The sequence below is a fragment of the Aotus nancymaae genome, unplaced genomic scaffold (assembly GCF_030222135.1).
Source record: "Aotus nancymaae isolate 86718 unplaced genomic scaffold, 86718_ANA_hifiasm-v0.15.2.pri h1tg000006l, whole genome shotgun sequence".
NCBI lineage: Eukaryota > Metazoa > Chordata > Mammalia > Primates > Aotidae > Aotus > Aotus nancymaae.
Genome location: NW_026988417.1, coordinates 1,360,098 through 1,502,036, shown reverse-complemented (window position 1 = coordinate 1,502,036; position 141,939 = coordinate 1,360,098). Strand labels below are relative to the sequence as shown.

At 57.5% G+C, this 141,939-nt stretch overlaps 3 protein-coding genes across 3 annotated transcripts; 1 reads left to right on the top strand and 2 right to left on the bottom strand.

The window, feature by feature from the left end:
- The first annotated feature begins 14,661 nt into the window (after positions 1 to 14,661).
- On the top strand, positions 14,662 to 18,170 carry NKX1-1 (NK1 homeobox 1). The gene is made up of 2 exons (XM_021666976.2): positions 14,662 to 15,118; positions 17,281 to 18,170. The coding sequence occupies exons 1-2, from the start codon at positions 14,662 to 14,664 to the stop codon at positions 18,168 to 18,170; spliced, it is 1,347 nt and encodes a 448-aa protein (XP_021522651.2).
- Positions 18,171 to 31,478: 13,308 nt separating this feature from the next.
- On the bottom strand, positions 31,479 to 73,286 carry UVSSA (UV stimulated scaffold protein A). The gene is made up of 14 exons (XM_012466865.3): positions 72,903 to 73,286; positions 72,667 to 72,766; positions 71,165 to 71,495; positions 69,722 to 69,842; positions 67,960 to 68,349; positions 66,628 to 66,740; positions 66,237 to 66,365; positions 53,395 to 53,506; positions 44,123 to 44,267; positions 43,489 to 43,623; positions 39,413 to 39,596; positions 38,689 to 38,797; positions 35,362 to 35,536; positions 31,479 to 33,366 (listed from the first exon to the last, which is right to left on the bottom strand). Exons 2-14 carry the CDS (start codon positions 72,762 to 72,764, stop codon positions 33,273 to 33,275), a joined length of 2,136 nt encoding a protein of 711 aa, XP_012322288.2. The 5' UTR covers positions 72,765 to 72,766; positions 72,903 to 73,286; the 3' UTR covers positions 31,479 to 33,272.
- An 8,173-nt stretch (positions 73,287 to 81,459) lies between these two features.
- MAEA (macrophage erythroblast attacher, E3 ubiquitin ligase) lies at positions 81,460 to 140,773 on the bottom strand. Its single transcript, XM_012466864.2, has 9 exons — positions 140,668 to 140,773; positions 111,823 to 112,005; positions 105,688 to 105,891; positions 101,585 to 101,707; positions 97,324 to 97,400; positions 90,539 to 90,647; positions 84,539 to 84,672; positions 82,937 to 83,132; positions 81,460 to 82,007 (listed from the first exon to the last, which is right to left on the bottom strand). Exons 1-9 carry the CDS (start codon positions 140,734 to 140,736, stop codon positions 81,912 to 81,914), a joined length of 1,191 nt encoding a protein of 396 aa, XP_012322287.1. The 5' UTR covers positions 140,737 to 140,773; the 3' UTR covers positions 81,460 to 81,911.
- Positions 140,774 to 141,939: the final 1,166 nt, after the last annotated feature.

Here is a 141,939-nt window from a genome sequence, read left to right as displayed (position 1 = left end):
AGAGAATTTCTTCACTGCAGATCTGCTCTAAAAGACATGTGGGGCCGGGCACAGTGGCTCACACCTGTAAGCTCAGCACTTTGGGGGGCCGAGGCAGGTGGCTCACACCTGTAAGCTCAGCACTTTGGGGGGCCGAGGCAGGTGGCTCACACCTGTAAGCTCAGCACTTTGGGGGGCCGAGGCAGGTGGCTCACACCTATAAGCTCAGCACTTGGGGGGCCGGGCACAGTGGCTCACACCTGTAAGCTCAGCACTTTGGGGGGCCGAGGCAGGTGGCTCACTTGAGGTCAGGAGTTGGAGACCAGCCTGGCCAACATGGTGAAATCCCATGTCTACTAAAAATAATAATTTTAAAAAATTAGCTGGGCATGGTGGTGAATGCCTGTAGTCACAGCTACCTGGGAGGCTGAGGCAAGGGAATTGCTTGAAACTGGGAGGCAGAGGTTGCAGTGAGCCAAGATCGCACCATTGTACTCCAGCCTGGGTGACAGAGAGAGACTCCGTCTCAAGAACCAAAATAAATAAACATTAAAGATAAAAATAAAAACAGAAAAATATTAGATAAATGAAATCAGAAGCTGACTCTTTGAAAAAGTCAGTAAAATAGATAAGACTGATGAAGAAAAAAGAGAAGATGCAGGTGAGCAGTTACAGGCATGACAGAGGGCTATCGCCACAGGGCCCACAGGCACTGAAAGGGAACCAAGGGAACACACCATGCGCAGATTCAGCAGGAGACTGGATCAACTGGAAACCCACAAGCTACCAAGATTCACTCAAGAGCTAATAACCCGCACAGCCCTCTCTCCAGTAAAGCAGTTGAATCCACACTTAATAACCTCCCCAAAAAAGAAAACTCCAGGTCCAGATAAATTCGCTGGTGAATCTTACAAAATATTTAAAGATAAAACAACTCCAATTCCATAATATTTAATCAAAAAATAAAGGTCTGAGTGACACTTTCAACTCATTTTATGAGGCCAGTATTACCCTAATACCAAAACAAGACAAAGATGTCGCAAGGAAAGGAAGTACAGGGCACAGCCTCCCAGGAACACAGACGCATAAGCGCAGCGTGACCAAGTGGGGTTTATCCTGAGGACACCAGGCTGTTCAACGTCAGAGCGACTGTTATCACAACCCACCACGCTGACAGACAAAAGAAGAGAAAACACACAATCCTACGGACACGGAAAAACGTGACAAAATGCAACATCTCTTTATGATTTTACAAATTTCTCAGAAAATGAAGACTAGAAAGGAACTTCCTTAACCTGGAGCTGTTGTAAATTGTTTTTTTTTTTTTTTGAATCTTCAGTATTTAGTGGCTGGTCGCAGGTGCATAGAGATTGACATAGACTTAGCTTCTTCAGACTGTTTTCTCTGACCTTGCTGACTTAGGAGTCGTAGGTAATTTTTCCTTGGGATTTTCTACGTAGATGATCATATCATCTGTATGCAGGGTTAGCTTTATTTTTTCCTTTCCGGTATGTTTACATTTTATTCTTTTTCTTGCCTGAAATATTTACAGGTGAAGCAACTTAATGTCTGAAGATTTTAAGATTCCAGAAAAAAAGGTGTGGCTTTGGATAGACAAAACCACGTTGACGGCCGGGCGCGGTGGCTCACGCCTGTAATCCCAGCACTTTGGGAAGCTCAGGTGGGCGGATCACGAGGTCAAGAGATCGAGACCATCCTGGCCAACATAGTGAAACCCCATCTCTACTAAAAATACAAAAACTAGCTGGGCGTGGTGACGTGTGCCTGTAGTCCCAGCTATTAGGGAGGCTGAGGCAGGAGAATTGCTTGAACCCGGGAGGCGGAGGTTGCAGTGAGCCGAGGTCGTGCCACGGCACTCCAGCCTGGCGCCTGGCGATGGAGCGAGACTGTCTCAAAAAACAAACAGAAAACACCACATTAACACCGAAATGCTGATGGATGTTGCATCTGGGTGGCAGATGCCAGGAAGCTGATCTTACTCTGCCCTGTATTCCTGTATTTTTGTGTAAGTTTGAAATATTTAATAGTGGAGGGCACTTTTTAACCTATTACCACCCACAAAACTACCGAAACAGCTGAGCAAATGGAAAAAAGACAGAGTTCACAACAAATGAAGATACATGGCCAATATTCACGAAGAAAAACGCTCCTTCTCACTGGTGTCCACAGAAATGGCAAACGCCACAGAGGGAGGCGGGGACGCCCACCCCGTGAGATGGTACCCACGTCAGTGACGCTGGAAACACCACCCAGCCTTAGGAAGTCCCTCCCCTTAACCCAACACGTCACTTCTGGTGTCTCCCAAAGACGGACTCAAAGTCTAAACAAGAGTGTACGCGGCAGCGCGTCCCAGGCACAGAAAGCCGGACTGCCCAGGCGAACAGACTGATGCCTCAGGCCCACCGTGCGTTGGGGTCGTGCGGGCCAGTAGCGCTCGTGTTACGACGTCCGCTGTGACAACGGGGACTGTCTGGGATACAAGGGGGCCAGCACGCAAGGCTGTGGATGCAGCACCAACATTCATGTTTCCAAAACACAGAAAATGAGACGAGAGGGCAACAGGCGAGGTGTGAGCTGGGCCACCGCTGTGCCGTGGGTTACGGCAGATGCTCTTTCTCCTCTGTGCTTTTTCATGAACACACGTTACTTTGATCACTAGAAAAGGCAATGGCTGTCACAATAACCGTGAGAGCAGGACGCCCCTCGTCCCTGGCGTGGTTCGGCCAGGTGGCATCCTCGTTACAGCTGGAAACAGACACTAGCCCCACCAGCCTCTGCCACTGGGGTCCTGCGGGTGTGGCCCTGGGTTTCTCTGCTCACATTCCCTTATCCATCCCCAGCCCTGAGCTGCCTCCCACATCCGCCGTGTTGGGGAGGTGGGGACGGGACAGGGGGCCTCACCCCATGGCATTCTCAGCGTGATGACAGATGGGCGCCTGGGAAGGCCTGGGAGGACCCTGGGTGATGTAAGGAGGCATCCTTTGGTGACGCAGCCACAGGACATATCTCCAGCATTTGAGCCCAGGGCACATCAGCAAAACTAAGTTTGGTAATTGCCTGGGTGAGGTGGAGGCTTCTGTAGTTCCAGTTACGGGGGAGGCTGAAGCGGGAGGATCATTTGAGCCTGGCAGTTCCGGGCTGCAGTGAGCCCAGACGGCGCCCATGGACTACAGCCCGGGCGACAGAGTGAGACCCTATCTCAAAAGACAAACAAATGCAAGGTATTGGCCCAGGACTTCGGGAGGCTGAGGTAGGACGATTGCTTGAGCCTGGGAGGTTGAGGCTGCAGTGGGCCAAGATCTCTCGGCTGCACTCCAGCCTGGGTGACAGAGTGAGCCCGTCTCTGAAAAAAATACTATGGCAGAAATTGTCATGAAACGAAATGAGCAACAGAAAGTGAACGCCGATGGCGAAAGTGTTACTGAATTTTTATATTATTAGTAAAAATTTTACTACAGGCCGGGCGCGGTGGCTCACGCCTGTAATCCCAGCACTTTGGGAGGCTGAGGCGGGTGGATCACAAGGTCAAGAGATCGAGACCATCCTGGTCAACATGGTGAAACCCCGTCTCTACTAATACAAAAAAATTAGCTGGGCATGGTGGCGCGTGCCTGTAATCCCAGCTACTCAGGAGGCTGAGGCAGGAGAATTGCCTGAACCCAGGAGGTGGAGGTTGCAGTGAGCCGAGATTGCGCCATTGCACTCCAGCCTGGGTAACAAGAGCGAAACTCCGTCTCAAAAAAAAAAAAATTTTACTACATATTTTAACGCAAAATAGGAAAAAGGAAATGGACTGACGCTTTTTAATTACATGAAGGTGATAAATATTTCACTTTTGGAATCATTTCAGATTGACAGCAAAGCCGCGAAGAGCGCGCAGAGAGCACCCCCTCGCACCCCACGGCCGCCCCACATCTGCCTTTTACGTCACCACCAGACACTCGTCCAAACTAGGAGGGCGGCGCTGCCATGCCCTGCGAAGCAAACGGCACGCCCTCTGGGGCTTCACCAACTTTCCCCCACAAATGTCCTGTCTTCCAGGGTCCAGCCCAGGACACCACACGGCACGTGCCTGAGGGAGTGAGCGCCACAGGCGTGGGGGCAGCTCGTGCTGGGACAGGGTGGAAGGCACCGAGTCCCACAGCTTGCGCGCCGCAGTCACTGTGCTATCTGTTTACTTCTAACCTACTGATTACACAAAGGGGACCGGGGCGGGATGGGGACAGGAGCTGAGCTGGAAGTTGAACTGTGCTCCCGAACTGCGGGCCTCCTCTCAAAACGGATGCGTGTGGCCCCATCCTCGGACCAGAAGCGACCGTGAACCAGGATTCTGCAGACTTGCTTCTGTGTAGGGCACGAACTTAGCAGAGGAGCTTACCTGTTCACATGCTGCCCGCCCACACACACACACCCCTGCAGCAACCGTAGCCGCCTTAGACCACAAAACACATTCCCGGGCAGGAGTGTTGGTCACGGACGTCGCCTGTGGGAGGAGGAAGCAGGCGGCCTGTTCGTTGCTTTCACTATTGTTTTAAATTCCCTATAGATGGGGCGCCCACCGCCTGGTCGCCATGCCCAGAAACTGATGAGGACCTGGGCCGTCTGGCAGGGGATCGGCCTGGCCCAACAGGGAAGGGGTGGCATCGAGTTGTGAACGGGGTGACAGCCCCGCTGAAGCCTCCTGGGGCCCCGCCAGCAGTTTCCAGAGAGCCAGGGTCCTCAGGCTCCCAGAAGACAGGCGCCCCTCCCGGCCGGTCCCCCAGGAAGCCAGGCAGGGGAACGGCTGCATTCAGCAGAGCCACCTGCAGGCACCGGGCTCCCTGCAGCATGCCCAGGAGAAGGGGCAAAGCAGCCGTGCGGCAGCAGTGTCTGTGATGTCATCAGATTTCACCCCAGACCGCCATGTGTGTCCTGATTTTGGGCGTGGGACAGCGGCACTCCTGAAAGGCACACGACCCAGGCAGCGGAGCCGGCGCGGGTCCTCCGTTCCACCAGCAGCCAATACAGCCTGCGGGGGGAGGCCATCCTGGCGGGTGCAGGGGGTTGGCCAGGACAGCCAGGAAGCAGCCTCTCTGAAGAGGTCACGTTAGAGCAGAGAAATGTGTGTCAAAGAGAAGTGCAGAGAAGGTGACTTCAGAACAAGGGGACAGCCCGTGCACAGGCAGCTGGCCTGCTTACCCAGCAGGCAGCAGGAAGGCCGAGTGGCGGGGCGAGCAGGGCAGTCCCAGCAGGCCCCCGGCTACCTGCATGGGTTTCAATCTCCGAGGGTGGGGTGGTGTCGGAGGAGCTCTGGGGAGGACTGGGCTCCACACGTGGAGGGAACACTCTGGCCAGGCCCTCACTTCAGCGGAAGACAGGAAAGCAGGTGGGGAGCAGCGGCAGTCCAGGCCACAGGAGAGAGCCAGGAACTCGGGCCCCTGCCTCCCTGCCAGGCCTGCGGCTCCAGGCCAGCAGCACAGGCAGGCGGGCCCTCCGCTCCAGCCTCTCTCTCAGTCCCGCTGGCCGGCCGGGGAGCTGGGCAGGGCCCTACCTCAAGCAACCCTGCGTGGGGTGCCCACTGGCTTCGTCCGAGGGAGCTGAGCCACGCTGGGCCTGCTTGCTGGTGGGGACCAGGCCCGCAGGGCTGGCGGGTGGCAGTATCCCAGGCCTGTGCGCCAGGCCTTCGCGGCACCTGTCCCCAGATTAGATTTCCCCTTTCTCATTACCACCGTAATGGGTCCTTCAGACCTCATTCCAGCCCTAGATATTATCTGACCCGTATAATTAATTAATTATAGCCCAAATATTATAGATTATTAAAAATAGCATAACTAATAGTGTAATATCTCAAGCTGTCGACTTTAATAGTCAACATTGTCTTGGCGGAGCTTATCAGCCCGGGACACCCGGTGAGAATATTGATTCCGGGTAATTTTAGCCGTCATCTGCCATCCTGACGGGGAATTGTCAGGTCCTCACCCGAGCCGGGCCTCATTTGAAATCGTTAAACCGCCGCGCAGCTCACAGCGGAGCTTAATGTTTCCTTTTTCTCCCCTTCAATATGTTTCGGCAACAGAGGAAAATAAATAGAGAAGTGGCGGGGGGCGGGCAGAGAGAGAGAGAGGAGGACACGCTCAAGAGGAGGGGGTGACTGACTTGTCTCTGCCTTGGGGTCCCTGGACTCTGCGTCCCCCGTCTTTTCTGGGGGGGCTTCTGCTGGCTGAGGACAAGAGGCTGTGAGGGGGAGGGGCCAGAGGACAGGGCTGAGGGGCTGAGAGTCACACGAGGACACCGCATGGCTCCAGGGACCCCTCAGGATGGGCTCCGCCTGCTGCCCCCAGCAGCCCCGCACACGCACGCACAGGCCCACGACAGAGGCCCGGACATGCTCAAGCCGGGAGCAGAAACCCACGCACCCATGCGCACAGACCCGCGGACACCCGGACTCTCACACAGGCCGTGATCGACGCGCTCCGTGAGGTCACACACGGACACGGACACGCGTGGACTCCAAGCAATGCACACGATCGTAGGGACACGTGGATGCGGACACTTGGACACGCCGCGCGGTCACAGGCGCACGCGCCCACTCGGAGACCACAGGTCGGACGCGCGGGACGGACACCCACGCGCTACTCACGGGGCCCGCGCGTGCCGGGCGGGTTCGAGGTCGCAGGGAATCAGAAAATGCAGGGGCGGCGCGGGGGGCGAGGGCGTGGCCGGCTCCCAACCACCCGGAGCAGGGCGGGCAGCGCTGCTGAGGAGGGAGGGCGGCTGCGGGGGCGGCGCAGGCCGGGAACGGAATGGCCCCTAAGGGAGGGGCTCGGCGGTGCGGGGCTGGGGCGCAGGGGCGCGGGGGCGGGGGGTGGCGAGCAGCGGCTGGGCCGGGCCCTGAGCTGGGGTCGCTGCAGGGTGGGCGGGGCCTCCTGAGACCCGGGCCTGGCGCCCAGCCCGGGGAGCGCCACGTGAGCGAGCAGTAGCCCGCGGACACGCGCCCGCCCCCACCCACCTCCCGCGGACACGCGCCCGCCCCCACCCACCTCCCGCGCCCACCCTCACCCACCTCCCGCGGACACGCGCCCACCCCCACACTGTCCTGCGGACCCGCGCCCACACGAACTCCCTCCCCGTGGGCGGCCCCAGGCAGGTGGTGGCTCCTGAATCACTCTCCAAGGCTTCCCCAGAAGCGTCCCTCAAACTTCTAATTATGATTCATGCGCCTGATGATGATAATTTAATAATCACGGAGCTGCGGGAGGCATTAACCTGAATTAAGCTCACTGCGCGGCCCGACCCGCCCTCCCCGCGCGCCCTCCGGACCCAGAGCGGCCCTGCAGGGTGGGGTGACCGTGCCAAACTCGTTTATTGATCACCTGCTGTGTACCTGGCCTCTCCATCCTACTCCTCCTTCCGCCCCGCACCCACCCAGCTTCCCTGGAAGCTCTCGGCCTCCCAGACCGCATCCGCAGTCTCCCTCCTCCCTGAAAGGCGAAAGGCTGAGTTGACCTCGGGGTCTCCCTGAGTGCGCTCATCCCTGCCCCTTACGGCCACCACGGTGCCCATCCACGAGTGAGTGATAATAGGGAGTGGGCTCCTCTCGTGGGGCATGGCGTGGTGGAGGAAACGCTGGCTCTGGCATCTGGGTAACAGTGGGAAGGACAGAGGGAGAAACAGGCAGAGGAGCCAGGTGAGGTGGGAGCCAGGTAAGAGGGTGGGCTCTGGGCAGATGCTCGGTGGTGATGCTGAAGCCACATTTCTCAAGCCTAATATTCAGTGGCCTGCAGCGGCCAGGGGCACCACTCTCCAGGCCAGTCTCTGCTACAATGCCTCTGGGTAATAAACAGCTGCGAAGATGGGGGCAGGGGCACCGTCTCCTGCTCTGGGCTGTGGCTGGCTCAGTGTGACTGCCCTGGCGGCTCATCAGGATGAAAGCTTCACATTGGGTCCAGTTGGCTCCAGGCCTTCATTCCAGGTCCCAGGCTGAGGAAGTAACCACTCCTGGCAGAGTGGCGGGTTCTCATGGAGGGGTCTCCAACCTGCAGGAGGCCTTTATGGCCCGAGCTCAGAACCCACGCCTCGCCACTCTGCCCACTGAGCGTCGTGGGCCAAGGCCAGCTTCAGCGTGGCTGGAAGTGTTCATTCCCCAGAGGAAGGCCATGGAGCGCCGGAGGGCGAAGGCGGGAGAATTGTGGGTAAATTCTCCCATGGGTCACATTGCTGATTCAATTAGCGCTTCCCCAGCTGGATGGGCTTGCGTTGCAGGAGGAGGGGCCTACTGAGAATGCACACCACACAGCCTGGCTCCTGATTTGAGCTGGAGCCAAGCTCTGCAGCGCGGCAGGGATGACTACTCCCCCTGTGCTGGGGACGCCCCAGGTCTCTGTTTCCACCCTCCTCCTGCACAGCCTCTGGGGAGGCCAAAGCAGAGCTGGAGGCAGGGATTCAGATGCATTCAGATGCCCAGGATTTACCAAAGGCAGGGATGTCAGGAGGGAGGCCAGGAAAGGCAGAGCCAGAGCTGAACAAAAATACCCATCTATAAAGTCCCGCATGGCCTGATCCGAGAGCAGCTCTGGGGTGTGAATCCACCAGGTGCTCAGCCATGGAGGAGGGGGGTAGTGTGCTCCCAGGTGTCTCTGAGGGCCCAGGGAAGTTCCCCCAAGTTGAGCCATGGCACTTACAGCCACCCAGAGCAGGGGTCCACCAGCCCACATGGAGAAAATGGATCAGTGCCAGGCCACACTGTTTGTGGATGGTCAAGGTGGCCAGAGCCATTTCCCTGCCCAGGGGCTAGACAGGCCAGGTCATCAGACCACTGACGGGGTGGGGGTGGGGTGCACAGGCTGAACCTGCCGGCATTGGGCCCTTCACTCTTCCTTGTCCCAGAAGGCTTTTCCCTTTTGCATCCTGCCTCTACCTTGATAAGGGACAGAGCTAAGTGAGACACACACCATGTCCAAGAGCCCACAGTCTCGGGGGTAGGGGACCCACAAGTGAACAAAGGTCACATGACATGTTAAGGTGGAACTGCAGAAGCTTGGGCTGGAGGGGTGCACAGGATGGCACCTGCCCTACTTGAGGAAATCAGGGTGGCTTCCAGGTGGTGCTGCCACTAACAGGACCAAGGATGATGCAGAGAGGACACAGAGCTCCGCCATCCAGGCACTGGCAGGGGCTCAGGGTACTGCGTACAGGCTTAGGGAGCATACAGGAGAGCTGGAAGGATCCGGCTAGGAAGAGCCCCTGATGCCAGGCTGCAGAGTCCAGACTTGGTCCCTGGCATTTCTGGAACGGGAGGGGTGCTATTCAGTTTACATTTTAGAATGATGGAAAGCAGACCGGAGGCAGCCAGGCTGGGACAGAGGCAGGCAGAGGCCATGTGGCCATCAGCAGGAGACTGATGTGCAGTGCCAGGGCACCCCCAGACCCCCACTCAGGAGGGGTCTCCTGATCACGTGTCTCCAGGCAACATGACCTTGGTGATTCCCGTGATTCCCGCAGACGCCCCCACCCTCAGATGACTCGGGTAGCTGTAGACACAGTGCCTATGCCTGGAACCCTGGGTACCGGCAGGAGCTTGGCGACAACAGAGGGAAGGTGGCCACCTCAGGCAGACTCCAACCTGGGCACCCTGCTGCCCCATGCAATGTAAGCCAGTGGCAGGCAGAGAGGCCAAAGAGGGCAGGGGCAGTAAGGGACACAGCCTGGGTCTGCATGCTTTCTCTCAGGGACCAGCCACACTATCAGGTATGACTTTGCACGTGAAAAACACTGTGCCTGAGGAACCCAGTGTTCACATAAAAACCCCACCACTTACCGGCTGGAGGACCTTGAGCACAGCATGGGTCCCCACTGGCATCAGGTTATGCATCTGTAAGGCAGTAATCCGTGCCCCCTCCTCGCCCTGTGGTCAGTAAACCCTCAGGAGCTAGGGTGCTCCCCAAGTTCAACCAGCAGCGCCTGGGAGAGGGAGCCAGCAGTGGCCGCCTCTGCAGCCTTGACAGGAAGCCAGGCGTCCAGCCCTCCACATAGCACCCAGGTCCCCGGTTGTTCCAATTGTTTGTGCCTTCTTGTTTTTAAGTTTGAAGGGGTTTCAACCTCACCTTTGCATCTCTGGTGGGCTCCTCACCAGGAGCCAGGCCCTGTGACACGTGTTTTCCATCCTTAACTCAAGCAGCTTGCAGGTAGAATGGAAAGGCACGCGGTGATGGCTGGTAAACTTCTGGCCCTTTGGTGGGTCCTGGCTTGGTCGTGGTGAATGGGCTGGCTTCTGATCCGGCTGTGTAATGTACGTGGTGCCGAGATTCCACACAGCCTACCGCCCTCTTCCTCCCCTGGGGTATCCCGGAGTTTGAGGAAGAGTCCAGGATGGGGCAGGGAGGTCAGAGACTGCGGGCTGGAGGCCGGGAGACACCCGGGGCGGCTGGCGCTGTCCGCGGTGCTGAACGCGGCCCGAGCCGGTGGCCTCCGGGGAGTGTTAGGAGCGCGCTGTCCGCGGTGCTGGCGCTGTCCGCAGTTCTGAAGCTGTCCTGTGCAGTGGCGCACGAGGCTGGGGCCGCGGGTCTCCAGCGCTGACGTGCTCTATAGGCCAGAGCCTGTCCCCTCTCGCTTCTGGCGTTCCAAGTGTGCTGCACTCTTTCTTGAGGAGTCACAGGCCCCTAAAGAGGGCATATCTTAGAGAAGAGGAAGAACGAGGCCGGAAAGCAGAGGGCTCTCCACTGACTTCCCAAACTCTAGTGATCAACAGGGGCCACCGTGGAGCGGAGTGTGTGTGGGAGCAAGAGGAGGGACACAGGAGCCTTCTTCCCCGTCCTCCACCGGCAACCCCCGCTCCCGTCCGTCAGATGCAAGGAGGTGCACAGCGAGGCTGTGGGGCCACGGGTGGGGTGGTGTGAACTTCTCACGAGGCAAACGCTATATAAAGTGGAGGTGATTATACCCCTGGCCAACTCTAGAGCGCCCCAGGACACTGCTGCCCTTCCAGCCCATCCAGCTAATGCTCTCCAGCCAAAGAGAGAAGAGATCCCCCTCCAGGCACCAAGTAAAAGGCTGTGACCTTGTTTCCATCATTCATCCCACGAGGGGAGGGTATTAGAGCCTGAGAGTTCCAATGGGACTCAGCCCCTGCAATTGACAGGTGAAGAAAATGAGGGGGGTGGTTCATAAACCCATGCTGAGTTTGTGGCAGTGGTGGCTGGCTCCGCCTCTTCCTATTGTCCCCAAAACTTTAAAAACCTCTAATGTTGGGGAGGGAATCCTTGAAGTCTCAGCTCCCACCCACTGCTTTCCCCAGGCTTTCTTCTAAGACCCTTTACCACCCTCCCCCAGACTTCTGCTCCTGTCCCATGTCTGTTCTTGCCGACACCCCCACCCAACCTCATGGTGACCCCACCTGGACCTCCAGCGGGGAGGAGCTCTGCAATGGAGGGGACGTTTCCCGTGCACTGGGCAGGCAGAGGCAGCCCACTCCTGGCACCGATGTCACCTGTCAGTGCCCACCTGGGGCCCTGCCAGTGAAGCTGGTGTCTTGGAGATAACCCGAGATGGCAGATGGGCAGAGATTGCACAAATGGGGGTCTAATTGACAATCAATTGTGATTAGGAGTGAAAGGACGTCTTTATAGCCCCAGACATGCTAGGTTGAGATCAGGGAGGGGAGGGCTGTTTCTGGGAATCTGAGAGAGGAGGAGGAAGAGGGGTGCCTGCATCTCCATGGCCTGCGTTGTTCCTCAGAGAAGGGAAAGGGATGGGGCAGGCGAGCAAGAATCGGTGGGTGGGACAGGGGAGCACGCAGCGGTCCCTTCTCCAAGCCTTTCCCAGGGGAAGCTACGGGAGGTGCCCTGTATAGCTCTGGGGGACCCGTCAGGCTCCACTACCCCGCCCCAGCTCCTTGGAGCCTGACTGAGAACTTCAAAGTTCATTACCCTGCCTGCTGCAGCTCACATGAGGATGGTGCGGGGCAGAGAGAAGAGGGGAGGGAAGGATCGAGGAGAACCTTGAGGCCCACAAACTTCAGATAGCCACAGTGCTTTCATCAAAGTGGCACTCAACCCTGACCAGCCCCCGCTCCCATCAGGGAGAGCATTCTGCAGTGCTGGGTGTGCACGTGTTTGGTGGGAAACGTGGCGTCGCTGTATATTATAACACAATTCTGTCACGCTATTCCCTATCGTAACGTATTGTGTTATATTTACTATATTTTCATGACAATCACCACACGTACTGCATCTCTGTTGTGTAAAACATCCTTTTACATGTGACTGTGTTCGTTGTGAATGAAAGTTGTGCCAAGAGGGCTGGGTGCCCATTATGAATCCCTTCCTCACGCGCAGGTGTTCCAAGTGCCTATGACCCTGCAGGGGTAGGTGCTGTGGCTGCTGGTGGGAGACGTTTGGCTGAGGTCCGGCCGTGGCAGGGACAGACGCTTTGAGGCATGGAGTGGGAGCCAGCGGGCTGTGTTGCTCGGCGACCTCACAGCCAGATCAGTGGTCTGCTCTCCAGACTTGCCCTGTCCTCCCCAACCCAGGCCTCACTCTTTCTCCCACCCGCTGTGTCTCCTGGGGAGGGGGCACTGGGACCTGGCAGGTGGCCTGTGTGCCCCTCCTCACAGAAAGAGTTAAAGAGAAAGCGAAGACCAGCGTGAAGCTGGTGCTGGCGCTGGCGGGGGAGAGAGAGCTGCAGGAATTCGAGTGCGTTTGTGAGGGCTGTGCCGGGCTGGTGTGCCTGGGTGCTCATGAAAGGATCTGTGCTTGTGTGTGCTACGCACTTGTGAACGTGTGTGTGTGTGAATGGCGTGTGCACATCTATATCCAAATTTAGCTGGGGGAGGGGGAGAGAGTGAAGACCAAGGTGGGGCGGAAAGGAGATAATTGCCTCTCTGCGATGGGAGATTACCCACCCTCCTTCCCCAGAGGTGATTTATAATTTAAAGATAAAGAATAATCAAGTCCTGGCAAGGAAGGACACAGTGTTGTGGGTCTGATTACAATCTCGGGATGGACCAGCAGCGGGGAGGGCGGGAGAGGGGAAGGGGGAGGGGAAGAGGGACGGAAAGGCCTGCTCCCCTGCCCCCCACCCCGCGCCAGTTCCACCCTCCCTGAGGCTCAGCGTGTCCGAGCTTGGCCCAAATTACAGCCGACCGGTCCACCATTATTTCTCCGAACTTTTAATTTTTTGCTTCCAAAGGATCATTGCCTGCGGTAATTGCAAAGGACCGCCCTGCGCGCGGAGCAGGCTCCCGGGACCGCAGTGTGAGGCGGCGCGCACACCCGCTTATGCACGCACCCGCGCGCTCACACCCTGAAGACGCGCGCGCGCTCCCACTGCTGGCTCCCACCAGGGTCTACCTGCGTCTGGCTGCTCTCTGCGTGGGCAGGAGGAGGAGGGAGACGAGCGACCCGCTGGGGAGCTCCGGCGATCCGGACCTGGGACTCCGGACGCCAGGCCCAACCCTCGAGGGCCGCAGGGCCCGGTCCTGCCAACATCGCCGCTGTAGATAAAACGCACCCAAATAAAGACTCAGACCGCGGGTCTGCTTATTTATCCGGATGTGGCGAAGGGGACATTTGTGGCATTATTTTTGGAAGAAACACACATTTCCCCCTTACTTGAAGAGTATCGATTTTATGTAGGCCGCTGGCTGTTGGCGCAATTTGTGGTCCCCCTTTTGGGGGCGGGTTAGGAGGGACAAGCGGCCTTTCTCATTTTCGATTCCACTTCTAACGAGCCGCCCGGGGGCCGCCGGCCCCGCCCCTCTGCTGGGACTACAGGCCGGGCCCTAACTTGACGTCGCGAAAGGGGCGGGCGTGGGAAGGGATAGAGGGGCAGAGGCCCTGAGCGATAGAGGCCCCGGAGACGCAAGAGGAGACCCCAAGCGGAGCAAGCGAGAGAGGCGGGACCGAGACCCACGGAACGCGCGGGAGGGGACTGAAGACCCGGCGGATACTCGGAGAATCGCGCGTGAGAACCGCTCCCTCAATCCCCACCCCAACTGCCGAGGGGCGCCAGAGCTGTGGGAGCCTTCGGAGCGCCAGGGCCCCGCGCGGAGGGGGCCCGGAGGAGAGACCGGGCTGTCGCCGCATCCTGCGCCGGGATGTCCCAGCCAACTCTTGGCGCTCGCTGGCCCTCGCGCCCCGAGGTCTCTGCGGCCCCGCCGCAGACTGATCCCGCAATTATTTAAAAGCCGGGGCTGTCTCCTCCCCCTTCGCCAAGGAGGCTGGCGCGCCGTTTCCGGACGAGTGGAGGCGCAGCGACACGCCGCTGACCACGACAGCCGCTAGCGGACCGCGCTCGGCTTTGGGCTGCGCGTCTGTCCGTCTGGCCCGGCGGTTCCGTCCTTGTGTCCCCCGCGGGGCCCGCCTCCTCGGCCCGGGACCGTTCGCAGCCAATTAGGCGCGCGCGCTAACGAGGGCGGCGGAGCCCCGCGGCCGCCTGCGGGCGCACGTGTGTTCTGCGTGTGGGCGCGTGGGCGCCTCCGGCGGGGCTGCCATAAATGAGCGGGCCGGGCGCGGGGGGCGCCTAAGGCGGCGGCAAAGGCAACGCCAGACACCACCGGCCGAGCGCGGGGCGCGGAGCCGAGAGCTGGCGGAGCAGCGGCCACCTGCGTGGGGTCGTTTGGTGGTGCCGGGGCCGCCAGGGATGGGAGCCCAGTAGGCGGCAGGGCCCGAGCGGCCGGAGGCCGGCATGAGTGTTAGCGGTCCCGCGGCTCCTGGCGACGGTCCTGCGCTGCCGCCGCCTCCTGGTCCCGGTTCAGGGCCCGCACCGCCCGCTCCCGCCGCCGCTGCCCAGGACGCTATGGACGGGCGCGCGGAGCTGCCGGCCTTTCCCCGTGCTGGAGCCCCGCCGCTCGCGGCCAGCGACACTGTGCCTGCGGCGCCCGAGGGGGCTGGAGCGGCCCGGCCCGCCGCGCCCCCGCGCCCCACCTCCTTCTCTGTACTGGACATCCTGGACCCCAACAAGTTCAACAGCAGGAGGCGTCGCTGCATGCTGCTGGGCCCAGTGGCGCCCGCTGCGTGCGCCCCGTGCACTTCGGCCCCGTGCGCCCCTGCACCCGCCGCCTCCGGACGCCCGCCGCGAGCAGAGGAGCTGGAGCGCCGCGCGCTCGCCAGCGCCGGGGGAGTCGCCGGAGCTGAGCCGCCGAGTGAGTAGGAGCGGTCGGCGCCAGGTCGCGGGGATGGGGGACTGGCCGCTTCTACGCGTTTACGACACTGGAACCCCGTGGCGAGATGGGTCTGGCCGACGCCGAGGCTCCGTGGAAAGTTCGCAGAGCGCGGGGTCCGCACCAGCCCACCGGTGGCCTCCGTCCGACCCGGACTGCAAGGCCCGCATCGCCAGGCTCCTCTGGAGAAGCTCAGCCGGGTCAGGCCCAGGGGCTGTAGGGCTGTGAGGCCGGTCCAGGGTTCGCCTCCGCGCGTCTCCGGCCTGAAGGGGTAGTTGGTGCGGGAGGTGAGGGTCCGTGCGCCGCGGCTGGCTGGTGACCTCCCCGCCCCCACCGTGCCCGCTGGAGGCCTCCCTCCCTCCTCTCTCTCTCTCTCTTTTTTTTTTTTTGGACAAATCAGACTAATTGTGACAAAACGCTGGTTATCTCTGGAAAAACAATTAAATCCCTTCGATTACAGTTGAGGGGAAATGTGCTTAGCGGCGGAAAGCGGCCGGTAATGGGGCGGCCCGCGCCCCCGGTCGGGTCGATATCCCATTACGGCGCGTGCATATCTCTTTCAAGCACCTTGCAAACTCCCCCCGAACATCTAAATTATAGGGTCAAAATTCGGATAATTACTCGATTAAAACCTATTACACTTATTAGGGGCCGCTATTGATCGCGAATTGCATTCGACCCGCTCCTGATTGCTTTTCGTGTCCCCTCCCCCGCCTCCTCCCTCCAACTTCCCGGCCCTGCCGAGGTACGGAGGAGAGCGCGGGGCGGACTGGGCTGGGCCGCGGCCGCGGGCTCGGGGCATGGAAGCTGCGGGCCGCACCTGCGCGGGGCCTCTTCCGGGTCGGCCGAGATGGAGGGCGAACAAATCCGGGCTGAGTGGAGGGGACCCTACGGACTCTCAGACCGCTGCACTCAGGGCCTCCACCTACGGAGAGCCTGTGGCGGGAGAAGGCCGGGATCCCGCCGGAGCCGGGAAGGCGCGCGCGCCGCACAGCCGGGGAGGGAGCTGGGCCAGGCACCTGCTCCACGCCCCAGCCCGGGGCAGGGCTGAGACCGCGCTCACCGTGGTCTGGGGGCGGCTCCTACCTGCTGAGGGACGCGGAGCCCAGATCACATGCTGGCCTCCGTGCCAGGTGGCCAGTCGCCCTGGAGGAATCTGCCAGGAGCTATTGGTTGTTAATTACCAGAGATTTAGGTTCTGACCTGGCCTGAGAGCAGCTCTGTGAGGGCACCTGCCTCGGCCCCTCCTGACTTCAGGCCGCCAGTGCCGGGGCAGAGGCGACCCTGCCTCGGAGAGATGCTTTCTTCCAAATTTCAGAGACTCAAAATGCAGTCACTGCAGGGCCTCTGCTCGGAGGACGTGGGGCTGCTGTTCAGACTCGGCAGACCTGAGCTCTAGGCCCCGGGAGCCACTCCGACCTGCGCGCCCGCCCGGCCCTCCTAGTGAGGCCGAACAGGGCCCTGCCCGCTGCGACTCCGTGTAGGGGCCAAGGCGCGGGCGGGGAACCGGGGCCGACCCTAGCAACCGAGTTTCAGGGCCTGGAGGCTTGAGGTGGGGTCCGGACCAGGGCATAGATATGGGTCCCCCAAGCCCCATTCTCTCAGCCGGCTCCGGCCCCACCCCCGGGCCTGTTATTAAATGCCGGGTAATTGGCTGGCCCTGCGTCGGCGGTAATTGGAGGGTAATATACGCCGAAATAAATTAAATGGCCTTAACTAGTTTGTACATTACACAAAATGAGTTTAATTAAGTTTGTATCTGCCCCGCGGATCGATCGGAGCTTCCACTCCTCTGTAATCTCCGCAGCCGGCCCGGCCCGCAGCACCGGTCAGTCCCGTTCCGGCAAAAACGCCCGGCGCCGCGAGAACGGGGCAGCCCGGGGAGAGGGGGACCCTCTCCCTAGAAATGAGCCAGGGACGGAGAGGAGACGCGGGCGGCGGGAAGGAAGGACGGGCCGAGGAGAGGAAAACGGTGGAGCGAAGGAAAGAGAGGAGGCAGGAGGAACCGAACAGGAGACGGGAGCCCTGGGAGAGGAAGCGGGGCACGCGGGCGGCGGGGCGGGCGGCGCGCGCAGGGCGGGATCTGGGAACGGGCCGGGCCGCTCCTAACTGCCCTGTCCTGTCCGCGTCCCGCCCGCCCGCAGATGCCGGCGACCCCTACAAGACTGGGCAGGCGGAGGCCAGCGACGCCAACGGCTACAGCAGCGGCGGCGGCGGCCGGAGCCCGAGCGCGGACAGCGGGGACGAGGCTCCCGACGACGAGGACGACGACGAGGACGAGGCGCCCGAGACAGAGGCGGCGCGAGGCGCGGAGGAGGCGCGGGGAGGCGGCGGCGGCGGCGGCGGCCTCGGGGCCCGCGGGTCGGGCTGCCCGGGCGTCGCTGAGGCCGACGCGTCCCCCGGCGCTGTCGACGACGCCGCGGCCCCCGGACCCCGCGGGAACTCTCCCGGAGCCCCGGGCCCGCCGGCAGCGGCGGCGGCGCCGGGGGGCGCGGGGACCACCCCTCAGGGCGCGGCGACCGCGACGAAGCCCAAGCGGAAGCGCACGGGGTCCGACTCCAAGTCGGGGAAGCCGCGGCGAGCGCGCACCGCCTTCACCTACGAGCAGCTCGTGGCGCTGGAGAACAAGTTCAAGGCCACGCGCTACCTGTCGGTGTGCGAGCGCCTCAACCTGGCGCTGTCGCTCAGCCTCACCGAGACGCAGGTGAAAATCTGGTTCCAGAACCGCCGAACCAAGTGGAAGAAGCAGAACCCGGGCGCCGACACCAGCGCGCCGACCGGAGGCGGCGGGGGAGCGGGGCCGGGGGCCGGGCCCGGCGCGGGGCTGCCCGGCGGCCTCAGCCCGCTCAGCCCCTCGCCGCCCATGGGCGCCCCGCTCGGCATGCACGGCCCGGCCGGGTACCCCGCGCACGGCCCCGGCGGCCTGGTGTGCGCCGCGCAGCTGCCGTTCCTGTCCGGCCCGGCCGTGCTCTCGCCCTTCGTTCTGGGCTCGCAGACCTACGGGGCGCCCGCCTTCTACGCGCCGCACCTCTGAGCCCCGGCGCGCTCGCGTCCACGAGGCCCCCCGCGGGGCCCGGCAGTTTTCTACGATTCCAGTCGTTGACTCTGTATATAACCCGTTGCTACCGAAGAGTTTTAAATTTATAAATGACCACGCGGGTCGGGGCCGTGTCGGGGCTCCCGCGGGCTCGGCCCGCTGCGAAGCACTTTGCGGAACTTCACTCAATCAATAAACCGCAGGCGGCCGCGCTTGGGTCTCCCAGGCTCCCGCGCCGCCGCCGCCCTCCGCCCGACCGGGGCCACCCCCGAGTCCTCTCCGGTGGGGACCAAGGCACCTCGGGCGTTCCGTCTCGCGCCGGACTCCAGCCCGTTTTCCCACCGGCCTGGCGTCCCCCGGCGGGAATCCAGGCCTCTCCACTGCTGCCTGCCCGTGGTCGTGGGCGCAGGGGCTCACCCGCCACGCAGGCTGAGGCTCCGGTCCCTGCGTCCCCCTCCCTGAACCCCCCGAGCGAAGATCACAGGTCCTGGACAGTGACCACCTGCTTCCCCTTCGCGTCTCCGCTTAGCCACGGAGCTGGAGGGGCCAGGGCCGGGGGCGGAGCCCTTTCTGTCTCCCGCTTCCCACGCCTGCAGCCCTGCTTCTGTCCTCACAGCCCCGCAAGGGAGCACCGGGCTGGGCGTTTCAGCTTGGGGGCAGTCCCAGCCGCATTCAGAGCCCCAAGGCCACCTCTTCTCCAACGACTCTGGAAACGGTCCCCACATCCCTGCGCAGGCTGTAGGAGCCCTGCGGGTTGGGTGTTCGCCTTGAGCTGAGCTCCAGGAGGCGAGAGGTAGAGAGGCGCCTCGCGTGGACGGCATCGTGGATGCAAAAGCTGATGCTTCCAAGCCGGGAAGGGCGACCTGGGGAGCGTTCAGAGCCCCAGAAGGGGTGGGGAGGTGGCGTGGGACAGCGGCCACGGCCAGGCAGGTGCCGACCCTCTTCTGCCACTGGCCAGTGTCCTCGGCCCTGCCTTACAGAGGGAGCCTGGCTGTGGGTGCCAGCTGTGCCCTGGCTGGGCCCACGTCTCCTGGTGTCCCCTCCATTTTCCATGAGCAGGCTGAGCTCATCTTTGGGCACTAACCGCTGGGGGAAGGTGGCAGCGACTACCCGGTGCCACAGGCAGGATGGGAGACAGTGCTGCTCACTGGCCTGGCCGTTATCTGTGGGCAGAGGGCAGGCCCAGAGCAGCATGGGCCATGTGTGTGGTGGGGGCAGGGGCGGCTGGGACCAACTGTGCGTTTGCTGCCCCACACCCTGGGTCCCAGGCAGGGTGCACTCCATCAGCCTAGGGCCGGCCTGAGTCCCAGTTGCCCTCGGCTCCCATTCTGGGTCCACAAAGTGTGAAGTCACCTGCCTGCAGCAAGCCTCCTAAGGCTCATTGGCCCAGAGCGGGGCAGCCTCTCCCTCCTCCCTCCGCTGGCAGAGCTCAGGGCTGCACAGGCTTGCTGGGTGGGGGTCTTGTGAGGGAAGGAGAGTCCCACCTATAGGTGGCCGAGTGTAGCCAGAGGGTCGACTCACGGCTGAAGCAGGTGCAGTGGGCTTGGCCTGAGCTGGGCACTGGGGCTGCCAAGCGGGAAAGCAGCCTCCACTCCTGGGTGTGGTGCAGCGGGGAGAGACCCAGGTCTGTGCTGCAAGGGCCCCAGCTTCCCCTTTGCTGAGCCTGCTGGAACATTCCGGGAACTCACAGCCCCACAGGGAGATAACAGAAGGTGGCTGCGATGGTGCAGACCAGGTTCAGACCCACTTTGAGCCGGGCCAGACTACCCATGGAGCTTAGATCCTGGCTCCCCATCCCTCCAGCCTCCACACACCCCCTGCCCTGGCCTCCTCTCTCTCCTCCCCTCAAGGCTCAGCCAGAAACACAGAGCCACACCGCAGGGCCCTATAGCAGTGCCCCTGGGCTGCAGGGTGGGATGGAGGGTGTTGTCTGGAGGCTGTGAAGTCTGGGAAGCAATGTCCCCCCACCCCCACCACGCACCAGCGTCACCCACCCCTTCTCTAAGCTCCCTGGACAGCCCAAAGCCTCATGCCACAGCTGTGGGGGACATTTCCTTGGGTCCCTCCAGTCTGGTTCCCAGCTGCTGCAGGCCGGCCCTCGTGTCTGAAGCCACCTGAGCTGCCCGTTGCACTTTGCTGTGTATGTCACATGTAGGAAACCGAGGCCCTTGCTGGGGCAGCGCCAGCTCTGGTGCCAGCAGGAGCCCTGCTCCCTCCTGGAGGAGTCCCCGCTGTTTAGCCCACACTCCTACTGGGTCCCCAGGCCCCCAGTCTCCCTGGGGAGATTGGAGTGCTGGTCACCTGGCTGCCTCCCAGGGATCCCTCAGGCTGCCCCACCACCCCCACGCCCCCAGGTTTGGGGCTCCCCTGACCACCATTTCCAGTCTAGGCCGCCTGTGCCTGACTCAGCCTCAGCTCCCCGGGCCTGTGCTGCAGGGAGGTGAGCGGGAGCCTTGCCAGAGGTCTCGACATGTCCTCCACTTTGGTGTCAGGGCTGTGAGGGAAGGTCTGGACCCCAGGATCTGAGGGCACCGTTCCACGGTGCCTCCTCCTAGGGCTCAAAACCCGTCCTGCCTGGACCTCACCTGATCCGAGTTCCCAGAACCACAGCATGTCACTGCCGCAAAGCCAGGCACAGAAGGGGCCTCTGGTCAAGCGAGGCATGACCCCAGACAAGGGTGGTGTCCGCTCTCACGCCCCGGGCTCCCCTCTCCTGCCCAGGGACCACTGAATCCGGACGGTGAGGAGCCTCCCAATGAGGCCAGCTGCCCACCCCCGCCAGCCCGTGGTGCTGTGGTCCGTGGCTGTGTGGTCAGGACTGGGTTTGGCTGAATGTAAGAGAAAACCTGAATGAACCAAGTTGAAAGGAGACTGTTTATTTTCTCTTTGTGAGGGAATTCTGGCTGGTGGCAGCCCTGGGCAGTTCTCAGACCTTCACTGGGCCTAGAGACCCAGCTCCCAGCTCTCTGCTGCACCAGGCCTGGGCAGGCCTCAGCCTCACAGACCCCAGTGGAAGCTGAGGCTCCAACCACTACATCCTCACCCCGGCTGCAAACAGGAAGAAAGGGAGCAGCCAGCAACACCCGTCTCTTTCAAGGAGCTTTCCAGGAAGCCCACACAACACAGCTATTCAAGTCCCATTGGCCAGAGCTGGGGCCCGCACCCCCTCCTAGCCGAGAGGGGCTGGGAGGTGCATCTGACCTGGGCATCTCACTCCCAGTGCAAGGGGAGGATGGGTTGGGGCCACCACCGCCCCTGCCGAGCTCCCTTATGCTCCCCGCCCCCATGCCCACCTGCCCACTCCCCCAGCCCCAGGCAGCTGGGCTTGCTGAAGAAGGTCGGCCTCAGCCTGCCTGGTCTTTTCTGAAGCCCAGGGTCTCGACCTTGGTGGGCACCTAGCTCCTACCCCAAGTGTCCACTGTGCCCTCTCCACAACCCCGCCCTGGGCTGGCCACATGTCCAAGCCCAGCTCCCAGTCACAGGATCCTGCTGCCTGCCTGCGTCCTGCCGGGGAGACGGCCCCTGCTGGGCTTTACGTGTGGTCCAGTGCCTCCCAGCTTAGGCACCATCCTCCCCGGACCCTGTGGGGCCCTCAGCTGTCCCCCTTTCCTCGCAGCTTCAAGCCAAAGTTACCAAAAGAGCTGTCTACACCTGCGTCTGCACTTCCTTCTCGCTTCTCCACCCCGAGCAGGCTCTCGCCGCCACTCAAGCCCGTGGCTGCCCCGTCCTGGTGTGGCCTCCCCAGCGCCCTGCTCACTCGGTGGCTGGTTCCTCTTTCTCAGAGTCCTGGGGTGTCCTGGGCTTGGGGAACCCTAACCCCCACCTGCCTTCCCGCCATGGCAATGGTGTGCCTCACCTTGTCCTTGCTTGCGATGTCCCCCCAAGAGCCAGGGGCTTTCCAGGCACCATGAAGCCAGACTAAGCTCCTCCCAGACCAAGCCAGCCCCACAGCCTCAGAGCAAACCCCAGGCACCAAGGACCCTCCCCACATCCAACCTGATCTACCCATATCCAGATGCCCAGAAACACCCTGCATCCAACGTGCCCCTGTCGCCCCCATGCTGCACCCCCCATCCCTAGGGGCCTCCCTTCGGGGCTCAGGCCTCCCCACATCCAGCATCTTGCCTGTGGCCACCACTTGGGCCCCCCACTTCTTCCCTGGTGACTGAGTGCCCCCTCACTCCTGGTCTCTTCTGGCTGCTGGCATGGACTCCCTGAGGCCCCATCAGCATCAGCTGGGAGGGGAGGCTTCCTATAGGGAAGCCACTGACCATGGTGGAGGTGAGGCTGGACACACAGCCGGGCAGCAGAGGGAGGTGACTGCAGGGAGGGAGGGACAGGGGTGGGGAGCCAGGGAGGTCTGTAGGACCGCACCTTAGGGAGGCCACAGGGCTGAGCCCTGTCCTTGCCCTGATGACCACTGCTACCCCTCTGCCATCCCAAGATCACCTTCTCGTCCACAGAGGCCCATGGGGTGAGGGGCATCTCATCCACTGTTGGGGGGCCTTGCTCATGGGTGACAAGCTGGGGATGTGCACGTCCCACCTCCTCCTGGCCGCCCTGCCAGGTGATCCCATTTGGAGACAGTTCTGGGGGGGAGACAGCCTTCTCTCTTCTCCTGGGAAAGTGGCTGAGCACTCATCTCCCAGGTTGAATGCCACATGTCCTGCCTCTGGGGAAGCAGGGAGCTGGATGCTGCCTGTGACTAGGTTCTGGCCAAGTCGACATGAGCAGTGTGTTGGGGGTGGGTGGAGGGTGAATCCGGGAAGGCTCCTTGTGGGAATCAGCTCAGAGAGGAGGCAAAGCCCTTTTCCTCCCTTCTGCAGACCTGATGGTGGCTGGAGCCCCAGCAGCCACCTTGGGCCATGAGGTAGCCATGTGGCTGGAGACCACGTGCTCTGATACTAAACCAGGCATTGGGCCCCCTCATACATGCCTGGGGGCACCTACCTTCCACTCTGGACTAATGGAATACAAATCCTTATGTCTAAGCGCCACTCTTAGCTGGAGTTTCCGGTTCTGTGTAGCTGACACCACTTTCCATGGTGGCCTGTCCACCCCTGCACTGGGGCTGTGACCCATGCCCGCCAGTCCGCCCTCCGTCACTCCTTGCACCCACCCTCTGCTGCTCTCCGGGCTGAACTCAACCAGCCTGCCCTGGATGAGGGCAGCAGCACCTTGGACCAGCCAGGATGAGCTCCCTCCACTGTGAGCCCCACCAGTAACCCCCACAGCCCTGGGAGGGAGCCCTGGCCTGGCACTGAGGGCCTGCTCCTGCCAGCCCTGCCCACCAGACCCAGGCCACCTGCCCTAACGGGCACCCCACTTCTGGAATCTCTCTGCTTGATGCCTCTGCCCTTCTCAAAAGCCACGCCCGGCAGATCCAATTGCTGGTGTGGCTGTGCCTGGCAGCCATGCTCTGTCTGCAGCGCTACTTTCAGACCCCAGCTCCTCTGTCCCCATGACCCAGGGCCACCCTCTGTTTAGCTGTGCGCCCTGGGCAGCCCGGGGCCTCTCCACAGCCTCCGCCCTTCCTGGTGGATGCCGCATGAATGGAGCTCCCTTCCCATCCTCAGTGGGACTCGGTGTGCACCTGCCAAGGCCCCCACAGCTACTGACCTCGCCTGCAACGTGAGGCTGCCACAGTGCCCACCCTGTCCCCTCTGGGCCTGATGGTCCTGTTTTTAAAGCCCGGCTACCTGGGCTACTGGCCCATGTCAGCGCAGAGACGCAGGAAGGGATGGTGAGCTGCTGCCCCCTGGCATCTGTGCTGCTCCTCAGCTGCCCAGGCTCAGTCCCAGCACAGGCACAACCCCAGGAGTGCAGGGCTGCGGGTGCGGGTGCTGCAGGAAGCTCCCGGGGGCTGCTGGGGCTCCCTCCAGAAGGCAGCGCAGGCAAAGGGAGGCTGCGGGTTCTTTCTGGGCCGCGGGACCACTCTCAGGAACCCCCAGGCCTCGTCTTCCCAGCCTTAATCCTCGCTGCTCCCTTCCCTCCCTGAGGCGGGGGGTACCCACTCTCATGGTGATTCCTGCAGGAACTGGGCACAGCCCTGCCCTGTGGCTCTAAATGCCTCTGCAGGCCAGGCTGCCCCGGGCTCCTCCGCCCCCTCCATCTGCTTGGCTCATGGGGACCCAAACCGCTTTGGGAAGGGGTCTGCTAAGGGAATCTCAGAAAAGGAGGGCCTACCCCAGCACCCCCTTAGCGCCAAGTCACTGACAGTGGCCTGGGCCCACAGTGCTGAAGCTGCACCCAGGGGCACAGTCCCCGCCCTCACCCTACCAGCCAGAAGGGCCAGCGCAGTGCCCTCACCGCACAGGGCCCCTCACTTCTACAGGTCACAAGCACAGAGTCGAAGGCTTTTATTTTAATAAGCATTCATGAAAATTCATTAGAAGGTCTGATATGAAAAAGCACCAAGCTAACAAATCAGTCCTGAACTCCATTCTACAAAACCGTCTCTCCTCTCCCATCTTATCCCAGCAGTCCCAGTTTATCTCAAGGTGGACAGAAATAGAAAAGGGGTCTTTGCCATAAAAACATATTTAAAAGCCACCATGAGTGGAACCCACGGTAAGAGCGCCTGACGTGGCCGGCAGGACAGGAAGCCCACAGGGCCACCATGCCAGGCCTTGGTGAGCAGGCGGGCACTCCGGATCGGCACAGGTGCAGGGACGCCTGGGCAGCTAGCTATCTGAAATTTAAAGACTAGGTTTCCTGGCTCACATTTTATATCAAAAAATTAGAAGTAGATCAATGATTTCAATGTGAAAATGAAACCCATAAAAGTACTAGAAGAAAATATAGAAAAAATTTCAAATATAATCTCTGAGTGGGGAAGAGCACTCTAACTAGGACACAAAACTTCTAAGCCAAGAAAGACTGATATTTCAACTACATAAAAATCTAGATGGCAAAACAAAAGCAAAATCAGAAGACAAACTGAGGAAATGCTTGGCAACACATCACACAGCCCCAGAGCTGCTCATGAGCAGAGCTCCCACAACTGAATGGGAAATACACCAACAAGACGAAAGGGAGCAGACGATACGGACACAGAATTCACAGAAAAGCGGAAGCAAGGGATTCCAAACGTAGCAAACGCTGGCACTGCACTCCTAAGAGAAACGTCTACCCTTTTTCATGCAGCTCGGCAAAGATCAAAACGTTTGCTGACACAGTGGGTGGGCGAGGGTCTGGGAAACACGCGTTCCCACGCGCTGTGTGGAAAAGCAAAACGCCGCCAGTCCCAGCGGCAACTCTGCAACATCCATCGCCACAGCAACTGCACGAACGCCCAGGCGCAGCAGCTCCCCTTCGAGGAGTCTGGCACAGGTGAGTGTAGGTACGTACAAAACGTGTAGGAAAAGCTGCACGTACGTGGCTATCTGCCGCGGGACTGCGGACGTGAGAAAGATCACAGGCAGCCCTAGAGCCAACGGTCAGAGCCGCGTGCAGGAACAGCAGGCGCCGGCCACACGAGAGACCACGCAGCCACAAGGGGCACGAGGGCAGGCACTTCCTGGAATGTGAGACAAGGGCCTTGAGCTCCACGCCCCTGTGACGACACAAGCCCTGGCAAAACTGAGAAAACCGCTTTCCAGAGCTCCGGAGATGAAGAGAAGGCTTGTACGACCCTAGAGTGTTTTAAGAAAAATGGCCGGATTTTGATAAGAACAGGGAGCTCTGCGGCCTTGAACTTGCACTGTTCCCATGTCCCTCGCCGCAGCTCCACAGCAGCCTCTGCGACCAGCAGCCTCACGTGCACCGTGCCTGGGGACGGGGAGGACCCGGTTTGCAGCCACCCAAAGCCCCACCCCTGCAGAACCGCCACCATCTGACTTGTCTGGCTGCTTCCTGGAAAAATCCCACTCAGAGGCCCTGTTGTTTGGCCTGGCTCAGCTGGCTCCGGAGGCGTGTGTGGACAAGCAGCGGCTGTGTAACACTGCACGACGCGGATGCCAGCTGGGGCAGACGGGAGGTTGGCCAGAACTCGTGAAAGGAAGATCTGAAGAATGAGATGCCCAGGGTGGTTGCTGAGAAGCTCCACTCCTGGAGCACGCAAGGCCGTGCACAAGCACAGTGCGGTGTGTGTGCCGAGAAGCCCGAGCGGCACCCCTCGCCTCTCGCCGCCTTGTGGCTGTGTGCGAGTGAGAAGTGAAGGCACGCTCGGCACGCACGCGCAGCACGTGGCAGAACCAGGAGTGACGGGTGCAAAGCACTGGAGAGGACCTCTGTCCAGTCACCAGCTGAACACGAAGCTGACCAGGGGGACGCTTCAAATCAGTTCGTACAGAAAACGACAAGCTCGTGGAGAGGGCATCTGGCTTCCAGAGTTGCACAGCACACTAAAGCGTCCGGTCTTCAAAAAACAGACGAGACCACAAAGAAAGAGGATGTTACTTCCTTGGCTCATACGTGAGAAAAAAGGCCATCGACGGGAACTGCCCCCGAATAGGCCCTGATGTTAAACTTACGGGACGGGTCCTCTGCCTGTCCGTCTGTCCGTCTGTCCGTACATCTGCGTCTAACTAATCTCTCTCTCTATCTATTTTTGATACAGAGCCTCGCTCTGTCGCCCAGGCTGGAGTGCACTGGCTCAATCTCGGCTCACTGCAACCTCCGCCTCCCAGGTTCAAGAGATCCTCCTGCCTCAGCCTCCTGAGTAGCTGGGACTACAGGTGTCACCACCACGCCCAGCCTAGACAAGTACTTGAAATCAGCTTCTATAAATATGTTTGAATGACTACAGAAAGCTGTTCCTCAGAATTAGAGCATGAGAATGATGCTTCACTAATAACGAATATGAGTAAAGACACAGAACTTACAGAAGAGAAGCAAATGGAAGTTTGGAACAGAAAAGTACAACTGAAATGCAAATTCACTAGAGCAGCCTCAGGTTTTGTTTGGCAAAAGCATCCGTGACCTTGAAGACAGGCAAGTTGAGATGCTCCGTTCCGAGAAGAGAAAGGAAGAAGGTAAGTCAGGGAAGCCCCCGAAGCTTTGCCCGGCTCCACACCCACACACAACTGGAGTCCGAGGAGAGGACGGAGAGGAGGGACACAGAATATTTCGAGGAACAGCAACCCAAAATTTCCCAAATTTGCTGAAAAATATTAAGTTTTATATCCACGAAACTCAAAGACCCACAATTAGACACTCACAGTAAAACAGTCAGAAGCAAAGGAGACTGAGACACAGGGCACTGCCTCCTGCCAGGTCAGTGGCCGGCTTCTACCGGAAACCACGGAGGCCAGAGAGACCGAGACACAGGTCAGTGCCTCCGCCAGGTCAGTGGCCGGCTTCTACCAGAAACCACGGAGGCCAGGGAGACTGAGACACAGGGCAGTGCCTCCTGCCAGGTCAGTGGCCGGCTTCTACCGGAAACCACGGAGGCCAGAGAGACCGAGACACAGGGCAGTGCCTCCTGCCAGGTCAGTGGCCGGCTTCTACTGGAAACCACGGAGGCCAGGGAGACTGAGACACAGGGCAGTGCCTCCGCCAGGTCAGTGGCCGGCTTCTACCGGAAACCACCGAGGCCAGAGAGACCGAGACACAGGGCACTGCCTCCTGCCAGGTCAGTGGCTGGCTTTTACCGGAAACCACAGAGGCCAGAGAGACCGAGACACAGGGCACTGTCTCCTGCCAGGTCAGTGGCTGGCTTCTACCGGAAACCACAGAGGCCAGAGAGACCGAGACACAGGGCACTGCCTCCTGCCAGGTCAGTGGCTGGCTTCTACTGGAAAACCACAGAGGCCAGAGGGCAGTGCGACGACATCTTTAGAGGACTGAAAGAAAAAGAGGGCCAACCAAGAGGGCTATATCCAGCATAATTAGTCTTCAAAGGTGAAGGAGAAATTACAATACTCCCAGATAAACAAAAATAAAGAGAATTCATTGCTAGAAGATCCGTCCTACAAGAAATACTTAGGCTGAAGTCCAAGACACTACAGGCAAATCCACACAAACAGCACCCGAGAGACAGCTGCAAAGCCAGCGACAGAGACGGCAGCAACTCACTTCTGTTCGTAACCTTTTCCTCCTCTACGTGACTTAAAAGACAACGGCACAAAGCGGTCATTACGAGAGCTGACGGGCTTACAATCTAAAAGGTGGCGTCTGTACGACAAACAGCACCGAGAAGCTGACAGCAAACAAAGCTATGGTTTCTGTACATTAGTAAGTTCATCCGAATACCTGATTAAGTTGTTACAGTAATACTCAGAGCAGCCCTAAGAAAATTACTTTTTAAAAACCCAGTAGAACAGACAAGGAAATTACAGTGTTACAATAGAATTAAATGTCTGTTTAACACACACGCAAACGAATACAGGAAGAAAGACAAAAAAGACAATATAGAAAACAAATTTAGAAACGGTAGATATAAATCCAGCCTTCTCCGTGATCACACTGAACGTAAATGGATTAGACATCCCTCTCAAACAGCAGAGACCAGCAGAACAGATTACAAACATAACCCCACTGTATGCTGTCTACAAGAAACACACTTCAGATTCGGAGATACAATGAAAATAAAAGGACGAAAAAAGATACGATGCAAACAATAATCAAAAGAGCGGCTCTACTAACATCAGATGAGAGGGACTTTACAACAACCTTTTTACTAGAGACAGAGGACACGACGAGATGCTGAGGGTCTGTTCAGATGGAAACATGGATGCACTTTTCAGAGCTTCGAAATGTGTCAAACAAAAGCTGACACAATTGAAGGGTTCAGTAGGCCACAGTCAACATCAACATAACTAGACAGAAGAGCAGGAAGGGAAGAGAAGACACAGACGCCCCCGTGAACCAAGGAGACCTAGCAGGCGTCTCCAGAGCACGCCGCCCAACAGGAGCAGGAGAGACACCCTCAGTACTCCGGGACAGAAAACACGGCACGCCAACAAAGTAACTCTCAGTACGTATAAAAGAAGGGAGATCGTACAGTGTATGTTCTTCAGCCACAACGGAGTGAAATAAGAAATCAGTAACAGGCCAGGTACAGTGGCTCACGCTTTGGGAGGCCAAAGCAGGAGGATCGCTTGAGCCCAGGATTTCCAACACAGCCTAGGCAACATAGTCAGACCCCGTCCCTACAACAACATTTTTAAAAATTTAGCCAGGCATGGTGGTGCATGCCTATACTCTCAGCTACTCGGGAGGCTGAGGTGGGAGGTCAAGGCTGCAGTGAGCTGTGATCACGGCACTGCACTCCAGCCTGGGAGACAAAGTGAGATCCTGTCTCTCAAAAACAAAAAAAGAAAAGAAATCAATAACAGAAGGAAATTTCCGAAATTCACAAATATGTGGAAATTAAACAACAAACTCTTAAATAACCAAGAGGTAAAATACATCACCAGAGAAATCAGAAAATTCTTTGAGATTTAAAAAAGGCAAAATGCAATATACCAAAACTTAGGGGATGAAATAAATCAGCACTCAGATAAAAATGTATAGCTATATAAAGATTTCTATATTGAAGTATTTCTATATTCTATCTATATTGAAAGATTTCAAATCAATAAGCCAATTTTCCATCTTAAGAAACAAGAAAAAGAAGAGAAAACGAAACTCAAAGCAATCCAAAGGAAGTAAGATCACAGTGGAAATTAACAAAATAAAGAATGGAAAAATCACAGGGAATAATAAAACCGGCTGTTTCTTTAAATAGATCAACAAAATTGATAAATCTTTAGCTGGACTGACCAGGGGGAGTGAAAGAGAGAAGAATGACTAAAACCAGAAGACACTAGGAATTGGCTGGGCTCACATCACAATCCCAGCACTCTCAGAGGTCAGGGTGGGAGGATTACTTCAGGCCAGGAGTTTGAGATCAACCCAGGCAACACAGCAAGATCCCATCTCTACAAAAAAAATTTAAAGAAAATTAGGGGTGAGTGTGATAGCTCATGTCTGTAATCCCAGCACCTTGTGATGCTAAGACAGGAAAATTTCTTGAGGCTGGGAGTTCGAGACCAGCCTGGGCAACATGGTGAGACCCCATCTCTACCAAAAATAAGATTTAAAAAAATTGGCCAGTCAGAGTGACGTGGCCCTGTAGTCCTAGCTACTCAGGAAGCTGTGATGGGAAGATCACTTGAGTCTGGGAGGTTAAGGCTACAGTGAGCCATGGTCGCGCCAGTGCACTCCAGCCTGGGTGACAGCGCGAGACTCTTGTCTCAAACAAAACGAAACCAAACAAAGACAAAGAAAATTAGCTGGATGTGATGGTGCACGCCTGTGATCCTACCTACTGGGGAGGCTGAGGTGGGAGGATCACTTGGGTCCATGAGTCTGAGGTTGGAGTGAGCTATGATTGCACCACTGCACTCCAGCCTGGGCAACGGAGTGAGACTTTGTCAGTTAAAAAAAATTTTTTAATGCTATGAACAATTATATGTAAACAGATTGCAACAAATAACCTAGAAAGGGACAAACTCCTAGAAAGATACAAACTACTGAAACTGACTCAAGAAGGAACAGAAAATCTAAACAGATCTCTAAGTGAAGATACTGAATTAGGAAAAAAAAAATCTCACAAAAGCCCAGCCTTCACCAGTAAATTCCACCAACCGTTTAAATAATTAACAACAATCTTTCACAACTCTTCCACAAAATAAGAGGGGAGGGAACACTTCCCACCTCAGTCTCTGAGTCAGTATTGACACGGCTAAAGCCAGACAAAGACATCACAAGACGACGACAGACCCACATCCCTCATCAACACAGACGCGAAACCCTAGCAAAGCACCCCAGCAGCACAGAGAAAGAGCATCCGCCAGGGACAAGCGCAATTTATCCCATTAACGCAAGGTCGTTTCAACATATGAGAAACAATGTAACATACCACCTCACCAGAATAAAGGAGAGAATCAAACTATCATCTCAACACACAGAGAAAAAGCGTCTGACAAAATCCAACCCTTTATGACAAACACTCAACAAGCCAGGAGTAGAATGTAACTTCTTCAGCCTGATAGAGAGCGTCTCACTCCAGGGTGAAAGACAGCGCTCCCGCTAAGATCGGGAGTAAGAGGAGGATGCCTGTCCTCACATCTATTCAACACCGTCCCGGAGGTACTGACCAGTGCAATTAGGTCCAGACAGAAAGAAAGCTGTTTGCAGATGACACGGCTCTGTGTATGGAAAATCTGAGGGAACACAAAACTGATTAGAATAAACGGGTTCAGCAAGGAGTGCAGCATTCGAGATCAACACACACAGTCAGCTGTACTTCACAGATTAGCAACCATGGTCCCAAGATGAAATTCAGAGAACAAATAAACTTAAAATTGCTTTTATAAATGCAATTTATAATCCTTTAATAGTTTATAATTGCATTTATAATCCTTTTGGTTACAAATCAAAAAAATAAAACACTTATGAATAAATTTAACAAAGTAAGTGTAAGACTTATATACTGAAAACAACAAAATACTGTTGAAATCAATTTTAAAAGACCCAAGTAAATGGAAAGATAGTCAGAAGCTCATGACTCGAAAGATTTACCATTAAGATGTAACACATCCCAAAGCAGCCTCTAGATTTAATGCAGTTCCTATCAAAATCTCAGCTGCCTTTTTTTTTTTTTTTTTTGAAGAAACTGATGAGCGGACCCTAAAATTCATTTGGAAATGCAGGGATGCAGAGTAGTCAAGACAACCTTGAAACAGAACACAGTAAAACTGACCCCAACAAAGCCACACTGACCGACGCGCGGTGGTGCTGGCGTAGGGCTAAACAGGTCAATGGGATAGAGTGCCCAGAAATAAACCTGTCCCTTTTTGGTCAATGATGATCAATAAGGGTGCCAAGATAATTCAATAGGGAAAAATAATGTTTTCAACAAATGGTGCTGGGCTAAGCGTGCAACCCACATGCAGAAGAATATGGGCTCTCACACCACACACAAAGCCTGATTCACAGCGGGCCAAGATCGACACCTAAGAGCTGAAATGACACATGCTTCTTAGAAACCAGGTGCAAATCTCTGGTTCCGGATTGGGCGATGGCTGCCGAGATGTGACAGTAAAAAATAAGCAACAAAAGCAAAAAAACAGATTAAACTGCTGGACTTCATCAGAATTCACTTCTGTGCTTCAGAGGACACCGTCCAGAAAGTGAAACGACAGTATGGAGGGAAGTTTGTGCAAATCACACGAGGATCTAGTATTCACAATATACAAAACCCGTGCCAGGAGCGGTGGCTCATGCCTGCAATCCCAACAATTTGGGAGACTGAAGCAGGAGGATCGACTGAGGCCACGAGTTTGAGGCCACCCTGGGCAACACAGTGAGACCTCGTCTCTACAAAAAATTTAAAAATTAGCCAAGCGTGGTGGCACGCGCCTGTAGTCCCAGCTACTTGGGAGGCTGACGAGGGAGAGTGGCTGGAGCCCAGGAGCCTGAGGTTGCAGTGAGCTATGACTGTACCACTGCACTCAGCCTGGGTAAGGGTGAAAGCCCATCTCTAAGAGAAAAAAAAGCTGTTACAACTCAAGACAGACAATTCAATTAAAAATAGGAAAAAGATCTGAATAGACGCCTCTCCAAAGAAGACATACAGTGGCCAGCAGGCACGTGAGAAGATGCTCGGTATCGGTCTTCAGCACACAGAAGACCACACGCTGTATAAAAAGGCACATCCAGAAACAGAAGCAGGTGAGTGAATGGTTCCTTAGCCTTGGTGGTTGTGTTAAAAACAGCATTTGCACAAAAGTGGGCTTCCCCAGAGCTCCTCTGAGCGGTCGCCTCCTGGCTGGGGCATGCGGGCTCTGAAGGAGGAGCTGCAGGCACTTTCTGCCCCACCACAGGCACTGGCCCTACAGAACTCTTGGACGCCCTCTGGGAACAGGCTCACTGCCCAGGTTCACATCTCCAGGCTCAAGGGCCTCTTCTGCAAGGCCAGACCCGTCAGCAGATGGTGCTGGACCCCGCAGCAGCAGAGAGCCCCACCTTCAGGGCATTTTAATAGCACTTCTTTACATCAAACACAGTAACAGACAAAAGCATGGTCACTGCCCAGACCCACGCCCACTCTGGTGTCCTGAGGCACCGGCAGAGGGAGGAGAGGTGCTGAGGGTGCCTGGGCACAGCTCTCTAATTCAGTGCATAGTTAAACTGGTTTGAAAACTTCTCGTGCTTCTTCTGGTCCATCCGGTTCATGGCTGCAACTACCCTCTGGACAGCTGCCCTGTGGGAAAAGGAGGCAACACGTGACCTGGGAGGTTACCCCAGGGGCCTGGGCTCCCAGCAGGGGGGTCACCAGGGTTAGGCACTGGTCCTGGGGCAGCAGCTGCCCTCGGACACTGACAGACTTCCTGCAGCTGCCACCTTCAGAGACAGATGGTCACTGGCCCCTTGGCCCATCCCGAGACAGAGACAGGCTTGGAAAGGGCCGCCCCAGGTCCCAGAGCCAGGGTCTGAGGTGGGTGGTTCTGCATGGGTGACAGTGGCCCCACCCCACCTTGGCACTTCTCCCGTGGCCTCCCGTACTCCAGGATGAGGGCCACCCTGGCCTCCTGGGGAGTGGCACTGCAAGAGATGCAGCCAGGAGGTGTCAGGACAACCCTGCCCGCTGCTGCACACGTGGGCCGGAAAGGCGGGGCCGCGGCTGCAGTAGGGAGGGCATGGGACGAGGTGTGCTGTGTGGGCCAGCTCAGGTGCTGCGGCACACGAGGGTCTGGAGCCAGCAGGGCCTGAGGCCACAATGTGGCGATGCTGCCACTCAGCTGCAGCCCCTGTGGGACTGCCAGGCACTGCTATGGGGCCCCTCAAGGCAGGGTTTAGACTGCAGTCACCCCGGGTCCTTTCTGCAGGGAGGGCTTTGGGCTACACAGCTACTGTGAAGAGCCAGCTCCTGCCATGGGCTTCGCTGTCCCCATGAGACACAAGGAGGAGCCCAGCACAGGACCCTTGGCTGCTCCTCCTCCTGGGCGTCAGCACACAGGCTGGCCTCTGCCCCGGCTGAGCTACCAGGGGCCGAGCACACTGGATGGCTGGCAGACATGATGGGTCCAGCCCTGTGCCAGGGGCCCCCATCAGCCTCTCTGCAGCCCACACCGGCACCCCTGCCCCACGCAAGCAAGGCCGTGGATGCACCGCCCACCAGCCCAGGGGAAGCTGTCTGGGTGCGGTGAAGGCGCCTCCCCCCATCCCAAGCCCACTCAGGAGGGTGCACGGTCACGCTGGCCAGGAGGCGCCTCTTCTGCGCCGTGAACTTAGCACCTTCCAGGTGTGTCCAAGATGGTCTCTGGGACAGCGACGGGTGGGGGCCACCAAACTGGCGCTTCCAGACAAACCTGCACCAGCAGGGACTTGGCACAGCTTTGGGAGGAACTCAACAGTCTCAGGTGCTTCTAAACAAGCACTCTCGATTTTCTTCTGGAGAGCAAGGCAATGAGAAGAGAGAAACAGTGCCCTGCAAGTGGCCGCGCCCCAGGAGACAGGCCGCACGCGGGGGCGCCGGGCCATGCCCAGGAGACAGGCCGCACGCGGGGGCGCCGGGCCGCGCCCCAGGAGACAGGCCGCATGCGGGGGCGCCGGGCCGCGGCCCAGGAGACAGGCCGCACGTGGGGGCGCCGGGCCGCGGCCCAGGAGACAGGCCATACGCGGGGGCGCCGGGCTGGTGGGCTTCGCACTCTGGCCCTGCCGAGGCTTCGCCGGTCACACAGGCCCACACTGGGCTGCAAGGACACCAGGCCAGCCTCCTAGAGTCAGTGCTGAGCCGCCACGCCGGGGTGGGCTCTGCTGGGGCTGACACATGGACCCCTGTTCTGCCAGCCTTTGCAGTCACTGCCCTCTCTGAAGTCACCGCTGCAGAAATATGCAGACACTGCCCTGGGGCACAGCCAGGCAAGGGAGAGACCAGGGGCTCACTCTGCACCAGCAGAAGCCTGTGTCCTGGCACGGCTTCCCCAGGAATCGAGGATGCTGGTGCCTGGTGGTCAAGCCCCTCTTATCCCGGGGAGCACTCAGGGGCATTCCCGACCAGACCCGGCCTGCTGCCCCTGCTGGCTGGCACTGCCCCTCCCTGGGGAAAGGCTGGGTGGTCACCCAGGGGAACCCACAGCAGGGGAGCTCCTGGAGGCCCCAGGTCCCTGGAATATCTTGGAACTCAGAAGGTCCCCCTCGAATACCCTCACTCTGGGGACCACGTGGTGGGAGGTGACCCAGCAGCCACTCTTACTTGGCGAAGACTTTTCTCCCGATGCGCGCGCGGGCGGTGTCAGCCTGGGCCTTCAGGTTGGTGAGGTGCGGGTACCTCCTCCTCTTCCCCCGGCCGTGCCCGCTATACCTGGACGAGCCAAGATCCTGCCCTGTGGCTGCCTCCACGTCTCTCATCAACTCAGGGTCCTGCCATTCTGCAAACAAAACTCAAGAACTTCAGGAAATGCCTGGCACCAGCCAGAGTCTCGAGGCACCCAGGAGGGGCTCCTGGTCTTGTACTGATGGGGGGCCAGGTCAGCTTGCCCACGCCCATATCCTGGCACCAGTGGGCCTGAGAGAATGCTCTGTGCTGGCGACTCGCATTCCCTAAACAGCAGGCTGAGGAAGGCGGGCACGCCGGCCACTGTGCGGTGAAGGTGACACAGAGCTAGTTCCCACCGCCCTGCACCCCCACAGGCCCCTGCAGCCCACAGAGGTGGGAGCTGGGACTGGGCCCAGAGGCCGCTCCTAGGGCCATGGACCCATGGACCTCCAAGGCTGGAAGGCACCCAAGGCCAGCAGTCGGGGGGTTGGTGCCATCTGCAAGCTCGCAAGCTTCCCTGCCTGCAGGCTGGACCGCGCCCCGCTGGGCCAACTGTGGCTCTGCTGGACACGCCTGCTGCTGGGAAGCTGCGTGCGGCAGAGCTGGGCCGAGCATGATGGTCAGCAAAGGGCTTTTCTTTCTAGTTGGTCTGAAGATGACCTGGCCACGGGCCTAGAAATGCACAGTGGGCTCTCCTAGATGGAACTGCCCTTCCCAGGCAAGCTGGGCACTGTCTGCTTGAGGCCCTGTGGCAGTGAGGGGACACAAGTGTCCCCAGCCCACTGAGCAGCCTTTGCAGGCTGAGAGCACCCACCGCGCAGTGGCACCGAGGCCCTCGAGGTTCAGAGGCCCAGGCTTCCTGCGGGGTTCCTCGTACAAGGCGGTGGTGGGCATCCACCAGGCGTGGTGCTGGTCGGGATCGGGAGGGCCACCCCTGACGGGACCGTGATGGGCGAGGGACTTACAGACGACCCTGGCTCCCAGAAGGGGGCTAGGCACCGATGGTCCGAGGCACCCGCTCCTGCAGACAGGACCCTACGAGCTGGGCCAGCGGGGCGAGGCCACAGGGGCACATCCCCGGAGGGATGCCTGCGCCTCAGATGGATGGCCTGGCCTCCCCAAGCGGATTCTTTGAAGTGAAGGAATACGGGGCCCACGATTCAGATACAGGAACGATTAATCCAAGATTAAGGAAAACTGTCCAAACAGTTTATCTCCCAGTAATAAGAAGGCGTCACAGTTTAGGAACCCAGTGAATGGAGCAATTGTTTAAACACAACGACAAAGCGCCGGCACCCAGTAGAGATGGAGCGAGCGTCTCAGTGAAACGAAGGAGCAATTTAAAAGCCTTTGAGGAAAATCAATAGATGCTGGGGCCGCACGGCCTTCCCGGGGCTGACGGGCCTGCAGCACCACGCACATTGTCACTGAGGTTAGCGCCAGGGAAAGGAAAATTGCCCCGTGCGCAAGGGAGGCGGGGATCGATACCGTAGTTAGTAAAGAGACGCTATTTCACATCTGACTGGCCAGCGCCGGCTGCAGCCCGCGGCCTGATACCTGTTTGTTAACAAGTCACCAAGGCCTGGAAAACCAGATACTCTTCAGGGTTGACACAAAAAGTAGGCACTTAATTTGCTCCTGAGTGTGAGCCACCAGGGAGGCCTGGCCCGGAGATTAGCAGGTCAGGGCCCTCCCCACCGCCCAGGCCAAGCCACTGCCTCCGGGCATCAGGCTGCATTCAACACCTGCCTCTCATGACCAGAGAGCAAGATGCCAGGAGCCATGGCAGAGACAGCTTGGAAGGGACGCTGGGCCCCAGCACCGCTCTTCAAGACAAGCTGTGACCCCCACTTTGGGCCGGGTCCAGGCCTGCAGGCGCGGTCACTCTCCAAAAAGGAGCGAGGCTGTGTTGCGGGGGGGGCTCACACCTGTAATCCCAGCATGGTGAGAGGCTGAGGCAGGAGAATCGCTCGAGACCAAGAGTTCAAGACCAGCCTGGGCAATACAGTGCCACCCCACCTCTACTAAAATAAAAATACAAAAATTAGGCATGGTAGCACGTAATTCCAGCTACTCAGGAAGCTGAGGCGGGAGGATCGCTCAAACCTGGGAGGCCCTAATTGCGCAACTGCACTCCAGCATGGGTGAATAGAGAAACCCTGCCTCCAAAAAAATAAAAAAATAAAAAATAAGATTTAAAAAAGAGAGAGGGAGCCCGAGGCTGGCCAGGACCTCCAAAAACAAATCTTCCCTCGAAAACAGATACGCACCTCCACCAGGGTGAGGCAGGGTGGGCACATGGGCCCCAGGGGAGACAGGGCAGGGTGGGCACATGGGCCCCAGGTGAGGGAGGGTGGGCACATGGGCCCCGGGGGACACGGGGCAGGGTGGGCACATGGACCCCGGGTGAGGGAGGGCGGGCACATGGGCCCCGGGGGAGATGGGGCAGGGCAGGCACATGGGCCCCAGGTGAGGGCGGGCGGGCACATGGGCCCCGGGGGAGATGGGGCAGGGCGGGCACAGGGGCACTGGGGGAGACGGGGCAGGGTGGGCACATGGGCCCCGGATGAGGGAGGGCGGGCACATGGGCCCCAGGGGAGACGGGGCAGGGCGGGCACATGGGCCCCGGGTGAGGGAGAGCGGGCACATGGGCCCCGGGGGAGACGGGGCAGGGCGGGCACATGGGCCCCGGGTGAGGGAGGGTGGGCACATGGGCCCCGCTGTTGGAGCAGTGCTGCTCCACAGTGGCCTTGCTGTCCAGGGCCTCTGGCACCTGCACTCCTGCCACCACTGTCTAGCAGGTGCCTAGACAGTGGCCACGTGCCTTCTGGACAGAGCCGTGGCAACCTGCACACTGAGGCAGGTGCAGGGCACTGAGGAGGCCAGAGGGCTTCCTGGAAGGCACTCTGGGCTCAGTGTGATCACTTCTCTTGCCTCAAGGCCTTCACCTGCCTGAAAACACGACGAGGAAGCAGGACCCAGCCACACAGATGGCACCTGTGGCTTCGGGGCCCTGGGTGCCCACCTCCTGGTCGGGGTCTCATGAACATGTGACTCCCCCTTAAGCTGGAGCATCCCCTGGATCCCCCAAACCCAGGATGCTTGGGCAGCACCCCTCCGGATTCTACCAATTAGGACTGAGGGTCGTATAAGCACCATGGACCACGCTGGCAGAGCAGGTGCTCCGTGACTCCGCAGACACGACGCGGGCCGCCAGAGGCAGTGCTCCTGTGGTGTCCGCCCTGCCCACCTGCCCAGGCCTACCCGGGCGCTCCTGCTTTTGCCGCTGCTGCCGCTGCTCCCGGGCCCTCTCCTCTGGGTCGAGCGGCCGTCCCTCATCGTCCCTCGGAATGATCTTCCCATGGAAAGGGCACTGCAGAACAAGGACACGGTGGCTGTGAGTGGGAAGGGGAGGAGGGGGTTCCGCTCGCCTTGACCACTGCCCCCTTCAGGCACAAATAGCTACCAGGGAGGGTGTGCATAAACCTGGAATCACACACCCCTCAAGGGAGGGCATTCTGACCACCACAGGGACACAGAGGTGGCTCTGTCCTCCCTCTAGAGCTGGGAGCTCTTGGGCAGCTGTGGAGAGTGTAGGCCTCCTTCACACCAGCCTGGCCATAGTGACTACCTCCCTGCACCATGCCCAGTTGCCAGGCTGGAAACTGCCCTGGCCCCTCAGCCTCTCCTCGCTTCTGAGGAGCCCAGCCCAGCACAGAGCCGGGCTGCAACCATGGAGGACACTGTGCATCTCGGCCCCTGGTGAGTTCACCAAGCCACGTGCCCAGCTGTTGGGCTACAGGGCCCTGGTCAGGAGCCTCTGGACACCATCTTCTGACAGCCACGACGAAGGAGTTTCTGCCCACCACAGACAAGCCCCTTCCATGGGCTTCCCAGTACTCAGGAGCATCCCGACCCAGGGCCAGGGCAGGTGGGGCTCGGCACCCCTCCGGCTACCCACCCTGGTTCCCTCAGGCCCTGGTCTCACCTTCAGCCGGTCTTGGCGCTCACAGAGCCGGCCGTCTGGCCTCAGGGCACGGCACCGGTGCTGCACCGGCTTGAACGTCCCCGCAAAAGTGATGCGGCGGCTGTGGAGCATCTCGGAGACGTCGGCGTTGACCACTTCCTCCTCCACCTCGCTGGGCTTCCAGAAGCGGTGCTGGGAGTCAGACCTGCGGAGAGAGCCACAGAGCTGCAGGGACCCCAGAGGAGTGTGGCTGGGTGTGCAGGCGCAGGGGATGGCCAAACACCACCGCAGCGCAGCCACCCAAAGCTTCGGAGGGCACCACCCAAAAGCAGAACGGTCACTCCCACGTGGGTCTGAATTCTGACTCTGCATGAACCAGTCTCGATCCATGGGCGCAACTGCCAGCTGCAGGAGGGGCTCTCCCTACAGCACAAGGGTGACCGTCGCTGGGCCCCCAGGCATGACCTTGAAGGTCGTCTTTCCACCACAGGGGCGTGAGGACAGGGCGGCAGCACACCCAGGTGAAGGAGCGCAGACTACGCAGCCCTCGGCAGCACAGAGGGCCGGGCACTGGAGACTGGACTCTGCTGTCCCGGGTTTGCCAGGCCTCCCAGGTGTGTCCGGGCCCATGCTCTGCTGTTGTCATTAGCCTGTTTGGAGACGCTTTCCTGCAATGCCACAGGATGGGGGAGCTGAGCGTGCTGGCAGTAGAGGACTCCACCCCCCGCCCACCTGGATGCCCAGGCAGGGAGAAGTGACTGAGGGGCCCTCACACAGACCCAGATGCCCCTGTGCCACCACCAGGCCTCCTTCTAGGGTACACAGCCACGCTTGGGGCCAGCAGGAACTGGGGAGGACGGCTGGGCAGTGCCAAGGGCTCCCAGTGATGAGAGACTGCCCGCTGCCTCCTGACAGGGGGACGGCCGGCTCTGCCCAAGGCTCCCAGGTTTCCGCACTCTGTGCCCAAGGGTGCTGGAGGAGCAGAGCCCCAGGCACAGCCCATGCTGGGGAGAAGGCCCTGCCCCGGGGCCAGTGGACCTCACTTCCGCCTCCACCTTGGTCTGGGGTGAGGCTGGGTTGGGATAAGGGGGTCTCACGCTTGCAGGGCCTTTGGGCAGTTAGCGGGTGGGAATGCAGGCACAACGTGCCACCCGGGGCCTTGGCCCCACTACAGGGAGACGCATCTTGGGCAGAGGCCCGGCTGGATGAGGAAGAGCACCTGGCCATGTGCCCCACAGTCAAGAACACATATGGCTCCCCCGAGGCTGCCCAAGCACCTGGCCCAATGCCTCCTGCCACACCAGGAGAGGCCCTGTAGGAGAAGCAGTTAAGAGTTCTGCCACCCAGAACTCCGACAGGACGAAACGCCCTGCGGGTGGCAGAGGGAACACTTAGCAGCCAGCACACCACAGGCTCCACCGCTTCCTACCTGTCCAGGAGCAGGGATACTCCCCTCTGCACGCCTCGGCCAAAGCCCACCAGCCGTTTTTTTTTTTTTTTTTTCCCTGAGATGGAGTTTCACTCTTGTTGCCCAGGCTGGAGTGCAGTGGCATGATCTCGGCTCACTGCAACCTCGGCCTTCCAAGTTCAAGCAATTCTCCTGCCTCAGCCTCACAAGTAGCTGGGATTACAGCAATGGGCCACTACGCCTGGCTAATTTTGTATTTTTAGTAGAGACAGGGTTTCTCCATATTGGTGAGGCTGGTCTCAAACTCCTGACCTCAGGTGATCTGCCCACTTCAGTCTCCCAAAGTGCTGGGATTAAAAGTGTGAGTCACTGCACCTGGCCAAGGCTTCTTTATTTTTTTGAGACAGTGCTTTGTTCTGCCACTCAGGCTGGAGGGCAATGGCTCGATCTCAGCTCACTGCAACCTCCACCTCCCAGGTTCAAGTGATTCTTCTGCCTCAGCCTCCAGAGTAGCTGGGACTACATGCACACGCCACCCCGCCCAGCTAATTTTTGTATTTTCAGTAGAGATGGGGTTTTGGCCATGTTGGCCCGCCTTATCTCAAACTCCGGGCCTCAGGTGACCCGCCCAACTCGGCCTCCCACGCTGCTGGGATTCCAGGCGTGAGCACCATGCCCAGCCGGGACCCGTGGCCTCCTGTGTACGAGGCCCCGAAGGGAGGGGTCTTTCCAGAGGCTGTGGGGAAAGAGCTGTTTCCAGGGCCTGGGGGTGCCAGTCCCATCAGCCCTGTCTCCCACCACGGATTGGCTCGGCCCTGGCCTCCCAGAGCTACAATATCTTGACCTCCCGAATGAAAGGGGTAAGCCCAGGCTCTCTGATGTCCCCAAATGGGGCTGAGAGCTGGAGGGTAGGACCCCTCCTCTTGGTGATGGAATATGGTGTGAGCAGCCCCTGCCATCCTGGCTAGTGGCCAGCCAGGAGTGTGGCCCTCAACTGGCTGTGAGCACACACAACACCCAGGTGGTGTCTCCTGCACCAGCCACACACCCCCGCCCACGCGGCTGACACGGGCCCTTCCCCAGCCCGGGCCACTCCCATGTGCAGGCCACCATCAAGCTGGCCCACACAGGTCTGTGGGCAGGTAGGGGAGGCGTGAAACCGTGAGCTCGCAGCACCAGGTGGGTGGTGCTGACGGGCCACGCAGTTGCAGCGTGAAGCCAGGCCTGCCCAGCAGGGTCCTGGTGCCATCCAGGACTAACCGGGTCCTCACCGGGAAGCTGTTCAGGTTTCTCACCTGGCACAACTGCCCGGGGGCTCAGGGCAAAGCCCGGGGTACTGGGGCCAGGCCAGGCAGGCGTGAGGAGGGACAGGCGTCTGCTTCTAGGTGGGAGCTTTGCCAGGCATCACCTGCCAGGCTCAGAAACCAAGCGCTGGCCTTGGGGCATCCCTGGTGGCAACGTGTGGCAGGGACAGCTGTTTCTTCCTACCTGCCCAGCCCCTCCCTCAGTGCACTGCCCCAATCTGCCCCCACTAGGGGCAGCATCTCTGCAGCCCCGAGGACGGGCCCTCAGATCTTAGTCCTGCTGAATGAGGCCAGGGCCTGCCTCTCTTACTGTCCTGCCTGTGTGAGCCCAGCAGAAACCTGCGAACAGAAGCAGCAGTGGACGACACACCAGGACACACAGGCACTTGGGGCCCATTGCCGGGTGTCCGGGAAGAGGCAGTGGCTGCCTGAGGACCCTCGCGTGGCTCCCTGCCCCCGCCCCCACTCTCTCCAGAGATTCTGAGGTCGGTGCCTCACGAAGATGAGATGCTCCCACATCACGGTGGGCTTCCCAGCCCCGCAGACCCTGCAGCATTAGCTTGTGTGTTTGCACTGGGAGCCCAGCCCTTCAAGCTGAGCCATCACAGGTGCTGTGGGGACGGCAATGTTCCCTGCATCAAAAGCCAGCCTCTTCCTGTGTCACACTGGCCCTGGGTCTTGATGGCAAGGACTGGTGCGAGGCTGGGGTACCCAGCACCTCTGCCCCCTAAGGGAGACGGGCTCACCTGGCAGGGGCAGGAGCGGGCTCACCTCCTGTGTGTGTGGAACTGTCCTGAGGTGGGAGCTGAGGTGGCGGCAGGGGCCCTGCTCCCCCGATAGCCACGCCAGTGAGGTCTGGCAGGGGCTGGAGTACTCAGGCGGCCCCTCCAGGCCCAGCAGCCCAGACTTTTGAGCAGATGATTCCTGCGTACCCCCTTCTGCTGCAGCTCCCCAGAGAAGAGGCCAGCGCGGTAGGGGATGCCGAGGGGGAAGCAGGCAGGGAAGGCAGCTTCCTGAGGTGTGGGCACACAGTCACTGCAAGCAGCCCTGATGCGGTGTGGTGGTGAAGCGGGACACACAGGGTGGGCCCTGGGGCCGCCTTTAGGGGACTGGCTTCTCATCCGGCTGTTCCTACAGGAACACCCAAGCTCCACGGATGCCCTGACACAGCAGCAGCAAGGCTCAGAAAAGCCCTGCTGGGCTCCACAAGCCGGCTCAGCAGGGGAGGCCCACCCATGTCCCTCTAGGCGCTCGGAAGGTGGGCAGAGCTGGGCAGCGGGGCCAGCTTCCTCAGAACCAGGGAGGCCTGGCAAGCTGGCAGCACCCTCCCCAGGCAGGGGCCCTGGCTGAGTGCCCTGGCCAACTTCAGAAGCCCTGGGACTCACTTGAGGATCTTCCCGGCTGTGGGCAGCTCCTGGCCCCAGTAGTGCAGGTCCACGCCGTAGGGCACCACAGGTGCCCGGGCCCGCTCTGCTGCCAGCTTCTGGGCCTCCTCTGGCTCCAGCAACACTCTGGAGGGGCTACAGGAGCAGATGGGACATGCTGACTTCACATGTGCTGCAGTCACCCGCCTCTGCCTCCCCACTCCCACAGCACAGCTGGGGCCTGGGGTTCGCTCTCGTGAGCAGTGGCTTCCGCCCACACAGGGCCTGGGCTTCAGAGCCACCTCTGGGGTCCTGTGAGAAGCTGTGGGCCCTGGCCTGCAGTCCTTCACCCTGGTACAGGGGTGATCTGACATCTGCCTCTTAAACCCCAGCCCTGGGGATGCCTCTCAGAGGCACGAGCAGTGCCTGGAAGGGTATCTGTTGGCTCAGCCCCACCCAGGCTCCAGCTAATGCTGGCACTGACAAGCCCAAACACGGCACCAATACTGCTCGCCCAGCCAGGGTGCAGACTCCAGGCTTCCACCAAGACAGCCAGAGAAGGCCCTTAGCAGCCTACTGGGGCCAGTCAGTGCTCTGGACAGGGGTTGTGGCAGTGCCAGGCAGGGGGCTCAGCACACAGGACATTGGGAGTCACCTGGCAGACGAGGGTGGGGGCAAGTGGTCCTGGAGTCGCCGCAGCTGAGCAGCTGCAGAGGTGGGGTCCGATGCCTCCTCGTCCCTCCTTATCCTCATCCGCAAGCCCCCTGCAGCCAGGTCCTTCTCGGGTGTCACCTCCAGCCCTGAAACAGACATGTGTCGACTCCTGCCACCACCCCCACAACTCGCCAGGCACATCCCGCAAGACTGAGCAGAGAGGACGCACCTACACGTTAGCACACTCCATCTTCCCACAGTCCCAAGCTGGGACCCACTATCTGACCTCGTGGGCAAGGGCGAGGCACGGAGCAGCTCAGACCACGCTCTGCAGAACACAGTGAGTGGCAGGGGCTCTGGCAGTCCCGGCTAGAGCCCACACTGTTTACACACTGTGCTGCCTGGCTTTGCAGAAGTGCCAGCCTGAGAAGACGGATTCACCAGGCTGTCCGGGAGCTTGGCAGCAGTCACAGCCCAGGCTGCCCCGCACCCTGTGCCCACAGCCCCAGCAGCTTGGGCTCCGGTGGTGAAATGCAGGCAGCCTGCAGGCCTCCCCAGTCCCCAGGCCTGAGGTGGCAGCCACTTGGTCCTCAAGGAGGAAGAGGCATGCACCTCCAGACAGGGTTCCAACCCACATCTTGCACTGAGGTAAAATCCAAGATTAGCAGGGATTCCAGCCTGTGCCCCCATGGAAATGCCTGGGGCTGCACCACAGCTTCGGCAGGCGCCTACGAGAACCACGGGGGCCGCTGGACCAAGGCCCTGGCCCTGGCAACTCCCTCCCACTGGCTGTCAAGCAGAGGCTGAGCTCCAGCAAGCCCACCCTGCCACTAGCAAGACAAGGCTATGGTGCCGCATCTCCACCCCCACAGAGATGACAGGGACAAGGCCACCAGCCTCCGCAGCCCAGCACGCACCCAGAGTCCCTGAGGCGGACAAGGAGATTCTCCAACACTGCTGGGCCCTGACCTGCTTCTCACCTCCTCCTGTAACATGGCCTGAACTCGGTTCTCAGGCTGCCCCGTGGAGCTCACCTTGACCCTGACGGCACCGTTCGGTCAGGGCAGGTGCCTGTACTCCCCAGAGGCTAAGCTGGTGTCCTGGGGCATCGAGATGGCAGAGGGCACAGGAGGTGCCAGGCAGCCTATGGATTAGGACAAAGGGCATCACCCACCTCCCCAAACCTGGTGCAGGAGCAACTACAGCCTTCCTGGAGCCCTTCCTCCCGTGGGCCTGCCGGTAAGAGGGGGCTCAAGACCCCAGAGGATCCTGGACCGCAGGGAAGACAAAGGGCAAGAAAACGTAGCAGGTGCAGAGGACGTGCTGGATGGCCGAGGGGACCAGCCGCAGCACGGGCGAGATGCAGGTGACCGCAGACAGCGTGAGGGGGGGCAGCGCGGGACACGGCGTGAGGGGGGGCAGCGCGGGACACGGCGTGAGGGGGGCAGCGCGGGACACGGCGTGAGGGGGGCAGCGCGGGACACGGCGTGAGGGGGGCAGTGCGGGGGACGGCATTCAGAGTTCTGAGGGGTGAGGGGGGCACGCACGTTATCAGCATCCTCGCCTCTCCTGAAACTCCAGCAGGAGAGAGAAATAACTGCAGTGCGGAAAACAGCTGAAGAAGCAATGAGCCACATTTCCCTGGAATTAGAAGGCTCACCAAGAGTCAAAGGAGAGAGAGGAAAAACCATGGCTGGAAACCCTAACAAGGCTATAGCCCCACATGGTTAAAAGCCAGGGGTCGGCTTGATTCGGACACAAAGTGTCAATCCTGGGTGTGTCCTGAAGGTGTTGCCTGGAGGTGATACAGGAAAACCTAAGCACATTACAGCCCAGGAACCGCAACTTGCTGGACTGAAGGTGTGTCAGGGAGGGTCCTGCCAAAGGAGACTGGCATTTGAGTCAGTGGGCTGGGGAAGGCAGACCCACCCTTAATTGGGTGGGCACCATCTAGTCAGCTGCCCGCAAATACAAAGCAGCAGAAAAACGTGAAAAGGAGACACAGGCCTCGCCTCCCAGCCTACATCCTTCTCCAGTACCCCTGAACGTCATACTCCAAGTTCTTCAGTTTTGAGACTCAGACTGGTCCTCCTTGTTCCTCAGCTTACAGAGGGCCTACTGTGGGGCCTTGTGGTCGTGTAACTTAGTTGATACTTTCAAAGAAATAAAAATTCTATTGACACCAGCATTTTCAACAGCAACCGTGAATGCAAGATCTTAGACGGTCACTTTGAAAACGCTGAAGGAGAAGTTCAAGCTCAGAGTTTTACAGTCCGCTAAACGATCATTTCTCGTGCAGGTGGAGGACACTGACCACGTGGAGACAAGTCCTTTTGAGGTTTGCCGCAGTGAGATCTGCTTTGAAAACATATTTAGATCCAGTAATCAGAAAGAAAAGGAAGTGCAGGGGGGTGGAGCAGGACGTGGGCAGTGAGCACCGAGACTCCGCCAGAGGCGAGGCAGGAGGCCATGAGCGCCCTGAGACGCAGGATGTGAGCGCAGAGACGCGGGAGGTGAGCACTGAGATGCGGGAGGCGAGCTCAGAGACGCAGGAGGCGAGCGCCCTGAGATGCGGGAAGTACACGGAGCACATGACTTTGTAAAGGTTACTCTTGCCTGGCCCTATCCCAAACCCAAGTGTTCATATCAACCCGAATTCAGTTGGTTCTGGATGATCCTATGTGATGGGGTGGAAGGAGGATACACGTGGGGAGAGGGTGCTAGGTGATTTGTCTTATGCAGGAAATAGTACAGACACTGAGAAACTATAGAAGCGAACAGTAAATGGTACCTATGCACGTAAATCCTTTCCACAAGAAGAAGTGACCATCTGAAGAATAAAAACCAGCAGAACTGGGCACATAAACGGTGGGAGAAAGAAGAAATGAGATGCCAACAGAAGCCGGTCGGAGAGAAAGTGCGACGGACGGATGACGGACCCGCCACAGGTCGCTGGGTGTGTCTTCCGAAGGCTTCGAAACAACCGTTAACTGCCCAGATTCAAATTAATGAAAGGACAGACTCAGGAGTGGATGTCTCTGGCAATATGGCGTCTAAACAAGACCCACTTAATACAATGGCTGGTGACAGGTTGAAAATAAAGGAACAAAGAAAGATTTACGAGGAAAACAACCAAAAGACAGAGGAGGCCACAGGTGCGTCCTAGAAAAACCAGACTTAAAATAAAAAACAAGCGGGTAAAAGAAGGAATGCTTGAAGGTGTAATACACACAGATACGTAACTTACAAATGCAGTCTCAAAACATAAGAAGCGATGCTGAGGGCTCCAGGGAGAACTGGGTACCTACGACTGTGGGAACTTCGGCGAACGCTCTTGGGAAGTGGCTGTTAGGCAAAAAAGGAGCCATATCATGGGTGGTCTGCACAGCACAGTCAAAACCACCAACTAGGAGACGCTGTGACACTTCTTATCTGATATAGGCTGGCTCTGTCCCCACCCAAATCTCATCTTGTAGCTCCTATAATTTCCATGTCGTGAGAAGGAGCAGGTCAGAGATAACTGAATCATGGGAGTGGGTCTCTCCTGTGCTGTTCTGGTGACGGTGGGCGGGTCTCCCGAGATCCGACGGTGTCCCGTGCTGGTCTCATGACAGTGAATGAGTCTGATGAGATCCGATGGTTTTAAAGTGGGAGATTCTCTGCACAAGCCCTCTCGCTGCCTGCTGCCATCCACGTAAGATGTGACTTGCTCCTTCTTGCCTTCCGCCATGATTGTGAGGCCTCCCCAGCCATGTGGAACCGTTAAGTTCATTAAACCTCTTTCTTTTGTAAATTGCCCAGTCTCAGGTATGTCTTTATCAGCAGCATGAAAAAGGAATAACACCATATCCAAGAAGTCCTTCTCCAACACACATGCAGAACTGACAAAAGAAACCAAGTCCAAAGTCAACAGGGGCCTCAGTGACCTCCCAAGAATCTGCACTGCCCAGATGGTGCCCTGAGACCACAGAACACAGTGTCAAAATCAGAGGCTGCCAGAGAGCTCAGATGCCCAGAAACTCAGGTAGGCATGATGTATTACACACACACACACAGGTCCACGCACAGACACGCTCTCATTGAACATGGGTGTGCTCACTGCCATGCTTGCAGGCTTACTGAGCACACACACGCGTGCACACACACACTCATAGACATTCTCACTGAACACACGTGTGCCCACTGAAGAACATTTGGACTTTCCGTACATGCAGGCTTACTGAGAACGCGCGCACACACACACACACACACTCGTACTTACACACACATTCTCACTACACACACATTCTCACCAAACACACGTGTGCCCACTGAAGAACATTCGGACTTTCCGTACATGCAGGCTTACTGAGCGCACACACATACACACACACACACACACACACACTCGTACTTATAGACACATTCTCACTGAACACACGTGTGCCCACTGAAGAACATTTGGACTTTCCGTACATGCAGGCTTACTGAGAATGCGCGCGCGCACACACACACACACACACACTCGTGCTTACACACGCATTCTCACTACACACACATTCTCACCAAACACACGTGTGCCCACTGAAGAACATTCGGACTTTCCATACTCGCAGGCTTACTGAGCACACACACACGCACACACACACACACACACTCGTACTTACAGACACATTCTCACCGAACACACGTGTGCCCACTGAAGAACATTCGGACTTTCTGTACATGCAGGCTTACTGACAACACACACACACGCACTCATACTTACAGGCACGCTGTCACTGAACATACGTGTGCTCACGGCAAGCTTTCGGAGGACACCCACGGTGCCGCCACTTAGCAAGCTGCACAGCCAGGAATACTCTGGAGAGAACAGCTAGGAGGAGAATGAGGAGGCGTGAGAACTTGGGGTACTGCAAGGCTGCCTAGAGCAGGAGCTTCCCGGGAAGAAGGTTGAGGACAAAGGGCCTTGCCCATGACAAGCGTCTCTGAGTTGCAGAGGAGGGAGAAAAGCTGCCTCTCTGAACGGGCTCACGGAATGCGGGCAGTCTGAAGCCACCTCTGACTTGAGGCACTGGCGCTCTGGGCAGAGGTCAGCCGGACGCTACAGAGAAACGTGGCATCCCATCTCAGCGTCTGCAGGGCTCGCCAGCCTGTGGCTGTGGGCCAAGTCCAGTCCCTGCCTGTTTTCATGATAGAGTGTTACTGGCACACAGCCACACCCGTCATCTATGCCTGGAGACAAGGCCTCGTGTGGCCACCGAAGGCAAAGAGACTACGCCCTGGCCCTTCACAGAAGGAGACTCCCCTGAGCCATGCAGCGCTGCATGTCTGTGGGGCTGCTCCCAGCTCCTGGGTTCCCAGAGGCTGAAAATGGAGGGCATGAGATAGAGTCACACAGGGTGGGTGACGGAGCCAGACCTCCAGCCCTGAGACGTGCACCCAGGTAACACTGGGCAGCCCCTGCTCAGCCCCAGTGCCTGATGCCACATCCCAGGTTCTGCCCAGTGCCCCTCCATATTCCAGCAATGCACATGACACAGATACAGGCTGCCAGTACACATGTGCACATGTATGCACGCCGGCATGCACATGCGCACACACCCACCCACACGCACATGCGCACACACCCACCCACACGCACATGCGCACACACCCACCCACACGCACACACATACACATGCATGCACACAGTGAGGGAGGCAAGAGTGATAAGTGAACAATATGACATTTAGATACAATCACAGCCAAAAGATCAATATGAGAATTCCTAGAGTTACAAGAATGAAATATATTTTTCATCGATTTGTTGTTTTAAACCATTAAAAAGATGGGTAAGCGTGTGAAAGCAGGGTAGATACTCAGGGCCCTAAAAACACTCCCACTCACACATCGCGTGGAACATCAATCTCACTGACATACTTTCAAAGTAAAACCCCAAAAAGCAGACAGCATTCCTCAGGCACCGAGAGCACACACTTGCAGGAAGAATAATGACTCCTGGAAAAACAGGAGGCCACACGTCACGGCCGAGCCCGGCGCCTGCCCCGCCCGCACGGCGGCTAACTTGAGTCCAGTATCTCGGCTCAAATTCACTCCCACGGCTGTTTTTAGAAAGAATCATAAAAATGTCCAAATCCCCTTTTTTGTTTGAATTGACCAAGTGGCAGCTATTTGCCTGAAGCACTAAAGCGGACAGTGGAGGGAAATCGATGGCAGGAAGTGCAGGGGCGGGGGCCCCGCGCTGACGTTATTGATTTTACCCAGTTCAGCTGGCCTTGTAATTAAAATGTAAATTTGAGAAAGAGATTATGTCCTGACAGAAATGGTAGGATTAAGGGGAAGATAAAAGCCCCTCAGTGAAAATTCAGAGAAAGAAATGAGAAAGAAAAAGAGCATGGGTTTCCTCTGGTGCGGATTTAGACTAAATCTAACTACTTCAGATTCACCTGCATTTAATTGAAAAAACAGCGACAGAATATAAACTAGTGTTATGAACTGAGCTGGCCCCTCCGCCTGCCCCCACAGCTCCTGTCTGGTCCCTGCCTCCGGCACTCCTGGGGCCCCCAGGTGTGAAGCTGAGTGGGACCGGGCCTGCCCGCCGTGCACCGCAGAAGGCAGCTCTGTCGCCAGGGCCTGCCCCTCCTTTGGACCCTCCAGCCCATGCCTGGGGCTGGCAGAGCCGGAGCCGCATGCTCACACCCAGGCTACCCCCAGCAGTGCTGGCAGGGGTACCGCGGGGGCCATTGGCATGGCACCTGCAAGGCTGAGGGCAGAATGTGGTCAGCCTTCCCACATCAAGAAGTGAATCAGTGGCAATAAAACTACCAGGGCCTCTGCCTGCCCTGGGCGAGGCTGTGACAGAGCCTCCAGCTTCAAAGGCATCCTCATCTCCACCAGGGCACACGTGGCCTGAGAGGAAGGGGGCGGCTGCCATGCTGCGGAGGAGCTTGGAGTCAGCAGAGGAGGGTGCTGGGAGACCTGCAGCTGCACGAGAATGAGAGGCCAGCGCACCAGCTGTGCACACTGCTGGATCAGGACTGTCCTAGGAGGGGCAGCTCATCTCTGCTCTGCGGAGCCTGGGGCCTGAGCTGGAGACACATCTGTCCCAACCAGGGTCAGGCTGGGACAGCCCACAGGCAAGGCCTGGCTGGAACTGCCACACCCGGTGCCTACCTGTGACCCCGTGAGGCTCGCAGTACCCCCAGCAGGGCTGTGTCGGAGCAGGCGTCCCAGCAAACCTAGCAAGGGCTGCGGCCCCCTTGGCTGGACGCTGGTGTCGACGGGCTCAGGACCCCCAGGATCCAGTGGGGAGGGACGGCCAGGCCTGGTGACAAGTGAGCGCTGTCATCGTGTTTGGCCACAGGCTAGAGGGAGCCTCAGCTCTTCTGATGAAAGGAGATTGCTCTGTTCTTCGGAGTGTCACCACATTTGCGTTTTGCTTCTGGCCTTGCTTCAGATCATTTAGAGCCACAAGTCAGGTTTCAGGGAGAGTGTAGATTTCTGCCTTTGAGATGTCACACACCAATCTGTCCCAGATGTGTGACTTCTGCTGAAAGGGCTCCCAAGCCATTGTAACAGGCCTATGCAGAGGCCCAGGGCCACGAAATGCCAGGGATACTACAGGCCAAGCGTCAGTGCCAGCTCCCAGACGCTGAAGATACCCAGGAGGGGTCCAGGAGATGAGGCACCCAGCAGGCCAGATCAGGGTGGACCCGCACCTATTAGATGGCTGCCTGGACCCCGGCTGCAGCACCTCCAGGAGGAGACACCACTGTGCTTTCACGGCGCTCCCAGGCTGGGCCCACAGCCTGGTCCACCTGAGGGTGGCCGAGAGCCAGGAAGGAGACTGTGGCACCCAACCGCATGCTCAGGCATCCCCACGTGCCTCCTGTCAGGCGTGCGGACCCCTCCCGGAGGTGAGGAGTCAGCAGAAAGACCATTTCAGGTGGAGGCTGGTGTTGGCAGAACGGAGCGTATGGGGTGGCAGCGGGGCAGGCCGAGTGAGGGCACAGCCGGCGCTGCAGCTCGGTGGGGGGAAAGGGTCTGAAGCTGTGAGGTCGGTGGCCAGGAGAGGCATGCAGGTCCCTCTACCTGCCTGGCTGGAACCCCTGGAGAGGTAGCATGGGACCACGGTCCAGAATGGGCCAGGCCACGTGGTACCCAGGGAAAGGTCCTGGCCGGCCCCAGGGGTCTGAGGCCTTCTTCCAGACCCTCAAGCTCACACTGACCCCAGGAGCTCAGCCTTCCCAGCCAGCAGGCCCCAGTAAACAGGACCATACAAATGGAAGGTCGTTAGAAGCCTGGTTGTGCTAATTTGGCATGACACCCTTAATGGGTCATACCTTCACACATGAGCTGTCTAATCATCTAAATTCTCTTAACAAATTTACATCTCTCATAGACTCTGATTCAAACCAACTTGTCTATTTCATACAAAAGCTAAGGGTCCTGTTTTCATTTGCTTCCCTTCGACGCAAACTACCGCGCACCCCCTCTCGGGGAACTTCAAGAGCAGACTCACCTGGATCCCACCCTCCCCGGAGGGCCACAGACCTGGGTGTGGAATGGAACGTGGCTTTGGGAGGCATCTTTGAAAAACCTCCACCCTTGACGGTACAGGCAGTGGCAGCCGCATGCTGTGCCCCCAGTGCTCCCTGAGAAGCGCCTTGCTGTGGAGTGCACAGCAGCCCTGGGTCCAGACCCGAGTTTGTGGCATCACCAATGGTGAGGACACCTGTGCTTGTGACCCCCCTAAGCAGGGAGGGGAGCCTGGAGGGCACGGGGTGGCAGCCCCTCCCACCTGCCAGCCACGGCTCCTGCAGCTGCAGGAATCACAGCCACAAACCTCAAGTCCAAGGAGCCCACCCTTTCTGTTCCTGAGCAGGCTGCTGATGGCACAGGGGAGAGGGCAGGACCTGCCCTTTGTGTCCTTAGGGCAGGCCTGTGTGCTGGGGCCTCCCCACACAGGAGCCAAGGGTAGGATGGTGGCCGCTGCCCCAGACCTGGGCACCCGAGTGCCTGCCTGGCAAAGGATGACCAGCAGGACCAGCGGAGAGGGAACCCACCTCGGGGCAGGCTGCAGGGAGGGCCCCAGGCCTGAGACAGAGCCAGAGCACCAAAGGAAAAGCCTGCACACAACTTCTTAGCCTCGTGGCTATGATCACGTGCAGAAAAAGCACCATTTGACACCAAAGCAGCAGTGACGCAAGACCTGCCCGAGCGCGTGGCCTCAAGGAGTCACATCTGGGTGGGGGAACCTCCGCCCAGCACCCCACGGGGCCCACTGCTCACCATACTCAGGCCGCAGGTGCTCAGGGATGTGGGGCTCGTACCCCTCCTTCTCAGGCACCTCCACAAAATCCTCTTCGTCCTCGTCTTCCTCCCCATCCCCCAGGGCTTCTGCCTGTGGAAAAACGCCCCGGTACAAATCAAGCCCCAGACCCTGTGTGTGAACACAGCGCTCAGAAGGAAGAGCCCTGGAGAGCCCTGTTTGTCGTGGAGCTTTCTCTCCTGGTTGACTCCAGCATCGGCCACGGCTGAACTGCATTTAAGGTCGTCTCCAAGGCTGTTCTCGTTCCCCCAAATGACACCACCTCTGCACTGCCCTGTCTACGTTGAAACCACCAACCCTAACCCTCCCTGGCTGACTCCCCAGGCTGCTGTGGGAGCTGCTGTCCTTGAATGGACCCTGGTCTACGGGAGTCATCCTCCCGCCCGGTGGAGCAGGTGCATCTGCTCTGAGGCAACAGGCCAGGGCCAGCTCCCCACACAGGGGTCTCCCATGGTGCTGGTGTGACCACAGGATGTCGGACAACAAGAAGGAACAGGTACTTCTCAAACATTCTGTCCTTGAGGACTTGTTATAAAAACCACCTCAATTTCCTTTTAACAAGGCCACTTCTCTGCCAGGGTTGCTATGGGGGGATCCCTCACTGAGTCTGAGAGCCTTCGTATTACCCCTGCCTCCCTCCTCCCATTGAGGAGCTAGAGAACGGAAGGAAGCCTTGCTTTCTTTTTCCCCTAAGAAAAGCCAGTTCCTTGAGCGCACCCTGCCCCTTCTTGCGCCCGACTCGGTGGGCAGAGGCAGGGACCTGTGTAGTGACTCATCTCATCAACCCACAGGGAGACGGTGGCCCCTCCACACAGTAGGGCCATGGCACGAGAGACCATGGCCACAGCTGTAACGGACCCCCTCTGTTGGTAACAGAACGCCAAGCTGCCTTGTACGGGGAGGCGCTGCCAACCTGCCGCCTGCCCTGTGATAACGTTTTTCTATTCCCAAAAGCTGGTACTGTAGTGTTGGCTTCTGTGTGCGTGGGTAGCGAGCCCACTGTTCAGTAACACGGCTATGCGGCGGGCGCTGCCTGCTCTGCCCACGTGCTCCAAAGTGGCTGTGCATAGGCTCTTTTCCACCTCACCTTCTCACTGGCCCCACCACAGCCCAAGATGGGGTGTGGGAGCTGGCAGGCAAATCCCAGGCCATGCCATCCTTCCCTGAGAGCCCCGCCTACAGCTCACCCACCATAAACACCCCCTCCATGGGGGCTGGCTCCCAGAGCCAGGCCCCCCAGGAACAGTTTATAAAGTGGAAAAAAGTTTTATTGCAGGGCAGGCGGCAGGTTGGCGGGCACCTCCCCAATTTGTCTTGGCCATTATGGCGACAAGGCAGCCTGGCATTCTGCTACCAACAGAGGGGGGTGCTGTGTGGGCTCAGCACAGCAGGGTGGTCCTTCCTCGCCTTCAGCTCCCTCATGCCAGGAGACAAGCTAGCAGGGCTACTAGGGCAGCTGAAGGTCATGCCCCCAGTGTGGTCAGGGTAGAGATGCCCTCAGGTGGAGGCGTCCCTGGGTGGTGGGGTGGAGGTGTCCCTGGGTGGTGGGGTGGAGGTCTCTGGGTGGAGGTGTCCCTGGGTGGAAGTGTTCCTGGGTGGTGGGGTGGAGGTGACTCTGGGTGGAGGTGTCCCTGGGTGGAGGTGTCCCTGGGTGGTGGGGTGGAGGTGACTCTGGGTGGAGGTGTCCCTGGTTGGAGGTGTCCCTGGGTGGTGGGGTGGAGGTGTCCCTGGGTGGTGGGGTGGAGGTGACTCTGGGTGGAGGTGTCCCTGGTTGGAGGTGTCCCTGGGTGGTGGGGTGGAGGTGTCCCTGGGTGGTGGGGTGGAGGTGACTCTGGGTGGAGGTGTCCCTGGTTGGAGGTGTCCCTGGGTGGTGGGGTGGAGGTGTCCCTGGGTGGTGGGGTGGAGGTGACTCTGGGTGGAGGTGTCCCTGGTTGGAGGTGTCCCTGGGTGGTGGGGTGGAGGTGTCCCTGGGTGGTGGGGTGGAGGTGACTCTGGGTGGAGGTGTCCCTGGTTGGAGGTGTCCCTGGGTGGTGTGGTGGAGGTGTCTCTCGGTGGAGGTGTCCCCGGGTGGAGGTGTCCCTGGCTGGAGGTGTCTCTGGGTGGTGGGGTGGAGGTGTCTCTGGGTGGTGGAGTGGAGGTGTCCCTGGGTGGTGGGGTGGAGGTGTCCCCGGGTGGAGGTGTCCCTGGGTGGAGGTGTCCCTGGGTGGAGGTGTCCCTGGGTGGTGGGGTGGAGGTGACTCTGGGTGGAGGTGTCCCTGGGTGGAGGTGTCCCTGGGTGGTGGGGTGGAGGTGTCCCTGGCTGGAGGTGTCTCTGGGTGGTGGGGTGGAAGTGTCCCTGGGTGGAGGTGTCTCTGGGTGGTGGAGTGGAGGTGTCCCTGGGTGGAGGTGTCCTTGGGTGGTGGGTGGAGGTGTCCCCGGGTGGAGGTGTCCCTGGGTGGAGGTGTCCCTGGGTGGTGGGGTGGAGGTGTCCCTGGGTGGAGGTGTCTCTGGGTGGTGGGGTGGAGGTGACTTTGGGTGGAGGTGTCCCTGGTTGGAGGTGTCTCTGGGTGGTGGGGTGGAGGTGACTCTGGGTGGAGGTGTCCCTGGTTGGAGGTGTCCCTGGGTGGTGGGGTGGAGGTGTCCCTGGGTGGAGGTGTCTCTGGGTGGTGGGGTGGAGGTGACTCTGGGTGGAGGTGTCCCTGGTTGGAGGTGTCTCTGGGTGGTGGGGTGGAGGTGACTCTGGGTGGAGGTGTCCCTGGTTGGAGGTGTCTCTGGGTGGTGGGGTGGAGGTGTCCCTGGCTGGAGGTGTCTCTGGGTGGTGGGGTGGAGGTGTCCCTGGGTGGAGGTGTCACTGGGTGGTGGAGTGGAGGTGTCCCTGGGTGGAGGTGTCCCTGGGTGGTGGGGTGGAGGTGTCCCCAGGTGGAGGTGTCCCTGGGTGGAGGTGTCCCTGGGTGGTGGGGTGGAGATGTCCGCGGGTGGAGGTGTCCCTGGGTGGTGGGGTGGAGGTGTCCCCGGGTGGAGGTGTCCCTGGGTGGAGGTGTCCCTGGGTGGTGGGGTGGAGCTGTCTCTGCGTGGTGGGGTGGAGGTGTCCCTGGGTGGAGGTGTCCCTGGGTGGAGGTGTCCCTGGGTGGTGGGGTGGAGCTGTCTCTGCGTGGTGGGGTGGAGATGTCCCTGGGTGGAGGTGTCCCTGGGTGGTGGTGTCCCTGGGTGGTGGGGTGGAGGTGTCCCCGGGTGGAGGTGTCCCTGGGGGTGGAGATGCCCCCAGGATGGAGGCGCCTGCATTCCCACAACCCCACAGCACAGCTGAGGGAAATGTCCTAGAAGGGAGATCCCTGTCGGAGGAATACCAAGCAAGGAGACCCTTAAAGGGTTTATAAGAGGAAAACTGGGCAATGGAATCACTCTGACACACACTGTCATTTCTAAAAAGCATTCCCAGCCGCAACGCCTCAAAGCACCCACAATCCCAGCTTTGTTTCCTGAAGGGAGGAAGGACAACTGAAGAAGAGCCTGATCCTCAGGGCAAGAGCCTACATGTTCACCAGAAATGAAGCCCTAGGAAGCAGGGGATCACGGCTCCACAGCCAGCCCCCACGGAGCCAGCCCTCACAGTGCCAGGCCACATGGAGCCAGCCCCATGGAGCCAGCCCCCACTGAAACAGGCCCCACAGAGCCAGTCCCCACGGAACCAGGCCCCACTGAACCAGGCTCCATGGAGCCAGTCCACATGAAGCCAGCCCCCACAGAGCCAGCCCCCATGAAGCCAGGCCACATGGAACCAAGCCACACGGAGCCAGGCCACACGGAGCCAGCCCCCATGGAACCAGGCCACACAGAGCTAGCCCCCACAGAGCCAGGCCCCACGGAACCAGATCACATGGAACCAGGCCCCACACAGCCAGCCCCCACGGAGCCAGGCCACATGGAATCAAGCCACATGGAGCCAGTCACACGAACCCAGGCCACATGGAACCAGCCCCATGGAGTCAGCCCCCAACAGAACCAGGCCCCATGGGGCCAGGCCTCACAGAGCCAGGCCGCATGGAACCAGGCCACACGGAGCTAGCCCCCATGGAGCCAGGCCACACGGAGCCAGGTCACACGGAGCCAGGCCCCATGGAACCAGGCCACACAGAACCAGGCCCCATGCAGCCAGCCCCTACGGAGCCAGGCCACACAGAGTCAGGCCACACGGAGTCAGGCCCCCTGGAACCAGGCTCCACACAACCAGCCCCCATGGAGCAAGGCCACAGGGAGCCAGCCCCCTCGGAGTCAGGCCACATGGAATCAAGCCACATGGAACCAGGCCACATGGAACCAGGCCATATGGAGCTAGCCCCCATGGAGCCAGGCCACACAGAGTCAGACCTCACGCAACCAGCCCCCACGGAGCCAGGCCACAGGGAGCCAGCCCCCTCGGAGTCAGGCCACATGGAATCAAGCCACATGGAGACAGCCACCCATAGCCAGGCCACACAGAACCAGGCCCCAAGCAGCCAGGCCACAAAGAACCAGGCCCCACCCAGCCAGCCCCCATGGAGTCAGGCCACACAGAACCAGGCCACACAGAGTCAGGCCCCACGGAACCAGCCTCCAAGGAGTCAGGCCCCATGGAGCCAAGCCACAGGAGGCCACAGGGCCCAGGCCCCAGCACCCTGCCGGGAGGTGGCCCCAACACCAGCATCGTCACACCAAGTGTACTTTGTTTAGGAGCAGCCCACGGCCATGCATCTGGGAAACATGGGAGACATTAATCACTGGAAACTGTAATTTTTGTTATCAGTCTAACACTGATCAAAAGGGAAGCCTGTCTCCACCGCTGACCTGTGAAACGTCCCAATTATACTCTTTGGAAATGACGGGGGCACTTAACTCCCGCGCTGAGCAAATGATGGCGATCCATCACGTCTGAATAACAACAAGCCACGGACCTGAAAATTATTTCTGTACAGAATCTGCCCAGGAATTTATGAAAGGTGGAGAGCAGCCCAAGGTTTCAGTGCATTACGGTTCTCAGCCAGTGCAGCGCGTATCAAACACTAAACAGAATTTATGTGTTTTAATTTTCTAAAAGGTGGATGTGGACCGGGTGCTACAATGCATAACATATAGTGCCAGATTTTAAATATGGGGGTCATTTTCAAAAAAGATTATGCTTATTGCTCGCACCCTTGAATTTCATCGGGGACTTTTATCAAATTTTCATTTCCTAAAAAATATTTAACTGCTGAGCTAACTATTAGGAATTATCCCTTCTTTCTCCCCAACTAAAATGGTTCATTTCTGTAATTTAAGTTTGGAGCCCTGGGTTCCCCTTTGTTCTTGAATTAGCGCTGATGAGGCCACCCTGGTCCTGCTGAGTATCTCCCTCTGTCACACTGGCCAGGTCCCGCGGGAGCATCTTCACCCTCAGGAAGGCCCAGGGCTTTCTCCCGGGCAAGAGCCCACCACAGCCCCTATCCACATTTCAGCTTGCAACTATTTAGAGGCTGCGGTGACCCCTCAAACCACAGCAACTCAGGATTAAGGGACTTCCCTGCTAACACTAAACGTGAGGCTCAAAGCTGCTGTTTTCAGGTTTTAATTCACACGAGACAAACTCTCATGTCTGAAACCCACAGTGCAATCGCCTCTGACATCTGGCACCAGGCACGCTGAACGTCAGGGACAGGCAGGGATGCTGAAGGTGAGGTGCTGTGAGCCCAGGACGCTGTGTAGCTGTTCACAGGCCTGTTCAGAGGACAGGAACAGTGTGGTCACCAGGGACAGAGCTCCCTGCGGTCTCGAAGTGCACGGAGCCCAAAGGCAGAGTGAGGCCCCACACTAAGCATCTCTTCCACGTGTTCCCACACGCCTCCAGTTCACCTCTGAGAAGTCACATCACCAAGTGGTGAGAGGCAGCGGCCACCTGCCCTCAAGCTCAGGAACAGATGAGCCAGGGGCCAGCACCACGTGTCTGCATGCCCTGCTGAGGGGCTGGGCACCGGGGCTGGGGGCTCTGGATGAGCAGGAATCCTGAAACAGAGATCACACACCCTATGGCGGCGCCGGGACTGGAGATGTCACACAATGAGGTTAAGTTTGGGAAAGGCTCTCAAGAGCAGTCTGCTTTTATCCCGACCTGGAGGCTGAGTTTCCCGTGATGAGGCAGGGGCGTGGGAGGTGCAGGTCACCCACAGGCCACCCCCCCAAGGGCGCTGTGACATGTGCCACACCTTTCCTAACGGACGAAGTCCCCTGCAGGGCCATGGAAGCCTCCCGAGGCGGATCCGCAGTGTGGGAGCCACAGACCCCTCGACACGGAGCACCAAGCCCAGCTGGGCACACGGTGCCTCCAACGGAACCCGGCTCTGCGGGGAGGCACGCAGGACACTCGGGGCCTCTGCCGGTTTCATACAGACGGATTCTCACCCACACTTAAAAGGATTTAGAAAAATGAGCCTCCATCATTATAATTAAACAAGCAATAAAATGGCTAAAATATACAATGCAATCGGTTCCCAGAAGTAGGGTGGCGAGGTTACTAATTATCTGAGAAGGAAGGAAGAGGCCCATGCGAAGGGGCAGGTCCGCCCACCACACGCAGGCTGGGAGATACAGCTGGGGCCATTAAATAAATTTTGTACGATCTAATTAACTTGGTACGCGGTCTCAATTACTTTTCACCCAAGAAATCACTTTTGTTCAGTTTTACGTGTGTCTGTTTCCCTTTTAAAAAAAAAAAAATGATGTAAGGCCTCGTCAGACAAGTGAGTTCCAAACTGCATTTGTCTTTCAGCGCCTTGATGGCTATGCATTTAAAAACCCATTCTATCTTATAAACTAAAAATTAAACGTGCTCAGCTGTGATGGTCGTCATTGCATCTGCTATTTATATGCTAATGCCCTCCCTGGAAGGCCGTGCAAATTGCCCGGCCAGGCCAATATCTCATGTGCATCTCGCCTGCCAGGGACGCACCTTCAGAGGACGGAGGGCGGCGCGGCGCGGGGCTGGCCACAGTGAGCGTGCAGGAAGGGCACCTGGCGGGCAGCCCTGAATCTGCTGGATGCAGACACAGCTCAAGGGTGCGTCCTCACCTCCGAAACCAGAGCCCGGAGACTATGCCGAAGCAAATCACCGCTGTTTAGAATGACGGGCTCTTTACTAGAATATCTACACTCATCAATACGCTCTTACAAGAATATCACAAAACACAGAGCTGCAGGCCTCTTCCCATCCTCGTCTGACCCAGATCACTCACTCCCAGGAATGCGGCTCAGACAGACCTGCCCTTGGGAACTGCCGGCCAGCACAGTGGGCCTCGGCCGCGTCCTGGAGTCCCAGCTGCAGGGGCCAGGGCCACAGCGCCACAGGCCTGGGGGCCTTCCGGGGTGTGAGAGAGAGAGACCTCAGGTCCACAGGATGCCTGGAGGTCGATTCCAGAGCCAGGCTGTGGGCAAAATTCTGCTGGGTCTGAGAGCCGCCTGCCAGACGGAGACACACATCTGTGGAACAGATGCAGGCCGGGGGTCCCGGGTCTGTGCTGCCCTCCAGATGGATGGAACTGGGCCTCTGCTCCTGGGGCAGCTAAACTGGTGCTTGCCCTGGGTCCCCTACAGGATGTTATGAGCAGAGGTTGTGGGCCTGGGTCTTGCTGAGCCGGAACGCTTTATGCAGTGCTCACCCAGGGGTCATGTGGACTTCATGTAAACACCCCTCAGTGGAGAGCGGAATGACTTCTTAGAATGTCTGGCACCTCCAAATCCAGTAGCTCCGGCCCCCCATCAGCTCTGCAGTGAAAGTAAACTCTTGGCATGGGAAAGTGAAGGCTGAGTGTGTTCTGGCTCCAGGGCTCCTGTGATTCACACACACTCGCCTCACAGGTGTGGGAAGGGACCCCTGCCCCCCGACCTTTTCAGAGAGGGAGAGTGCAGCCAGGGCCCACGGGGGCCAGAAGGCCAGCCTCCGGGAAGTGGGCTAGCCTGTTCATCAGGCAGCCCTCAGGCACACTCACACTCATCAGGCGGCCAGGCCTCGACAAGGAGACTGGGACCAGGCTCAGCTTCTCCGTGAAATGAGGTGAAGAACCAGGCGGCCCGCAGGATTGCTTTCCAAACAAAAGGGATCATGGCGTGGGAGGTGTTTCAGGGAGCGCTAGGCTTGTCTGGGAAGTGCCCTCTGTTTGCAGACAGGTACTGAGAGATGGCAAAAGCCCGAGACGGGGCCTGTGCTACCAGCGTGGGAGGAAGGGCTGGCACAAGGCCCTGGCTGGGCCTGAGATGTTCTCCCAGTGCTCCCTGCGCTGACTCCAGAGAACCGGTATGTCTGCGCCCCCCGCAGCGGGCAGCCCTCGGGGACGTGGCGGCGTGGCCTTCGGCGTGATGGAGGGCCCATCACCCAGGAAGGTTGTTTACCGTCCCTACTGCGGCACAACGCTTTCCCACGGCGCTGATTTAGGTCCCTCCTCCCCTGCCTGTGCCTGGTAGGTCCACATTTCATTCCTGGGTTTTCAGTTTCTGTCCTTTTCACCTCCAGGAAGTCAGACTCCCATGGCTCCAGAGCATCACAGAGAACTTTCCCTCATGCACAGCAAGGAAGGGAGGTGGGGCCTTGATTCCAGGGGCTGACAGGGTCCCCAAGAGCCTATCGGCTCCATCCCCGAGCCCACTGAACATCGGAGGGCAGGAGAATGCTTCTGGCATCTAACTCCAAAGATCAGAGCTTTGGTGGTGAGCCCGCTGGAGGAGGCAGGCAGGTGGCCGACAGAGAAAGAAAACCACAGAGGTGGGACGACTCCGGTTCTGTGAGGACATGTCCACAGCCGACGCCACGTGGCTGCCACATCAGACTCAACGTCGGCGAGAATAAAAACAAACACCCACACGGATCTCTCAGCCACATAAACAAACAACCCAATAACCAGAAAAAGGAAAGAGAAAACCATGCTGACAGTACCGAGAGACTGATGCTCAAGACGGTTTTCCAACTCACTGGCTGGTAGGAAATTAATATTTTGTTAATTACACAATACAAAGTAATTGGTGATCTGAGCTATATAACTTGGCAGCAGGTAACGTGAAAGCTTCCGGAGGATTTTTATCAGCTCAGTGAATGACGCAGCATGGATTAGCACACCTGCCCTACAGCGCGGCAAGACTGGACACTAAATCTACCAAACGGCACCGCACATCCATCCAGGGAAATTCGCCCCCAGCCTGCTCCCGGAGGGAAGCCACACAGAGGCACTCCGAATGCACAGCTACACATATTGAAACCAGCCTAAGTATTTTCTGAAGACAGAACATCTGTTTCGAAAGGAAAACAGCGTTACCTAGAAACCAAGTGGGAAATGCTAAAAAGGAAAGAGAGAGCGTCGGCTCCCAGAGACTGCGGGAAGAGAACCTCTGCACGAGCGCCGGCCGGAGCCGCCACAGGATGGGCCGCGCCTCCCTAGTCGGGGCTCCTGCCTCCTGCCTGCGGCTAGCAGCGTTCAGTGTTCCCGTCTCCTGCACATTTGCTCAAAGTTCTAAAAATATTTAAATCAGGTATGATTGAATTAGCGTGGCCTGTTCTACACACGGAGTTAACGACGCCCATCCCGTGCTAAATGGGGAGACGCTGAGGGAAGTGATTTAAACCCTCTGTAAATTTTATTCAAAATTAACGAGGAGCACCTCGTTCATAATTTCTAATTAAAACAGCTCTAATTAACATCCATGTCCATCAGCCAGCCCCACCTGCCGCACACACGCCACTCGGACGGCCGTGGCCCGCGCGGAGCCGGGAGAGATGGGCAGATACTGCGGCGGCGCCGCGTCTATTCTGGGAAGCATCGCTCACCTGAGCCAGGCGAGCTCGCCAATCACTTCATCTCCAGGCAGCTCCTCGCACTCCAGCTGCCGCGAGCAAAATCTCTAAGGGCTTCAGAGCAGCGCTTTAGAAAAAAACAGTTTGCAGAGAAGGGTCTAGAAAGTGTCCATTCAACTGACAAAGGAGCAGCGTGGCACCTCGCTTCCCCCCAGAGCTGTGACATCCTCAATCCAGCCTCACAGGCCCAGATGCCCTCGCACATTCACCAGCCCTGAAGCATGGCAGGGGCATGTCTGCTGGCCAGACCGTGTGGCCAAAGGGGGCGAGGGGCCCTGCACCAGCACCCAGAGCTGCCCTCCAAGCGTGTCAGTCCTGACCGCAGATGCCCCCCGCCGAGTGCCACCGCTCCGATCTCGAGAGGACGCACACAGATGAGTCAGGAGCAGGCCCCCAACCAGCAGGAGTGAGGAAGGACAGTGAGATGGTGGCAGACCCTGGGCGCTGGGTCACGGTGGCTGCCTGTGTGCTGAGGGCTGGGGTCATGGGCCACAGAGGACAGTGCTGACGGCTCAACCATATGGGGTGGGAGACGTTCACATCAGTCACTCAGAAGCTCAGAGACAGCTGACGGCATCGGTGGGGTCTCCAGGACCTGGTGGGTGGGAGCAGCAGCAGGTGGGGTCCCACAGGGGGCTGTGCCCTGCCTAGCACCCTCCTGCACGGCCCAGCCCACACCTGTCTTGCAGGCCCTGGCCACCACTGACCAGGCCCTTAACACAGCACCCTGAGCAGCCCTGTGGCAGGAGAGGCTGGCGCTGCAGTGGTCCAGGAAGCCAGCGCTCCTGAGCTCACACAGGCTGGGGGCCAGGCTGAGCCAGACACTCACGGAAGGGCACCTGGTCTCCCTGGCACACAAGAGTCTACATCCACCAGGGTGAGGTGGAGCTGTGGGTGCCAGTCAGCCATAGCCAGGAGCCTGCGGGCCTCTCTGGTCTGCAGTGGCGTTAAGAGTCCTGACCCGTGAAGCGGCAGTTCCTCAACCCCACCCAAGCAGGCCGAGCTGCAGCAGCCCCGGACTCACTTCTACTAGCCAGCCCCGCTCGAGGGCCGTCCCAGATGCTGTGGAGCTGTGAGATACAGGCAGGAGCAACACCAAGCATTCCAGAAGGTTCTGCTGCCAGAGCCTCAGGCCAAACAGAGCCACCTGGCTGCCCCAGCCCCACTGCTGGTACTAAAAGGACTGTGCCAGCTGGAGGAGCCCAGACCACACCACCCATCGGTCCCCCCCTTTGCTCTGTGGACCCAATGAGCCAGCTGCCCACTGGCCACCTTCAGACAAAACCGTTCACAGACTGCAGGAGCCGAGCCAGGCGAGTCCGGGGTGGTGGCAGTGGCACAGGGGCAGTGCCTGGCTCAGGGTCTCAGGCTCAAGCAAGCCTTGCCCATGCAGTGGAGATGGGGCAGTGACCTTGAGAGGGGCTCAGTGTGAGCCTCAGAAAGTGCCCCGTGACCCCAGTGGGCGGCCTCCACGAGGCCCACTCAGGAATGGTGACGGGGGCTGGCGCAGGGCCTGGTCCTGTGGCTACAACCCTGTGGCCTGAGAGTGATGGGCGTGGGCAGTGGGCTCACCCTGATCCCTACGTGCTGATGGCACTCACCATCTTCCTCCCAACCTAGAAAAGCATCCCTTCTCATTGCAGAAATTATATTTTCGTCAAAACTCACAAGAGTACTTCCTCGTGGAGGGAGGTGTTGACCAGCACCCACAAACGTGGCCACATGAGCAGCCCAGCCACTGAGGGGCCAGCGACTCTGCCAGGCATGGGGCTCCCACATGATATAAATTCTCCCGGAGTCAGAATTTCGGGACTGAAAGAAGAAAAGCAAGCTCGCCCTCTGCTGGCCCCCGGCGGCTGCACACCCCCACCACATCCGGGACGCAGGGCCACTGACCTGGGGAGAAATTCAGGCTGGGAAGTTCACAGAGAGGAGCTTCCCCACCGCCCCCTCCACTCCCACGGCCCCCGCACGTCTGCCGCCCTGGAAGCCGACCTCTTCCCAGCAAAAAGCACAGCGTCACTTCCACCCCAAAGCTTTCCTAAAAATGAGGAGAGCCGAAAGGGCACCATCTCCCAGGCCAGGGCTGGGTTCAGTCTCCGGACTCTGGAGTGTCAGGGTTCAGGGCTTGGGTTCCCTGAGGGAGAGGCACCTGAGAGGCAGCACGGCCGCTGTGCGAGCCCAGGGTGGCCGCTGTGTGCCTCCAGTCCCAAGACCCGACTGCGCTGGGCGCCCAGAGGACGCTGCAGAGGACCCTGGCTCTCACACCCCTCCAGGCCGTTCCACGCTCAGCCGGCTCCTCAAGGCTCTGGCACAGCAGCGTGCAGGGCACCCCCACCCTTGACCGGCTCAGACACGCACAATGCGACGGTCTCAGTTCCCCACATCACTCTGCCGGAGGCGCCCCATACCTCCCTCCAGCCTCCAGCCCCTCCTGGTGGTCCTGCCCCCTTCTAGCCCCATGCTCCCTGCTCAGCGAAGTGTAGTGCCCCCCACGACCCTTCCAAGCCCCTTACAGGGCCCAGCAGACAGTGGCCCGAGTACTCCAGGCGGGCACCGGTGCCCACACTGACCCTCTTGGCCATCCGAGAGCTTGCCAGGGGTCTCTCCTCTGCGGGATACAGTGCCTACCAGGACAGGCATCACATGGCTGGCGACGCCCCAGGAGCTGTGGGGGGACTCGGTTGCGGGAGATGGCCTGACTGGTGGCTTCCTGTAGCCTCCTCTATGCACGGCGCTCAGCATGTCTGTTCAGCTACCACGCATGGCGGCCGGGCAGCACTGACAGCTGCACCGTCCCCTCTGCCACCACAGCAACGACCCTGGGCTCACAGGAAGCCCTTGCCGGGAAGGCAGGTGCTGCTGAAGCCAAGTGTGCTTGGCGTGTGGTGGGGCTCTGCCAGGCCCACAGGCCCAGGACGTGGTCCCCACAGCTTCTCCTCCCCACTGAGGCATCTGGGACCCCTGCCCACTCACCCTGCGGCTCCACCCTCCCTCGGGTTCGATGTCCAGCTCTTTGTATTTCCTCAGGGCAAGCTCCAGTTCCGCCTTCAGGTCAATGGCGCGTTTTAAATATCCGCCGTGAGTCCCGACGCGGGTGAAGCGCTGCGAAACGAGGGGGCGGAGAGCTCAGAGGCCAGTTGGCAGGCCCTAAGAAGCCATCCCGCTGGGAAGCAAGTGCCAGGTCCACTGGCCTGGGGGAGTCCCCGACATACCCGGGATGCAGAGGACGAAGCTGCGAGTGAGGAAGAGAGCCCTCACGGGTCAGGGGCCCTTCAGTCTCCATACAGTCCCCCCAAGAAAGGGACCCCTCGCACCCGACACTGCACATGTCCCTCAACCCACAGATCCCAGGTTTGAGACTCACCTGGATCCAGGAGCAAACGGCCGGCAGGAACTTATTCTGGATGAGCTTGAGTGTGTCACGGGCAGCGTGGACCACAGCGAGGTTGTCCTCGTTCTCCTGCACCTTCAGGCCCTCTGGGGAGAAGCACACAGAGGTCACCTGAGGGCGCCGGCCGGTGTCTCCCATAGACCCCAGCGAGACGGAGCGCGCGGCAAAGGCTGCTCTAGCCTGCGAGGAACCTGCCAGATGCCCTCCCTGCTTCCAGGGATCCCAAATCTGATGCTGTGAGAAGTAAATGTTTTATGATCTCAGGAAGCAACACGCGGCTTAACACCAAAGCCCCCCTCACTCCAGCTCCACCGCCTGTGTCTCAACCTCCTCCAGTGCAGCCATCCGTCCAGAGGGGCGAGCCCACCCCCATGCTGGGCACAGAACCTTCCCTTCTACAGCCCACCTCATAGGATGGGGCCCCTCCCAGCCTCACCCCCAGCCGGGCCTCTCTGTCGGCACCGCAGCTCTGACTCTGCCCTGTCTCCCACCGTGGCACCCTCAGTGTCTGGCACGGGGCCGCGCTCTATGTAGTGAGGGCGCCTGGCTGGCAGCGTCGGTGTCCACCCCACACAGGCCTGCAGGCTGCCTGCAGCCTCACTCCTGAGGCACCTCTGGGCAGCTGAGCCTGGAAGATCAGTTCTCCCAGCAGCTTCCCAGCCTGGCTGCCTCCGGGCCTGGTGAAGGGATGCCCACTGTGCCAGCTTCCAAAGAAGGTTCCTCAAAGAGAGTGATTTGCAGCCACACACATACTCAAAGGGCCCCAGCCTCCGCCCACATCCCAGGAGGGGAGCCCAGGGCCTGGGAGGAAGCTGGAGCCGCGGGGCGGGGCGGCCGTGTCTCCGCAACCCTTCCACACCCGGGCTGGAGCGCCAAGGTTGCGTGTGGCCATTTCAGGATCACATTTTCCTCCAGGCAAAGGCAGGCACTACCTTACCCCTCATGGTAACATAGGACCCTAACAGGCCTGTGAGCTGGCGGGATGCCCACAAGGCCTGCCCAGGGCTCCTGGTCACTTGGAGGTCAGACCTGTGCTCTGCCATCCTTCGAGGACCACCCTAACCCTGTGAGTCCGATCTGCCCACAGCCTTGCCGAGGCGGGGGCTGCCATGAGCTCTTAGAAGTGTCCCTGTGGCCACAGAGGCCTGGCATGGGTGGGGGGAGCCCAATGCGGAGGCCACACAGAAAGGAAAATCCTAGTGGTGACCCCTGACCCGGTCCCCAGGGGACACCCCTGCAGTCCAGAGCTGCTGGGCTGGGTGCCAGTGAGGGAGGGACTGAGCCAGGAGCCGGGCAGGCTGTTACCTGAGCAGAGCTCCACATCCAGCGTGTACTTGTGTGAGCCCAGCCCGTGGCTCCGCACAAACTCCTCGAGGTCGCTGTCCTCATCCTCATCTGAGGGGTCCACCGCAGCTGCCTGGGGCGGCAGTGGCCTGCCTCCCGCTCCGGGTTGGCCTGCGGAGGCAGTCAAGTCCCGACTGCAGCAGGGCTGCTCCCCGTCCCGGGGGTCAGGGGGGCCAGACCGGCAAGGGCCCACCTGGCTGGCGCAGGAGGAGCGGGGGGCATCGGACGCGTCAGGAGCCATGCCAAGGGATTCTGTCTCCAGGCTCGGGCCAAAGTCAAAGTCAAACGGTACCAGCAGCCTAAAGCAGCTCTGCACCTCCGTCAAGCAGGATTCCACTTCTCCAGACATTTCTGCCAGAAGATCAGGACGCCTGTCTCCTGTGCCACACGCAGCAAAAGCACTAGCCCCCCCAAAACCACACCCAGAGGCTCACTCCCTGAAGGGCGTCACTTTTCAGCACCAGGTGGGTCAGGGTCCTGCACCCAGCCTGCATCCCTTGGGGCCTCCTTTCTTCCCAACAGAAGCCAGGCCTCTGGTGTGTGTATCATTTTCCTTTGTTTTTTGAGATAGGGTGTCACCGTTGCCTGGACTGGAAGGCGGTGGTACAGTCAGAGCTCGCCACAGCCTGGACCTCCCAGGCTCAGGTGGTCCTCCTGCCTCAGCCTCCTGATTAGCTGGGACCACAAGCATGTGCTACTATGCTCAGCTCATTTTTTTATAGAGACGGGGTTGCCCAGGCTGGCTTCAAACTCCGGGACTCAAGTGATCCACCCACCCTGGCCTCCCAAAGTGCTGGGATGACAGGTGTGAGTCGCTGTGCCTGGCCGTGCAGTGAGCTTTTTAACTGCTTTTGAAAGCACCAGCTCAGCAGCTGGGCCCGCAAGACAATCTCTCCGCACCTCTGGGTAGCGAGCACAGGCACGCGGGGGTCGTCAGCCCGCCTGCACGTTCCAGGACGAGGCCGCACCTCCTTTCTGGAGCAACAAGACGCCCTCGTTCATGCCACACCTCCCAGGCCGGGGCAGCTTTCCTCCTGGTGGCCTCCTCGTCATCCGGGCACCCTGCTGCCTGCCTGCCTTGTGGGCTCCTCTGAGGCCTGCGTTTCCCAGAATTGGCCTGTGGCAGGGCCCATGCAGGGGACCACGGTCTGTGAGTGGGAGGATCTGAGGCACAGGGAGAGCCCCTAGCCCTGCAGTCTGAAGACACAGGGCTGTGTCTCCACCCACATCAGGAGACGCCTCAGGAAGGCCGTGGCACCTGGGTCTGCCCACACTCCTCAGACTCCGGTGGTGCCACTCACGAGAAAGGCTGACTGCCATGAAGTAAATGGTGAGATTTTGGGGAAGGGCTGGCAAGGGCCAGGCAGTCATGAGATAAACGGGCAGCACCTTCAGCCAGGCCGAGGCTCAGACCACTGCCCACATGCACACCTGTGCCCGGCATCTGTACCCAAGGGTCTGCGCAGTGAGTGGGCATGGGTGAACGTGACCACCAGAGGGCGCGGGAGAGGCACGGACGGCCTGGGAGGTCCCTGCAGGGACCTGGGGACAGAGCAGGGTCTATGGCTGAGAATGCCTCCCGGCCTGACCTGAACCATATCCACCGAGCCTGTCTGAACACCTGGGTCCCCTGCAGCCGGGGCCCTGGGACCAGGGGACGAACCGCTGGACAGTGGGCAGCCCCCAGGGGCACAGACCCCCCCACTCCATCCTGGGCACTTGCCTCGCATCTCTCTCTCCGCCTGGCTGGCTCTTTCCTGGTAAATTTTATCCAAGTGCTTCCGCTTCTCCTCTTCTCTCTTTCTTTCAGCCAGAGTTCGAGCATTTGCATCTTGAAAATCCACCTGAGCAATTGAAATTAAAGACTAGGGCTGGCCGGGTGTGGTGGCTCGCACCATAATCCCAGCACTTTTGGAGGCCGAGGCGGGCGGATCATGAGGTCAGGAGCTTGGGACCAGCCTGAGCAACATGGTGAAACTCCATCTCCACTAAAAATACAAAAGTTAGCCAGACGTGGTGGTGCGTGCCTGTAATCCCAGCTACTCAGGAGGCTGAGACAGGAGAATCGCTTGAACTCGGGAGGCGGAGGATGCAGTGAGCTGAGAGCGCACCATCGCACTCCAGCCTGGGTGACAGAGCAAGACTCCATCTCAAAGAAAAAGGACCGGGGCCATCTATGAAGAACGTGAGGAAAACAGAGCGGAAGCAGGCCTAACAGAAGACCCGGCATCCACGTGTGGCCAGCAGCCTACAGGGTGTTTAAGTCCACAGTGAGGTTTTTGGTTTTTTTTTTAAAAGAGACGGCGGGTCTCGCTGTGTTGCTGAGGCTGGACTCAAACTCCCAGGACCAGGTGATTCACCAGCGCGGCCTCCAGTCACTGAGACTATAGGTGTGCACCTCCCACCAGCCATTCACAGTGCATCACAACAAAGTGAAATGCACACCGCTCTGGTCTGGGCCTGGGAAAGCCAGCGCATCTGCTACACCTAAAAGAGGCAATGAGACTTCTCACCCCAAGTGCCACGTAGACAGGAGAGCAGCGTGCCCGCTCCATTAGCAGGCAAGGGCCGCTGACTGGACCCAGGGGCCTGAAACAAGTCGAACATGAGCCCGGGAGACTGGGCACTCCGTGGGCACACAGGGAAGCTGGCGGGGCTGGGCTATCACCCTGAGGGGGCATGAGCCTTTGTGGCAGGTGGGGCAGGGGGCACGGCAGGGTCTGGGCAACAAGGCTGGGTTCAGCCCACGGCGGCAGAACCTGGTGAGTTTCATCATGCCAGGCACCAGCCAGAGCCCATAGGGGTTCTGGGTGGACGCTTCACGTGCAAGGTTGGGAAAGGTCCCAGAGGCCAGAGGCCACTGTCATAGCAAATGCTGCATCTGAAAAGCTGAACTTGGCTTTTGTCTCCTACATACACATAAAAAATTACGAAAAATGCAGGCTCAGCGCCATCCACACATAAAGCTTCTGCTCTTCCTCTCAGAGCTGCGGCACCCGTCTAAGGGAGGCCCTGAGCCCAGCCGCTTCCACTCCCCCACACCGCATGGATGGTGCCCAGGCAAGGCCAAGCAGGCCCGGCAGGAAGCGCATCTTCCCCTCTGTCCAGTCTGCCCTCCTCCCGTCGGGAAACCAGAGTCTCTAAGAAAATGGCCAGACCCACCTACCTTTTTGTTGTGTCTTAAGAAGTGGTAGCCCAAGGCAAGCTTCTTGTAGGCCTCCCCGAACTTCTCATTCCACCCTCCCACGGCCCGGGTGGCTGCCTGCCTCAACCTCTGCGCCGCCTCCCTGGGGGGCGGCAGAGGCTGTGCAGGGTCTGTGCCCAGCGTGAGCTCCAGGAACTCCTGGAAGTTGGAAACAAGCAGCACCCGGAACTGGTGAGACCTGGCGAAGAGCTCATCCACGATCTGAAAGGCTGAGAGGCGGATCTCGGCGTGCTCCTGGGTCAGCTGTGCTATCAGCAGGCGGTAGGTGCGGCTCAGCTGCTCCTCCGAAGACCTGGGGATGTGAGCCGGCCTGACCCAACCGCCCGCGCAGGGAGGACGGGCGAGGAAGGCTCTCCATGCAGGGGTGCAGCACACATGTGTGACGGGGAACATCGCTGCCTTCCCATCTTTCTTCTCCCCTTTTCTAGAGCAGGTCTGCAAACTACTGCCCAAGGCCCACCTCTAGCTCCCCAGCCTGGCCTGTTTCTGTGTGGGCCACAAGCCAAGAATGTTGGAACAAGCAAAAAACACTTGGTGAGACGTGAAAATGATGCAGACTTCAAACGCAGCGCCCATTCACAAAGGTTCACTGGAAGGCGGCCCGTCTATCCGCCTGCATCATCTGCAGCTGCATTCACAGAGCTGAGGTCTTAAAGCAAAGCCGGAAACACAAACCACCCAGCAGGAACACACAGCGCCAGGCACAAACACACACCTCCCGGCACAAACGCACACCTCCCGGCACGAACGCACACCTCCCAGAAGGAACGCACACCTCCCAGAACTAACGCACACCTCCCGGCACGAACGCACACCTCCCGGCACGAACGCACACCTCCTGGCACGAACGCACGCACACCTCCCGGCACAAACACACACCTCCCGGCACAAACACACACCTCCCGGCACAAACACGCACTGCTCAGCTGGGTGCCTCCTGCTGCAGCCAGGAAGGGAAGGCCTAGTGCTGCAGACGTCTCCAGCGCCTCCTGACTGCTCCTCTTCCCAGATCCCGGCCCCACATAAACCATTGTGATTTGGATTTCCTGGGGCATGTTACAAAACCTGACCTGAAATTTTGTATCAAAACATGAACACTCCATCACCATAAACAATCTGTAAGTTCCCGTTTTACAAACGCAGGAGACAAGATAAGCAGTGTCCCCAACGCCACACGCCCTGACCCTAGGACCGTGACCACCAGCAGAGCGCTGACGTGTCCCCAACGCCACACGCCCTGACCCTAGGACCGTGACCACCAGCAGAGCGCTGACGTGTCCCCAACGCCACACGCCCTGACCCTAGGACCATGACCACCCGTCAGAGCTGGGTACTGCAGCGCCCTGAGAAAATGTCCTGGGTGTGTCCCTCGGGTGGTTTCGCCCAGGTGGGGCAGGCAGGGGGCCTGTGTGTACTGGGCTCAGTGGGTCAGTTACCGTGAATTACTGAATCCTAAGACATACTTGCAAATTTTCTTCAGTTCCTTCATTTTCTCAGGATTTAGTCGGGATTCTCCTGAAGTTGTGAGCTCTTCTACCAACTTTGAAAGTTTCTGATCCATATCTAAAAATAAGTAAGGCAGAAATGCTCAATCATCATCCGTATTTTACAGCTCTTGGTGTTACTAACGGGTTTACTGGGCTCCACCATAAACCGAAGTTCCGGGAGGACCCTGAGGCTGGGGTCCGCCTGTCTTTACCTTGGTGGGTGCCTCTCTGGGAAATAAGACAACTGAAGGTGAGGGTCAGCGGGAGTCCGGCAAGGCCTTTCCGGTGGTTACAGTTTTAAAGGTGAACCTTCGACTCGGGACCTCTGCACCGCATGCGCGTGGGACGCTGCGCTGCGTTACAGGAACGAATGGCACTGTCCTCATCAGCTTTTCCCTACGTCACTGCTGCCGTTTCCCTTGTTCACCCAGATGCCGCGGGGCAGCCTCCAGCAGGGCTGCAGAGACCAAGGGCAGCCGAGAAACTCAGACCAAAGAAAGCCGCGCGCGGAGGCCCAGGCCCGAGCACAGCGGCGTGCAGGGTGGGAAGGGACGAGAGCCTGCAGCACCGGCAGGAAAAGGCCGGAGGACCCGGAAGGAAGCGTCAGGCGAGGCCGCGGAGCTGCGCCCTACCCGGGGAAAGGAGGGGCCCAGCGGGGCCGCGCGACACTGGGGCCGCGGGGTCTCTCCAGCAGGACGGCTGCACCGGGCGGGCGCGCCGGCTTCGGCGGTGCTCCGGGGCTGCGGCCTGTCATTCGGCCCAGGGCCCGCCCTGCGGCCCCGTCGCCGATGCTCTCGGGGACACGGGAAAAGCGGACACGCCCGGGCCGCAGGTCTCTGCCCGGCCCCCGCCGAGCCCCAAGTGCTGAGCCGGCGCGACCCCCGCCCGGCAGCGTAGTCACAGCCGCACCTAAAACTGACGCGACCGCTCGCCTCGCCCCGCCCCTTCCGGCGGGGGGCCCGCCCATCTCGTCAGGTGCCCAAGAGCTCTACAGCCATTGGCTGGCCCTGGGTCGGAGCGGAGGTCACCACGGCGACGACTGCACCTACCGCTCGACGCAGCCGTTCTCGCCGTCGCCCCACCCTTTCCGGCAAAGGCCCCGCCCCCTATCATGGGCCCTGAGCTCGGCAGCCAATGGCTCACCCCGGCCCAGGAGGCGCAGGCGCGAAGACAAGGCCGCGGTTTGCGCGGTGACGTAGGCGCGCTCCCGGCGAGGGCGGGGCAGCCTGGGAGGGGAGACGCGCGAGAAAAAAGAGGCGGGAGGGCGCAGCAAGTCCTTAAAGGGGCCGCGTGTGCGGGCGCCGGGGACGGGGCCGGCAGGGAAACTGAGGCCGAAGGGAAGTTCCGGTCTGGGCCTCAAGACCACGCCCCCCGGAGGCTGCCGGCCTGGTCCGGTCCGCGGCGGACGGCGGGTGAGGGCTGCCCAGGAGGGAGGGCGCGGGCCCTCGTCCCCGAGCTCGCCCCGCGCAGGGCGCGCTGGACCCCGCGGTGCCTCCTGCTCCGGCCCCGGGGAGGGACCCCCTGGGCGGGCTCGGGGGCCTTTGGGGCCCGGCTCCGCGCCAGACACACAGCAGGGGCTCCTGGGCCCTGCTGGCCCCGAGGGGAATGAGGGACAGAGGCGCCGTCCGTCCTGCAGCCGGGAACGGGGGGGAGCGCGAGGCCCGCTGTGGCGGGCGGACCTGGAGACCGGGCTCGGGGGACCGCGACTCTGGAGGCCGCGGTGTGGACCCCACTCGCGGGGCAGGCGCCGGCGGCGGCGGGGAGGGGTTTCTCTTTGCGGGATGGGCGCGCAGCCCTGTGGATCGCGCTTTTGCGGGGTGGATTTCAGGATGTGTGAGTCACTCTCAGCAAAGCCATTGTTTTGACAAGGAAGAGAAGAGGGACTCCCTGCGCCGCGCCTCTCGGCGGCGGCCTCTGGCCCTGGGTGTCGGCGGCTCCCAGCTCCTTGCTTGCAGCCAGCCCCGAGCGCTGACCCGCCTCACCCCTTCCTCACCCGGCCTCGCTTCGCTGAGGAAGCTGCAGCCCGAGCAGCCAGACCCTTCCGCAGCGCCCCTTGTCCTGTGCACCCGATCCCTGGCCCGAGCTTCCTCCAGGGCACCCATCAGCAGTTCCCCTCTGTCTTCTACAGCATGATTCCTTCTGTTGTTTATTTTCATTCGCATAAAGGGTGCGGTTTCTCCCATACTAACAAAACCTCTATATCCAACTTCTCACCAACCTGTTGCCTTTTTTTTTTTTTTTGCTCCCCTTTGCAGCCACATTCTTAGAACTGTCTTCACCCTGGCCGGGCGCGGTGGCTCACGCCTGTAATCCCAGCACTTTGGGAGGCCAAGGCGGGTGGATCACGAGGTCAAGAGATCGAGACCATCCTGGTCAACATGGTGAAACCCCGTCTCCACTAAAATTACAAAAAAAATTAGCTGGGCATGGTGGCGCGTGCCTGTAATCCCAGCTACTCGGGAGGCTGAGGCAGGAGAATTGCCTGAACCCAGGAGGCGGAGGTTGCGGTGAGCCGAGATTGCGCCATTGCACTCCAGCCTGGGTAACAAGAGCGAAACTCCATCTCAAAAAAAAAAAAAAGAACTGTCTTCACCCTGTGCCCTGCCTTCCTCCTGCAGTAAGCCTGTGCCCAGCCGGGTCTCCAGGGATGCCTGAATTGCTAGGTCCAGTCTCTGTTACACTGCCCCGGGGTGTCTTGTCAGCCCTCAGGCTCAACAGCACAGCTGAGCTGCCCGCCACTGCCCTCTATATCAGCTGATGGCTCTGCATCCTTTTTTTTCTTTTTCTTTTTGAGACAGTGTGTTGCTTTGTCACCCAGGCGTGATCTCGGCTCACCGCAACCTCCGCCTACCGGGTTCAGGTGATTCTCCTGCCTCAGCCTCCCGAGTAGCTGGGATTACAAGTGCCTGCCACCATGCCCAGCTAATTTTTGTAATTTTTTTAGTTGAGACGGGTTTTCACCATGTTGGCCAGGCTGGTCTCGAACTCTTGATCTCAGGTGATCCGCCTACCTCTGCTGGGATTACAGGCGTGAGACACCACTCCCGGCCCACATTCTTTTTAAGTGTACTTACCGCTTTCACCTAGACAGCTCATATTCTGGGCCACTGAGCGAGTGTCCATGAATTTAAAAGGACTAAAACCATGCAGAATGTAATTTCTTTCTTTTTCATGTTTGAGACAGGGTTTCAGTCTGTCAGCCCCTGTCAGCCAGGCTGGAGTGCAATGGTGTGATCATAGCCCAGTCACTGCAGCCTCAGACTCCTTGGCTCAAGCCATCCTTCCACCACAGCCCCCTGAATAGCTGGGACTACGGATATGCACCACCATGCCTGGGTAATTGAAAAAAATTCTTTGTACAGACAAGCTCTCACAGTTACTCAGGCAGGTCTTGAACTCCTGGGCTTGAATGATCCTCCCACCTTAGCCTCAGATCCACCTGGGTGGGTAGATCACTTGAGCCCAAGAAGCCAAAACCAGCCTGGGCAACATGGCGAAACCCCGTCTCCACAAAATGTATGAAAAATTAGCCAGGCATGGTGGCATGCACCTGTAGTCTCAGCTACTTGGGAGGCTGAGGTGGGAGGATTACTTGGGTCCAGGAGGTCGAGGCTGCAGTGAGCCAAGGTTGCACCACTACACTCCAGCCTGGACAACAGAATGAGACCCTGTCTGTCTGTCTGTCTATCTGTCTGTCTCTCTCTCTCTCTCACACACACACACACACACACACACACACACACACACACGCAAAAGACATCATTACAGATCCTATACACTTAAAAAAACATAAGGTATGGACAACTTTATATCAAGAAATTATATAACTTAGATTAAGTTAACAAATTCTTTAATGACAAAAATTATCAAAACAGACTTAAGGAAAAAAAGACCTAATTAGTCTTAGCACTAGTAAAGAAATTGAGTTCATAAATAGAAATCTTCCCGCATAGAAACCTCCAAACCCACGTAGCTTCACTGTTAAATTATATCAAACATTTAGCTGGGCAGAGTGGCACGCACCTGGAGTCCCAGCTCCTTGGGAGGCCGAGGCAGGAGGATCACTTGAGGCCTGGAGTTTGAGGCTGCAAGTGTGAGCTATGATCGCTCCAGTGAATAGCCACCGTACCCTAAACCAGGTGACAGAGTAAGACCATCTCTTAAGGAAATTCTAACAAATTGTTTCAGAAAATACACAAGGAGAGAAAACATTCTAATTCATCTCATGAGTTTTGAAAACCCTGATACTAAAACTAGACAAAAACACTAAAAGAAAGATCACAGACCAATAACCTCAATGACCAGCTGCAAAAACTCCCTAGCAAAGTACTAGCAATTCAGATCCAGAAATATGTAAGAAAATACAACATGACTAAATGGGAATTCAAAGTCAATGTCATTCTCCATAAACAGAAGAAAGGGGAAAATCATTTGCTAATTTTATTATAGGAATTTAAAAAATTGAACACAATTCAACATTCATTCATGATCATAACTCCCAGGACACTAGAGTGGAACTTGCTGAGCCTGATAAAGGACATCTTCAGGAAAACTTAGGGCAGACACCATCCTGAATCGTGAACAACATAATACGCTTTCTGCCAAACGCTGGAGACAAGGACGTCCGCTCACCCCTCCTACACTTAACACTGCCCCAGATGCTCCCACCAGCACCATGAGACAAAGAAATGAAAGGCATGAAGATGAGAAGGGAACGGGGCAAAACTGTCTTCACTTGTAGATGATATAATCACAGACACAGAAGATTCTTCAGAATTTGCCAAAGAGCTGCTACAACTGATGAACAAGCTAAGGTCGCAGTACGCACAAGATCAATATACAAACATCAAGTGTATGTCCACGTATCACCAATGAATAACTGGAAGGTCGAAATTTTAAAATATATTCATGATAGCATTAAAAATCATAAAACAGTTCAATGTATGTACAAAATATGTACAGCCAACACTATAAAGCTTGGATGAGAGAAGAATGTAACTCCATGGAAAGATATAACATGTTCATGGGGCTGAGGACTCAGTGGTGTTAGGATTTCTACGTCCCTGTTATGCACTGAACTGTGGCCCCTGCCTCCCAAATTCCTGTGTTGCAGCCCTGACCTCCAATACGACTGTATTTGAAGATGAGGCCTTTAAAGAGGTTAACATTCAATGAGATTCTAGGGACAGAGCCCTGGTATGACAGGACTGCCCGACATGCGAGTGCACGTGAGGACACAGTGAGAGGGCCTTCTGAGTGACAGGGGGGCTTCTGTGTGAGGGGGGCCTTCTGTGTGAGGGAGGGTTTCTGAGTGAGAGGGGGGCTTCTGAGAGGGAGGCTTCTGTGTGAGGGGGGCTTCTGTGTGAGAGGGGGGCTTCTGTGTGAGAGGGGGCCTTCTGAGTGACAGGGGGGCTTCTGTGTGAGGGGGGCCTTCTGTGTGAGGGAGGGTTTCTGAGTGAGAGGGGGGCTTCTGAGTGAGAGGGAGGCTTCTGAGTGACGGGGTCTTCTGAGAGGGACCGTCTGAGTGAGAGGGGGGCTGTCTGAGTGAGAGGGGCCTTCTGTGTGAGGGGGGGTTACTGAGTGAGAGGGGCCTTCTGAATGAGAGGGGCCTTCTGAGTGAGAGGGGGCCTCGCTGGGGGCCAACCTGCCAGCATCTCCTCCGGAACCATGAAAAAATCAACGTCCATTGTTTAAATCACCTAGTCTTGGTCTGTTACCGCAGCCAAGCCAACTAATACTGTCCCCAAGTAGGGACAACGGGTTCACTGCAGCTCCAGTGAAAAGCCCAGCACGTTTTTTACAGTGTTCAGTGGGCATTGATTGGTTGACTCTAAAATGTACGTGGAAGTGCAGAGGACCTAGAACCACCTGGACTATTTTGACAAAGCAGAACTGAGGGACTCACACTCCCTGGTTCAAGATTTGCCTTAAAACTGCAATGATCTGCTGTGAAAAGAAAGTCATTAACAGGAAAAACAAAAAAGACCCCACTACGATGATCAAGATACCGTATGAAAATAGACCTAAAGGCCGATCTAACAGAAGATAGTGTCCAGAAGTAAACCCCAACTTACACAGCCAGGATTGTTTTTAAATAGAGCCAACATTATTTAACAGGGTGAGAAAGGTCTTTTCAACAAATGGTGTTAGAACAGTAGAATAAACATGGGATGGGGTGGGAAACTATCCTCAAGCTCTTTCTCACGCAGCAGACTCACGTTAGAGATGTGTTACAGACTTAAACGTAAAAGCTGAAAGTCGCTCTTTTAGAAGATATAAGAGAATATTATTGTAACCCTGGGATAGGCAGATTGTTTTTTAGAACATAGAAATGCATTAGTCACAAAAGAAAGAATTGAACTGCGCTAAAATTAAAGCATCTGCTGATGGAATGGCAGTCAATAAAGTATAAATACACATATCCCACCAAGGATTTGTATGTGAAGAACTACAGATCAGTAAGATAACACAATTTAAAATGAGCAAAAGGCAAACGTAACAATCAGCACATCAGGAGGTCAACGTCGGGCATCAGAGAGAAGTGAAGGAAACCACACTGAGGCAGCCGCGCACACCCACCTGAACGGCTGACGGGACCACGCCAAGTGTCGGCAGCAACCTGGGGCCACTGAACCCTGACACTGCCCCTGGAGTGTAAACCGGCATCACCAGCTCTGGAAAAGTCTGTGGCGGTTGTGGTCCAGTTAAACGTACAGTGAAACACACCATGACTTGATTCATTCTACTTCCAGGGAATTACTTCCCGAAGAAATGAAAATGTCTGCAAGAAGACTGGCACGTAACTGTAAGAGGTTTACTCCTCGCAGCCCCAGTCAGGGAACAGCCCAAACGCCCACCAAGGGAATGGATGCACCGTGGTCTGTGCACGCGTGGGTCACTCACTCCTGCTCAGCAACGCCCGGGCGTGAGCCTCACGGGCCATTTGCGGAGTGAAACAAGCAAATGGTGTCCACGCTCCGCCATCTGACGTGTGTGGGGGCACAGCTAGCCTCTGGTGAAAAACCGGGGCAATGATTGTGTGCAGGGCTTGTGGATAACTCAGAAGGGACGAGCGCTCGCTTTCTGGGGCCATAGGGACGTTCCGGACCTGGACTTCAGGGGTGGTCACATGTAGGCTCACATTTGTTAAGGCTCCTTGAGTAGCTTTTACGTATACGTGCACTTTAACGTATGTACTTTTCACCTCAATTGAGGAGAACAGCGAGAGAACCCAACCAGCGAAACACTTCACATTCAAGACTCACGGTGCCTCTCACCGGCGCGGGTGTGGAGCAGATGGAAGCGGGTAAAACCCCTTTGGCAAATGTTCGCTGTCTGCCGAGCGGACCCATGACCCAGCAATCCGTCTCCTTGGGATCTTCCCACAAAAGGCTGATGTGTCCAGCAAGGGTCACACCCCAGAGTGTTCACGCCAGCCAGCCTGGGAGGAGCCAGGCAGCTGTGCTGCTTCTGCCTGTGGAACACAGGCCTGTGAGTAGGTGAGACTTTGCCATGCCAGGGCTGAGCCGTGGCCCACACCACGTGGCTCTGTGTTCATGGAGCTCAGGGACTGGGTGAGCCGCTTCGATGACCAACGCCCAGGGTATCAACCTTGAAAGGCCAGGGGCCGGAACAATCTGTGTGGCGGTTCCACAGAAATTCATTACGTGAACTTAGAATGTGTGCACTCCAGTATGTTCTACTCGAGTTAAAAGGAAGGAACAGGACGTGAGGCAAGGAAAGCCCCTGCTTGTGAGGACGTGCAGCCCGGGGCTGCTGCATCACCGGAGCAGAGCGTGCGGCAGTGGCCCCACAGGGTCTGCTCCGGCCAAGGTCTGACCAGGACGGGCACTCAGAAAAGCACGTGTGAGTGCACTGGGTTCCAGCAGCACGGCGCTGTGGAGGGGCCAGGGCAGCCGCCATGGGGGAAGAGATGGGCTAAGGGGCACCAGGCTGGCCACAGGAGCTGGGACGGGGCGCTGGAGGAACAGGTGTGGGCAGTGGGGGAAGGGCCAGTGGCCACAGTCTGCAGACCTCCTCAGCCCAAGCCCCAGGCCCAGGCCTGCTGGCGGCTGTGGCCTGAGCCCCCGCCCACAACAGACAACAGCCTGCAGGTCCCAGGAACCAGCGTCAGAGTCACCCAGCTACCAGCTGGGGCCTGGAGACACTGGGGCCATCACGCCTCGGGGCAGCGCCCCGAGAGGTGGGCTGTGCTCCGGCTGCGGTCCGGGCAGGAGTGGCCTCCAGTGTGTTCTCAACTCCCTGTCGCCGGCACGACAGAAGCGACACGTCCCCGCCGTGCTGCCCGGGGCCAGGGAGGAGCAGGACGCCATCCAAGGGTGTTAGAAACGTCGGCAGCCTTGGCTCACACAGAAATGAGAAATAGAAAACCACTTTATTCCATGGTTGACATTTACAGTTTATTAGCTCGTCAACATCAACATGCAAAGATGAGCGCTAACTACAGACCTCTACGGCACGGCTGTGTAACTACGTCCTCTCAACGGAACGATTAACTCAACTCTACGGTTACGGAACCATCCGGCAAGGCCTCTGCGGAAACTTGGTCCCGTGCGTTTCCACGTTATACATTCTCGAAGCAGGAAGTAAGGCGGCACACGGGGATGTGATGTGGAGCCTACGCGCAGACGCGGACGGGCCCGCGGACACGGCCGAAGGCGGGCGGGCGTCCTCAAGGCAGCCCCCCACGGCAGCAGCTCTCGAAGGAGCCCGTGTGTCCCTCACGGCGCGGCATCGCGGGTCCTGCAGCCCAGTCCAGCGCCGCCGCCACTTTGCCAGGCCGCGCCGGGGGCGCTGGGACGTGGCGAAGGACCAGCCCGTTCTCCAAGTCTCACCGTTCGCAGAAGGGAAGAAAGCAAACACGGGGAAACCACGGACTCCTGTTTTTGAAACGGTCTAAAGTTTCCCTCGGGGTTTAGGTCAGTCTTTAAAGAAAAGTTTCCTTCGAAAGTTGAAAGTACTTTTCAGAAGCATCAAATGGTTGACATGTTACAAAATCCTACCAATCAAAATGTTGTTTTCAAGTACAAATTTATTAAATCTTACTTCCTCTCTTCCTAAAGAGTATTTATCGCTGCTCACTGATCTTTGGTCGCAAGAAACAGAAGCGCCGCGGCCGGCTGGAGCACGGGGCAGGGGGAAGGCGCGGCCTCCCCGCCCGCAGCATCCGTCCCCGAGGCGTGCGCTTGGCGACGCGGGGCCTACATGATGTACACCTTCTCGGCTTGTGAGAAGTGAAAGACTTCTTTGGTTCTCGGGCAGACGACTTTATCATCTTGACGGATAGAAAGCAGAGACTGAAAAACAAAACCGGGATGTACTAAAAGAAGCAAACGCAGCGTAAATGCAGATTTCCACAAGAAATCCCCGTAACGAACCGCCAGGCATCACCCGTCCTGTCAGGCAAAGTTCCTTCCCGAAGGCACCGCACCAAAGAATCCTGGGGCCATCTTGCCTGTCCTTCCTGCCCCTTGATCCGTTTCAAATGGAGCTAAAGCAGGGTACGGTGAGAGGACAGCTCTGTCCTGATGGAGATGCGTGCCAGCCCGGCCCCTGCCCTGCCCCCGCAAGCCCTGTCCCGATGGAGACGTGTGCCAGCCCGGCCCCTACCCTGCCCCCGCAAGCCCTGTCCCGATGGAGACGTGTGCCAGCCCGGCCCCTGCCCTGCCCCCGCAAGCCCTGTCCCGATGGAGATGTGTGCCAGCCCGGCCCCCTACCCTGCCCCCGCAAGCCCTGTCCCGATGGAGACGTGTGCCAGCCCGGCCCCTGCCCTGCCCCCGCAAGCCCTGTCCCGATGGAGATGTGTGCCAGCCCAGCCCCCCTGCCCTGTCCTCCCCAGCCCTGTCCCGATGGAGATGTGTGCCAGCCCGGACCCCCTGCCCTGCCCTCCCCAGCCCTGTCCCAATGGAGACGTGTGCCAGCCCGGACCCCCTGCCCGGCCCCCACAAGCCCCGTCCCGATGGAGACGTGTGCCAGCCCGGCCCCTGCCCTGCCCCCGCAAGCCCTGTCCCGATGGAGATGTGTGCCAGCCCAGACCCCTGCCCTGCCCCCACAAGCCCTGTCCCGATGGAGACGTGTGCCGGCCCGGACCCCCTGCCCTGCCCTCCCCAGCCCTGTCCCGATGGAGACGTGTGCCAGCCCGGACCCCCTGCCCTGCCCTCCCCAGCCCTGTCCCAATGGAGACGTGTGCCAGCCCGGACCCCCTGCCCGGCCCACCCCCACTCACATTGTAGCCGTAGACGTAGCCATTGGGCAGCATCATGGGCGGGTTGTTCTCATTCATCACATCGCCGGAGATCTTGCAGACCAGGCGGGAGTTGGCACAGTGGGCCATGGGCAGGGGCTGCGCCAGCTTGTTGAGGGAGCGGCTGCACACCGGGCAGTCGGGGCTCTTGGAGCTGCCGTCCTCCTTGTAGCACTGTCTGTGCGTCAGGTCAAGGAAGGGTTGGGGCCACCCAGGGCAGCTGAGCCTGAGGCCACCGTGCCCCGGGCTGCATGGCATTCTGGCCGATGGACACCATGGGATAACACAGGCTATCTTTCGAGGCGAAGGAAGTGCTGCCCTCCTCGGCAAAACAGCCCCACTGAGGCCTGGGTGGAGAAGCCCACGCCTTCCCGCCCCGGCCTCCTGCACCCGGACCACAGGCACGCAGCGGCTCCATAGCCCGCCCACTCTCTCCCACCCCATGCAACCTCTCCAGGCAGGACAGACAAGAGCCACCTAGTAGGGATGTTCTGCTGGCACCCAGGAACAGGCGGTGGGCAAGCCAGCAGCCCTCCCCTCAGAGTTCCACAAAGAGGGGACAAGGGAGGGGCGCTGAATCTCATTCGAACCCCAGCACAGCCAGATACCAGCAGCAGTCCTGAAACACTCACTACACTCTGGGCCTGAGTCTGGTCACATGAGAGACATTCAGAGGCGGGGACAGTCAGTCACAGGTGAGGGCAGAGTCAGGTGCAGGCTGACAGCCACAGGCAGGGGCAGAGGCAGTCACAGGTGGGACAGATCGGTCATGGGGGGAAGGAGTCAGTCACACGTGGGACAGTCACAGGCAAGGACAGAGTCAGTCACAGGCGGGACAGATTGGTCATGGGGGGAAAGAGTCAGTCACAGGTGGGACAGTCAGTCCAGGCGGGACCAGAGTCAGTCACAGGCAAGGAGGAGTCAGTCACAGGTGGGACAGATCGGTCATGGGGGGAAGGAGTCAGTCACAGGCGGGACCAGAGCCAGTCACAGGCTGGTCCTGTCAGGAGAGGGCTGTTGGGGGATATGCTGAGAGAAAGGAGGGGCAGTTCCAGCCACGAGTGTGCCTTGCACTTGAGGGGATCTACCAAACCCGGACAGTAAGGGGCACACAGGCGGCTGCGGTCAGGACGTCCGTCTCAGCTCTCAGCAGAAGGGAGCTGTCTCTCTACCAAAGGCATGGCCATATATTTTTTCTTTGTGAAAGCAAAAACAGTTTGCTGCTACAGCAAGGGTGCAGACCAACTGAAATTCTGGAAGGTTCTTGGTAACTATGGGAAAACTATTCAGAATGGTAACTTCCCAGCTGCCAGAACACATGAAAGTTGTGCTTTCAGATCAATGCTCGGTACTCACGGCCACATCTGAGACGATGAGAGAGAGAGGACGTGAGCCTCTTTCCAGCGTGAAGGCTGTGCCAGGCACCCGAGGCCCCTCAACACCGCCCCGCCTGCACGTCCAGACGCTGTGCAGGTGCGGTCTGGTGGGAGCACAAGGGTGGCAAGGTGCAGGGTCAGCCTGTTAAAATGTGACCAAAGCCGCGAACCCCAGGCCAAGCTGCACTGTGCATGTGGGGCAGGATACGGTGTCTTGATGGCAGAGAGGCCGGCCTGCAGGGTGAGGGTGAACACGGAGTTGTTTCCCAGCTGGTGTAGTCGGTAGTTGTCGTACCGGAACTGCTGGATCAGCATCCGCCACCGTGCGGGGTCCAGGAGGTCCTAGAAGACACAGGACAGAGAGTGCTGGGGAGGCTCCCACGGAAGTTCCTGAAACAGCTTAAAAATGTGGGCCATGGTGGGGCAGGTGCCACCGGCCCGCAGCCATCCCCATGTCCCACACACTCTGCACTGAGGGTCAGCAGAAAGTATACCTCCCTCAAGTGCTGACTGAAACACGCTGCGGGACGAGTGCTGACTTAACGCTGATATCAACATGCTGCGGGACGAGTGCTGACTTAACTGATTCCAACACGCTGCGGGATGAGTGCTGACTTAACGCTGATATCAACAAGCTGCGGGATGAGTGCTGACTTAACTCTAATATCAACAAGCTGCTGGACGAGTGCTGACTTAACTGATTCCAACACGCTGCGGGATGAGTGCTGACTTAACTCTAATATCAACACGCTGCGGGATGAGTGCTGACTTAACGCTGATATCAACAAGCTGCTGGACGAGTGCTGACTTAACTGATTCCAACAGGCTGCTGGACGAGTGCTGACTTAACTGATTCCAACATGCTGCGGGATGAGTGCTGACTTAACTCTAATATCAACAAGCTGCTGGACGAGTGCTGACTTAACTGATTCCAACACGCTGCGGGATGAGTGCTGACTTAACTCTAATATCAACACGCTGCGGGATGAGTGCTGACTTAACGCTGATATCAACAAGCTGCTGGACGAGTGCTGACTTAACTGATTCCAACACGCTGCTGGACGAGTGCTGACTTAACTGATTCCAACATGCTGCGGGATGAGTGCTGACTTAACTCTAATATCAACACGCTGCGGGATGAGTGCTGACTTAACGCTGATATCAACAAGCTGCTGGACGAGTGCTGACTTAACTGATTCCAACACGCTGCGGGATGAGTGCTGACTTAACTGATTCCAACACGCTGCGGGATGAGTGCTGACTTAACTGATTCCAACACGCTGCGGGATGAGTGCTGACTTAACGCTGATATCAACAAGCTGCTGGACGAGTGCTGACTTAACTGATTCCAACACGCTGCGGGATGAGTGCTGACTTAACTGATTCCAACACGCTGCGGGATGAGTGCTGACTTAACTGATTCCAACATGCTGCTGGACGAGTGTTGACTTAACTGATTCCAACACGCTGCGGAATGAGTGCTGACTTAACTGATTCCAACACGCTGCTGGACGAGTGCTGACTTAACTGATTCCAACACGCTGCGGGACGAGTGCTGACTTAACTGATTCCAACACACTGCGGAATGAGTGCTGACTTAACTGATTCCAACACGCTGCTGGACGAGTGCTGACTTAACTGATTCCAACACGCTGCGGGATGAGTGCTGACTTAACTCTGATATCAACACGCTGCTGGACGAGTGCTGACTTAACTGATTTCAACACGCTGCAGGATGAGTGCTGACTTAACTGATTCCAACACGCTGCTGGACGAGTGCTGACTTAACTGATTCCAACACACTGCTGGATGAGTGCTGACTTAACTCTGATATCAACATGCTGCTGGACGAGTGCTGACTTAACTGATTTCAACATGCTGCGGGATGAGTGCTGACTTAACTTTGATATCAACATGCTGCTGGACGAGTGCTGACTTAACTGATTCCAACACGCTGCTGGACGAGTGCTGACTTAACTGATTCCAACACGCTGAGGGATGAGTGCTGACTTAACTCTGATATCAACACGCTGCTGGACGAGTGCTGACTTAACTGATTCCAACACGCTGCTGGACGAGTGCTGACTTAACTGATATCAACACGCTGCAGGACGAGTGCTGACTTAACTCTGATTTCAACACGCTGCTGGATGAGTGCTGACTTAACTCTGATTTCAACACGCTGCAGGATGAGTGCTGACTTAACTCTGATTTCCAACATGCTGCAGAATGAATGCTGACTTAATTCTGATTTCAACATGCTGCTGGACGAGTGCTGACTTAACTCTGATTTCAACACGCTGTGGGATGAGAGCTGACTTAACTCTGTGATTTACACACACCACAGGTCGGTGCTGACTTAACTCTGTGATTTCCACACACCGTGGGGCAGGTGCTGACTTAACTCTGTGATTTCAACACACCACAGGACCGGTGCAGACTTAACTCTGTGATTTCAACACAATATGGGGTCGGTGCTGACTTAACTCTATAATTTCAACACACCACAGGTTCAGTGATGACTTAAGTCTGTGATTTCAATATACTACGGGGCTGGTGCTGACTTAACTGTGATTTCCACACACCATGGGGCAGGTGCTGACTTAACTCTCTGATGTCAGCACACCAAGGGGTCAGTGTTAACTCTGTGATTTCAACACAACGTGGGGTCGGTGCTAACTTAACTCTGATTTCAACACACCGCAGGTTCAGTGATGACTTAAGTTTGTGATTTCAATATACTACGAGGCTGGTGTTGACTTAACTCTGTGATTTCCACACACCGTGGGGCAGGTGCTGACTTAACTCTCTGATTTCAGCATACCAAGGGGTCAGTGTTAACTTAACTCTGTGATTTCAACACACTGCAAGGCTGGTGCTAACTTAACTCTGTGATTTCCACACGCTGCAGGGTCAGTGCTAACTTAAGTCTGATTTCAACACACCACGGGGACGTTGCTGACTTAACTCTCTGATTTCCACATACTTTGGGGCCAGTGTTGACTTAACTCTCTGATTTCCACATGCCGAGGGGCCTGTACTGACTTAACTCTTGATTTCCATACACCGTGGGGCCAGTGATGAACTAACTCTCTGATTTCAACACACCTCGGGGCTGGTGCTAACTTAACTCTGTGATTTCAACACACTGTGGGGCCGGTGCTGACTTAACTGTGATTCCAACATACCATGGGGTCAGTGCTGACTTAACTCTGACTTCCACACACTGTGGGGCCGGTGCTGACTTAACTCTCTGATTTCAACACATCTCGGGGCCAGTGCTAACTTAACTCTGTGATTTCCACACACTGTGGAGTTGGTGCTGACTGAACTTTGTGATTTCCACACGCTGTAGGGCCGGTGCTGACTTAACTCTGCTACATTCATTTTGTGAATCAACTCGAATGATCTGGAATGTGTGGATCCTGTGTACTGTGATAAAAAAAAAATGGACTCACAGAGCTAGGACAGCTGAGTGCAGAGAGAGCCTCAGAGCATTAAGTTCAGAGGGAAAAGTCTTACTTCAGAGAAATCATGTACTAAATGGAACAGAGCCAGTCCATACTAGGTTAAAGCATCACAGGACAGAAAATTAAATCGGATTACTGTCTGTCCCTAAATAACCTAGACTTAGAGAGAGAGAGAGCATGTGTGAGCCCGGGAGAGAAAAAAACTAACATTGACCCAGAAAGGCTGCTCAGCCTCTAGCTGGAGGGAGGGAAGGGAGGTGGTCATCAGGGGACATCACCCATCAGTCTCTGTGAGCTTCTTCTCAGTCTCAGTTTAGGGTAAACACCATACTTAACTCCAACATTTTAAAAGGTTGCTTTTAACCTCATTTTTGTCTAAAAATGAAAGTCTACACGGGAGGAAGCGCACAGTCCAGAAGGTCCCACTGAGAAGGGGCAGCTCCCCCCGCCCTCGCTCCCCGGGACTGGCTGCCTCTGGTGGCTTCTGCCATTCACTGAACAAAATGCTTCCTCCTGTTTCTTGCCTGACCCATGGCAACAGAGCATGGCTTCCTGGGCTTCCTACCAGGAGACACGGTTTTGCCCCCTGAATCTGGTGACTGGTGAGCCTTAGGGCTGGCACTGCCTCCCTCATTACGGTACTGCAGGGCTGCGTCCGGTGAGAGACGCATACTCCACCTGGCCTAGGCCCGACGTCTCAGCCCCAGCATGGGCCACCCTTTCTCGCATTTCTAACCAAATCCTCTCCAGAGCAAGTGAGAGAAACAAGGTGCCAACTCACAATCCAGGAAGTTTAGACTCCACCCCTGAAGATCCTCGTGACCTGATGATGTTTTATTATGAGATGTCCCAAATGCCTGAGGGTCAGGAGAAGTCAGGCTGAGAAGGCTTCCAGCAGCTTTCAGAAGGCAGCAGGTCTAGGTCTGCCCAGGGCTTTGCAGTCCCTATGGGGTGGTGGATGGGGGCTGTTGGGAAACACCCCTGCCTCTGACAGACACTGGCTGCCAGGATCAAACTGTCACCTCCAGAAGGTTTCATCTGCTTCTGCCTTTTCCAGAAACCGAAACTGTTTCCAGCATCATGAACACATGGGTGGACATGAGGGTGGGCACATGGATGGGCATGGGAGAAGGCAAGGGTGTGAGTGTGGGGATGGCATGGGAGATGGCATGGGGTGAGTGCGGGGATGGCATGGGAGAAGGCACGGGGGTGAGTGCGGAGATGGCATGGGAGAGGGCACGGGGGTGAGTGCGGGGATGGCATGAGAGAGGGCATGGGGGTGAGTGCGGAGATGGCATGGGAGACGGCACGGGGTGACTGCGGGGATGGCATGGGAGAGGGCGCGGGGGTGAGTGCGGGGATGGCATGAGAGAGGGCACGGGGGTGAGTGCGGGGATGGCATGGGAGACGGCATGGGGGTGAGTGCGGGGATGGCATGGGAGAGGGCATGTGGGTGAGTGTGGGGATGGCATGGGAGGGCATCGGGGTGAGTGTGGTGATGGCATGGGAGATGGCATGGGGTGAGTGCGGGGATGGCATGGGAGAGGGCATGGGGGTGAGTGCGGGGATGGCATGGGAGAGGGCATGGGGGTGAGTGCGGGGATGGCATGGGAGAGGGCATGGGGGTGAGTGTGGGGATGGCATGGGAGAGGGCAGGGGTGCAGAGCCACTCGCCTGGGAACAGCCGGCTGCTGGGATGAGGCCAGGTCTCGGCACAGGGTGCCTGGTTAGTGATGGTAGAACCCCCACCACCTACCCCAGTGACCACGGAGACTCGGAGGCTTCCATATTTACAGACAAAATACAAAGCATCAGAAAGGGAAGCATGGAGGATGCTGCAGCCTTACTTCTGACTAAGGGACAGCAGACACAGGAGAACCAGGGAAACGGACGAGGACGCTGGGCCCAGCTAAGGGACTGCAGACACAGGAGAACCAGGACACTGGGCCCAGCTAAGGGACTGCAGACACAGGAGAACCAGGGAAATGGACGAGGACACTGGGCTCAGCTAAGGGACAGCAGACACAGGAGAACCAGGACACTGGGCCCAGCTAAGGGACTGCAGACACAGGAGAACCAGGACACTGGGTCCAGCTAAGGGACTGCAGACACAGGAGAACCAGGGACATGGACGAGGACGCTGGGCCCAGCTAAGGGACTGCAGACACAGGAGAACCAGGGAAACAGGAGGAGATGCTTGGTCCAGCTGAACGGTCCAGGATGAAAGTCTTTCTGAACCTTTCTCATTCAATTGCCTTTTTTTTTTTTTTTTCAGACAGAGTCGTGTTCTGTCACCCAGGCTGGAGTGCAGTGGCACAATCTCAGCTCACTGCAGCTTCAACCTTCTCGGCTCAAGCAATCCTCCCACCTCAGCCTCCTGGGTAGCTCGACCACAGCCACCATGCCCAGCTAATTAAAAAGAATTTTTTTGTAGAGATGGGATCTCACTGTGTTGCCCAGGCTGGTCTCAAACTCCTGGGCTCAAGCAATCCTCCCACCTCAGCCTCCCGAAGTGCTGGGATTACAGGCATGAGCAACCATACACAGCCCTGATTCAAATTTCTTATCAGCAAAATGGGAGTCTAACAAGAAAAGCTTGTCTCGGCAGGCTGGACAAGGCTGTGTGGCTCAGGACAGGGCCCTCAGTTCCCACCCATGTGGAGAAGCAGCTACAGACCAGAGACACTCCCTGGACACCCACCCTGTCATGAAGGGGACCCCGGGGACGCAGGCTTTACCTTGTACGGGGAGATGTGCGTGTCAGGGGGGAAGGCCAGCATGCCCATGGCCTGGCGCACCTCGTCCAGCTGGCTCCCTTCTGCTTGGCTGAAGTGCTTTCTCGCATGTCTGAAAAACATTTTGGCGTATTTCAGTTTGCATTTTCATTTTAATTTTTAGAGACAGGATCTCATTCTGTCACCAGGCTGGAGTGCAGTGACACAGTCACAGCTCACTGTAGCCTCGAACTCCCAGGCTCAGGAGATCCTCCCGAGAAGCTGAGACCACAGATGTGCGGCACCACGCCCAGCTAATTTAAAAAAACGTCCTGTTAGAGACAGAGTCTCACTGTGTTGCCCAGGCTGGTCTTCAACTCCTGGGCTCAAGTTGTCCTCCTACCCCGGCCTCCCAAAGTGCTGGGATTATAGGCATGAGCCATTGCACCTGGCCTGCATTTTTAAGTTGAAAAATCTGAGCTAACAGCCTGAGTCTACATACAAAGTAATCACCTCACTCCAAGCGGACCTGCTGGGTGGGGCTGGAATGGTGGGAGATGCGGCTCACCAGAGGCTGGAGGAGCAGCCACAAGACCCTTCTTCCTCCAGGGATAGGGCACCCAAGCCACACATGCAACCCACAGAAAACACCAGAACTGCAAATGGCACCGGCCCTGAGCCGTCTCCAAAGCGATTCCGGTTTACAAGGAACCCAAACCCTGAGGACTCCCCTGCCCCAGCTGCTCGCCCCCGCAGCCCCAGCGGACCAAGAGCCTGTAGTCTTCCCAACCGCAGTCCTTGCTGTTTGGAAGGTTTTCCGAAGGACAGCCACCTCCCTCAGCCCACAGGCTGCACTCTGCAGGTCCGGCCCAGTCCTGTCAGCCCTGAGTGTGCCACACACCACATGCAGCCGTGATCTTCCCTGAGCTGACTCTGCAGGACGCGTACACCCGCTTCAGGCCAGAACCCAGCCCAGCCTGGGGCTGCACAGCCAGGAAACCAAAGCAGAGCACAGCAGGTCCCTTTCGAGCTGCCCAGCACCCCCATTCTCATGCCTTCCACACAGGATCACCATCCCTCAGGCTGTCCTCAGGGCCTGCACCCCCACGTCCTTGGCTCTCACATGGGCCCTTATGCACCCCACGTCCTCAGCCCTCACACATGCCCTTGTGTACCCCACGTCCTGACCATCACATAGGCCCTTATGCACCCCTACATCCTGGCCCTCACACGGGCTCTTAGGCACCCCACATCCTCAGCCCTCACATGGGCTCTTATGCACCCCCACATCCTCAGCCCTCACATGGGCTCTTATGCACCCCCACGTCCTGACCTTCACACGGGCTCTTAGGCACCCCACATTCTCAGCCCTCACATGGGCTCTTATGCACCCCCACGTCCTGGCCCTCACACGGGCCTTTGTACACTCCCATGTGCTGGCCTTCACACAGGCCCTTATGCACCCCCATGTCCTGGCCCTCACATGGGCCCTTGCCTACCCCCACATCCTGGCCCTCAGACAGGCCCTTATGTACCCCAGGTTCTCAGCCCTTGGCACCCCTCCCCCAAACAACCCCAATGCAGGGAACCAGGGCTCTCAAGTCCCCTGCATGAGTCAGTCCTGTGCTGTCTGGAACAAGGCACGTCCCCGAGAACACGGAGCTAGCTGAGGAGGTGCCGGGCGCTCACAGTGGCCTCGGAGAAGACGCGGTGCCTGGCAGAGACCGGAGTTGGTGCAGGAGGTGGCCCAGCAGCCCCTTGAGGGCCAGCACAGTGACCACGTGGTGGAAGCAGCAGCAGGGGAGCCTGTGCAGCAGGGAGTGGGGGCATCCAGGTTTGGGACACAGCCTGGGGAGGCCACACAGCCAACCCCACAGAGTGTGCGCAGGGACTACAAGCCAGAGGTGAGTGCACACGGCTGACCCCACAGGGCGCATGTGCAGGGGCTGGGGATGGCTGGCTGAGATTTCAATGCCTGTGCATCCCCAGCCGGGAGCATGTCGCTGGGTGTGGGTCTGAATCCAGGAGAGCCCCACCCAACGCCCTCATTCCATCTCTGGAGACGAGTCACCCTTCGTCCCACGCCAAAACGTGCACAGAACACAGCCCCGGTGCTGTTTCATTCAACCGGCCACCTCGCCTCCTCCAGAGCTGCTGAAAAGCGGGAATTCAGTCTCTTTGGTTGACATCTATGAGATCTCATTTCCATGACCTGGATTATGCGTCCTGTCTCACTATCAATAAAACCCCAGATGGATACTCCTGCCTGCTACCAAGCAGCCTCACCTCGAACACCAGGACCCTGATCCCAGAAAACCTAAGAGTGGTGGCTGACACATCTCGCGCCGCGTGATACCAGCACTCAGCCCCAAGGCAGAGAGCACTGCAGCCCGGAACATGGGGCCCTCAGCGCGGACGCAGCGGAGAACGGCCTGGTGCGCGTCCACAGGGAGCACTGCAGCCCGGAACGTGGGGCCCTCAGCGCGGACGCAGCGGAGAACGGCCTGGTGCGCGTCCACAGGGAGCGGGTGAAACAAAACCGAGACTTTTCTTACCAAACTCAATGCAGCCAACATAAGAAACACGACAACAACCAATTTTTCTTTAAAAATATAAACCCACAGGCCAGGCGCGGCAGCTCATGCCTGTAGTCCCAGTACTTACGGAGGCCCAGGCGGGCGGATCACCTGAGGTCAGGAGTTCGAGACCAGCCTGGCCAAAATGGAGAAACCCATCTCTACCAAAAATACAAAATTAGTCAGGCGTGGTGGTGCATGCCTGTAATTCCAGCTACTCGGGAGGCTGAGGCAGGAGAATCGCCTGAACCCAGGAAGCGGAGGTTGCTGTGAGCTGAGATTGTGCCTGGCAACAGAGCAAAACTCCATCTCAAAAACACACACACACACACAGCACAGACACACACACACATACACAGCACAGACACACACACACAGCACAGACACACAGCAGACACACACACAGCACAGACACACACACAGCACACACACACAGCAGACACACACACACAGCACAGCACAGACACACACACAGCACAGACACACAGCACAGACACACACACACAGAGCACAGACACACACAGCACAGACACACACACAGCACACACACAGCACAGACACACACACAGCAGACACACACACACAGCACAGCAGACACAGCACAGACACACACACAGCACAGACACACACACAGCAGACACACAGCACAGACACACACACAGCACAGACACACACACAGCACAGACACAGCACAGATACACACACACAGCACAGACACACACAGCACAGCACAGACACAGCACAGACACACACAGCAGACACACACACACAGCACAGACACACATACATAGCACACACACACAGCACAGACACACACACAGCAGACACACACACACAGCAGACACAGCACAGACACACACACACACAGCACACACACACATAAACAGCACACACACACAGCACACACACACAGCACAGACACACACACAGCACAGCACACACACACACAGCAGACACACATAGCACAGACACACACACAGCACAGACACACACACAGCACAGACACACACAGCACATACATACACACACAGCAGACACACACACAGCACAGACACACACACAGCACACACACACAGCAGGCACACACACGCAGCACAGACACACACAGCACAGACACACACACAGCACAGACAAACACACAGCAGACACACACACACAGCACAGACACACACACAGCACAGACACACACAGCACAGACACCCGAAAGACAGCATTCCTAAACTGTGCCTGGCCAGGCTGAGGTGTGGGTGTGTGACACACAGCACAGACACACACACACAGCACAGACACACACACAGCACAGACACACACACACAGCACAGACACACACACAGCACAGACACACACACACAGCACAGACACACACACAGCACAGACACACAGCACAGACACACACACAGCACAGACACACACAGCACAGACACCCGAAAGACAGCATTCCTAAACTGTGCCTGGCCAGGCTGAGGTGTGGGTGTGTGACAGACACACACACAGCACAGACACACACACACACAGCACAGACACCCGAAAGACAGCATTCCTAGACTGTGCCTGGCCAGGCTGAGGTGTGGGTGTGTGACAGACAGCACAGACACACACACACACAGCACAGACACACACACACAGCACAGACACACACACAGCACAGACACCCGAGAGACAGCATTCCTAGACTGTGCCTGGCCAGGCTGAGGTGTGGGTGTGTGACAGACACACACACAGCACAGACACACACACACAGCACAGACACACACACACACAGCACAGACACCCGAGAGACAGCATTCCGACACTGTGCCTGGCCAGGCTGAGGTGTGGGTGTGTGACACACAGCACGTGTTGCTCACACAAAGCCACTGAAGTGCACGCCACATCCCAGCCACCTGGGGTCAGGGATTTGCTTACTCATTCACTAAAAGTTAAAAACGTTATAAATTAAACACTTGCAGCTCATACTTCCATACTTGGCAAACTCGCGAACGCCCCAGGCAGGGCAGAGCTGCAGCCACCCCAGATGAGGCCCCTGCCTGGCCCGGCACACTGGCGCCACAGACAGCAGCACCCACTTTGCCTGCCCCAGTGGACACCGTCCCGGGCGAGCTGTGGACCCAGAGGCCGGGCTGCTGGCCTCAAGCCCTGCACAAGGTGCCCTGTGCTCCGGCACCCTGTGGGCTGTGAGTTCAGTGGTAGATGGGAAGCCCCCGTGGGCTGGGACCCTGACAGCAGGCAAGAGGGTCCGGCCACGAGCCCTCAGGAGACGTGGCCAGGCTTCTCCCCTTCTCCCTTGTCCAGCCTCAGAGACACACACCACCCTCGGGCCTCCCAGTCAGACACTCGCATTCCCTCAACCAACAAAGGTCCTGCCGATGTCCCACCTGTCACCCCAGCCCAGCTCCCGGGTGCCTTGTGGGTGGCTCCAGGGCCACGCAGAGCTGAGGATGGACTTCCCTGACCAGGCCCTGGCACTTGGAGACCCGCTCCCAAGATGGCCTCAGCAGAGGGTGTAGCTCAGCCACGCTTGCCCAAAAGGCACTGGGGTGGTATCTGCCACGCCTGCCTGGCTGGGTGCTGAGGCTTTGGGCAGCACAAGCCTTCGTGAGGAGGAAGGACATGCACTTCCTGGGACCTGCCTGCTCCCCTGCAACTGACTAGGCTGCGGAGGGTGCAGCTCTAAGCTCAGCTCCAGATCATGAGGCGGAGCCCCGAGAGTCTCTAGGACAGACTCCACCCAAAGCTGGGGTAACACAGGCAAACTGCCCCCATGCGGGGCCAGCCGCCACCCAGATGAAGACACTTGTGACGGGAGGGGCTACAGAGAGGGACTCTGAGGTGGACACGTTTTGTTCTCAGACTGCTGTGCCAACAGTGGCCGGGGCCCTCAAGGAGACGGAGGCTGACTCAGGAGGAAAGCAGGCTGCGCCAGACAGAGGCCAGTGACACAGGCACCGAGGCCTCGTGGAGGAGGCCGGAGAAGAGCAGGAGCCCCTCCTCCTGACTGGCGCCCTTGCTGTATCCCTGGAAGTCACGCCCCGATCTCCATTGGGCTGGGTCCCGAGACCCCCGCTTTGCCTTCTTAGGCACAGAAGGGCGATGAGCTCCCTGCCGCAGGCCTGACCTGTGACCATGGGCCCAGGTCAGGCATCGGAAGACAGAGCAGGTCCTGGGCCTCTCGAGGGCCTATGCAGGGGCGGACACCCGCCGTGGTTCTGCCGTGCGTCTTGGGGGGCATCCTCAGCACCACATTGTGAGACACCACTACTCCAAATGGGCTCTCTGTGGAATACTTGGCCATCCAGCCCGATGCAGGTGAATATGGAGTCGCAGCCCAGTTTCCGTGCTTGTAGACAGGCACCCACTCCTGGCAAACACATATTTGCCGGGCACTCCCCCAGGAGCTTAGAGCCGGCCAGGCCCACGCGCCCCCCACAGCCCACACGGCAACTCGTGCGTCACCACGAGGCTTGGCCGGGCAGGAAGCTCCACAGAAGTGAGTGAGACGGCCCCGCACTCGAGGAGCAGCCCTGCCCCGAGACGGGGTGAGCAGGAACTGGCTGGCCCCGCCCAGCCCAGGCGCCCACCACTGCCTGATGATGCTCGCTCTGGGTCACACGTAGGAAGCCAGCATTTGGCCTCTCTTGCTTTGCAGGCACCATGCCCCTAACTGGGCTGAGCCACAGTGACAGTCAGCAACCCCATTCTCAGGCCTGACTGCCATGGCGCCACTGGCCTCAGCTCACTGTATGCTGCCCTTGGGGTGAAGATGGGCCAGGGAACTCAGAAGTGCTCTCACCACATGCTGTCCACATCCACCCCCAATGACCATGAGGGATGTCCCCAAGCTCAGGACGCTTGGGGCTACCTGAGGACCACACATCAGAGACACTCCCAAGCCACAGAGGCTGGCAGCGCTTTCCCACGTGGAAAGGGGGTGCCGGGAGCCCAGTCCATGTGTTTTACGTGGATGGTCAGGATGCCAGAGCTGGTCACCCTGGCAGCTACGGGGTCTGATGCCCACCTCGGGCTACACCTTGGTGGGGGTCCTGCTGGGCTCCAGGCCTCGCTCCCCAGGTCCCCATTCAGGAACAGAGGGAGAAGCAGCCACCTGAGCGGGCAGGGGTCCAACTCAACACCTAGGGGACGTCCCAAGACCCAGGCTGTAAGAGGCAGGGCCGGCAGCGGCCACAGCCAGACATCCTGCCCTCCCTGGAGAAGCCGCACGCCCGCGATGCCTACCTCACGGCGTCCAGTCTCTTATTCTGCCGGATGAGTTCAATGAACTCCTGGATTCTGAGGCTGAACTCCAGGCAGCTCTGAGGGCAAAGACAAGACGAGGGCTTAGATAGCACATCCCACAGAGCCCGGGCGCCCAGGGGTCGCACCCCCTGTCCACCAGCAGACCCCACATCCAAAGCTCTGAACCCCTCTCAGAGGCACCAGAAAGGCAGGGCTGAGGCTGAAGCTGCCACTTCAACCCGAAGCAGACACTTTCCCGGGACTGCTGGGTTCTGAATGTGAGTCCCGCCCCTGCTCTTGCAGGCGCGGTAGGGCGTGCAGCCACCCAGCATTTCAACCCGAAGGCTGGGACACTCGGATGCTCCCAGGAGCACGGGCCTGGGGACGCTGGCAGGGCAGGGCAGTAGGTGCAGCCGCTGGAACAAAGGCACTGACCCCTCTGCAGGGACAGAGCAGCTTCCTGGGTCCTGCCCTGCGGCCGCTGCTTCCTCCTTCACACCCCTGCCGGGACTCTGGACCCATCTCTCCCAAGTGTAGACTGGGTGTTGGCCTGAGCCCAGGGCTGTTCCAGGAGAATGTGGGCAAGTCCTGTCCCGGGGTGCTGATGCCTGGGGTGGGGAGGAGACAGTGACCAAAGGTGGGGCGCGCTGGGTGGTGCCCCACAGGGGCATGAGGCAAAGAAGCAAGCTTGGAGCAGGCAGGACCCAGGCCAGCTGGCGGGGAGCACCTGCACCGAGGTTACGGATGAGGAACTGTACAGACACCTAGCAAGAACATGCCAGGCAGAAGCCAGGACCAGCGCCAAGGCCCCAGGTAGAGGCACATGGAGTGGAGGCCTGGCCCAGAGGACACTGAGGTCCTAGGTGGCTGTGAGGCTGAGGAGCGACTCTCAAAAAGGGAGGGCGCTCCCGGGACATTCAGACGAGGGAGAGAGGCTGGGTCAGGGATGCTGTTGTGACAGTGCCATGTGTGAGGCGGGGGCTGGGGGAGCTCCTGCAGGACCAAGTCCCATGTGTATCAGCCTACGAGCCTCTCACCTGCAGCTAAGGAAACCCCACGGAAGCCCAACCCTCACTCTGAAATCTCAGCACCCTCAGTCCAGCGTGGGCCGAGACATGTGGTTGGGGAGGGGGCAGCAGCAACTCTGACCAAAGTCATCCAGGAGGAGACGCGGGTACCACGGCAGTGACGTGGCCGCCTAAACCGTAAGATCTTCCATGTGGCTGTGTGGCTTCAAGACATTTTCTGGGCTTTGCCCCGGAAACAGGATATGGGCATGAACACCTCAGAGGGAGTCTTGGGCTCGGGCCGCCATTTGTCACTCTGAGTTCCAGTGTCCGGATCTCAGGATGGCATGCACAGAAAGGCTACGTGGCAAGCAAATGAATCCACGCCATGACTTCATTTAAATCGAAGCTCGTCACTCCACTACCCAGATCCCAGGCCCCTTTCTGAGGGGCTGCCTCGGCTCCAGCCCTTGCGGCCCCTGCCCCGTGCCCTCAGACAGGTCAGCAGGCTGGATGTAGAACTCACAGGCTTGCTCCAAGCTGGGGCAGGGGGACCATCTCTGACCCCAACAGTGGCACAGGCTCTGGGTGGTGAGTGCCAGGCTTGGTACAAACCAGCTGAGAGGCACAAGGTCACCCCAGGGTCCTGAGTCCCCACCCCAGTAATGAGCAGACAGACTGGTCCACACTCCGCTCCCTTCAGAGCCAGCTTGGCAGGAGGGAAAGGGAGGACCAGCAGGAAGAGACAGAGGCTCCCCACCAGAGCCCCACCCGCCTCCCAGGGGCCGCCCAACAGCTGCTGTGTCTAGGCCAGGTGAGTGCTGGGGCTCTGTGTAAAGGCAGGAAGCAGCTGCGGAGGGGGGGGCTCTAAAAAGCAGGACTCTGAGCTCACTCTAGGTTACCACTTCACACAACGGACACCTCAAACCTGCGTTGTTTTTTTTCTTTTTGGAGACAAGAGTCTCGCTCCGTTGCCAGGCACCAGGCTGGAGTGCAATGGTGCAATCTCGGCTCACTGCAACCTCCACCTCCCAGGTTCAAGCAATTCTCCTGCCTCAGCCTCCCGAGTAGCTAGGACTACAGGCACACGCCACCACGCCCAGATAATTTTTGTTTCGTAGAGATGGGGTTTCACCATGTTGGCCAGGATAGTCTCAATCTCTTGACCTCGTGATCCGCCCACCTCTGCCTCCCAAAGTGCTGGGATTACAGGCGTGAGCCACCACGCCCGGCCTAGTAGGTTCCTTTTAATTAGTCCACTAATATGTAAGCGTGTATATGCCATGAAACTCAGGTACCTAGACCCAAATCTAAAATACCCAGAGTCTACGTAGTCCCAAATGGCGTGAAGCGCTGATGAGGTGTGTCCACTCTGCGCCAGGCACCCACATGGATGGCTCTGTGTGACTTTCCCACAGACGTGCAGCACAAAAATCACTATGTCAGCCGGCTTCAGAGCCACTCACCCGCCGTTACTGTGAAATCCATTTCCCAGCCAGGTAAAACTTGCTCTCAAGTTTCTTTTCCCATCTAGGTTCTCATGATGTGAGCATACACAGGCAGACTGCACAGGCAGCCGTGCACCCCGCTTTGCTAGGCTGGCCGCACGAACTGCACAGACAGCCGTGCACCCCGCTTTGCTAGGCTGGCCGCATGAACTGCACAGGCAGCCGTGCACCCCGCTTTGCTAGGCTGGCCGCACGAACTGCACACACAGCCGTGCACCCCCGCTTTGCTCAGATGGCCACGCAGACTGCACAGGCAGCCGTGCACCCCGCTTTGCTAGGCTGGCCGCACGAACTGCACAGACAGCCGTGCACCCCGCTTTGCTCAGCTGTCATCTGGCACCGAGCATGTTTCCTTGTCATCTGGAGTCTTCAGGGAGAATTTCTGGACAGCACCCAAACATGGATTCAGGCCCCATCCAATCTCGACTTCATCCAAAACCAGGCACGCACGCGTTCAGTTCCCAGAGTCCCAGCCCTGCCTGCCCCACGGCAGCTTAGGACGGGTTGTGAGCCACGGCAAGCCCCTGACGCCCTCCAGCAACACCGTCTGGTATGTAATTGGGGCTCAAGGCTTGCAGAAATATCCTGGTGGCACCGAGAACCTGTCCTCCCTCTGACGTCCACGTGAAACGGCCCGGCAGAGCTCCCAACGTGAAGCGTGTGGGGGCTCTCCGGGAAGGACTGTGGGGCTGGCACCGTGTAGGGTGCCGCGGGTTACACACCGATCTGGCTCTCCTTTTAGGGGTTCCACACCAAGACCTCACCCTCTTTAGGGGAGCCACCGGCTGCTCTACTTCATCGTCCCGTCTTCGCTGGGCGCTTGTTTTGGCGGCCCTGAGTGGCACTCAGTTTAGAAAACAAAACAGTTTTGCTAATGGAGGCAGGACTGTTAATCTAAGTTAAAACATTTCTGCAAGCCCTAGGGTGACACTGCCTTTTAATAAGCAGGGTTACATTCTGTCGTTTAAGAGTCTATCAAGCCTCTTGTGGTCGCTAGAAAAGCAGGTATCCAGCAGGGCACGGTGGCTCACGCCTGTAATCCCAGCACTTTGGGAGGCCAAGATGGGCAGATCATGAGGTCAGGAGATCAAGAACATCCTGACCAACATGGTGAAACCCCATATCTACTAAAAACACAAAATTCAGCTGGGCGTGGGGGTGGGCGCCTATAATCCCAGCTACTCTGAAGCAGAATTGCTTGAACCCAGGAGTTGGAGGTTGTAGTGAGCCAAGATCGCGCCACTGCACTCCAGCCTGGCAACAGAGTGAGACTCCATCTCAAAAAAAAAAAAAAAGACAAGAAAAGAAAAGTGGGTATTCATTAAGAATATCACAGTCCAGAGCTCTGCAGCCTCGCAGATGGAGAATGACTTCCCAGCCAGCTTTTCCATGTCTGAGTGCAGGGAGTCCCCGGGGCAGCCCCCACGGAGTGGGACTGAGGCAGCTCCCGGCTCCAAGCCCAGCAGCCCCAGACACGCTGCGTGCACATGGTCGGCCTCCCGTGACCCACCCTCTGAGCCTCATGCCACGAGCATGCAAACTGTAATGCCAAATGAGGTGCCCCTTTCCAGACTTTAGCCTCACAGTGGAACACAACCACCAAATAACCTCCCAAGCCCAACCCCCACCTTACAAACCAAAACGAAACCACCGTGAAGCACCAGGCGAGGGCGAGCTGGCTCCAGGGCAGGTGGTGCCGCCAAGGCCCTGACCCCACCCCCGACCCCAACCCGGGAGTCCGTGCACCTTCATCTTTCGGAGCCGGGACTTGTTGTCATGGCACCAGGCCAGGCAGGTGGCCGTCTCACGTCGCTCCAGGGACTCCTCTACCTCTTTGGCCGTCAGGAACATCTCGATATTCACGAGGTCCTTGGAGGAAGGAAGCGGCTGCTGGTCAGAAGGCGCTGGCTCAAGGGCCCCATGCACCCTCCCGCACCCCAGCCTCTGTGAGGCCAGGCCAGCACTGGCCACCACTCGAAATACATCTCCAGTCTACACTGTGGGTCTGCACCACGGAGACTGGCTGAGATCCTAGGAACAGAACAGCTGCCGAGGACCAAAAGCTCGGACGCTCAGGTGGACTGCAGCCACAGCCGGGCAGGGGGCCAGGCTGCCCTGCCTGTCCCATGGAGAGGAGCTGAGGGACACACACACTCGCGGGGCCAGGCCACCTGCCAGACAGCCCCTCATGTCAAAACCAACAGCAAGTGAATAATACATGCCAAGTAATACATAAACACATTATGGCTTCTATCACAGTAGTTACAACCATGATTTACACGAAAGCAAAAAACCCCACGTAACCAGGCTCCGAGAGTGGCCAGGCATGGGGGGCAGGTGCTCAGTGCCCAGCAGTGGAACCCGTGGCAGTAGAGTAGCCGGCCTGGGACTTCGCCCCACCCCAGGCACAGGGAGGCTGAGGGCGAGCACTCAGGTGGTCCTCAGCCACAGTGACCCCTGACTCCCCCAGAGGGACCAAGGACAGCACCTCCACCCCTACGCCGCCCAGGACCCGACGGCTCAGGGTGAGGCCACAGCTCGCCACTTGTCCCACAGCCCCACGTCCGGGCCACCGGCAGCGCAGATTCATTGTTTTCTGGCTTCTTTTCGGTAATTTATTTCTTCTGAAACCCCTTCACAGCAGGCGAACGTTGGGTCTCCCACAAAGTCCTGCTTTCTCCTCTGTTTTCTACCTTTGTTTCCCAACTTAATGTTTTTTTTAAAGACAGGTTTCGCTCTCTCGCCCAGACTGGATGGAGTGCAGTGGTGAGATCATGGCTCACTGCAGCCTCCACCTCCCGGGCTCAAGTGATCCTCCCACCTCAGCCTCCTGTCTAGCTGGGATCCCAGACACCTGCCACCACGCCCAGCTAATTTGAAAAAAATTTTGTAGAGAAGGGGTCTCACTTTGTTGCCCAGGCTGGTCTCAAACACCTGGGCTCAAGTGATCTGCTCACCTCAGCCTTCCGGAATGCTAGGATAACAGGTTGAGAGCCCTGCATCCAGGCTCTCACGCCGATTTCTAAGGCAGTACAGGTGGGTGCACAGCCCCAGCCACGCTGAGGACTCTTTGGCCCCTCCTGGCCGGCCTGGCGCTCTCCACAGTGCACTCCCTCAGCAGCAGGGTGCACAGCCCCCGCCATGCAGAGGACTCTGTTCAGCCCTCCTGGGCTGGCCTGGTGCTGTCCTCGGTGCCCCTCCCTTGGCAGCAGGGCTTCCTGTCCCGTCTTGTCTGAGACCGTGCTCCAATCGGAACATGAGTGTTTCATCTCCAATGTGTTACGTCTCCAATGCTAGTGCACAGGCATGAAGCCAGGGGTCCCACATGGGAATTCCGTGGCGCTCTCTCTGCAGTAAGTCCAGGTCTGACCAGGACAGCCGGGGTTTTACATTTCACAGCCTGGCAGACCCCCACTGTTGGTGACGTGCTTCCCTCTGGTCAAAAGCGAATCCTCAGCTCAATGCCCTTGGGCGCACCTCAGCAGGAAGAACCCCGGTCCTCGTGGGCTCTACACACGCCCTGCCTTCTTCCACACAGCAGCTGCAGGTCCTCTTTGGAACAGACACGCTCAGGACCCCCCAACACCTTGAGTCTAGCCCGTCTCATCCTGCTGAGGCTACTCTCACTGTTAGAATCATCAGCCCTCCCACCCTAACCTTGATCTGTGAGCCTCTGTGGGAGGTGTGACACGTGCCCACCAGGTGACCCCCTTCTTCCCTTCACACTGCTCTCCCCCACCACAGCACACGCTCCCGAGGCTTAGGGGCACCCACAGCTCCTGCTTCAGCAGCCACCACCAGGTGTGCCTGGCCACACCCCGCAGGTCCCAAGGACAGTGTGCAGGTGTTCAGGAGAGGAAGGCTAGGTTGTCTGTGAACACATGGGCGGCAGCCCCAGGCAGACAGGACATCGGGCAGATGAGGATCCCCAGGACACGAGGACTCACTTGCTCACCCTGCCCACTGGGCAGCCACTCACCATTCCCCTCCTAGTGGGCGGAATGAATGCTGCATGAGCACGATCAGGGAGACTGTGAGCAGCGGGGAGAAGGCACGGGTGGGAGGGCGCCGCTCCACCCAGGGCGGCATCTCAACGAGGCACGGGACAAACGCCAAGGATGGGAGCTGGCGAGCAGGTAGGGTCAGGTAGGCCTGCGAGTTGAGTCTGGAGTGTGAGTCTGGGGTGAATCTGGAGTGTGGGGCTGGGGTGAGTCTGGAATGTGGGGCTGGGGTGAGTCTAGAATGTGGGGCTGGGGCGAGTCTGGAGCGTGGGGCTGGGGTGAGTCTGGAGCGTGGGGCTGAGGTGGGTCTGGAGCGTGGGTCTGGGGTGGGTCTGGAGCGTGGGTCTGGGGTGGGTCTGGAGCGTGGGTCTGGGGTGGGTCTGGAGCGTGGGTCTGGGGTGGGTCTGGAGCGTGGGTCTGGGGTGAGTCTGGAGCGTGGGTCTGCGGTGGGTCTGGGGTGGGTCTGGAGCGTGGGTCTGGGGTGGGTCTGAAGGTGGGTCTGGAGTGTGGGTCTGGGGTGGGTCTAGAGCGTGGGTCTGGGGTGGGTCTGAAGGTGGGTCTGGGGTGAGTCTGGAGCGTGGGTCTGGGGTGGGTCTGGAGCGTGGGTCTGGGGTGGGTCTGGGGTGGGTCTGGAGCGTGGGTCTAGGGTGGGTCTGAAGGTGGGTCTAGGGTGAGTCTGGAGCGTGGGTCTGGGGTGGGTCTGGAGCGTGGGTCTGGGGTGGGTCTGGAGCGTGGGTCTGCGGTGAGTCTGGAGTGCCACGGTTCAGGGGAGCCGGGTGGGAGCGGGAGGGATGGTGACTGTAGCCCTACAGGCACACGAGGCCTGGGATTGCACAATCTGAGGCAGCCTCCGGGCCTGAGAAGGGAGCCTTGTGCTGGGTTTAACGTGGCCAGGGCTGAGGCCTATCTTGCCCCAAGTAGGAGCCATGCTCCTGTGGGTGGGATTTAAGCCGTGGAAAGCGAGAAGACCCCTGGTTAGAAAAAAGCGGCAAGGAGGCTGGCTGAGGAGCCGTTTCAGGGAGCAGTGTGGGAGGGAGGCCTGTAAGGCTGGGTGCACGGCCAGGTGTGGGGAGGCTGGGCCCGGGGCAGGGCCATGGGGCTTGCGCGTCTCACACAAGTTCTGCCTGATTCTCAAGTGCTGTCGTCTTAATCAACAGAGAACATGGACGCCACCCCAGCTCAAGTCAGGTGAGGCCGTGCTCTCACAGTGGGATCCGGACGGGGCCAAGGGTGATGGGCTCAAGGGCTGGTCTGGGAGGCTCCAACTGCTACGGGACCCCACAGCGGTGGATGACTGCCCAGTGGCGGAGGGGTGCCCCAGCTACCCTGCCGAAAGGTGCAGATGAATGTGCGAAGGCCGCCAAGGGCGGGGGCAGCACCCCCCGGCATCTGCTCAGCTGCACTGCTGGAGGGCAAGGGTGCCACGTGTTTCTACGGCTGAACAGGGTGCCACAGAAAACGCGGAGAATGCACCCCGCCTGAGATGAAGGCAAAGCTCTCACAAGGCAGCGATGGGGACCCACCGGCACGAAAGCAGGGTGCAGGTATCAGGCGGGAAAATCCTCTGCACGCTTTCCTAAGCAGGCTGTGTGGAAACGGCCACAGGGAAATGAGAAGAACCTGGAGAGCCACTGAGACAGACTTCCTTCCTTCAGAGGGAGAAGTCCGAGGCGCATTCCACAAAGGGTCAGGGCCTCTCAGCTGGGGCGGAGGCGCTCACCACAGCGCAGACACACACACACACACACACACACACGTGGTGGCGGGAGGGGCGCACACAGGCATGCCGGGGGACATGCTGCAGGGCGGCAGGCCGTCGGCCCAGGCCTGCTGGGGCGCTGTGCCCACCTCGATGCCGCTCTGGCGCGCCAGCTTGACAGCCGTGTTGTAGTAGCCGCAGCGCAGCAGGTGCTCCACCATCATGCGGTCCATGCGCTTCCTCTTCCACACGCTGGCCGCCGCGGGCTGGTCGCTGCTATGCTCTTTGAGGTGCTCGATCCGGCGCTTGCACAGCTTGGCGCTCTCATCCTCGGCCTGGATGGACTCCACTGCCTGAGCCATGCACAACAGAGACCCACTCAGGACAGGGACGCCCCACAGCCCCGCGCCAAGGGAGGTCAGGCTGCCCCAGTCCACGACACTCACGAGGATGAGTGGAGATGGCGGGACAGAAATGCAAGGACCATGCTCTACTGAGGTCCGCTAGGCAGGTGTGCCTGGCCCAGGAGAGGACAGAGGCCCACGAAAATCCACCAGCCTGAACCTGCAGTTTCTCTGTTATTTCTGGCTTTATGTTAATATATCCTGAAGCCATGTTGCCACTTACTCCGTGTGGGATTCTGACCTGGTAGCACTCATCAGTTCTGAAACCTTGGTCACTCTCCCTGCGCCATCTCTGTCCCCACCCACTGGTGGGCTCTGGGGAAACATGCCACAGGCTTCTCTCTATTCTGTACTTTATTCTCACGGGCACGTTCATTTTTCAGTCTCTGTGCTCCATTCTAGGTCCTTACTTGAGACCCATCCTTCAGCTCACTGATTCTGTCTTTAGCTTTGTCTAACTGTTAACTGTTAAACCATCACAGGCATACGCTGAGTTTTTCATTTTGGTTACATTTCCCATCTCTTGAAGTTTTAATTCCTTTTAAACTCTAAATCATTTTCTTTTTTCGGAGACAGTCTCCGTACAGACTGGAATGCAGTGGCAAGATCTCGGCTCACTGAAAACTCTCGCTCCCAGGTTGAAGCGATTCTCCCACCTCAGCCTCTCAAGTGCCTGGGACCACGGGTACATACCATGCCTAATATTTTTGTAATTTTACTAGAGACCGGGTTTCGCCATGTTGGCCAGGCTGGTCTGAAGCTCTTAACCTCAGATGATCCGTTGGCCTTGATCTCCAAAACTGCTGGGATTACAGGTGCAAGCCACTGTGCCCAGCCAATCACCTTTCTTATTCTTTTTTTTTTTTTAAAAGACAGTGTCTCATTCCATTGCCCAGGCTGGAATGTAGTGACACAATCTCCACTCACTACAGCCTTAAACACCTGGGCTCATGTGATTCTCCTGCCTCAGCCTCCCAAGTAGCTGAAACGACAGGTGTGTGCCACCAAACCTGGCTAATATTTTTTGTACAGATAGGGTTTCACCATGTTGACAGGCTGGTCTCAAACTCCGGGGCTCAAGTAATTCTGCAGCCTCAGCTTTCCACAGTACTTTACAGCCATGACCCACCAGTCTGTTTGTATTCTTTAAGCACGGTAAAGTGTGCCACCTGGCAGCCCCCACACCTGCAGTCTGTGCAGCTCTGAGTAAAGTGTGGCACCTGGCAGTCCCTGCACCTGCAGTCTGTGCAGCTCTGAGAAAAGTGTGGCACCTGGCAGTCCCTGCACCTGCAGTCTGTGCAGCTCTGAGTAAAGTGTGGCACCTGGCAGTCCCCGAACCTGCAGTCTGTGCAGCTGAGTAAAGTGTGGCACCTGGCAGCTCCCACACCTGCAGTCTGTGCAGCTCTGAGCAAAGTGTGGCACCTGGCAGCTCCCACACCTGCAGTCTGTGCAGCTGAGTAAAGTGTAGCACCTGGCAGCCCCTAAACCTGCAGTCTGTGCAGCTGAGTAAAGTGTAGCACCTGGCAGTCCCCGCACCTGCATTCTGTGCAGCTGAGTAAAGTGTGGCACCTGGCAGCCCCGGCACTTGCAGTCTGTGCAGCTGAGTAAAGTGTAGCACCTGGCAGCCCCCACACCTGCAGTCTGTGCAGCTCTGAGTAAAGTGTGGCACCTGGCAGCCCCTACACCTGCAGTCTGTGCAGCTGAGTAAAGTGTGGCACCTGGCAATCCCTGCACCTGCAGTCTGTGCAGCTGAGTAAAGTATGGCACCTGGTAGCTCCCACACCTGCAGTCTGTGCAGCTCTGAGTAAAGTGTGGCACCTGGCAGTCCCTGCACCTGCAGTCTGTGCAGCTGAGTAAAGTGTGGCACCTGGCAGCTCCCACCCTGCAGTCTATGCAGCTCTGAGTAAAGTGTGGCACCTGGTAGCTCCCACACCTGCAGTCTGTGCAGCTCTGAGGAAAGTGTGGCACCTGGCAGCTCCCACACCTGCAGTCTGTGCAGCTCTGAGTAAAGTGTGGCACCTGGCAGTCCCTGCACCTGCAGTCTGTGCAGCTGAGTAAAGTGTGGCACCTGGCAGCTCCCACCCTGCAGTCTATGCAGCTCTGAGTAAAGTGTGGCACCTGGTAGCTCCCACACCTGCAGTCTGTGCAGCTCTGAGGAAAGTGTGGCACCTGGCAGCTCCCACACCTGCAGTCTGTGCAGCTCTGAGTAAAGTGTGGCACCTGGCAGCTCCCACACCTGCAGTCTGTGCAGCTGAGTAAAGTGTGGCACCTGGCAGCCCCCACACCTGCAGTCTGTGCAGCTGAGTAAAGTGTAGAATCTGGCAGTCCCCGCACCTGCATTCTGTACAGCTCCCACACCTGTAGTCTGTGCAGCTGAGTAAAGTGTGGCACCTGGCAGCTCCCACCCTGCAGTCTATGCAGCTCTGAGTAAAGTGTGGCACCTGGCAGTCCCTGCACCTGCAGTCTGTGCAGCTCTGAGTAAAGTGTGGCACCTGGCAGCTCCCACACCTGCAGTCTATGCAGCTCTGAGTAAAGTGTGCACCTGGCAGCTCCCACACCTGCAGTCTGTGCAGCTGAGTAAAGTGTGGCACCTGGCAGCCCCCACACCTGCAGTTCTGTGCAGCTCTGAGTAAAGTGTGGCACCTGGCAGTCCCTGCACCTGCAGTCTGTGCAGCTCTGAGTAAAGTGTGGCACCTGGCAGCTCCGACACCTGCAGTCTGTGCAGCTGAGTAAAGTGTAGCACCTGGCAGCTCCCACACCTGCAGTCTGTGCAGCTGAGTAAAGTGTGGCACCTGGCAGCCCCCACACCTGCAGTCTGTGCAGCTGAGTAAAGTGTAGAATCTGGCAGTCCCCGCACCTGCATTCTGTACAGCTCCCACACCTGTAGTCTGTGCAGCTGAGTAAAGTGTGGCACCTGGCAGCTCCAACACCTGCAGTCTATACAGCTCTGAGTAAAGTGTGGCACCTGGCAGCTCCCACCCTGCAGTCTATGCAGCTCTGAGTAAAGTGTGGCACCTGGTAGCTCCCACACCTGCAGTCTGTGCAGCTCTGAGGAAAGTGTGGCACCTGGCAGTCCCTGCACCTGCAGTCTGTGCAGCTCTGAGTAAAGTGTGGCACCTGGCAGCTCCCACCCTGCAGTCTATGCAGCTCTGAGTAAAGTGTGGCACCTGGCAGCTCCCACACCTGCAGTCTGTGCAGCTCTGAGTAAAGTGTGGCACCTGGCAGTCCCTGCACCTGCAGTCTGTGCAGCTGAGTAAAGTGTGGCACCTGGCAGCTCCCACCCTGCAGTCTATGCAGCTCTGAGTAAAGTGTGGCACCTGGTAGCTCCCACACCTGCAGTCTGTGCAGCTCTGAGGAAAGTGTGGCACCTGGCAGCTCCCACACCTGCAGTCTGTGCAGCTCTGAGTAAAGTGTGGCACCTGGCAGCTCCCACACCTGCAGTCTGTGCAGCTGAGTAAAGTGTGGCATCTGGCAGCCCCCACACCTGCAGTCTGTGCAGCTGAGTAAAGTGTAGAATCTGGCAGTCCCCGCACCTGCATTCTGTACAGCTCCCACACCTGTAGTCTGTGCAGCTGAGTAAAGTGTGGCACCTGGCAGCTCCAACACCTGCAGTCTATACAGCTCTGAGTAAAGTGTGGCACCTGGCAGTCCCTGCACCTGCAGTCTGTGCAGCTCTGAGTAAAGTGTGGCACCTGGCAGCTCCCACACCTGCAGTCTGTGCAGCTGAGTAAAGTGTGGCACCTGGCAGTCCGTGCACCTGCAGTCTGTGCAGCTCTGAGTAATGTGTGGCACCTGGCAATCCCTGCACCTGCAGTCTGTGCAGCTGAGTAAATTGTGGCACCTGGCAGCCCCCACACCGGCAGTCTGTGCAGCTGAGTAAAGTGTGGCACCTGGCAATCCCTGCACCTGCAGTCTGTGCAGCTCTGAGTAAAGTGTGGCATCTGGTAGCCCCCACACCTGCAGTCTGTGCAGCTGAGTAAAGTCTGGCACCTGGCAGCTCCCACACCTGCAGTCTGTATAGCTCTGAGTAATGTGTGGCACCTGCCAGCTCCTGCACCTGCAGTCTGTGCAGCTCTGAGTAAAGTGTGGCACCTGGCAGCTCCTGCACCTGCAGTCTGTGCAGCTCTGAGTAAAGTGTGGCACCTGGCAGCTCCTGCACCTGCAGTCTGTGCAGCTGAGTAAAGTGTGGCACCTGGCAGCTCCCACACCTGCAGTCTGTGCAGCTCTGGGTAATGTGTGGCACCTGGCAGCCCCTGTACCTGCAGTCTGTGCAGCTGAGTAAAGTGTGGCACCTGGCAGCTCCTGCACCTGCAGTCTGTGCAGCTCTGGGTTAAGGTGTGGCATCTGGCAGCCCCCGCACCTGCAGTCTGTGCAGCTGAGTAAAGTGTGGCACCTGGCAGCCCCTGCACCTGCAGTCTGTGCAGCTGAGTAAAGTGTGGCACCTGGCAGCTCCTGCACCTGCAGTTTGTCCAGCTCTGAATAAAGTGTGGCACCTGGCAGCCCCCACACCTGCAGTCTGTGCAGCTCTGAGTAAAGTGTGGCACCTAGCAGCCCCTGCACCTGCAGTCTGTGCAGCTGAGTCAAGTGTGGCACCTGGCAGTCACTGCCCCTGCAGTCTGTGCAGCTGAGTAAAGTGTGGCACCTGGCAGTCCCTGCACCTGCAGTCTGTGCAACACTCTGTCGTCTGCTGTCTGCTGGGTCTCTAATCCATCATGGTGTCTTGAGATAGGGTCTCAGTGTCACCCAGGCTGTCTCTGTGCTGGATGTTGTACTTGAAAACTTATTTCTAAGAATCATTTTATGCCCATATTGAAGGTATCCTCCCCATAAAATAATCTGAATTTACTCTGCCCAGAGGTGGAAGGCACCACCAGCAGGCACCACCTCACTGGAGGGAAGGCTAAGGGTCTCCCATCACCCAGGTACTCTGATCTTGGGCTGCAACACTCTGTCAATGCCAGTCCACTTCTGGCACATCCCATCCTGAGCTGTAGCACCGTGGGGTCCCAGCTTCTCTGCATTGGGCCCCACTTTCATGGCCTGGGTCATCAGTCCTCACCTCCATGTGGCCTGGCCAACACTCCGAGGGCAACAGCAGTCTCTTGCTGTTTTCATCTCTGACCCCCTGCCCTCCAGTTCTGGCCTAGTGATTCCTTTCTGTTTCACAATCTATTGGATATTTTCACTGCAATGCGTTAAGATATCTTACCCCACTTTCTGGGTGTCTTCAGTGAGTCGGATTTGTCCCAATGCCCTTGTCCATCCATCCTAGTGACAAGGAACTCCACATGCTCCTTTTAGGTGAAATTCTATCTAAAAATAATCAATTGGGCTGGGTGCAGTGGCCCATGCCTATAATCTCAGCACTTTGGGAGGCCCAGGAGGGCAGATCACTTGAGGTCAGGAGTTTGAGACCCGCATGGCCAACATGGTGAAACCCCGTCTCTACTAAAAATACAAAAATTAGCTGGGCATGGTGATGCACACCTGTAATCCCAGCTACTCATGAGGCTGAGGCAGGAGAACTGCTTGAACCCGGGAAGCATAGGCTGCAGTGAGTCGAGATCACGCCACTGAACTCCAGCCTAGGTGACAGAGTGATATGTCCCCCCCCAAAAAAAAATCAACTTTCTATACATCCTGGCCTCTCTGTTGCTTGGGCTCTGGACACTCCTGGAGCAAGACAACATGGTCCTACAGGAACAGGAAGCTGGCCTGCTCAGCCAACAGTTGTCCCAGAAGGCAGGCTGCAGGGAAGGGGGCCCCCAGCTGCACCTCCCACATTCCCACCATGGCAGCTTGCCAGTCTTAGGACTCATTTTCAAGACAAATGGGGTGTCTATTCCCCCAGCCGAAGAGGGACCACTGAGAGGGACCAACCTTCCTCTTAAGGACGCTGAGCTTCTCCACCACACCGTCCAGCAGGCTGACCACAGAGTCCACGGCGGGGCAGCCACTCAGCGTCTTCTCCAGCTCGGCCACCACCATAGTGACGTGGCTGGTTTCCCGGTCAATGTTCTTCTGAGCGGCGCGAAAGCGTTTGTTCAGTGTCTCGTAGGGCACCTGGAGAGGAAGGAGGAAGGTGAGGGGTCTGCTCCCCTGGTGTGAGCCCCGCCAGCCCCGCACCCAGGACACACCATGGTACTTTCAGAGGCAGAAGTCTTAGAAGGCTCTGGTTTCCAAGTATCTACTCTAAACCTCGACCAAGACCCAAGAAAGCCCTCGTGAATGGAGAGCCACTCCACATCCCTGGATGAGAAGCAACCCAATTTTTGACAAAAAAAAATGCTAAGTGTATGTTGACAAAATAATCCCAAAGTTCATCTAGAATAATGAACAGTTAAAGAAATTTCCGAATAGGAGAGGAGTGGACGGGCAGGGTGCTGTCAGACAGTGAAACACAGGACTGGCCAGTGATCCGCCGGGCTGCCGCGGCTACAGGCGCCACCACACAGATCAGTGCGGGAAGGGCCCAGGGTGCACGGGGCATGGGTTCCACACAGGTCAGGGTTGGGCACAGCAAGCCTCAAACACGCACGTGAAGCTACGTGCACAACCCACACCTCTCCTGCATGCGCGCTCACCTCACCCCAATCATAGTCTATTCCCCGTGGACGCGCACAACCCACACCTCTCCTGCATGAGAGCGCTCACCTCACCCCAATCGTAATCTATTCCCCGTGGACACGCACAACCCACACCTCTCCTGCATGAGAGCGCTCACCTCACCCCAATCATAATCTATTCCCCGTGGACACGCACAACCCACACCTCTCCTGCATGAGAGCGCTCACCTCACCCCAATCGTAATCTCTTCCCCGTGGACACGCACAACCCACACCTCTCCTGCATGAGAGCGCTCACCTCACCCCAATCGTAATCTATTCCCCGTGGACGCGCACAACCCACACCTCTCCTGCATGAGAGTGCTCACCTCACCCCAATCATAATCTATTCCCCGTGGACACGCACAACCCACACCTCTCCTGCATGAGAGTGTTTACCTCACCCCAATCGTAATCTATTCCCCGTGGACACGCACAACCCACACCTCTCCTGCATGAGAGCGCTCACCTCACCCCAATCGTAATCTCTTCCCCGTGGACACGCACAACCCACACCTCTCCTGCATGAGAGCGCTCACCTCACCCCAATCGTAATCTATTCCCCGTGGACACGCACAACCCACACCTCTCCTGCATGAGAGCGCTCACCTCACCCCAATCGTAATCTCTTCCCCATGGACACGCACAACCCACACCTCTCCTGCATGAGAGCGCTCACCTCACCCCAATCGTAATCTCTTCCCCGTGGACACGCACAACCCACACCTCTCCTGCATGAGAGCGCTCACCTCACCCCAATCGTAATCTCTTCCCCGTGGACACGCACAACCCACACCTCTCCTGCATGAGAGCGCTCACCTCACCCCAATCGTAATCTCTTCCCCGTGGACGCGCACAACCCACACCTCTCCTGCATGAGAGTGCTCACCTCACCCCAATCATAATCTATTCCCCGTGGACGCGCACAACCCACACCTCTCCTGCATGAGAGTGTTTACCTCACCCCAATCGTAATCTATTCCCCGTGGACACGCACAACCCACACCTCTCCTGCATGAGAGCGCTCACCTCACCCCAATCGTAATCTCTTCCCCGTGGACACGCACAACCCACACCTCTCCTGCATGAGAGCGCTCACCTCACCCCAATCGTAATCTATTCCCCGTGGACACGCACAACCCACACCTCTCCTGCATGAGAGCGCTCACCTCACCCCAATCGTAATCTCTTCCCCGTGGACACGCACAACCCACACCTCTCCTGCATGAGAGCGCTCACCTCACCCCAATCGTAATCTCTTCCCCGTGGACACGCACAACCCACACCTCTCCTGCATGAGAGCGCTCACCTCACCCCAATCGTAATCTCTTCCCCGTGGACACGCACAACCCACACCTCTCCTGCATGAGAGCGCTCACCTCACCCCAATCGTAATCTCTTCCCCGTGGACACGCACAACCCACACCTCTCCTGCATGAGAGTGTTCACCTTACCCCAATCATAAAAATAATCTCTTCCCCATGGAAAATAAGTCTATCAGGGAGGATCTTCAAGTCATTAGTTCTCCGTCCCTCTGGAGATGCACTGCCGACGTTCTTCTCTCCCCGTTTCCTGCGCTCTACGGTTTGAATGCGGCATGACAGAGTCGTGCCCCGGCACTCCCAGGCCTCCGTGGCCAAGCTCCAGCAGGAAACACTGCCTGTGGTCCTAGCTGCACTTCCAGCCAGCAGCTCTCCCCACAGCACGTCACAATGTGGCCATGCTGCCACCCGGGAGCAGTGGGTCCAACTCTGCCATGGTACCTGTGCCAGAATAAGGGCTCCATCTCCGCCTCATCTCCAGCCATGCCCAACCATGGAGGACAGACTCTCAGGCACTGCCTGCTCCCCCGGCCCTGGGCAGGCCTCAACCTCATGTCAGCCACCATGCTTAGCCGTGAGGCCACGTGAGGAAGGCAGGGCTACAGCGAGGGAGGCCCAGACGCAGCTCAGCACCTGGGCTTCCCGAGAAGGGACAGCCAGGGCAACAGAGACAGGAATGGCCACGGCAAAGGAAGGAGCCACACAGCAGGGCCTTCCCCAGACTCACTTTTCTCCCTGAAAGCAGAGGTAGGAGGCACGTGGCAAGGCCAGCTCTGCACCCGTCCCCTGGCTGCCACTCCCCACTCAGCCTGCTCCAGCTGCCCTCCACTCAGACGTCCCCGGGGGCTGATGTGTACACACTGGTGGCAGTGTGTACAAGCTCTCATCCACACCAGACAAGCCCCATCGGCCACACGGGACGGCTCGCAAACGGCAGCTAGCATTATACAGGCCACCAAGCAGGACTCACGCTTACTGGTGAGCAAATGAGTCTTACGATGTTGAGAAAGAGGGCAGGGAAGCTACGAAGCCACAACACGTTTAACCAACTGACAAAGCAACAAGGCAGTGACAACAGGAAAAGACTGGAAGCCAGGCACCGAGTGCGGCATCCGGAACCAAGCGTGCTGGTGTCACGCGGCAAGGGCCCCCGACGCCCACACTGCCTGCCTTCAAGATTTCTCCTGCTGAGAGCAGTGGCCCACGCCTGTCATCCCAGCACTTCGGGAGGCTGAAGCAGGCGGATCACCTGAGATCAGGAGTCCAAGACCAGCCTGGCCCACATGGAGAAACCCTGTCTCTACTAAAAACACAAAAATTGCCCGGACAAGGTGGTGGTGGTGCGCACCTGTGGTCCCAGCTACTCGGGAGGCTGAGGCGGAAGAATCGCTTGAACCTGGGAGGCAGAGGTTGCTGTGAGCTGAGATTGCACCACTGCACTCCAGCCTGCGTGACAGTGAGACTGTCTCAAGAAACAAACAGCAAAGGAACAACAAAACAAATTTAAAGAAGATTTCTCCCAAGAATTTGGTGCCGCTTAAGAAAGCTGAGGAGGAGTCTTTTCCTCTGCTCTACATCCAGTGGATGAGGAAGTCACAGCAGACAGCGCTTCAGCTCTCCAGAAACACCTGATCGGCACGCGTGAGCGCAACGAGACAAGACACAAAGCGCGCTTAGTCTTTGCTCTGCCTGTGCCAGGGTCTCACGTGAGCAGGACAGAAAGCCTTTGCCGTTAGACCATGAGGCAAGGGGCACAACCACCCTGTCTCGTGCGGAGGAACCCACACAGCGTCCACGATGCCAGCACATTCCAAACTGCCACCAGGAAAGGCAAGGCCTCTCTGGACGCCCCTCAGCTGCATTCAAGTTCCATGCAGGAACAGGGCCTTTCCAACCCCTGGCAGGCCCCACCTCACCACGGCACTTACGCCACTCAGGCACAGGGCAGAGCTGTGAGCAGCTGGCACGCCGCAGACAGGAACCCCTGTGTTCCCAGAGCAAGGCAAAGAGGCCTGCCCAGAACGCGCCACAGTTACGCAGGATGTGAGCGTGAAGGACGCGGGGAAAGGGCTCACTAGGGCCACGGTGTCTTCACAACTCTTCTGTGTTCTCATGTTATTTCAAAATAAAACATTTAAAACCAAAACAACGCAAGAGGGGCAATCACAGCTCAACACAGGTGCTTATCAGCTGGTGACCTCTGGAAAGCCACGCAGGCCGAGGGTCAGGGACACTCACTGACAGCCACACACTCTTTTCAGAGTCTCGAACATGCTTCAAGCCAAGTGCAGGCGGCAACTCGGCTACTTGAGAGGGCGAGAGCGCTGGTCCCAGTCACCAGGGCTGTGCCGCCAGCTCTGCCCCAACAGACCTGGTGTTGGCTTCCGCAAAGGTGCCACACACAACACCCAGCAAACGCTACCCGGCACCCTTTGGTGCTCCGCGCTGACAGACGAGGCCGGGACAGAAGACCGCGTGGGGGCACGGAACAATCAGGACGGCTGGCTCCATGCGGCGGCTCTCCGCCTCCCACAGCAGGCCTCCCAGGCCTCAGGAACCACAGGGAGGATGTCCCCAGCAAGGTGTCGGCTGCATTCCCATCTGAGCGGGACTGACATTTCTGCTAAGCACAATAAAATTTAATCACTAAAAAAACGGACAAAAATTCCAAGACACGTAATAAACAGAAGTTTTGAAGTTTTATTATCAGGTTCAGACACTAAAATTATAAGGAAGAAAACGCTGCAGAATGCACACGCCGTCCAGCCGCAGCGTGCGCCAGCAGAGCCGTGCAGGCCCTCAACACAACTTTGACCTTAGCTGCCCATCGCAGACACTGAGCGAGGCTCCAGCGTGGCCACCGCTCCGGGTTTCCGCGAGACCCTCATGCCGGCCTCTCCCTCGGCCAACTGACTGCTCGAGCCATGGCACAGCAGCGCCCAGCAGAGGCAAGTGTGGGCGGTCTGCATGCCAACAGAGAAGCCCCAGAGACGGTGGCAGGGCTGGCTCATAGGATGGGGTGCCCACTGCCAACTTTCACCCACAGAGGAGGCAGGCAGTGCTGTGACGCTCATCTCCAGGCCATCATCAGGCCACTGTCAGTATCCAGACCCTAGAGTCTACATGCTGAGGTCGTAGTCGAATTCAACAATGTTTTGATGAAGAAACCAGTGCAGGATCTGGCACACCTGTGGGGCGCCGTTAATGGAACCACACAACACCAGGGGTGAGGGCCTGCCTTCCTCATGCGGGGCACAGCCGGTATCCCCATGACACCAACGGCTACACTGGGTTACACAGAGCTGTCAGCCACCGCTGAGACTCCTCAACGGGCACTGCCAGCTTCGGAACATCTGTCCTGGGCCCGTGCCTACCTGGACTCTGAACATCCATCCCGGGCCCGCGCCTACCCTGAACTTCTTTGGGCAGCATGGCTCCCTTGCTGACCCTGACCTCCAAATGGCCGGCCCCAGCCTTCACTTCTCGTAGACAGACCCAACCTCCCTGCCAGTGCTCTCAGGGCTCAGCCGCTACTCCTCAGGCCTCCTACGCCTCTGTGCAGGCTCCTCCCGCCTCCCTGCCTCTGCTCCTCCTCCGGCGCTGGCCCAGGGCTATCCAGTCTGAGTTCAGGGATGAGCGCAGCAGCCCCTCTCCTGCAGGGCGGCTGCTGACCCAGACAGCAGCTCCTCCCCACATCCACTTTCCCCAGAGAAGCCAGGCCAGCCCCGGGAAGCAGCGCCTCCTCTTCTGGGGGACCCAGCACATGACTCCGGCTCTAAAAGCTCCCACACTGGCCTGGGCTGGCTGGTTAGCAACAGCTCCTTCACAGGCTCCTTAAAGGGCATTTGGTGAGCGAGGGAGTGGAATTTCAGAAATGCGGAAGCCTCTAACTCAAGCCAAATGATCACTCAACAATGAGGACAAACTGAAGTTACTTTCAGATATGCAAGGGCTGAAAGCTGAGCACCCATAAACCTTTCTGGGAGAAAAATCACTCAGAAATATTGCTCAGTGATCAAACACAATAAATCCAAGGAGAAAGACAACGTAAGACAAGAAACAGCACTGAAGAGAGGAACCAGCCGAAGATACAGCTCGCCCAAATGAGGACGGGCAACTAGCAGAGCTGAAGGGAGAACTGTGCAAAGGGGCAAAATGTTGCAAATAGATTCCTAATAGCACAGGCAACAAAGAGACAAACGCGACCACATCAAACGTACAATGCGCAGAGCAGGAAAGACCAGCAGAGTAACAGTGGGGAAAACAGCTGCAAGCCGGGGATCCGCCTCTGGAGCTTCTGTGCAGAACACATTTTAAAACCCTACAACTCCGTGACAAAAGGAGACATCCAATTTTACAATGGACCAAGGACAGCCATTTCTACTAAGAAGATACACCGATGGCCAAGTGGCACATGACACGATGCTCCACACGACCAACCACTAGGGAGACACAAATGCCAACACGAGGCATCGCCTCATGGCCGTTAGAACAGAGATCACTAAACACAGAAAGCGATGCCACGGCAGGAAGCGGAGCGGTGGGACGGCGCACAATGCCGGGAGCGGGCCCGGCGCAGCATGGAGGGCAGCGAGGCAATGCCTCAGAACGTTAGGCACAGAGCTCCCGAGTGCCCAGCAGGCCATGGGCACTGAAGGAGGGTTCCAGGAGGCATCTGCACACCTGTGTTCATGGTGGCCGAGAGGCAGAAGCAGCCCAAGCATCCATCACAGGGGAATGAAGGAGGAACACGCGGCAGTCACTGTGGTCAACGGCAGACCATACAGACGATGGTGGCCCTGTTAAGACTATGACACTGCATTTCCACGGCACCGTTCCTATGCTTACATGTGTCAGATGCACGAACGCCACCGTGTAACAGCTGTCTGCAGTACGCAGTGCACTGACACGCGGTCCAGGTTTGCAGGCGGGAGCCACAGCTGTTCCCCAGTGTGGTGTGCACTGACACGCGGTCCAGGTTTGCAGGCGTGAGCCACAGCTGTTCCCCACAGTGTGGTGTGCACTGGCACACGGTCCAGGTTTGCAGGCGGGAGCCACAGCTGTTCCCCAGTGTGGTGGGCAATGGCACGCGGTCCAGGTTTGCAGGCGGGAGCCACAGCTGTTCCCACAGTGTGGTGTGCACTGACACGTGGTCCAGGTTTGCAGGCGGAAGCCACAGCTGTTCCCCACAGTGTGGTGTGCACTGGCACGCGGTCCAGGTTTGCAGGCAGGAGCCACAGCTGTTCCCCAGTGTGGTGTGCACTGACACGCGGTCCAGGTTTGCAGGTGGGAGCCACAGCTGTTCCCCAGTGTGGTGTGCACTGACACGCGGTCCAGGTTTGCAGGCGGGAGCCACAGCTGTTCCCCAGTGTGGTGTGCACTGACACGCGGTCCAGGTTTGCAGGTGGGAGCCACAGCTGTTCCCCAGTGTGGTGTGCAGCAGCCACGCTACGAGGGCTCATGAGAGTTCACTCTGCCACGTTCGCACAATGAAGATGTCACCCGATGATGCGTTTCTCAGAGCTTCTCCATGTAAGTGGCACGTGGCTGTACCTGCACACATGATGGTTAATTGCAGGCATCGACTTGATTGGAGGAGGAATACCTAGAGAACCCAGGAAGCATTACTTCTGGGTATGCCTGTGTGGGTTTTTCCAGAGGAGAGACGTGGGCTGAGTGCCAAGACGCCCTAGAGCTGGGTGGTGCCATCCAGACAGCTGGGGCCCAGATACAACGAGAAAGGCAGAGGAGAGGCAATCTCCTCTCCCTCCTGGAGCTGGGACCCTGCCTTGGGCATCAGAACTCCGGGGTCTCTGGCCTTTAGACGTCAGGACTGACACCAGCAGCCCCCCAGGGTTCTCAGGCCTTTGGCCTGGATTGAGCCAGGCACCAGCTTCCCAGGGTCTCCGGGTTGCAGAAGGCCTGCTGGGGACTCCTCAGCCTCTATAATCACACCGGCCGATTCCCCAATAAATCCCCTCTCATCTGCCTATATATCCTATTAGTTCTGTCCCCCTGCGGAACACTAACATACAGGGGAACATTATTCTACCTTTTAAAAGAAGGCAGTGCTCTCGCATGCCGCAACATGGATGGAGATCAGGCTAAGTGGAACAAGTCAATCATCTGCACGATTCTACCTGCATGAGGTGCCTCACAGTCCAGCTCTTAGACACAGAAAGTGGAGTGCTGGATGCCGTTCTGTTCAATGGCCATGGAGTTTCTGGCTTGCAAGAGGAGAGCGTCCTAGTGATCCACTGCACAATGTGCATACAGACGGTATGACTGTTCTGCGCCGTTAAGGACAGTGTCCACACTACAAATGGATAAAGTGGCTGCTGTGGAAATGGCTGAGGGCAAATTTCATGTGTATAGAACATTAATAACTTTTTAAATTAAAAAATGTTTAAAATTCTAATGAACTGAACTGGCTGCAAGACTTACTATAAAACTGTAGCGATCAATCCAGCACGGTACCACTCTAGGAATGGATGCAGGGGCAATGCAGGTGGAACCCAGAAAAGGACCCACAGGCAGGGTTCATTTACACCAGCCAAGGGGCCAAGGCAACTGAGGGGAAGGACAGGCTGCACCGGCCGGGATAGGGAAGGGATGCCTCTCAACCCAAAGCTCACATCCCCATGAAAAGTGCCTCTGAATGGATCACAGGCCGAAACACAAAAGGTCACACTGAAATGCCTCAGAAGGAAACGGGGCGGGGGGGGGGGGGCGGATACAAAGTATACCAACTGTAACAGAAAAACCCATCAACGAACCTCATCAAAACTAAAATTTCTTCTCTTCAGAAAACAATGTAAGAAAATAAGAACACGACACAGACTGGGAGAAAGCACTTAACAGCACCCTGGCAAAGGGCTTCCATCTGGAACACACTCAGCTCCTACAGGAATCGACTCCTACAGCCTCAGTACTTTTTTTTTTTTGAGACAGAGTTTCACTCTGTCCCCCAGGCTGGAGTGCAATGGCGCCATCTCGGCTCACTGCAACCTCCAACTCCAGGGTTCAAGTGATTCTCCTGCCTCAGCCTCCTGAGTAGCTGGGACTACAGGAACCCACCACCTCACCTGGCTAGGAATCCCATGTTTTTAATGGGAAAAAGGTTTGAACAGAAACATCACAAAAAAGATACAGGAAGGGCAGGTAATCTATAGGAAGACGTGCGACATCAGGAGTCATCAGGGAAATGCAACCACAGCGTAAGGTGTGATGGTGAGTTCTACAGGTCCATTTGAAATTGCCAAGTTCCCCAACAAACGTTTGGTCAAGTATTATTCTGGTTGTGTCTGTGAGAGCATTCCGGGATGGGATTAGTATCTGAATCGTTGACTGATAAAGCCCACAGCCCTCCCCATCCAGCTGAGGACCTGAAGGAACAGCAAGGCTGGGTAAGAAAGAACTCCTCCCAGTGCAGGTGGCTTTCAGGGGGCATGGGCTTTTCTGGCCTTCGCACTGAACTAAAACACTGGTCCTTCTTGGATCTCCCACCCGACAGCTTCCGGATTAGAACTGTCACTGTCAGCCCTCTTGGTTCTCAGGCTTTGAGACTCAGACGGAGCTATCCTGGGTCTCCAGCTTAGGACTTCTCAGCCTCGATAATCACACCCACCAATTCTTTGTGATAACTCTTACATGCATGCGTGCACGCCCCCCCCCCCACCCACACACACACAATGTGTGCATGTGCCACTGGCTCTGCTTCTCTGGAGAACCCTGGGACCCAGAAAAACAGTTCCAATTCAAGAGGCCACCACCACATGCTGGTGGAGCCCAGGACACCTGGACTCTTGCTGGCAGTAGTTCTAACGATCCTTCTGGAAAAAGCACTCAGTTCTTTAAAAGGTACAGACAACTATCAGATGACTCGGCCATTCCACTCCCAAGAGAAACGGACTGGAATATCCAAATGCAGGTGCAGGCATGCTTGTTCACAGTTCCAAATGTCTACTGACCAGGATGGGTAAACACATCGTGGTGTGCCCACACAGAAGTCCTCCAGCAATCAGAGGGAGTGGGTGCGCCGCGTGGAAGCAGCCGGGCACAGCAGCACACACACGTGGGCTCCACTCACGAGGCACCCTAATCGGGGCCAGGCTCACCTCGTGCAGCGGCTCTCCACAGGGGGCAACTCGCTCGCCAGGGGACATGTGGCAATGTGTGGAGACGTTTTTGATTTGTCACAATTGGAGCATGGCTGTGAACTAGCCAAACCGCAAGAGGAAATTAACTGGAACAAAGAAAACCTTATCAATCCACCAAAAGGAATGAAAAAACAAAAGCACAGGAAACAGAAAGCAAAGTAAGATGGTGAAAGTCCAGCATGAGTAATCACCAGAAATCCGGACGGCCACAGAAAGACAGAAACATCAGAACAAGCTAGCTTTCTTTTTAAAACATCTCTCAGAAACCGAAGCAGATAAAGGATACAGCTACAAAGCAGAACCATGCACGAGAGTACAGCGTGAGACACGTCTGTGTATTTCAGATTTTCCAGTAGCCGTGTCGTACTATACAGAGACACGTGAAATGTGTTTTAATATATTTTATTTAACCCAATTCATCCCGAATATGTTCATTTGAACAATCAATATAAATAATTATCACGGCCAAGCATGGTGACTCATCTCTGAAATCCCAGCGCTTTGGGAGGCCAAGGTGGGAGGATTACTTGAGGCCAGGAGTTTAAGACCAGCCTGGGCAACATAGCGAGACCCCCATCTCTACAAAAAGAACACCAAATAAACAAACAAACAATAAATCATTAGATATTCTACACTCCTTACCCTCTTTGTGCTAAGTCTCTAAAAGCCAGGACACATTTTACATAGAGAGCCCGCCACAGTCTGGACCAGCCACATCTCACGTGCTCAACAGTCACATGGAGCTCACAGAAAACCCACTGGTGAGGCTAAGAAAATTGGGCCCGCACTCCCAACAGGTGGAGGAGCGTGTGGGCCTGACGGGAACTGCGCCTCACCCCCGGACCCGGCTCTTCTACTTCTACGGACCCCGCTTAAGAACGTACCACTCCTGCGAGCTGAGCTGCTTATCCAAAGACCCCCGGCCCTGCCCAGCACTGTGCATGCACGTTCTTCAGTTGTCTAGTGAATCATATAAAAGATGGCAATGTCATTTTTAATTTTACCAATTTTTACTTACATAATTCACAGGCCATAAAATTCACCCTTTTAATGTGTACGATTTAGTAGTTATTTTTAGAATAAGCACAAGGTTATACAAATCACTATTTACTTCCAAAAGATTTTCATCACTCCAAAAAAGGAACCCACTACAATCCCCTCAGACCCAGGCAACCAACCAGCAACCGATTCCATATAAATGGAATCACACGTGATGTGGGCTCGTGTACCCAGCTTTTCTCCCGTAGCATAATGTTCTCCAGGCCCAGCGGGGCGTAGCACGCGGCAGCGCTCCATCCCTTTCCGTGGCTGATCGGTATTCCATGGTGTTAGTGCACCCATTTGTTTATGAATTCACAAGTGATGACCTGTGGCTGCCACCGACAATGAGACGCTGACATTCTGAGAGTTTCCACTGCTCTTGGGGCTAAGCCCAGGAGGGCAACTGCCGGATCCTACGGGAGACTGGCGTGTCACCTGAACAGCCAGGTTGTTTTCCGAGGTGGCTGTGTATGAGGACTCCCACGTCCCCACATCCACAGCCAACAGCGCTGCGTCTGCTGCCCGCGTCTGGTAGGGTATGAAGCAGCCCCTCGCCGTGGCTTTAGTTTCTGTTTCCCAAAGGAGTCATGATGTGCTTCCTGGCCATTCGTGTATCTTTGGAGAAGTTTACTACAATTGTGTGCTCATTCTAAATGCTTTCTTCTGCATTTGTATTAATGAACAAGGAGAGTTCCTAATACGCTCTGAATACTAAACCCCTAACGGATATATGACTGACCGGCAAAGATGTCCTCCCTGTTCTGAGCAGCTGTCTCAGTCAGCTCGCGCTGCTGTAACAAGTATCACAGACTGGGCAGCTTACACAGCAAACACTGATTCCTCACAGTGCTGAGGGCTGGACGTCCGACCTCAGGGTGCTGGCATGGTGGGGTTCCTGGTGAGGACCCTCTTCCTGGTGATGTCCTCATGTGGCCCTTCCCAGATTATGCACATGCTGAGAGCTGTGAGGGCTCTCTCTCCATCTTCTATAAGGACACTAATCTCAGCACTGGGTCTCTACCCTCGTGACAGCCTTCAAACCCAGTCACCTCCCAAAGACTGCACACCTCCAAATACCACCCCGTGGCAGCTTAGGGCCTCAGCATGAGGAGCTGGAGGGGCTCACACATTCACCACACAGCGGTAGTCTTTGCAAAACTTTGACAGTGTCCTTTGAAACACAACCTTCCCATTTTAATGTCCAATTTACCTATTTTGTGCGTGTGTGTTTTACATGTTGTAGCTAAGAAACCACTGTCTAATCCAAAGTCAGGAAAATCTACATCTTGAACAGTGTTATAACTTTAGGTCTTACATGTAAGTCTCTTATCCATTTTAAGTTAATTTTTGTATATGGTGTGTGAGATTAAGGCCCAGCTTCGTTTTCACTTGTGGAGATCCAGCAGTCTCAGCGTCATTTGTTAAAAACACTATTCTTTCCCATCTTGGCAGCCTTGCTAAAAATCAGTCCCCACAAATGAATGGGTTCCTGTCTAGACTGATTCCACCCGGCTCATCTGCATCGACCCTCTTGCCAGGACCACGCAATCTTCATCACCACAGCTCCACGGAAAGTGCTGAAGCCGGGAAACGCAAGCCTCACGACTGCTTCAGTGTTGACTCCTTGCAATTTCCATATGAATTTTCAAAATAGCCGTCAGTGTTTACAAAAAGGCCAGCTGAGATTCTGATACAAAATCTACTGAATCTGTAGGTCAGCTGGGGGAATACCGCTATCTTAGTAACAGTGAGTCCCATTTCTAAGTATTTCATTATTTTGGTGCTGTTGTAATAACATTTTCTTAACTTCCTTTTCGACCGTTTCCAAGGTACAGAAATATAACTTATTTTTACTTATCTTGTATTCTGCAACCTTGATGAACTAGCTTATTAATTCTAATAGTTCCTAGGTGTGTGCCTTGGGAATTCCATACACAAGATCACGTCATCTGCAACTACAACTTTACGTTTTCTTTTCCCATCTGAATGTCTTTGGTTTTCCTTGCCTAACTGCCCTAGTTAGAGCCTCCAGGACGATGCTGAACCTCAGTGGGAGCCGACACCTCTCGTCTTGCTGCTGTTCTTAGGGGAAAGCGCTCAGCATGTCAGCTGGAGGTTTCCACAGATGCCCTTTATTGGGTTGAAGAAGTTCCTTTCTATTCCTGTTTTTTCAGCATAGAAGTGTTTGTATAATGAAAAGGTGTTGAGTTTTGTAAAGTGCTTTTGTTCTATCTGTTGAGATGATTATGTGGTTTTTATCCTTCATTCTATTAATACGACACACTATAGAGATTTTCACACGTGCCTTTCTGGGGGAAATCCTTAGTCCTGACACATAATCCTTTCTATATGTTACCAGATTCAGTTTGCTAATATTTTGTTGAAGATTTTAGCATCTATTTTCCTTCATCTGGAACAACAGTCTGTGGTTTTCCTGTGATGTCTTTGGTTCAAGGTTATACCAAGGTTATATCCTCATAGAATGAGTTGGGATATAGTCCCTCCTTATGTTTTTGGGAAGAGTTGGTATAAATTCTTCTTTAAATGTCTAACAGAATTCACCAGTGAAACCACCCGGTCCCGGGCTTTTCTCTGCGAGGAGGTTTTCTGTAATAACTTCACCTGTCATAGGTCCACCCAGTCATCATTTTCAACTTAACAAAAATAACAACTGTATATGGTTCAACCTAATATATTTTTCCTTCTACACATTTTTTGTGTGTCCCTTGTCCAATGCTTATTTTTATTTACTTATTCACTCATTCAGACAGGGTCTGTCTCTGTCGTTCAGGCAGGAGCACGGTGTCACAATCATAGCTCACTGCAGCCTTGAGCTCCTGGATCAAGTGATCCTCCTGCCTCGGCCTCCCAAAGTGCTGGGATTACAGGCGTGAGCCCCTGTGCCTGGCTTGTTATCTGCTTTTAAATTCTGGTTCTATCTTATCTGGCTATACCAAAGAACTAAACATTTATCTCATCTGCCCAATTTTTCCTAGGTAATTTGTTGCATTACAGCTTTTTACAATCACAGGATTTCTCTTAGTCAGCAAATGGTAAATTACGTTTCCTCCAGTACGTCTTCCCCTTCAGTGACTCACAGCAGTACTCTTCCGTTTTCATCACTGAAGCAGAACGTGGCAAGCAGCACGAGTGGAGGCGTGGCGACAGACGTGCACCTGCACACCCGCCGCAGCAGCCCCCACACGCCGTCAGCTTCAGAACGTGCTTCCTCAAACCTTCCCCAGCGTTCACTGTGCTTTTCTGACAGTATTTGCTGACAAAAAGAAACGCGCTTTAGTGTGTCATCATCATGTTTTCGCCAACACAGGAAGGAGGACTTTCCCAATGGCCTGAGGCTCTTTGCCTTTTGCAATTAACCTCAGAAGAGGTTTCTAAATATTGATCACGAAGCTCTTCACGTGGCCAGAAGTGCTGGATTGAGCCTTGACTGGCAGTTTGCATCCCTCTCCATCCTAGAGGGCCCGTCTCGTGTTCTGGTGTGGGGTATGCAATCACTCTCCGTCCTGGAGCGTCCATCTCCTGTTCTGGTGTTGGGCACTCAATTTCGGTGGCTTCCTGACATCCTGAGCTGATCTCCCCAAGCACAGCACAAACCCTGAGGGAGATTCACCAAGGACAAAAATGCTCCAAATCCCCTAAGCGGGCTTCTGGAAAAATCGACACTTCCAGTCAATTTCTGAGGGGATGTGACCAGATTGACGCTGTGCCCACCAAAGCTCTCGATGGGAAGAGAAGAGCACTGCCGGCCCCAGCTCCGCACTCCTTGTGGTATGCGCGCCCAGTCAGACTCAGCCTTAGCTGGTTCTTTCCAGAACCTTTTGATGCCACTGGTCCATCTTGGAAAGGGTCCGTAACCTGCAGCAGCCGCACACGTGCACACGACGTAGCACCAGCGTCGGAAGCCAGCAGCACGGGAGGGCCAGGGCCATGCCCCACGTGGTCCAGTGCCCTCATCCCCCAGGGTCACTCCCTGACCAAATAACACAGACCGCGTGCGGGCAGGAATGTCAGCTTACATACACGACGTTTCATAAAATATTTCAAAGGGAGCCAGCTGTTCTGCCACAAGGTCATGGCTTTGGCAGTTTCATACCTGGCTGTGGCATCCGGAAGAGCCCAGCCCTTCCTGGTGTCCCTTTCATTATAAATAAGAAATATTTTATCAGGCACAAAAAAAGCAACATTACAGTTTTCATACAGAAACACGGTATCCTCTGCTAGAGCCGATCTTCCTTTGGACCTTTACTGAAACAGCGGCGTGGCAGCCAGGCTGCCTGCTAAGGGTGCTGCTGGATCTTCTGTTTCTGCTGCTTTGGGCTGGGGTGAGTGGGATGTGTTCTAATGGCTGGGGGTACAGAGAACAGCGAGTGGGTTTCGGGCACTTACTGTGTGCCCCATTATTGTGCTGCCTTTCTTGACACTTACATTTACTTCTACTTCGATTCTTACTGCTTTAGACACCATTGCTAAAATAATATTTCATATTACTTCGTTCATTTGTTAATTGGAGAATTATTTCTTCTCTATCCTCCAAAAGGACTTACATCCCAGTGGTCAGAAACAAGCAAAATCCTGTATGTCCGACAGCAGTCACGGCTCGGGAGGAAAAAGGGCAGAAGTGGCAGATGCTGGCGCAGCAGTTTCAACCGTGGGGTCAGAGAAGCTTCAGGAGGTGACAGCTCAGCAAAGACTGAAGAAGGTGAGGAAATGGGCCCATGGACACCAAGCGCTCCAGACAGAGGAGGGTGGCACAAAAACCCTGGGCTCGCACGCTGGCCCAGCTGAGCAGCAGGAGAAAGCCCGCCGGCCCAGCGCCGTAAGGGCCAAAGCCACTCTAAGGACCCTGGTCCTGGAAGCCACTCTAAAGACCCTGGCCTTCATCCCCAGTTAGACAGGAAACTCCTAGAACAAAAGGATGACAAGATCTGGCGATGCGGCAGCTGGGGTAGGCATGGGCAGAGCAGGGACCAGCCAGAAGGCTGGGCATGAGCTGTGACCACAGAGGGGTCAAGGCCAACTTGAAGGTTCTGGCCCTGAAGAGAAGGAAGGCTAGTAGAACTGGTTTGCACAGCAGGAGTCAGGATGGAAAGCTCAGATGTAAATATGCCAAGGAGCTGGGTATGGTGGCTCACCCCTGTCATCCCAACACTTTGGGAGGCCCCGGAGGGAGGGTTGCTTGAGCCCAGGAGATCGAGACCAGGCTGGATAACACAGCAAAAACCTATCTCTACAAATAAAAAAATTAGCCAGCATGGTGGCACATGCCTGTGGTCCCAGTTACCCAGGAGGCTGAGGCAGGAAGACTACGCGAGCCCAGGAAGTCAAGGCTGCAGTGAGCTGTGATCATGTCACTGTACTCCAGCCTGGGTGCCAGAGTGAGACTCATCTCTAAAAATAATAATGTTAAAAATAAATAAATATACCAAGGTACCTTGCCAAGTGGGTATGTTTTATAGGCAACTGGACACAGGGCTCTGGAGTTGGAAAGATACCCACCTGGGAGTCATCAGTACACACAGAGGCTCCTTAGAATCCACTGAACCCTGTTAGGGGACCAAGGGGGCACCTCACAGCAACGCCCCATGCCAAGGACTGAGCCTGGGGCCAATACTCAGAAGTCAGATGGCAAGGGCCAGCCAGGGAGCATGAGGGGCTGTGAGCCTGGGGGAAACGCGAGGATGGTACTCCAGGAGCCCGAGGGGGTGAGCTCTGAGAAGTAGACGTGGGCCCGAAGAATCCATCATGGGTCTCAGCAGCCTCTTGGGGTTACCTGGTGCTCCGGCTATAGCACTGCAATGGGGGCAAAACCAGATGAGAAGCAACTCCACAGACCCCAAGGCAGGGATGGCTCAGAGAGAGGGGACCCGTGGGTTTCGCCCAGGTTAACCAGAAGACGGGTGTGTACCTCTTCAGGTCACAGGGATGGGGCGGGGGGTCTGGTACATGAACAGAGGCTGGTCTTGAGTGGGGCACAGATGACGGGTCCCCAGTTAACAGGAAGGAGACAGTGAGTGCAAGCGGGCAGGGGACAGACAGGGCCACCCCAGGAGCAGGGCACAAGGATGGGAGCAGTCACAGGGGCTCATGGAGAACGGGAGGCATATGGAACAGTCCGTGGGGTACAGGGGGCTAAAAGGCCTCAAGACACATGGCCATGCTGCCAGGCAGTATTCGGCACCCACTCCAGCCAGCAACCGGGTTCCTCAGCAGTAGGTGCAGCTTTTGCGGCCGGCGTAGGAGCCTTGCACGCCACGGTTCCCATGCTGAAACTCTAGAACAATGGGAAGGAGAGAAGGGCCAAAGGGAGGCAGAAAGCAAACGCCAGAGGCTGAGCACCCCCGATGAGGGCACAGGCTGTGAGTCCAAGACGTGCTCTACAATGCGGCAAGTGGACCAAAATGAGACGCAGAGTTGAGGACTTGCCCAGGCAGTCAGGAGAAACTCATTCGGCCACAGCCACCCACTGTGACTCCTGTGCCAGGCACTCACGGTGTGACGAGAACACGACAGTGACCAAGGCCAGCCCCTGCCCTTGCAGAGCAGACGCTCTAAAGGAGATGCCCAACCAGGACAGAGAGAGGCAGACTATGACAACAGCACACAGAGAGAGGCGGGCTACACATCACCCTGTGACAAGTGCTCCAAACGAAACCAGGCAGGCCAGGGACCAACAGCAAAACGAACCACATCCCAGTTCCATTCAGGGCAGCAGTGAGCCCACACTCGAGTGCGCAGGCTCACTGTCATGCTCTCTACACACACACACACACACACTTGCGCACACACGTATCGCGCTCTCTACACACGCACACACACACGTATCACGCTCTCTACACACACACGTATCGCGCTCCCTACACACACGCACACACACACGTATCACGCTGTCTACACACGCACACACACGTATCACGCTGTCTACACACGCACACACACAATCGCGCTCTACACACGCACACACACATATCGTGCTCTCTACACATACACACACACATATCGCGCGCTCTACACATACGCACACACATGTATCGCGCTCTCTACACATACGCACACACACGTATCACGCTCTCTACACACGCACACACACACGTATCGCACTCTACACACGCGCACACACACGTATCACGCTCTACACATGCACACGTATCGCGCTCTCTACACATACGCACACACATGTATCACGCTCTCTACACACACGCACACACACGTATCGCACTCTACACACACGCACACACGTATCACGCTCTCTACACACACGCACATACACGTATCGCGTTGTCTACACACACGCACACACACATATGCTCTCTACACACACATGTATCGCGCTCTACACACACGCGCACACACACGTATCGCGCTCTACACAAACGCACACACATGTATCACGCTCTCTACACACACATGTATCACGCTGTCTACACACATGCACACACACATATCGTGCTCTCTACACACGTACACACACATATCGCGCTCTATACACACGCACACACACATGTATCGCGCTCTACACATACGCACACACACGTATCGCACTCTACACACATGCACACACACATCACGCTCTACACACATGCCCACACACACGTATCGCGCTCTACACACATGCGCACACACACGTATCGCGCTCTCTACACATACGCACACACGTATCGCTCTCTACACATGCACACGTATCGCGCTCTCTACACACACGCACACACGTATCGCACTCTACACACACACGCACACACGTATCGCACTCTACACACACGCACACACGTATCACTCTACACACACACACACGTATCGCGCTGTCTACACACACGTATCGCACTCTACACACACGCACAAACGTATCATGCTCTACACACACGTATCGCACTACACACACGCACACACATATCACGCTCTACACGCACACATATCGCACTCTACACACACGCACACATGTATCACGCTCTCTACACACACGCACACACACATATCGCACTCTACACACATGCACACACACGTATCACGCTGTCTACACACACACACATATCACGCTGTCTACACACGCACACACACGTATCACGCTCTACACAAGCACACACACGTATCGCGCTCTCTACACACACGCACACACGTATCACGCTGTCTACACACACGCACACACAGGTATCGTGTTCTCTACACATGCACACACAATCGCGCTCTATACACACGCACACACATGTATCACACTCTACACACATGCACACACAGGTATCGCGCTCTACACACACGCGCACACACGTATCACGCTCTCTACACATGCACACGTATTGCGCTCGCTACACATATGCACACACATGTATCACGCTCTCTACACACACGCACACACACACGTATCACACTCTACACACGCACACACACATATCACGCTCTACACACACACGTATCGCACTCTACACACACGCACGCACACACGTATCACGCTCTACACACACGCACGCACACACGTATCACGCTCTACACACACACACGTATTGCACTCTACACACGCACACACACATGTATCACTCTACACACACGCACACACACACGTATCATGCTCTCTACACACACGCGCACACACGTATCGCGCTGTTTACACACACGCACACACACGTATCACGCTCTCTACACACGCACACACACGCATCGCGCTCTCTACGCACATGCACACACGTATTGCGCTCTACACACACGCACACACGTGTCATGCTCTCTACACACACGCACACACGTATCACGCTGTCTACACACATGCACACACACACGTATCGTGCTCTCTACACGTGCACACACATATCGCGCTCTATACACACGCACACACATGTATCGCACTCTACACATACGCACACACACATGTATCACGCTCTCTACACACATGCACACACGTATCGCGCTCTACACACACGCGCACACACACGTATCGCGCTCTACACACACGCGCACACACACGTATCACGCTCTACACATGCACACGTATCGCGCGCTCTACACATACGCACACATGTATCACGCTCTCTACACACGCGCGCACACACGTATCGCACTCTACACACGCACACACACGTATCACGCTCTCTACACACACACGCACACACACATATCGCAGTCTACAAACACGCACACACACGTATCATGCTCTCTACACACACACGTATCGCACTCTACACACACGCACGCACACACGTATCACGCTCTACACACGCACATGTATCGCACTCTACACACGCACACACATGTATCACACTACACACACACGTATCGCACTCTACACACACACACACGTATCACACTCTACACACACGTGCACACACACGTATCACGCTGCCTACACACACGCACACACGTATCACGCTCTCTACGCACACGCACACACACATGTATCGCGCTCTCTACGCACAGGCACACACACACGTATTGCGCTCTCTACACACGCACACACATGTATCACGCTCTACACACGCGTGCACACACGTATCACACTCTACACACGCACACACACGTATCACGCTCTCTACACACACACGCACACACACGTATCGCACTGTCTACACACACGCACACACACGTATCACACTCTACACACACACGTATCGCACTCTACACACACGCACGCACACACGTATCACGCTCTCTACACACGCACACGTATTGCACTCTACACACACGCACACATGTATCACGCTCTCTACACACACGTATCGCACTCTACACACACGCACACACACATGTATCACGCTCTCTACACACACATGCACACACACGTATCGCGCTGTCTACACACACGCACGCACACACGTATCACGCTCTACACACACGCACACACACATGTATCGCACTCTACACACACGCACACACACACGTATCGCGCTCTCTACACACACACATGTATCACGCTCTCTACACACACACTCACACACGTATCACGCTGTCTACACACATACACACATGTATCGCGCTCTCTACACACACACACACACATATATCGCGCTCTCTCTATATACACACACACACGTGTATTTCTTCAGGCTCCTTCAAAGCTAGAAATGGCCAGCCCCATGCTCTGGGTAACGACTTGCAGTGTAAACACTCAGGAGGAGCTCCGCTAAGGCCCCACGCAGAGAGCTGGCCACATAGGGCGACACTCATTCCCCCTTACCCTCCTCTCACTGCAAAGGCCGCGGCTCCAGCAGCCATCGTGGACTCAAGGACAAACGTGAGACACAGAAATCGAGGAAGCCTCCGAGCTCTGGCCTGTCACTGAACAAGTGCCAGGAGGACGTCACTGTCAACTGACTTGGGAAGGCTAGATCACAGGGCAGGTCTGGGGCTCCAAGGCCAAGATGCGGCATTTGGTTTCGAGCCAGGTATCATATCTGTGAACTGTCTCCCAGACACGCAAAGAGAGCTCCGGGGGTGACTACCCAAGATGGCCCTCAGGGAGAGGCCTGGGGAGGGTGGAAGTGTGGAGACTGTCCATGAAGCCTCACGACCTCTGGAGAGCTAGCTGGTGACATCAAAGAGCAAAAAGCCTCTAGAACTAGAGAAGACAGCACAGGCCTCTGAAGAGGACGTGCGGCAAGGATGGAGAGAGCCTGGAGGATGATTTTGCAGGCGCCAAGTGAGGGGGGCGCCTCGAGGCAGCATGATGAACCGGGGGCTGGCCGCTTTCAGGAACATCATTCCATCTCATCCTCAAGAGGAACATGTGGGCGGAGTGTTGGGGGACAAAAACCTGACTTAGGTAAAACAGGAAGAGGGACAAGAGGAAGGGGCAGAGAAAGGGAGCAGTAGTTGGAGGAGGACATGGGGCCAGGAGGGGGTTTCATTCACGAGGGGAAGACTCAGAGCCATATGCACGCAGGAGAGAGGACAGCCAACTGCAGGAGCAGCCGCGAGGCAAGGGCGCAGGTGCGGGTGAGGGTGGTGCAGGCACAAGTGAGGGCGCGGGAGCAGGTGAGGATGTTGCAGGCACAGGTGAGGGAGGTGAGGGGGCGCATGCTCGGGTTAGGGAGGCACGGGAGCAGGTGAGGGGAGCACAGGTGCAGGTGAGGGAGGCACAGGTGCAGGTGAGGGGGGCACAGGTACGGGTGAGGGGGGCACAGGTGAGGGTGGGGGGCACAGGTGCGGGTGAGGGGGGGCGCAGGTACGGGTGAGGGGGGGCGCAGGTGCGGGTGGGGGGGCACAGGTGCGGGTGAGGGGGGCACAGGTGAGGGTGAGGGGGGCACAGGTGAGGATGAGGGGGGCACAGGTGCGGGTGAGGGGGGCACAGGTGCGGGTGAGGGGGGCACAGGTGAGGGTGAGGGGGGCACAGGTGCGGGTGAGGGGGCGCAGGTGCGGGTGAGGGGGGCACAGGTGTGGGTGAGGGGGGCACAGGTGCGGGTGGCGCAGGTGAGGGTGAAGGGGGCGCAGGTGAGGGTGAGGGGGGCACAGGTGCAGGTGAGGGGGGCACAGGTGAGGGTGAGGGGGGTGCAGGTGTGGGTGAGGGGGGCACAGGTGCAGGTGAGGGGGGCGCAGGTGAGGGTGAAGGAGGCGCAAGTGAGGGATGGCAGGGCAGCTCATCCACCACAGGTGTGGGAGCAGGTACAGGTCAGGCAGGGTCTGTGTGATGGGTATGGGTGAGTGTGACGTGGGAGGGAAGGTGTGAGAGAGGGATGGGTATGAAGGGCTCCCCTGGGAGGAGAGGAAGGAGGCTGCTCTGGGCCCCTCCCTTGAAAGAGGCACCACTTGGGGTCCCAAGTCCAGATCCACAGTCTGGCCATCCACACAGCAGGTGCTTTCCTCTGCTCAGCCACACTCAGCTCAACAGGCACTAAACGTGGTACTAACACAGTGAGCAATTCTTTTGTTTAGGTTTTCAAAATAACAGCCCTTAGCTATAATGCTTCTGAAATAACACAGACCTAAAAATCATGAGCAGTTACCCTGGCAGGAAGTGAGCTTTGCGACGCCTAGGTCAGCACCCAGACATCCCCACTCCGCCTGACGCCCCCTCGAGAGTGGGGCTCACCACGTGGCCTCTCTGCAGACGGGTTGTTCTCACGCTGCCTGCGCCTGCCGGTCTTCTCTTCATGCTGGTGCCAATTTGTCTCCTTGGCTTGCTGCCCACTCTGCTGACCCCTGCACTGCCTGTCACTCGGTCTCGCTGTGAGATCTTCTCTGCACGGCTCTGGGACACCCCCAGCCACATCACCCCAATGGAGCTATGTGCCTACTGGGGTTAGAGTTGGCCGGGACTTCAACACAGCTCACAGAGCCTCACCCCAAAACTCAGCTCCGCCAACCAGCTCACAACACCGCATTCACCAGGGGAGGCCTGTCCCAGCCCCCACCCTGTCAACCAGCTCACAACATCACATTCACTAGGGGAGGCCTGTCCCGGCCCCCACCCTGCCAACCAGCTCACAACACCGCATTCACCGGGGGAGGCCTGTCCCGGCCCCCACCCTGCCAACCAGCTCACAACACCGCATTCACCGGGGGAGGCCTGTCCCGGCCCCCACCCTGTCAACCAGCTCACAACACCGCATTCACCAGGGGAGGCCTGTCCCGGCCCCCACCCTGTCAACCAGCTCACAACACCGCATTCACCAGGGGAGGCCTGTCCCGGCCCCCACCCTGTCAACCAACTCACAACACCGCATTCACCGGGGGAGGCCTGTCCCGGCCCCCACCCTGCCAACCAGCTCACAACATCACATTCACTAGGGGAGGCCTGTCCCGGCCCCCACCCTGCCAACCAGCTCACAACACCGCATTCACCAGGGGAGGCCTGTCCCGGCCCCCAACCCCTGCCACTGCCCAACTCACCTCAACGTCATCAGTGTCTTTAAAGGATCTCAAATGTCTGTGTCCTTGTGCTGACGCCTCCCTCCCGCCGGAGTGTAGACGGGGACCTGACTTGTCTCCCTGTCATAACAGACCAGGGCCTGACAGTGCCTGGCCAAAGGAGGCTATCGAACCACTGCTGTGGAGGAGGGCCCGCGAGCAGCTCAGTGCCCCGGCAGCCCTGCTCTGCAGCCTGGCGGCCGTGCCTTGCTCAGCTCCCAGGGCCGCCACGGGCCTCGCGTCAGTACTGCCTCCAACCCAGCCCAGCCATGAGAGCGAACCAAATGTTAAAAAGCCCTTTCTTGACTTGAAATGTGTTAAAAAATAATACTTAAAAAAACAAAAACAAAACCAACTCCCGGCTAGCAGTGAATCCAAGTCTACACCCTCATCCCTGCCTTGCCTATCCAGCTGGAAAGCCCGGGCCCGGAGGGAAGACCTGTGCCAGCAGAGAGGCGGCGCAGGCCGGCCCAGGGCCAAGCCACGGGCGAACAGCGGGAGAGGCGAGCAGTGTGGAGCCGGGAGGCACAAACGGCAGGCCACGGCTCTTCTGGGCAGAAGGAATTTCCACTGTGCTCTGGAGACTGGGAGGATTCTGGAGGGCCGTGTGACGTTACTGCAGATAAAGCACATCAGAAAAGCCGGCCCGCAGAAGGAAGTGGAGACCCCGCCCAAGACTCCTCAGACACAGACACGGCATCACCAGGTCCAGTCCGATGTGTGTGTCTCTTACGTCAAATGCACTGTGATTGCCCGTGTTTCTCACACTCGAGAACACATGATCCTCCCAGATCCAGCCAAGATGCAGTTCAGAAAATGCAAAAACTGCACTAAAAGTTACAACTTCAAGAACACAGTTGGTCCCCAGACCCCTACCACAAGCACAGACCCAGGCTGGGAGGCCGCAGGGCAGTGCCTGGGCAACCAGACTGTCATCAAACCGAAGGCAAAACGTGCGCATCTTCCTATAGAGAATTCAGACACCCAAGAACGCGCCCACAGGCCCAGGGCTTCCCAGCCTATCCTCTGGGTAGAGGGCAGGGTGTGAGAGGGGTGTGAGAGGACTCACTGGAGCTGGCAACCCCTGCTGGGGCTCCAGGAGAGGAGGGGTGGGCCCCAGTGAGGCTCAGAGAGGAGCCAGGTCCAGACCAAGGTCTCCAGGTGACGAACATCACTTCTCGCCCTGGACCATGCAGACACCCATGTGAAATTCTCTAAACTACTATTTTTCTTCAGCTATCGGAAAATAGCAGAAGTAAATACACCAACTGTTAATGAAGTTATCTCTGTGCAGCACGGTAACTTGAAGAAAAAAAAATTACTTTCATTTATTTATTTTTTGAGACAGGATCTCACTCTGTTGCCCAGGCTGGAGGACAGTGGCACAATCTCGGTTCACCACACCCTGGATCTCCTGGCTCAAGCGACCCTCCTGCCTCAGCCTCCCCATTAGTTGGGACTACAGGTGCACATCACTGCACCCAACTCATCAAATTACTTTTATAACCAGAAAAAAAAAACCTTTTAAAAAACAATGAAAACAAGGGCTTGCAATTCAAGATAGTGAACTATGCATGATGAATTGAAAGATGGTGAATTCCTTAGGTCAGGAGTTCAAGACCAGACTGGCCAACATGGCGAAACCCCATCTCTACTAAAATTAGCTGGGTGTGGTGGTGGATGCCTGTAATCCCAGATACTCAGGAGGCTGAGGCAGGAGAAATGCTTAAATCTGGGAGGCAGAGGTTGCAGTGAGCTCAGATTGTGCCACTGCACTCCAGCCTGGGCAACAGAACAAGACTGTCTCAAAAAAAAAAAAAAAGAAGAAGAAAGAAAGATGGATGGTGAATTATACATCTTGAATTGGAACTTTGCATCTCTGCCCTCCCACAAGGCATTACCCACCACCCTACACCACACAGCATTCGACAGCAAAGACGCAGCCACAGCCGGGACATAAGTGTGAGGCCTCAGAAGCCACATCTGTTTGCTAAGAAGAAGAAACAAGTCCCTTAAAGCAAAATCTGGACCAGCATTTCCCCTGGGAGTGTGCTTGGCACCAGGGCACATCTAGCAATGTCTGGAGACATTCTGGGGTATGCTCTTGGCATCTACTGGCAGACACCAGGGATGCCTCTGAACATCCTACACCGCACAGCCCCCTCAACAAAGGCTCATCCGGCCCAAACGTTCACAGGCTGGTTCACCCCTCTGGTGGAAATGGAAGCTCGTGATGACAGAGGCGCCCAAGGTCAGTGTGTGCTGACTGCAGCAATTCATGTGTGTTCCATTCTCTTCCCACTTCACCAGGAAAAGTAGGAGAAAAATAAGTACCTGCCAAGTACCCCAGAGCCCCACCACCAGCCCTGACACTGTGAGGAATCAGACATCCCAGGTGTTACTGCTGAACCCCAGCTAGGGCCCCCAGGCCCTCTGAAGAGTAAGGAATCCCCTGTGTGTCTGTGGAGGACTCACTTGGCAGGAAAGCAGTTCAACTCTTCCCAGGTGAAGATCCAGTCCAGTCATGCCAGTTCCCACCACCCAGGAGGACGTGCTTTTGGACTAGAGAAGGACGACATCCACCCCACAGCTTCCAGAGCCCCGCCCCCCAGCCCTCCTTCCCTTCTCTCACATCCGCACTGGCCCCTCCTAAGGACCAAAGAGTGCAGCTCTTGAGCTGTCAGCTCAGCATGTTCTGTTTCATTCTATACCATAAATGCTTCTAAATCAAGGATCCCTAGTTTCCCAGCAAAACATCTCCATTATCCACTAGCAATCTCTCCTGAACACTTCTATGGAAAAAAGTTTTAACTCAGTAGTGACAAAGTGTCAAAAGAGGAATTACAACACTATTTCTTTTTTTTTTTTTTTGAGGCGGAGTCTCACTCTGTCACTCAGGCTGGAGTGCAATGGCGCACTCGGGCTCACCACAACCTCCGCTTCCTGTGTTCAAGCGATTCTCCTGCCTCAGCCTCCCAAGTAGCTGGGATTACAGGTGCCCACCACCACGCCTGGGTAATTTTTTTGTACTTTTAAGTAGAGACAGGGTTTCACCATGTTGGTCAGGCTGGTCTCGAATCCCTGACCTCGTGATCCACCCGCCTCAGCCTCCCAAAGTGCTGAGCCACCGTGCCCGGCTACAATACTATAGTATTTCTTTACCTGTATGACTGTCTACATGACTACTTTAATCAGAAGCTATGTAATAACTCTGGAATGCCAATTACATCCACGATCAGAAAACAGCAGAAGACTTGAATCCTCTCCAGAGAGCTTCCATCTCCTTCCCTAGTTTCTTCAACACACAGGATTTCTGGACACCTTTCCTATTTGGTGTTTCCATATTCACCAGCCAGGGCCAAAAGTGACAAGCCACCACAGTTCTGATCTTCAAGCCATCTTGTGTGTTAGCTGAAATGACGGGCCTGGAGGTGCACCAGGAGACAAAGTGGCCACTGCCTCACACCTGTCATCCCGGCGCTTTGGGAGGTGAAGGCAGGACCATGGCTTGAGCCCTGGAATTCAAGACCACCCTAGGCAACAGTGAGACCCTGTTTCTTTTTAAAAATATGGAATAAACCGCTAGTTAATGAAGAGGAAGAGAAGCTTGCTTCTGCTTTCCTATGAAGACCAACTACACCGGAGTACAGCCTGACTTCAGCAGTGCTAACTACAGCAGGTACCTTTTAATGAATGCCAGGCACTGCTTGGAACAATACGTGGTCACTCGTTTCAGCCTGAGGTAACACAGGCGCTACCATTACTTAAATCTGACAAGAATAAACAATCGCCGAGTGGGGCCTGATGTCTCCCAGTAAGGATGAATACCGAGGAGCCGGAGTCACACCCCAGCAGGATGGCTCAGAGCCTGCGCTCTTCAGCCCTTTGCCAAACTACCTTGGGCCTGGGGGAACGAACGCACAGCAACCTGGCCACACTGCATCCTCCACACCTGTCGCCACTGAGACGGACGGACGGGAACACCAGGGTGCTCTGGGAGGAGAGAAAAGCTTTGCAGCCCTCCAAGAAGGGAACACGGAACCACAAAGCTCAGCCGCAGCTCTAGGAAAGCTATGACCTTGATCGACTAAGGAATTCCTTCCCAGGTGCTTTATATCAAATCCTCTCTTAACTAGGTAAAGAGCAAGTATCTGCTGCTTTTACCAGGAGCACAAATTTCATTCTAAAAAGTGCGACGCGGCTAGGTGACCACCCAAGGTCACGCAACCGGTAACCGGACGGCAAGAGCTGTATTTCAGGTTTGGTGACGCCCATCAAAAAGGTCGCTGGGTGCCATCCGGCCGTGAGGTTTCTCCCTACAGTTCCTAACTAGCGACCGGGAGCCGGCACCCAGCACCTTCTAGCCCTGGGCTCCCGGGAGGGCAGCCGGATACCGGCAGGGCACGTTGCGCACTCTGGGCGCCCGAGACCCCACGCCCCGGAAACTCCGGCTGCCACCCCCAGCCCCAAATTAGCCAGCCTTTGCGCTGCCAGGGTCGTCGCTGGTTCGGCTCACGCAGCCCTTTAAGCAAAGGGGCCACAGTCAGGCGCCGGACAGGGCCAAAGTGGCCGCCCCCGCCCCACCTGCCCGGCGCGGACAGGGCGACCCCGGGGAGCCCGCACGGCCCCGCGAGGCCGCGCCCAGCGCCCACAGTCCTCTCCGCTGGCCCTCCCGGGGCGGCCCCTCGCGGCCCGTGGACACTGGCGGAAAACGCCGTCGCCGGCCTCAGCCTGCGCAGCGCAGGCGCCCACCTTGAGGGTCGGGTACTCCTGGACCTTCAGGGTCATGGACAACTGAGCCGCCGACTCCTGCACCGCCATCTTGAAGCGGCCAAAACATTAGCGGGCGGGGGACGCGCGGGCGCGCTGCACGCCGGGAAATGACGCCGCGCGCTCCGGCCGGAGCGGGGCGGGGGCGGGCCGATGCGCCTGCACCAATCGGATGAGCTCCCTCGGCCGGAGGCGGAAGAAGATGCGGACCAATCACTGCCGGGTTTCCTCTCGCTCAGCCAATCAACGATAGCCCCGGCTGGCGGTTTCCTTCTTGAATTCGCGGCCGGCTGCAGGCCGCAGACGCCGGGCTCGCGGTGCTGTCGGGGTTCGGGCTGCGGCCGGGGCTGAGGGAGCTGGGGCCGAGAGGCCGGGGGGACTTGGCGTCCGTGTTGTCACCCGGGCTCCCGCAGGGCGGTCCCAAGGGCAGCGCCGACAGAACGCCTGGCCGCAGGCGCCTGTGGCCAACTGTTTTTCTCTGGCCTTGTTTTCAGCGATTTCCAGCTGCTGGAGCCCCGATGGGGAGGAAGGGCCCGATGCCGCCCAGGACCGAACACCGGTTCACGGACGGGAGCCGCGTGCGCCGTCTCCGCCGTCTCCTCGCAGGGCGGGCCGCGCCGGCGTCCGCGCGGTGCCTTCATCTCAGCCGCGTCACACTCTCGGCCTTTCACACACCGCCCGTCTCCCTGCTCCTTTCCAAAGTAAAAATGGAATTAGGTTTGATTAACTAGGAAATGACGTCCCAGTTAAACCACCTTGTGTTTCACGTAACACATTTCTAAACAATTGTTAAACTATTTCCCTTTAAAGGGGAGACACTAAGGCGGCATCGCGATGAAGCCAGAATCTGCGCTGGGAGGACGGCCGGGCCTTTGACTGCCCGCGTTCCGGCCGGACACACGACATCCGACCTGCGCTGCGGAATCTTCCTGTTTTGTCCCGGAGTTGGACGAAGGAAAGTGTCACTGCTCAAGCGTGTGGCTGCGGGCTCCAGTGCTTTACACGTCTGAGGCACATTTTACAGTGACGCGCACGAGTCTTTACAGCCTAATGAATTTTCACGCATATTTGCACCTTTATCTCACCGTGTCCTGCTTGAGATTTAGGACATCTCCTGTGGCACAGAAAGGTCCCCGTCATTCTAACCCTGCTCCGCGTGGCAGCTTTCCTGAGCTTCCCGTAAACGGAAGTGTGCGCTCCGTGCGCCTGCATCTGTTCGCAGTTCGCGTCGTGTCTGCTCCTCTCCCGGGGGGC

Bases quoted from the DNA above. Each gene is read 5' to 3' on its own strand.
- NKX1-1 (XM_021666976.2), top strand. From the start codon at position 14,662: ATGAGTGTTAGCGGTCCCGCGGCTCCTGGCGACGGTCCTGCGCTGCCG. The intron at 15,119-17,280 runs GTGAGTAGGAGC...GCCCGCCCGCAG, and splicing joins CGCCGGAGCTGAGCCGCCGA to ATGCCGGCGACCCCTACAAG.
- UVSSA (XM_012466865.3), bottom strand. From the start codon at position 72,764: ATGGATCAGAAACTTTCAAAGTTGGTAGAAGAGCTCACAACTTCAGGA. The intron at 69,843-71,164 runs GTAGGTGGGTCT...TCAATTGCTCAG, and splicing joins TCTTAAGACACAACAAAAAG to GTGGATTTTCAAGATGCAAA. The intron at 53,507-66,236 runs GTGAGTGGGCAG...GTTTTTCCACAG, and splicing joins AGGGAGGGTGGAGCCGCAGG to GCAGAAGCCCTGGGGGATGG.
- MAEA (XM_012466864.2), bottom strand. From the start codon at position 140,736: ATGGCGGTGCAGGAGTCGGCGGCTCAGTTGTCCATGACCCTGAAGGTC. The intron at 101,708-105,687 runs GTGGGCACAGCG...CCTTCCTCCAAG, and splicing joins CGCGCCAGAGCGGCATCGAG to GACCTCGTGAATATCGAGAT. The intron at 83,133-84,538 runs GTATCCTGCCCC...CCTGACGCACAG, and splicing joins CTCTCTGCCATCAAGACACC to ACAGTGCTACAAGGAGGACG.